At 48.7% G+C, this 143,106-nt stretch overlaps 3 protein-coding genes and 1 pseudogene across 10 annotated transcripts; 2 read left to right on the forward strand and 2 right to left on the reverse strand.

Moving 5' to 3' along the window:
* Positions 1 to 1,626: 1,626 nt before the first annotated feature.
* FYCO1 (FYVE and coiled-coil domain autophagy adaptor 1) lies at positions 1,627 to 80,927 on the reverse strand. Of its 8 annotated transcripts, XM_052651662.1 has the most exons (19): positions 71,128 to 71,346; positions 70,477 to 70,619; positions 67,440 to 67,546; positions 65,571 to 65,696; positions 62,152 to 62,258; positions 59,185 to 59,328; positions 55,921 to 56,011; positions 52,973 to 54,967; positions 52,649 to 52,768; positions 51,587 to 51,679; positions 50,685 to 50,803; positions 48,406 to 48,573; positions 45,819 to 45,968; positions 44,910 to 45,109; positions 41,830 to 41,974; positions 22,341 to 22,436; positions 17,075 to 17,285; positions 7,401 to 7,510; positions 1,627 to 5,414 (listed from the first exon to the last, which is right to left on the reverse strand). In XM_052651662.1, exons 2-19 carry the CDS (start codon positions 70,529 to 70,531, stop codon positions 5,339 to 5,341), a joined length of 4,113 nt encoding a protein of 1,370 aa, XP_052507622.1. In that variant the 5' UTR covers positions 70,532 to 70,619; positions 71,128 to 71,346; the 3' UTR covers positions 1,627 to 5,338. The 8 variants fall into 8 exon arrangements, with proteins under 8 accessions (XP_052507622.1, XP_052507369.1, XP_052507374.1 ...); XM_052651409.1 differs by lacking the exon at positions 71,128 to 71,346 and adding an exon at positions 80,826 to 80,927 and having other exon boundaries at positions 52,649 to 54,967; XM_052651414.1 differs by lacking the exon at positions 71,128 to 71,346 and adding an exon at positions 71,716 to 71,867 and having other exon boundaries at positions 52,649 to 54,967.
* On the forward strand, positions 32,038 to 33,060 carry CXCR6 (C-X-C motif chemokine receptor 6). The gene has a single exon (XM_052651939.1). The coding sequence runs from the start codon at positions 32,038 to 32,040 to the stop codon at positions 33,058 to 33,060; it is 1,023 nt and encodes a 340-aa protein (XP_052507899.1).
* Positions 80,928 to 86,789: 5,862 nt separating the features above from the next.
* Positions 86,790 to 87,791, reverse strand: XCR1 (X-C motif chemokine receptor 1). Its single transcript, XM_052649745.1, has one exon. It carries the CDS (start codon positions 87,789 to 87,791, stop codon positions 86,790 to 86,792), a length of 1,002 nt encoding a protein of 333 aa, XP_052505705.1.
* Positions 87,792 to 102,829: 15,038 nt separating this feature from the next.
* Positions 102,830 to 107,688, forward strand: LOC128044775 (nuclear pore complex protein Nup88-like; annotated as a pseudogene).
* The last annotated feature ends 35,418 nt before the right edge of the window (positions 107,689 to 143,106 follow it).

A 143,106-nucleotide genomic window follows, 5' to 3' on the forward strand; every position in this document is an offset into this window, starting at 1 on the left:
CCCAGAGACTGGTGATCATACTTTGGCTCGGCTTTACTCTCTTTCTTCAGCAACCAGTGAGTGTGGGAAAAGTAAAAGGCTGACCTTTCTTTCAACCCTAACCCACTTTGAGCGGCTTTCACAATAGCTCTGCTCTCCCCTGGGTTTTGATAGCTTCAGCTTTAACCGCTCTCTCAATAAAAGTCCGTTTTCTCATTTCAGGCGACAGGTTTCACCATCTATTTGCTCTGCAGATGTGTGTGGGTGGCGGGCTTCACTCGCCAGATTTTTCCCACGCATCTTCAAACCGAGAGGTCTGACCCTGACTGAAGTGTCCTTCTGAGTCACCCGGGGAATCGCTACATCCTCTGGGCGGAAGAGGCATCGCAGGCACCGGCACGCGTCTACGGACACCGAGAGGGGCCAGAATTCCCGGAATCGTGTGGGGGCTTGGAAAACCAGGAGCGGAGGTTTGGTTTGCTCACCTTGGGGCGGCTCAGCAGGGGCGGAGAGGTGCACCAGGAGCGTGGCACGGAGGCCCCGGATCCCAGCCCAGATGGAGCAGCCTGTATCTGTGTCCCGGTCCGTTCTCCCAGGCTCAGTCCACGTGGCCTCTCTGCAGGGCCTTTCCTATGAACACAGAATTCCTTCTGCGGTGGTTTCAGGCACTTGGATCGAGCACTCTTCCATCCCTGCACAGGAGAGGCTTGAGGGCACAGGAGGCTATACGTGTCCGATCCAGTAACCAGCTCACTTCCATCCTCCCCAAATCGGCCCTGTGGGCTTGACCTTGTCCTTCTCTACCATGGGGGTTTTGGGGGTTGGTCTCCGGCCAAGTTCGCCACCGGGATTGCTGATGGCCTAGGGCTGACCGTGGTGCCCAGTGTCCTCGCTGACTCAGAGGATGGTGAGCACCGTGCTCTGTGCTCCCTGCTGCGGGGTGAGGCAGAGCAGGGAGATGAGGATGAAAAACAGGGTTCTGGAGCTGCAGGGAACAATACACTTCCGGGAAGAGTCACCTACTCCTGAGTAACTGATCAAAGAGGCGGCCGCGGGAGATCCGAGGCAGGAGGAAGGCTGCAAGAAGGGGAGTGGAGGGAAGGAGGGCTGGGGGGACGCCGTGGGGCACAGGGTGCTCCAGAGGCGCGTGCGGATGGACTGCCTGGCCCAAGCTCAGTCTGCCCAGGGGAGGAGTGACTGGGACACGGCCCTCGGGGCCCATGTCCAGGGTCTTCGCTGCCCCTCTCTGCCGCCTCCTCTACCAGCTCTGCCTAGATCTGGATCCAGCTTGACTAACTGCGGTTTTAGGTGACCTCCTCCCCAACTCCATCATTCTGGTAAATCAGGCTGCTCTTCGTGGACCAGGGGAGGGCTGGAGAATTTTGCTGAACGCAGAAGCTCTTCTGGCAGAGGGCAGTGGGTTGGTGCATCGCATTGGCTAAGGCAGGTCTGAACTCAGACCTCAGCGCACACTGTGGGTCCAGATGCCAGGCCAATTTGGCAACCTCTTAGAACAGCTGCTTTTTTTTTTTCCCCCTTTTGAAAAGTCACAGGACTTGACATGGCCCAACAGCTTTGCCCCGACTCTGGTGGGTGCAACTTCATCTCTCACCTTATGTCTCAATGGAATGAAACATGACGCCACTGTCAATGTCATAGTGTTTATTTAAATCCTGAGATTAAAAATAAGACATTCCCAAATGGTGCAGCAGATGCTATACGGACTATGTTTTGGGATACAAAAGTTCCTCACCCCCACTGGGCAGGTGGAGAGTTGGCATTTGATGTGCTTCTGGTAATTCTTTGGCAGATAAAAAAGTTAGGTTCTCAGACTCACTACCCCGTAAGGCCGCGAGCATTGAGGATTGGTCTATTAAAGTGCAATTCTGATTTGGAAGCCACCCAACTGAGGCTTCACTGTTGCTCTGCAGCCATGGGGGGACAGGAGCATCTCTGGACAGCCCTTGTCCTCAGGTTCTGAGAAGTCTTTTTGTCAGAAATGCCTCCTCAAATTTAAAGATGTACTGTTATTTTGAAAAAGTGCTTAAGAGAGAAAAGGCATTATTAACTGTCTTTGTTTCCTTGGAAGCACCACAACAGAGAAAAATTCACCCAGGGTTCCACTGAGAAGAACCTTTTGGGTAAGTGTTTTGTAAACGTAGATGGCTGGCTCTACATTCTCTGTGCTGGGTGACCCTTGATTCTGAGCGTTGCAGAGGGTAGCTCTGCCCTCATTCTCAACACCTCTGAGCTGAGGTTGGGATTCTCCAAGGTGGAGTCACCAAGATGGGCTTCTAAAACTGAAACTCCTATAAAAACGTATGGTGGACAGCTAACCAGAATGATAAAACACAGACTCTGAGATTTCATCCCCAAATGGGGATTTCTTTTCAGATGAGTCTGGAACGGCTTCACCACTGAAGGTGAGTGACAACTGAAAATAATTTTAAAAAACCATCTCCTTTATCTCTGATTTATCTAGTGTGGCTGTGCATTCATACTTTTCAGACCCGATGTAGTGTTTCAGTTCCAGATTCCTGTTTGAGAATTTCCTTGCCTGCTCTTGGTCCAGCGGATGTGGAGTAGGTGGGCTCCAGCCAGAAGTGCTCTGCAGGGGCTACGCTTTCTCCCAAACATGCTTGCTGGCGATGGATGAGGGTGCCTGACAGAGGCCGTGTTCCCGGGCGAGGGTGATCAGTGGCTTCCAAGGCATTGGTGAGCAAGGCGGCTGGTACTAATCAATACTAAACAGCAAGTTATTCAGAGAGCTTGGCCAGCCCCCAAAGAGGCTGCTGGGGGATTTTTCTTTTTTTTTTAAGATAGTGATCTGGGATCCCAAGAATGTTTCCTACTTGTTGACTTTTAGTGTTAATTCAGTCTACTGGCTGGGGCCACCACTTTCAATAGCTGTTTTTCATTATTGTTTGCAGTAAAAAGAATACCTCAACCCCCAAACTTCAGTAAAGTTGGGGACTTGTTTAAAATAAGAAAGCAGTTTATACAAGCCATACTTAAATATGCCAAGATGAACTCTAGCTGCACATCAAACCCGAGCTCCCACAGCAAACTAACGAAGAACAAGAGTCCATTCAGCACAAAAAAATAACTGCGCTGCAGCGGCAGGGTGGGGCCGCGCTGGGCAGGCGAAGGCTTTTGCGCTCACTGCCATCACTGTCTGCAGCGCTGGCACAAGGGGCCCGCGGGCTCCTGCAGCAGTGCCTCTGGGTTGGCTTCACAAGAGCCACGGGATTTTTTTAAGCTGCAGTTGGTCCCCTGCTGGGTCGTGTCACAGAGGTTCAGAACAAGCCTCAGATGGAATGTTTCAGGCCTTCGGCAGGAAACACATCAGCTACTCGAGAAATGCAGATTCGAGCTGCAGGTGATAGTGGTGAGATGAGGGCCAAGAGGGCCGCCTGCTTGGCCATGTCTCCAGGGTATCCTGGGAAAGCTAAGCACTCAAACCGAGATTCCAGATGCTTCAGGGTCTTTTGTTTCTCTCAAGTGGTGAGCCAGCTACATCTGGTTATCCTCTTCAAGGGGGAGATGGATTTAAAGGCAGGGTAGTTTGCTTTCAAGCAGTGCGGCACCCTGTAAGGACAAGCATTAAGTCTAGGAAGTCTCTGGGCGCCTGGCCATTTCTGTTTTGGTGCTAAGCACCATCAAGACCTTGCTCAATGAGATGCTAGAGACTCTCGGCTTTCTGCCACAGGCGGCTGCTCCCAGGAAAGAGCGCATGAGAGGGCCAGCTCTTTTCTGGAAGGTTCTGTTCACCATGTCTCAAGCCCCACTTAAAGTGCCTGGAAGTGCCTATGTCTCCTGTTTAAATGGAAGTTCTGAGTCCACTGCTAAAGTCATTTCCTCTTACCTCTGCTGGCGCCTGGGGGGTATGGGGTCTGAACTGAACCTGGCCAAGGATTCTTGACCCATTCGTCAGTTCCCAAAACCAGTCAGATCAGGCTCGTGAATGATGAGATGAAGCTTCGATGTGGTGTGACTCGGCTTAGTCACCGGGCCAGCTGAAGGGCTGGCGGGGTATTCGGACCCGCAGTCGCCTTGCCAGATACCCTCTCCCCTGACCACAGCTAAGGTGGGCTGCTTGGTCAGATCTCTGCTCACTGCGGAAGGACCTGGGTCCCAAGTGCCCTGTGAACAGGGCACAGAGAGGCCGTCAAAGGTGAGCTCTCTGTGGTGGGAGAAAAGGGCCACAGAGAACAGGAAGATCATCTGCTTCTTGTCCCGGAAAAGGACAGAGGATTCATTTGCTCCCAGGTGTCAGCTGCAGGCTGAGCAGCAGGAAGTGGGCAAAAGGGGTGCGGGGAACCTAGGCAGGTGGGGAGGAGGGACCGAGAGGTGAGCAAAGAGCCGATTCATGAATTATGCCCGTTTATACTTGAGTTAGCAAAGACTTCTCTTAAGAAGCCCTCGACTTCTAAAAGTGGTTCCTACCCTGACTATGATCATTAGTAAACGTATCTGCAGAAGCTCTTGTCAATATAAACAAAGACAGGCTGAGAAGTGAGCCCCACAGGCTGATGTGTCCAGCCTTTTGGTCATGGTGTGGATGTTACCCAGCATCTGGGCTCTGGCCATCTGGACGTAGATTGCACTGCAGGCCCTCAATAGGTGGGTTCTGTTTCCTGGATTAGCTTCACTTCTGATTCTTAGGGTCGTATTTTGAGCTGTTGAGAGGCCCAGCTGAGGGGAGGGCTTTGCTCTAGGACAGACTTGCCCAGATAGAAGGGCCAGGAGAAAAGTGCAGCTGGCGGCCCCTCTGAGCAGCCCTGCACTCCCCGGGCAGGAGGGGACAGGAGCATGATGGAGGAAGCTGGATGGGATCTCAGGCGGGCCCCTAGGTGCCCTGACGTCCTTTCCCAGGGAGGACTCGAGGGCCCCACAGGGTCTGGCCAGGCCTTCCAGCTCATGGTCACCTGTGATGCCTGGCTGGGCACAGGGGGGCTGTGTCTCTCCACGGGCGGAAGTCGGGACCCTTCTGACCCAGGAAACTCTTCACAGGAGGCCTGGAGCCAACTGCGCCCCCCTGGAGAGGCCAATGATCTCCTGAGTGTTTAAACCTTTGGCATAGCATCCCTCCGGGTGTGAGGACAGTGGAAAACGTCACTTGAGCCCTTACGAGCCATGGGCTAAGAGTGGTGTGCAGCGCTGAGTACACGGCACTCGGAGCAACGCGGCTCTGATGAGCAGCCAAGGGGCCATCTCCTAAAGTTGCATAGTGGATACTGATAGCTTCAGAGCAGCTATTTTTTGTTTTCTGGGTTTTTTAGGTGCTTTACGTGACAAGTGAGGAGGAGTAGTGTTTCCTGTGGGTAATGTGAAACTAGCAAAATCCAGGTACTTGAGGTTACGGGAAATCACTTCCATCGTAGATCACAGGCCGGTCAACAGTTAAGTGATAGAAGACTTTCTTGGAGACGAATCTGAGGAGACAAACGGGGAAGGGGGGGGTTATTCCGAGGGCTGGAAGCAGCTGCAGTGACCTGGCTGGGGTGGGTGCTGGCTGGCACAGGAAACCTTGGTGCAAACACCTCTGCTCCGAGCCTGGGGTCCCTCACAGACTGCGTGGACTCTTCCGGGCCCCCTCACCCCCATTTCCTGACTCTCTAGCAGAGATATCTTCCTGCAAAAGGATCTTAGGACACCTCCATGGACTGTCCTGGGCTTGGGTGCAGAAACGCCCATTCAGTCCCACACTGTGAAGCACCCCTCCTTCCCTTGCTGCTCTGAAGGGGCCCTGGGGTGGGGGTGTCTCAGGGGTCTCGGCGGTCTGGGCTGCCCTGGGGAAGTGGGTGGCGCAGGCGTGGAGGGGACACACACAGTGGAGGCGAGCCTGGATCTCATTCTGACTGGACATCTGGATCTCTTCCGCTGTCGTGCTTTGAAAACCTTGACTAGGCCCTGAGATGACGTCAGTGGCGAGGGCCGCAGTGTGTCTCAGCACCACGGCCGCTCCTACTGCCGACTGCAAAGCTGGTCTGGGGCTGCCTCTGCCCTCAACACGCTGCTCCCAGCCTCTCCGTCAACGTGCGGTGGGGCTCAGGGAGGTAGTAAAAATGCTGGCTGCCACTGCAGAGGAAAGCGGGGTTCCACTAAAGCCCAGAGGGGAGAGAGTGCTGGGCTGGCCTCCACCCCACCTCCTGACCGCTGCCCTGAGGGGCTGAGGCCCATGCCCGGTCTGACCAGCTTTCTGGACATGCAGAGCCCATGCCCAAGAATCCTGCTAACGCAGGGTGTGTTCATGTTCCTGGGGGAAGGGCGCGGGAGGGAAAGGCGGGGAGCCCACTCTTCCAAGCTCTCCCTTGGTGGATGCCCATGGCCACACGCCCTGGGAGTTCAAGGCCCTGAGGTGGTGAGAGGGTGCACTCCAGCTTTCACCGACAGGTGGCACCCCAGCTTCTCACCTACTTGATAGCTATTAAGTTACTGTGCTTAAAGCCCAGCAGGCTGGCAAGGGCACCCATGGGGAGGGATGTGGCCGCTAGCTCAGGGCCCCGCTCATAGAGGATGTGGCTGGATGCTGATCAGACAGGTCTTATGAATGAAGCGAGCCCCTACTAAGGGCTTACGCTGAAGCCAGAATAGGGACAGGTGCCCAGCAGCCTTCACTGCAGCACATCTCCATGAAGCAGGGCCCTGGCTCGAGGCAGATGCTCAACCAGCGTTGGTCCGCTGTCCTGCTTCCTTTCTTGGCTGCCCCTCCAGCCTCATCTCCATTCACCCCCATCCTCCTGACCCCTCAACCTTGCACTCACTCCTGGACCTGCACCTGGAGTTCTGAAGTCGTGCTCCCCAGAGATGGGACCTGCTGCTCACTCCCTGGACAAGGGGGCCCAGGGGCCTGGCCTCACAGCTCCAGTCCTGGTTAGCTCTGGGCCTCATCACTTCACTTCTCTCTCATCCATCTATTCACCCATCCGCCCAACCCTTCCACTGTATTTGCTGAGCTCTTCTCTGGCCTGGGCAGAGGGCATCAGGACGGCAGAAGCAGAAGAGCATCCCGGGTAAGAGCCCAGAGCCTCGAGCCAGGCCACCTGGGTTCAAATCCAGCCCCACCACCAGCTGTGTGATTGGGAGTGCCCCTCTTCTAGGTCCTCAGTCCCTTAGCAGTAACACGAGGAGAAAGACAGTCCCTATTGCACGGGGCTGCTGTGGGGCTGAAGGCAGTAGTATTAATAAGAGCAGAGGGCAGAGAACACGCTTAACCCGTGGTAAGACTCAGCAAGTATCAGGCTGTGTGCTACACGCGCTACAACGGGCACTGGGACACCAGAGGATAGGTCTAAAATGAATGAACCACCGATAATCAGGGACTGATAATTAAACAACTGCTTTTACACGTCCACCTCTGTCCTTGAGGCGGGGTGCCGGGTGGGTTCATCCGGACGCTGACTGAGGAGGCGGCCTACCTGGAAAAGGTGTTGTCGAAGATGAGTAGGTAGATGCCTGGTGTGCGGACCTTGAGCTGGCCCTGGATGTTCTCCTTGTGGGAATTGCAGCGGGTGGTGGGAATGAGCACCTGGGAGGACAGGCAGATGGGAAAAGTGTCACAGAAGCGGAGAGGGCACCACAGAGCCTCTGGGCAGACTCTTCATTTGGGGAAGGAAACTGAGGCCCAGGGAGGCTGAATGCCTCGTGAGGTCACAGCTGAGCCTCATCAGCCCCCATGTCTGGGGGGTGTCCTCCCACATGCCCTGGGTTTGTCAATAACTTACAATGGGGCGGGGACCAGTGTAGACATGAGTTTCGCCAAAATCACGATAGGTCAGCATCCTGAAAGAATGGTCCCCCCAGCCCCCTCTGACCATGGCCAGCGCCAGAACGCTCTACTCTCCAGAGAAGCAGCTTCTTCCTGGCTTCGGGAAGCAGAGGCTTACTCCAGGTGGAATCCTGCCTGGCCCTTTCCTGTTGGTGCTGGTGCTGCTGCCCTCGGGGTGTCAGAGACGGGCCCAGCCCTCCATCCACGTCTCTTGGGCACTCTGTGAAGCTTCTGGGCCTACAAGCCTCCAGGCTGACCGCCCCTGGCTCATGCGTGGCTTCTCACTGGGCCCCAGTCAGTCCGTATGTCCCAGAGCCCTTTCATCTTTCCAGGTCTCCAGCTTCCTATCTCCTCTGAGAATGAGAAATTAATCCCTGGAGACACTTATCTTCTGAGAACATTGTTCCCAGGGCCTCATTGTCCGAGGCCAAGTCTGAGCACATGGTGTGAGCTGGCCAGGGCCGGGGCTGGGGTACTGGGATGGCCAACCTCTTCCCCACGGGCAGTCTTCAACCTGCTGGCCAGGTGAGATACTTTAAAACTGAAGATATAATAGGAAGTAACACAGGGCCAGCCAAAATTAAAAACATTTTTGGGAGGGCTTCCTTGCTGGTCCCAGCGGTTAAGTATTCATCTGCCGATGCAGGGGACATGGCTGTGTTCCCTGGTCTGGGAAGATCCATGCTGAGGGGCAACTAGGCCCTCAAGCCACAACTACTGAGCCCGCGGGCTGCAGCTACTGAAGCCTGCACACCTAGAGCCCGTGCCCGCAACAAGAGGAGCCCCCACTTGCCGCAACTCGAGAAAACCTGCAGGCGAACGTTTCCAACCTGTACCAAACGACTGACTCCAAAACAGAGACTCGATTACGTTTTCATCTCAAGGCTGAACATAGCTGCCTATTTCTTAAAATGCTACATGGTGGTCACAAAGTTCCCAAAGTGGGCTAAGTTCCCACAAAAAGCTCTGCCCTTCAGGATCTTGTGGTTTAATGGTGATAACAGATAAGAAAACATTCAATTGTGCTGGGTGAGATTGTCACAATAGGTGTACTGGGGAGGGGTGCCTATCCCAGCCTCTCGGTGGGTGGGAGGAGAGGCAGAATCAGGGAAGACTTCCTGGAAGAGGCAACAGTGAGCTAGGACAATTTAGTTAGTACAGTCCATGGGGCCTCAAAGAGTCAGACACAACTGAGTGCACACACTTCTAACTTATTTGTATCTTTACATCTAAATTTTATTGCTTGTAGGCATGACGGGGTTGAGGCTTGCTTTTATCCAGCTTGACAATTCCTGCCTTTCAATTGGGATGTTTACCCAACTTACATTTATGCGACTGTCAATAAGGTTAGGCTTGAGTCTCTCATCTTACTGTTTTTTATTTGTTCCACCTGCTGACTGCTCTCTTTTCCTCTCAAAGCAGTAAGCTAGGGCAATTTCAGGGCTCCACTTGTTCTATCAAGGATCACTGTCCATCATCTCCTACTGTATAGTGACTTAAAAACGGTTGCTTCTCATATTTTGTCTGTTTTGGTTCTTTCTTGGGAGGGTAAATCTTAGCCATTCTCCCGTGCTTTTGAACATGTTGTCCCCCTGCCTGGTGTGGCCAGCGAATAAAAATAAATAAGTAAGAGACTCAGGTTGGATCCCTGGGTCAGGAAAACATCCTGGAGAAGGGAACAGCAACCCACTCTAGTATTTTTGCCTGGAGAATCCCATGGACAGAGGAGCCTAATGGGCTAGAGTTCATGGGGGTTTCAAAGAGTCATATATGACTGAGCAACTAAGTTAAAAGGATATAACAGGAATATAAAAAGATACACCGCGCTGCTGCTGCTCAGTCACTTCAGTCGTATCCAACTCTGTGCGACCCTGTGGACTACAGCCCACCAGGCTCCTCTGTCCATGGGATTCTCTAGGCAAGAGTACTCGAGTGGGTTGCCATGCCCTTCTCCAGGGGATCTTCCTGTCCCAGGGATTGAACCCAAGTCTCCTGTACTTCAGACAGATTCTTTACCACTGAGCCAACAGGGAAGCCCCATACCATGCTAACACTGGTCGAAAGAAGCTATATTAACATCAAAGTAGATTTTATATCAAAGAACATGGCCAGGGATAGTACCATAAATGATAAAGACAGCAATTCATCAAGGGAACATAACAATCCTAAGCACTAGCTATTAACCTGATCTAACTGATATTTATAGGACACTCCACCCAACAACAGCAGAACACACATTCTTTTCCAGTATCAGTTCAGTCATTCACTTGTGTCCGACTCTTTGTGACCCCATGGACTGTAGCACGCCAGGCTTCCCTCTCCATCACCAACTCTCAGAGCTTGCTCAAACTCATGTCCATCGAGTCAGTGATGCTATCCAATCATCTCATCCTCTGTCGTCCCCTTCTCCTCCCGCCTTCAATCTTTCCCAGCATCAGAGTCTTTTCAAATGAGTCAGTTCTTCACATCAGGTGGCCAAAGTATTGGAGTTTCAGCTTCAGCACCAGTCCTTCCAATGAATTTTCAGCACTGATTTATTTTAGGACTGACTGGTTTGAACTTTTTGCTTATCCAAGGGACTCTCAAGAGTTTTCTCCAACACCATAGTTCAAAAGCATGAATTCGCAACACTCAGCCTTCTTTATGGTCCAACTCTAACATCCATACATGATTACTGGAAAAACCATAGCTTTGACTAGACAGACCTTTGTTGGTAAAGTAATGTCTCTGCTTTTTAATATGCTGTTTAGGTTTGTCATAGTTTTTCTTCCAAGGAGCAAGCGGCTGTTAATTTCATGGCTGCAGTCACTGTCGATAGTGATTCTGGAGCCCAAGAAAATAGTCTGTTACTATACCAAGTGAAAATTTCATGCAAAGATGGGCACAATAAAGGACAGGAACAGTATGGACCTAAGTAGAAGATATTAAGAAGAGGTGGCAAGAATACACAGAAGAACTAGACACAGAAGATCTTCACGACCCAGATAACCACGATGGTGTGATCACTCACCTAGAGCCAGACATCCTGGACTGTGAAGTCAAGTGGGCCTTACACCAAGTGGGCCTTACAAAGCATCACTACAAACAAAGCCAGTTGGAGATGATGGAATTTCAGTTGAGCTATTTCAAATCCTAAAAGATGATGCTGTGAAAGTGCCACACTCAATATGACAGGAAATTTGGAAAACTCAGCAGTGGTCACAGGATTGGAAAAGATCCATTTTCATTCCAATCCCAAAGAAAGGCAATGCCAAAGAATGCTCACACTACCACATAATTGCACTCATCTCACACACTAGCAAAGTAATGCTCAAAATTCTCCAAGCGAGGCTTCAACAGTACGAGAGCTGAGAACTTCCAGATGTTCAAGCTGGATTTAGAAAAGACAGAGGAACCAGAGATCAAATTGCCAACATCCTTTGGATCATCAAAAAAGGAAGAGAATTCCAGAAAAACATCTACTTCTGCTTTATTGACAAAGCCTTTTACTGTGTGAATCACAACAAACTGTGCTTCACAGTTTTCACTCTCTTCAAGAGATGGGAATGCCAGACCACCTTACCTGCCTCCTGAGAAATCTGTATGCAGGTCAAGAGGCAACAGTTAGAACCGAACATGGAACAATGGACTGGTTCCAAACTGGGAAAAGAGTACTTAAAGGCTATATATTGTCACCCTGCTTATTTGACTTATATGCAGAGTACATCTTGCAAAATGCCGGGCTGGATGAAGCACAAGCTGGAATCAAGATTGCTGGGAGAAGTATCAGTAACCTCAGATATGCAGATGACACCACCCTAATGGCAGAATGCGAAGAGGAACTAAAGAGTCTCTTGATCAAAGTGAAAGAGGAGAGTGAAAAAGCTGGCTTAAAACTCCACATTAAAAAACTAAGAGCATGGCATCCGGTCCCATCACTTTACGGCAAATAGATAAGGAAACAGTGGAGACAGTGACAGACTTTTCCAGCATACTTGGAATAATCACTAGGTGGGCCACACTCTAGGCCATTAAGAAAAATTACATTTAAAAGGATCCAAACTATAAAAGGTGTGTTTTCTGACAATGGAGTTAAGTTAGAAAAAAACTGCAGTTGTCTAGAAAATCCCCAAATATCCGACACTAAATAACATATGAGTCAGACAAAAGTCAAAGGGAGACCCCAAAGGCCCAGAGAGACGGAGCACACAGCAGGCTCCTGACACCATGGAACCCCGGCTCTGACTGCAAGCTGCTGGTGGCGAGGAGCAGGACGGGCCCAAGACAGGCCTGGAGGGGACCGAGATGCGCGAGCCCTCCTACGTGTGGGCTCTGCGGCAGCCTCCTCTACCAAGAAGCACATGGTATCTCATCAAGCTCCATTACTGGTTTATAATAGTCTAGTTCTACAGGGAACTGAGAATCCTGGGAGGTTGAGAGGTTGGGTCTGCTCCTGTGATCCATAACCTAAAAGTTTTGAGCCTGGCCTGAGATATTTCAGCAAGCACACATAGGAGGTGTGCCAGGGAGAAAGGCTTGCGGTTTACACAGGGACGCCTGTGTGCCCCGCACCTCAGCCTTCCCACACGCTACTCTGATTCCAAAGCAAAAGCCAAGAGCTTGTCAAGGCAGGATCCTCTGAAGAGGACATGTAAGATAATACTCTTATTTCTTTTAAACAGTCTATAGACTTTTTGGTCATTCCAGCTGCTGTTTTTTCTACCATGGTCAAAATCTATAAGATTTTCTCGCTATTACTTTAAATTAATCAACCAAATCATCTAGGGGAGCCAAAGGCTCTGGTGTAAAACTGGAAAATTCTTTAAGAGATGGGAATATCAGACCTTACCTGCCTCCTGAGAAACCTATATGCAGGTCCAGAAGCAACAGAACTGGACATGGAACAACAGACTGGTTCCAAATTGGGAAAGGAGTACGTCAAGGCTGTATACTGTCACCCTGCTTATTTAACTTACATGCAGAGTGTATCATGTGAAATTCTGGGTTGGATAAAGCACAAGCTGGAATCAAGATTGCTGGGAAAAGTATCAGTAACCTCAGATATGCAGATGATACAAACCTTATGGCAGAAAGCAAAGAGGAACTAAAGAGCCTCTTGATGAAAGCGAAAGAGAAGAATGAAAAAGCTGGCTTACAACTCAATATTCAAAAAGATAAGATCATGACATCTGGTCCCATCACTTCACGGCAAAAAGATGGGGACACAATGAAAACAGTGAGAGACTTTACTTTCTTGGGCTCCAAAATCACTGCAGGTGGTGACTGCAGCCATGAAGTTAATTAAAAGACTCTTGCTCCTTGGAAGCAAAGCTATAACAAGCCTAGGAACAAACAAACAAAGTAATAAAATAAAAACACAAAAAGCAGAGACGTCACTGCTCTGACAAAGGTCTGCATAGTCAAAGCTATGATTTTTTCAGTAGTCATGTATGGATTAAGAGTTGGACCATAAGGAAGGCTGAGCGCCAAAGAATTGATGCTTTTGATCTGTGGTGCTGGAGAAGACTCTTCAGAGTCCCTTGGACAACAAGGAGATCTAACCAGTCAATCCTAAAGGAAATCAACCCTGAGTATTCATTGGAACGACTGAGGCTGAAGCTGAAGCTCCAACACTTTGGCCACATGATGTGAAGAGCCCACTCACTGGAGAAGACCCTGATGCTGGGAAAGACTGAGGGCAGGAGGAGAAGGGGTCAAAAGAGGATGAGATGGTTGGATGGCATCATTGACTTGAGTCTGAGCAAACACCAGGAGATAGTGAAGAACAGAGAAGCGTGGCATGCTGTATGTAGTCCATGGGGTTGCAAAGAGTTAAACACGAGTGAGCAGCTGAACAACAATTGGTACCAGAGCCCATACAGCTGAGGTGACAGGAGATGACTGGGGCCCCGTGTAAACCTGAGCAAGACAGGTCTCTGCTGTGTGAGCTCTGGGGCCATCCCGCATCAGCCTCCCGTGCTTGGACAGCTGTGACCTGATTTACACCACCTGTCTGCAAAACAGTCCAGTTGGTTGTACTGCTCTCTTGCGAAACTCCAGTGGCCTGGGGCCCTGGTACAGAGCCATGACGCTATGCTAAATGGAAAAAGCCAGTCACAAAAGGCCACATAATGCATGATTCCATTCACATGAAATGTCCGGAACAGGAAATCTGCAAGGACAGAAGGTAGGCTGGTGGTCACTGGGAAGAGGTTGCGGAGTGACTGCAAATGGATACAGGGTTTCTTTTTGCTTTATGCAGTGATGAAAATGATCTAAAATCAGACAGTGGTGATGGTTATGCAATTCTGTGAATAATACTAAGACAACTGAATTGCTAAGATAACTAAGATAACTGAACATCTTAAATGGGTGAGTTACATGTTTGTATGTAAATTGTATCTCTTCAAAGTTATTTAAAAATAACAAGTCAAGCTCCCTGTCCCAGCTCCTCCCCTGACTCTCAACAGCCCCAGGCAGGCCTCTGGCTTCTCTAGGCAAAGAGACAGGCAGGGCCCGGATCTCGGTCCCTGACTCGCCCCAGGCTTCAGACCAGTGGTCGGCACACGGGTGGCCTCAGGTCCGTGACTTACTGCTTCTTTTGTCAAGCGCTTCCCAAAATCACCATCTCTCATCTCAGTGTCCAGGCCCGGCCTTGATGGAGGGGGGCCCTCTGGAGAGAGGGTGGTCCCAGGTGGGGCGTATCTGATGTGCCCTAGAGACGGGACTGGCCTGCCACGCTGTTCCCTCTGCCTGGATGCTTCTCCTGTAACCCGTGCCCCCTCCCACTCCTCCCAATAGCTTCTCTTGGTTTGGCCCAGGAGTCTCCTGGTCTGCTAATGCCCCCCAGGCTGGGTGAGGCGCCCCACCCCCCGCCCGGTGCCACCCCATCATGACAGTCACCGCCTGGAATCACAGTTGTTTCTTTAACAGGGCCTCTCTCTGATGATCCTCTGAACTCCTCAAGCGCAGATCCCAGCATGGCCCTTCTCTCCTGATCCTCAGTGGGCCCTACAGAGCCCACTATGCCACGGAAGTTCAGTGAGTGGTTGTGAACTGAGTGCAAGGACCCAGCCCAGTTCCTGATGTCTGAGCCTCCGTCACCTTGAAACCTAAGTGCGGTGAGGTGCACTATGTCCTCTGGTTCCCACAAGGTCCAGGCAGGTCAGGGCATCACCCGGGGAGTCCCCAGGCGAAACGCTAAAGAAGTGAGTCTGGACACAGACTCTCCAGGCTGATGTCTGTCCAGGACCTCAGGCAGATGCAACAGCAACCCCACAGCAGGCTGGGGATGGCAGAGGAGCCCCGTGAGCACCCTCTCACTCACCGTGAGCTTCTTCTGCCCCCTGGCGACCACTGTGGGAAAGACTGGCTGCCAAACCCTCCAGGCAACAAGGGAGCCCGAGGTGAGGACTCTGAGCTCCTGAATCCTGGGAGGAACCAGCCAGGTCTTTCGGGGCCATGGGATTAGGCAGGTGAGTGACTAAGCAAGGGGACAGGTGTGGACACAGGATTTGTCCGCTCCCTCTCTCACCACGGACACCCACCTGTGTCTAACCTGGGCAGACGCAGTGCTTAGGTGCTCAGTGGGCCTTGGGAACATGAGGTGAACGGCAAAGGTGCTGGGGTGAGTTCTGGGCAGTGCAGCTGTTTGTTAGAGCAGAGATGACAAGCCCACTGCTTAAGCTGCTCAGCCAGCTAACTGTCCAGGCAGGGTGCTCTGGCATGGCTGAGCCTGTAACCACTCTCCAACCACAGGCCCAGGACCTCCCAGGTGGATGTTCAGAATTGCTCAGGAAGGAAGGGTCCCTACATGTGCGGCGAGGTCATGAGCCCGCGAAAGGAAAAGAGGGGCAGGGCGGTTTTTAAATAAGAACGAGCATGAAACTCCGTTCAACAAGGCCAATTCAGGGGGCCAGATTTCAGTTTTAGGCACGAATCTGAAGAGGAGAGATATGACGAAGCAATCTGTAATGAGCAGGTACCACAAGGACAGGGACGGCAGGAGAGCAAACCCAGAGGGACAGACGCCCCCCCACCCCCCCACCACCCCCGCCCGCCCGCCACGTCAAATAGCAGACGTGGATGCTGGAGCCGGAGCGGCAATCTGCACCCAGCGCTCCAGAGCCTGGCCCTCCTGGGGCCCTGGGCCCTCCCCAGACCGCGACTCGAGCCCCTTAGGACACCCCAAGGACCACAAGCATGCGGGACTAGTGGATATCATCACAGAAACTTCACAGAAGGCTTCTTTCACACCACTTCGAATTGCTCCTCTCTAGCTTCATTCTAACCGACTCCAGTGTTCTTGCCTGGAGAATCCCAGGGACGGGGGAGCCTGGTGGGCTGCCGTCTATGGGGTCGCACAGAGTTGGACACGACTGAAGTGACTTAGCAGCAGCAGCAGCAGCAGCTTCATTCTTAGAAAATGGAGACATTGTACTAAAAGCCTGGGACGCAGCCTGAGCTGCAATCCAGCCTGTGTGTCTGTCCTCATTCCTTCCACTCCCAGTGATTCCAGTGGAACTCGAATGTCCACGCAGACCCGCTCTCCCTCCATCACCCCTCACACCCTGCCTGCAGAGACTCAGGCGAGGAATTCAGACTCCGTGCCCCGCCCCACCCCACCCCTCCAGGCCTATCCACTGTCCTGGGCTCTGCACTCCACCCCATCCGTTCTCCTCTGACTTCTTCCCCTTGACTGAGACCAGTGACTCTCAACCTTGGTGCCCACTGGGATCACCCAGAGATGCCTGGGTCCCCCTGAGTGATTTTGATTTTGGGGTCTGGATTATGGACTCAGAAGTGCATTTAAAAATGTTTCCTGGGTGTTTCTAAAGTGCAACCAAAATTGAGGACGACGGTCCCAGCCAGTCAATGTCACGTGCTTATTTATGAACTGGGGTCTGCTACCAAGGTTCCCAACCCAACCACCCAACTGACACAAAGGCCAGGAGTCTCCTTTGACCTATCTGAAGTGAGACGCTGAATGCCCTAAGCTCAAAGCTGGAAGCAGAGATCTTGGCCACCACCTCCCGTCACTACTCACTCGTGCTCTCCACGACTCTGTTAAAATACGATCCTTACCCTGAGTCACGCATCTGTATTCCTTTCAGTTTCATCTACCGACCTACCCCAAGGTCTGTCTGCAGCTGACCCAGGAATGGCCTTCAGACGTTGGGAGACAGTTCTCAGGCCCTTCCGTCCCCACTGGACAAGCCCAGCTGCGTCGCCTGCTCTGCCTGACGCAGGCCGGTGAGCTTTTCCGCCCTGGTTTCCCTCCGTCCTTCTCACAACAGTCCAGGGAAGGGCTGTCTGGGCATCCTGCTGGCAGGGAGCCGGCCTCACCTTACACTGATCCAGCGGCGTGTCCTCGGCCTCCTGGAAGACCACGCTGAAGGAGATACTCTTGGGGTCGGAGGAGAAGACCCAGCTGATGGTGAGGCCTGCCTCGGCCACGGTGATGGGGATGAGGCTGTAGGTACTGGACCTCACAAACAGCTCCCTGCTGCCCTCCCCGAAGTTGGTGATCTCTTCCACCGTGAGGGGTAATTTTATCCTGAAACACGAATGCAGAGAGGGGCTTAAACACAGCAGGGAAAGCGCTTGAGTCCACTGGCCATGTTGCCTGTAACTCAGAGGTGACCGGAGACAGCTAGAGGCTGCTGCAGGGCGGCCAAGCCTTTGGTCACCATGATTGACAGGCTTAATCGTGGGAGAAACCCTGATGTGCAGCCCACGCCATCAGCTGTTTCCTGCGCACTTAACTATTAACAGATGCCTGGCATAGCTCGAGGCACTGGGGACACAGCAGTGAAAATTACAGACGACAATCCTTGTCTTCAAGGAGCTGGTGTGGTCCCTGCGAGCCGGCGGAACCGAGACGCCTGGGCCGCTCTGGGCCCCTCGAGGGCAGGAAGTGTGTGCCGAGGCCTCAGCTTGCACAGCTCTCCTGCGGCTGCCCTCTGCCCGGCGGTCCACTCTCTCTTTCTCCTTTCTCCGCTCCCTGGCTTTTACCTGTTCAGTACCCGCAGAATGCATACCCGTGGTCTGAAACTTCCTGTCCTTTCTGTCGGTGATCTCTCTTTTCAGCAGAAATCCGGGACCTGCCTTGAGATTTCAGGGGCACCCTGACGCGCATTTCTTAAACACAAATGCCCCAGGCTTGCTAATGCAGGGTGGGATGAGGGCCCTGAGGAGAGAGGCTTCTGGGGGCCGTGTCCCTATGCTCTCCTCTCATTAGCTGGATTAACAGCCAGTTCCAAAAGCTTAAAGGCTTGGGGACAGTGAGTTCCTTGGCTGGACAGAGGGCACGGTGCTGGTTCCTGCCACAGGGCTCAGGCTCAGGCTGCAGCCAGGGACGACCATGCCTGCCTCTGGCTGGTGTGAGAATTACATCAGAGGATAAACTTGCCTGGAAGGGCAAAGTCTCCCTCATTAAGGGCCGTGCCCCCTGCGGCACTGCAAATCCAGAGGCAGCAGGTGAGTCAAGGCCACGAAGGTGGGGCCTCCAGAGAGGAGCTGCAGGTCGGGAGCCCGTGGCCTTGCTCTCCTTTCCTCTCCTCTCCTCAACCGTGAAAGGGCCGACTCGGCTCGCCAGCTTCAGGTTTGTTCTCATCTACACACGAGGAAGCTAAGATTCAAAAAGACTCAGAAAGACTCTGCCTAGGTCCATACAGGTCTCAGCCAAAGCCACTGCCTTTCCACTATACCAGCCTGCCCTTTGTGAAGAAAAATACTACTGCCCCTTTAACACAGCGGTGGTGGAAACCAAAATTCAGGGAGAGTGCGTAACTTGCCTAAGACTGCACAGGGGTGCAAGGGGTGGTGCTAAAGGTTCCAAAGGTGTAGAGGTGGCTGGGAATACTGGCCAAGCTTTGCGGATGAGAAGACTAACTGATGATTAAAAATCCAAAATACTGTAAAGAACAGCTCTGATACAGCTCATTCACGTGTGAAAAATTCAATTCAATGGACCATTTTTCCATGTGTTAAATTAGCTTTTTGGCTGATTATAGTTAAAAACATAAACTTCTGAAAGAGATGGGAAGATCAGACCACCTGTCCTGCCTCTTGAGAAATCTGTATGCATGTCAGGAAGCAACAGTTAAAACTGGACATGGAACAACAGACTGGCTCCAAATAGGAAAAGGAGTACATCAAGGCTGTATTACACTCATCTCACACGTTAGTAAAGTAATGCTCAAAATTCTCCAAGCCAGGCTTCAGGAATACGTGAACCGTGAACTTCCAGATGTTCAAGCTGGTTTTCGAAAAGGCAGAAGAACCAGAGATCACATTGCCAACATCTGCTGGATCATCGAAAAAGCAACAGAGTTCCAGAAAAACATCTATTTCTGCTTTATTGACTATGCCAAAGCCTTTGACTGTGTGGATCACAATAAACTCTGGAAAATTCTGAAAGAGATGGGCATACCAGACCACCTGACCTGCCTCTTGAGAAACCTATATGCAGGTCAGGAAGCAACAGTTAGAACTGGACATGGAACAACAGACTGGTTACAAATAGGAAAAGGAGTACGTCAAGGCTGTATATTGTCACCCTGCTTAATTAACTTATATGCAGAGTACATCATGAGAAACGCTGGGCTGAAAGAAGTACAAGCTGGAAGCAAGATTGCTGGAAGAAATATCAATAACCTCAGATATGCAGATGACACCACCCTTATGGCAGAAAGTGAAGAGGAACTAAAAAGCCTCTTGATGAAAGTGAAAGAGGAGAGTGAAAAAGTTGGCTTAAAGCTCAACAATCAGAAAACGAAGATCATGGCATCTGGTCCCATCACTTCATGGGAAATAGATGGGGGAACAGTGGAAACAGTGGCAGACTTTATTTTGGGGGGCTCCAAAATCACTGCAGATGGTGACTGCAGCCATGAAATTAAAAAACGCTTACTCCTTGGAAGAAAAGTTATGACCAACCTAGACAGCATATTGAAAAGCAGAGACATTACTTTGCCAACAAAGGTCCGTCTAGTCAAGGCTATGGTTTTTCCAGTGGTCACGTATGGATATGAGACTTGGACTGTGAAGAAAGCTGAGCACCAAAGAATTGATGCTTTTGAACTGTGGTGTTGGAGAAGACTCTTGAGAGTCCGTTGGACTGCAAGGAGATCCAACCAATCCATTCTGAAGGAGATCAGCCCTGGGATTTCTTTGGAGGGAATGATGCTGAAGCTGAAACTCCAGTACTTTGGACACCTCATGCAAAGAGTTAACTCATTGGAAAAGACTGTTGCTGGGAGGGATTGAGGGCAGGAGGAGAAGGGGACGACTGAGGATGAGATGGCTGGATGGCATCACTGACGCGATGGACTGAGTCTGAGTGAACTCTGGGAGCTGGTGATGGACAGGGAGGCCTGGCGTGCTGCGATTCATGGGGTCGCAAAGAGTCAGACATGACTGAGAGACTGAACTGAACTGAACTGAACTGAAGGCTGTATATTGTCACCCTGCTTATTTAACTTATATGCAGACCACATCATGAGAAAGCACAAGCTAGAATCAAGATTGCTGGGAGAGATATCAATAATCTCAGATATGCAGATGACACCACCCTTATGGCAGAAAGTGAAGAACTAAAGAGCCTCTTGATGAAAGTGAAAGAGGAGAGTGAAAAAGTTGGCTTAAAGCTCAACATTCAGAAAACTAAGATCATGGCATCTGGTCCCATCACTTCATGGCAAATAGATGGAGAAACTGTGGAAACAGTGACAGTCTTTATTTTTCTGGGCTCCAAAATCACTGCAGATGGTGACTGCAGCCATGAAGTTAAAAGACGCTTACTCCTTGGAAGAAAAGTTAGAACCACCCTAGACACCATATTAAAAAGCAGAGACATTACTTGCCAACAAAGGTCCATCTAGTCAAAGCTATGGTTTTTCCAGTAGTCATGTATCAATGTGAGAGTTGGACTATAAAGAAGGCTGAGTGTCAAAGAATTGATGTTTTTGAACTGTGGTGTTGGAGAAGACTCTTGAGAGTCCCTTGGGCTGCAAGGAGATCCAACCAGTCCATTCTGAAGGAGATCAGTCCTGAATATTCATTGGAAGGACTGATGCTGAAGCTAAAACTCCTGTACTTTGGCCACCTGATGTGAAGAGCTGACTCATCTGAAAAGTCCCTGATGCTGGCAAAGATTGAGGGCAGGAGGAGAAGGGGACGCCAGAGGATGAGATGGTTGGATGGCATCACTGACTCAATGGGCATGAATCTGAGTAGACTCCAGGAGTTGCTGATGGGACAGGGAGGCCTGGCGTGCTGCAGTCCACGGGGTCTCAGCATCAGACACAACTGAGCGACTGAACTGAACTGAACTGAACTGATAGTAAAAAAAAAAAAAAAAGGTCTTGTCCAATATGAACAGGTTTCAAGAATCTGAGAGTAGGCAGAGGCGTCTATTGTGGAAAAGAGGTCTCATAAGCTGGAGATCGTGTTGCACCACTCACTCTGACAGGATGCCCCACTGATGCTAGGTCATTTCATTATTTTACGTTCCAGAATTCTGCCCTTGCACCCCGGTGACCTGGATTGTGCCCTTAATCTTTTTTCACTTTCTAGACCTCAACTGCTCAGTGAGAGGACAATACTCAGTCTCGCTAAGGGAGATGCTAATGAGAAGATAGTTAGGGTTTGCCATCTCTGCTCAAATGTAATCTTAAAAAAGTCTGTTGTTTACAGTACTCACATTACAAACGTAAATTCTACTGGTCTCCCTACTTCCGTCCCTGCAGAGTCATTCTTCACATGGCAACCAGAGTGACTCTGTTTCTAACGTAAGTTAGGTCAAGTCATGCTTCTAACCCAAATCTAATTTAAAGCTCCTAGTTCCCTCAGATTAAAAGTCCTTACGATGGCCCAGAAGGCCTGGTGCGACGTGGGTCCTGTCTCCTCCTCATCCAGTCTCTCTCCTGCTTTCTGCTCCAGCCACCATCCTGCCCCAGGGTTTGTGCACCGACTGTTCCCTCCGCCTGAATGGTGTTCCCTCACATTTCTGCATGGCAACTCCTTCAAGTCTTACCTTCTTAGTGTTTTCTATTTAAAATTATCTTTTCTTTTCCACAGTAAGCACCACCTTGTAACATACACAGGGCACAGAAGTACAGGAAGAATGGCTACAAGAGGGCAGGGAAGCCTTCCAGGGTGATGGGACTGTTCTATATCTACACTCTGGTCCCATGGAGGGGACAGTCATTTTTCTTTTCTGGATCAAGGTTTCCTCTTTGGCAGAACAGGGAGTGGAGCTGGCTGGGCACGGGGGCCTGAGACTGTATAAGCCTCTGGCCGAGCAGGACGTGTGGGCTGCCAGACAATCAGTGACTACACCGTATCATCTGTCTAAATCCAAGCACTGTGCACTATAAACGGGAAATCTTACTGTATATAAATCTTACCAAAAAAACGAAGAAGAAGAAAGGGAAAAAGAAAAAGCAGCGCACGCCCGAAAGCCACTGTGGGTGCCCAGTCCGAGCACAGGGGTGTTTTCCGAGGGGCGTGGAAAGGCCAGGCCTCCTCTGGCGCTCCTCCTCTCCTCCCCAATTGTGACCTCCAGCTCCCGCCACCCCAGCAAGGCCAGCTAGGGCCCACGACTTACATCAGTTCTCCCGACTTCAGCAAGCAGATTTCAGAATCCTGCCCCACGGGCATGTCTTCAGCATCCTCAGGGGTGAGCGAGGTGGACGTGGTGTCCCTGAAATGTCACAAACACAGCCAGCTAGCTGTCAGCACATAGGCCCGCAGTCTTGCTGGAGTCCAGTAGCTATGCCCAGAACACGCAGGGAGCCCTTCCGATCACGGACGCCGGGACAGAGCCCACAGACCCTGTGTCTGGGGAGCCACGGGGGCCAGGCTAGGGTGGGCAGGACGGCGAGGTGCGGGGGGACAGCAGGGCCGCAGAGATCTCCCCAGTGTCCGCCCAGCACAAATGGGCTGCCCTCCTCTCCCACGCCAGCAGACTTACAGCTGTGGGGAGAGCGCCCAGCACCACGGATGCCAACTTCACAGCGCCTATCCCTGACTCCACGAGCCTGCTCTGGGCCTTCCCCGAGGAACACGGACAGGGTGAAAGGGCAGGAAGTCGCACGGGCCGAGAGGGAGGTGGTGGAGGCCCCCTCATATAAGGGGGGCAGACCCATGCCACATCTCTTCCCTCCCATCATGGTCTGCTGTCCAGAGAACCAGCTGCTGGAGCTGCCTGGCAGGAAAGCGGTTCCCAAAGTGTGCTCTGTGGAACACCAGTGCCTGGGGAGGGGAACCCCATACTCTTTCTCCGAAACTCAAGGCATTTTTACACAGTAAATTCAAGGCTCTGAAATGTCCTGCAGTAAAAGAACCTCCTAAATTTTAAATTTAGTGTTCCCACAGAACGTTTTTAAACCCTACTGAGTTGCTGCTCCTTGGCGCATACTGTCTAAGATGCCAGGGGCCACAGGTCACGGACGGGGACACCGAGGCCTCACTGGCTCTCACGCGGCTCTGGGGGCAGGAATGTCTGTGACACACAGTGCACTGCAGTAACCACGACACCCTGGGAGTCTGGGAGTCTGGGAGGGGTGCCCGGTGCCTCCCCCAGGGGCTGACACACACGGCAGCCGCCGCCCGCTCCCACCCTCCGCGCTCCTGCACCGCATACTCGTCCCCACCCCAGTCACAGCCCCGGTCACGCTGGGCCTTGCCCATCTGCAGGGGTCTCATCTCCCCCTGGCCCACAAGATCTTGCAGACAGGGGCTGCAGCGGGACTGTCCCTGCCCCAAAGGACAGGCCACGGCCGTCTACAGGAATCAAAGCACATCCATGATACTTGCAAAGAAATACACGTGGGGGAGTGAATCGTCAGTGTGTAAATTCAGGATGAGAGGGCACAGGAAAAACTGACGAAGTCAAGAGAAGAATCAGGGACAGATCCCGAAGAAGGAAGTCTCCAAGTGGCTCAGGGGTGGCGGGCGCTGGGTTGGCAGAGCCACACCTGAGGCCAACCCGCAGCCCCTTCACCTTGAACGAGATCCTCTCACATGAAGCAGACTGCAGCCTGCCAGCTTACACAGCCTCTCTCTCTGGAGGACAGCCCGGCACAAGAGGGGCCTCTCCTCTCAGGAGACCTCTGCACAAGAGACCTGGCTTCCTTCAGATAGCTGGACGCCACACCTGCCCCCCACAAGGCTGGGCCGCTGCTCGCCCCACTATACGGCCCCAACTCCCCTCCCCGCTCCTGTCTACTGCTGGGGGGCTGAGCCCACTGACTGCGGCAGGCTGCCCAGGGCGCTGCTGTGAGGGTGCAGGTGGTGGCTGGCATGGAGGGGGCCTCCAGGGCTCCCGAGATAATCAGACAGCCATTAGCGCCCAGGTGTCTGGCCGGGGATGTTTGTGCCGTCTCCATCAACCCATGATAGGTGGGAGAGCCTGTCCACAGACACCCTGCCCTTGGGTCCGAGTGCCCTGAGGTCCAAGCAGTGGGCGCCCTCTGGCTGGGGCGAGGAGTGGATCCAGAGGGAGTATGGCTTGTGTGTGTGTGTGAGAGAGGGGGGCACGCAGGTGGAAGGGGTAGGCATCACTCAAGGCGGTTCCAGTCTTGGCTTTATGACCAACTCTGACTCTGGGTGAGCCACTTCCTTCTCCATGTTTTCCTCTCTAAAAGGGAGGAGATGGAACCAGCTGGACCCCAGTTCTGCCGGCCTACAAAGGCTGTAAGTTTCAAAGGACTTGGAGAAGGCATTCCACTGGCCGGGAGGAGCCAGGCTCAACCTGGCGGGCACTGTTTCCAGGGAAGGAGCAGCAAGAACATGTCCTGAAGTGTCTGCTGCCACCAAGGGCAAACCTGTCACTCCTTTTCCTCCTTGGCCCAGCCCACCTCTGACCTCCTCCCTGTCCAACACCTCCTTCCTGTTCACCTTTCAACCACTGGCTTCCAGATTCCTACACTGCCATCACAGAATGTTAGTGTAAGAAGCAGCTCTAAGAATCATCCAGTCCAACTTCCACTTAATAGCTGGGGAAGCAGAGGGACAGGGGAGAGGAGCTGGGAGTCCCAGCGCCAGTCAGCCTGTCTCATTTCATTGGCTCTCAACCTTGTCCAAAGTGAAGCACCATAAATGAGAGATAAATAACATGTGAAATGAATGCTGGAAACTGTGGTTCGTTCCCTCAGTTTTCCTGCATTAAGAATAAAAGACATCAGAGGACTTCCCCAAGGGGCTAAGACTTCACCTTCTGATGCAGGAGGCACGGGTTCAACCCCTAATTGGGGAACTAAGATCCCACATGCCATGTAATAATGGTGCTAGGAAAAAATCTGAATACCCCAATGCAAAAGGGCAGTGTCAACAACTGATCATACTCTGCACCACAGACAAGAGATTAACTCAGAAATGGATCACAGACCTAAATGTAAAAACGAGAAAATAACGTTTAAAATAGAAAAAGCCAAACAATTAAAAAAATAATAATAAGTGAATAAATAAAAGACACCGGGACTTCCCTGGTGGTCCAGCGGTAGCGACTCTCTGCTCCCACTGCAGGAGGCACAGGTTCAGTCCCTGGCTGGGGAACTAAGATCCCACAAGCCGTGGGGTGCGATAAAAAAAAAAGTCTTCATCTATTATTTCTTCTCCTCCTCCATCTCCTCACCTCTCTGACCATCATGACACAGACAACCTGATTACTTGCATGTATTACCAGAGTAGATCCCACGACCCTTGCCAGTCCTGGCTGAGGCCCCGTGTCGGGGAGCTCTGTGACGGGCGGGGGAGGGGTGGGTGGGGGAGGGGGGAGTGTGCATGGGTGGGTGATGCAGTCTCAAAGGCGATGGTTAGGGACACAGACCTTCCTTTCAATGGCTCTTCAAACTGTGGGTTACAACCCAATCAGTGAGCTGTGAATCAGCTGAGTAAGTTATGATGCATATTAAAAATAAAATAGAAAATGTCAACACATTTTTGCATCACATTGCATGAAGTAAGGATAAGCATTATTGTTTTTAAGAGGCTCTTGTTTGACTTTATGTCTACACAGATACACACCTGGGTAGTCATGTAAATTTCTGCCTGTGGGACGCAGCAGAAAATGTTCAAGCAACTCTGCTGGAAGATATCAAGGGATTTTGAAGTTTGAGAAGGACAGGGAACAAATGCAAGGCCACTAGGGGGCACCCTCTCTCCTTTTGTTGCCACTGAGATGTTTCAGAAAAGCTCACTGTCCACAGGTGACTTTCCTCCTCCCCTTGCTCTGGCCGTGGGAACCGACTACTAGCTATGGTGGCCTCTTGTGGCTGATGGCATGTCACCCCATCCTGTCCATCTGCGTTTCCGCCCCTGAGCCTGCGGTCAGTCGAGAGGAACCTGTACTGAGGCACATGTATCTGTCACCTTGCCCTCTTAGGGGTGGTCATCTTGGCCACCCCTGCCACATTTGGCCTCGGCACCTGCCTTGCACACAGCCAACGTGGTTTCTGTCCCTAATGTCCTCAAGGACGTGAGCAAGGCTCACTCCACTTCAGAAGCAAGCAAGAATGAACTGGTGACCACAGGCAAAGACGCTGAGGAAGTCTCCAGCAAGGTGGCCCAGGGTCCACGCCTGCTTGGACGAGGGGTCACAGTGGGGCTCTGTCCAGCTCAGTATCTGCAGCTGGAATCTATAGTATTTTCCTGTCACAAATCAGAATGCCTCAACCACTTGCTTCTTTAACTTCAATCCTGCCAATTGCCCGAGGAGCAGACTCCTGGCCACTCAGGTTGTCTGGGGAAGGCATGGAGCCTAGAGAGCCTCCTGGCCTGTGTGTCCTGCTGACAGCCTTCTTCAGGGGGCCCCACCTGCCCCTCTGCCAGGCCAGGCCAGCAGTTAGGAGTGCTGCTCTGCCTGTTACCCGGGGCCTCCTGTGAACTGGAGAGGCCTCTGCTTTACAACTGCTCTGCCCAGTAGAGTACAGTGCAGAACCACTGGCCTCATGTGGCTGCTTAAATTCATCAGAATTAAAACAAAACTCAAAGCTTGGCTCCATGGTTCCGGTGGCCACACTCCAAGTGCCTGATACCTACACTTGCCTGTTGGTCACACGGCCACAGGGCACACCCAGCATTCCAGAAGGCTCTGCCGAACAGCTCGGGTCTAGATGGAGAGGCTAAGCCACACGGTGGGCCACATTCACTGTGGGGCTTGGGCGCATCTTTTTACTTGACTTTTAAATTCTTACCAGTTTTTCTTTGGGTTTTGGCTTCCTTTTTGCTGAAAAACCAAGTGAAGAAGGGTGCTTCTGGTTTTGATGTCTGATTACTTGGTAAATATGCAGACCCACATCCCTGTCCTCACCACTGACCCGCCGCCTGTGGCCCTCTGGGTAGGCTGCTTTTCTGAGGGTCTTTCCACTCATCTTCCACAGCCCCCACCACCCACCACCGCCTGGCAGTTACTCCTCTCCCGGCAGCCACTGCCGCATCCCTGGTCCCAGAGCTGCTGCCGGAACCAGGGCTCTGGCTCCAGAGTGTCAGGCATTCAGAAAAAGGGAATGGGTCAAGAGTCTGACCCCAAGAGAGCCTGCGGTGGGCACAGCTGCCACGGCCCTTTTATTGTTCCCTGATTCTGCTCAAGAACTGTTTGCATGATCTGGGGGAAAACCCAAGACATATGATTGGGTATTTGCCGTCAAGAAGTTCACTTTTGTTTCAAAGACAAGCAACCGACACTCCAAATTGGAAGACAACAGAAATAAAATTCTGGCCCTCAAACTGGGGGCGGGGGGGGGGCGGTGGTGCTCTGACTTAGTTGTGAGTTTGAACTCTCCACTGGAGAATGCTTATGACAAGTAGAGTCTCGCTCTCTCTGAGATACATAGCTCTCCTCCCTCCCAGGCATGGGCGCGGTCACAGAGGGCACCGGGCTGCTGCTTCTCCCCAGGGAGGACGTGCTGAGGGGGATAAGCACTGCCAAGTCAGTGTGTCTGACCAGGTTCAGGCCCTTCTGTCATCACCCCGTGAACTGGGCCTAAGTGACACGGTTGGCTTGTCGCTGGGAGGAACTCATCTCTCAAAGCTCCAAAATGTGGGGCTGGCTCCCTGTGAAGGGATGTCTTGTTGAGAGAGACAGGTCCTTCAGGATTTGGTTCAGCCTGTTCACTGGTGACCCTAGCTGTGAGAAGCAGGGCGGTGAGCACCACCTGAGTGGAGTGGGTTTAGGAGGCAGGGTGACATCAGGCCCTCTGGCAGACCCATCTCTAGAAGCCATCTGGCCCACTGGCCTGGTGATGACAGACACCTGGCCTTGCATCCTGGCAATGGCAGTTACTGGCTGTGAGTCCATGAGGGTTGTTCTCTGGCTATGGTCCTCTGTATTCCCATCTATAAAATGGGATAATACCTACTTGCACAGTTGCTATAGGGATCAGGGCTGTCATGTATGTTGGAGGTGTACACACACAGAACCCAGGCCATAGCATCAACTTTGCACTGGTCCAGACCCAAACTGCTCCAAAGGAACATACGACTAGTGGATGAAATAATTTTAGGGTATAAATGCCACCATCTTCAGTGGACTACCAATGCCAGACCTGCGCATGGCTCCCCTTTGGTTTACAAATTAAAACCCTCTCAGATCCTGGTAAAAGGGTAAGACCCCAGCCAGGCTGTGGGGGTTGTGCAGCATCGGAGCCACCGCTTTGTCTCTCGGACCCCCAAGTTACACGGGTGTGGGCTGGGTCATGTGGATTCTGACCTGCAAGACGGGGAAGGGCTGGGCCTCCTAACATCACCAACTGAGGACTCTTCACAATCACTCAACGGAAACCCGGACCACATCAGAGACAAAGGCAGACCTTGCTGCTGTGAGCAACCTCGTCTGGTTAACAAACTGAAAGAGCAGCTCTACCGGTGAGTCATTTATCTTTTCTTTATAGTTAAAAGAGGGGCTAACCCCACGTTTTGGGGGGGATTCTCAGAGTCCTGCTGCAGCGTGGTACAGTCAAGTGCCTGGGTTTTCAAGCTCAACTGCTCTTGGCTCAAACTCCAACTCAGCCACTTGCTGCCAGAGGGCTAGAGTAGAGGACCGTGACTTAATCTGTTTCTGTAATACGACGCTGGTAACATGATGTGCCTACAGTGTGGGAGACCTGGGTTCAATCCCTGGGTCGGGAAGATCCTCTGGAGAAGGAAATGGCTGCCCACCCCAGTGCCTGGAGCATCCCGTGGACGGAGGAGCCTGGTAGGCTACAGTCCAGGGGGTCACAAAGAGTCGGACACGACTGAGAGACTAAACTAAAAAACTAAACACGCTGCTGATATGAATGGCAGAATCACACCTTCCCTAGGAGATAAGGAGACGCTAGCTACCCATGTTGTTCACTGACTAATCTCTTTTTCCTTTTTTTTTTCGTTTCTTTCCCATTTTATAGGACCGTTGTTATCTTAGCTCATGGTTTACTTTCTTTTCTCCATGTACATCAATACACAACTGTAATAGCTTTTGAAAATACAGAAAATTTTAAATGAGGAAGGGAAATAAGTCACTACTAATTCTACCAGTCAGGGGTGAACTGCTGATAAAATGTAATTTCTGTTTGTTTTAAAAAAAATTTTGTCCAAACCATAGAGCTTATCGTAGGTTCTTAAACAAGGCCCATAGAGTATGGAACAGGGGGGTTTAGAGTTCATGAATCCCTGCAATTGCAGGCATGTATGTACATCATCACTGAGGGAAATGATGTGCAGCTTTTAGGAGACTCTCAAAGCGGTTTCTGATCAAAGCACGTTGAGATCATCATCAATTTCACATGCACTTTGTCATCTATTCGCTGTAATAGTAACAGCCAAATAGTATTTGGCATATCTACTTTGTGCTTACATTGTTTTGAGGAATTTAAATGTATTTGGGGGGGGGCAGAAATTGGGAGACTGCGATTGACACGTACACACTCCTATATAGCTGTATAGCACAGGGAATTCTACTCAATACCCTGTAATGGCCCATACGGGGAGAGAATCTAGAAAGAAAGAGTAGGCATCCGTACATGTATAACTCACTCACTTTGCTGCACAGCTGAATCTAACCCCACACAGTCAATCAACTATGCTCCAATAAAAACAATGCTTAACACACTGTATTTCCCAAAGTCAAGGGTGCTTCCTAAATGTTTCAATCATATTCTATTTTATGCCTAGATTATATTTTCTTTATTTATTATCACATATTTACTATTTCCAAAGTTGGATATATTATTATTTTTAAAATTTTCACAAATCAACCTAGGACTCTGGTTAGAGAAAATAAAGAAATGAGTACTTTTAACATTTCTAGAAGGGAAAGTAATTTTTAATACTCCATCTGCACATAACTGTGCATTCCCAATCTGTTAAATACTGTCTAAATTTACCAACTGTTACAAATGAATTTGCATGGGTCCTCTGAGGCAACTGCAATGCCAGTGCAATGCATTTTTTACAGGGAAGAGTAAGTCAAGCGGTAATGGAGATGTGACGTTACTTTCAATGTCATGTTCTAAATGATAAATGTTTTTGCCCCCATGTGAAGCAGTAACACAGACACATGATCGTTGGACCCAACTTAACCTACAGCCCAGAGACGGCGGGGCACAATGCTGCCGGGCTGGCCTTTCACTCTTAGAGCCAACGGTTTGTGGTCCAGGAGGAGGGACTTAGCACTAAGCAGTCCTAGCCCAAAGGCAAGGTCCTTTCTGCTGCTTTGACCCCATGGACAACCAAGGTGGTAGCACGAAGATGGACATCCCTTCTAGTCAGGACCCAGCATGGGGAAAAGTCGAGTCTCTGAGGAGGCCAAAAGGAGAAACTGTCTCTCTTGCAGCCTCTCCTCTGGCCGGTTGATATTCTGCCTTTGCTGGACGAAGGCCTGTCCTTCCTAAAGCTCTCCTTGAGGTGCCAGTGGGTTATGGCACGAGTCACTGCAGGAGCCCCTGCGAGCTCAGTGTCCGCGGGTCACTGACCTGCAGGGGACCGACCTGACTCCCCAAGGCTGATGCTGCCAAAGCTGCCCCTGCTCCTGCACCAGACTACGTCACCCCTGGGGCTGGTCCGTGGTCCCCAGCGGGGTCCCAGGGCCCAGAGCAGGGTCCCAGGTGGTGACTATCTTGAAGGGCTAGGACCCCCAGGCAAGAAAGACAGCTATTTGGTTTCTGCTATAAGCAGCCCCACTGCAAGGCTGGCCACCGGCCCTGTTTGTGGCTGCCCATCCCCCTGACATCCCATTTCCATCAGCTCTTCTGTTTGTTAAAGGAGACCCCTCAGCCCTACACAGTTGGTTATAAAAGCAAGAGCAATGTTCCCTTCTCAGGTAATCTACCCTGAAGAGATTCCTAGAGATCAAAGAGGCCCTGAGGGTGAAATATCATACACAGACAAGCAAGGGGAAGGCTGGGGTTGGGCGTGAGGAGAACCACCCAGTTCCCTGGGCAGGAAGCCACTCAGCCAAAGCACCGGGCAGCCTGGCTGTTCCCCGACCTGTCTCCCCATCACAGGAAGATGAGGCAGGATGAACAGGCCACCTGGGGCAGAAAGGACCAAACTCCTCTTGCTTTCCAGGCCCAGCAAGGTGGACCCCCCTCTAAAGGGGATATTGCCATAGCTTCACAATTCCAGGTCCAGGGGTCAACCTCACAAAACATGGGGCACAGGCTGGGTGGGTACCTGCTGTGAGGCCCAGGCAGATGAAGACAGCCTCCCCACTGAAGACCAGCGCAGTCCTTCCAAAAGGACATGGTCCCCATTTCACCATGTGATGACCTCTACTTCCAAGGCCATTCAGCACAGGATTTTCTGGAATGTGGGTGGGGTCCTGAGAGCTTTACCGCAAGTTAAACTGCTGAGCAGTTTCCTCTCAGAACAGGCTGTCCCCAGTATCCTGGGCTGTTACCCAGCAGAACAGTGGGAACGTTTAGAAGCTGACTATTTGCCCCCAACATGTGGGCAGCAGGGCAGTGGGAAGACAGGAGGGGGCTTCCTAGGGGGCACTAGTGGTAAAGAGCCCGTCCGCTAATGCAGGAGACTTAAGAGACGCAGGTTCGATCCCCAGGTGGGGAAGATCCCCTGGAGAAGGAAATGGCAACCCACTCGAGTATTCTTGCCTAGAGAATCCCACGGACAGAGGAGCCTGGTGGGCTACAGTCCACAGGGTTGCAAAGTGTCGGACATGACTGAAGTGACTTAGCATACGTACACGCACATTTGCCCCCTGAATGTGGGCAGTGGGACAGTGGGAGGACAGGAGGGGTCACCCTCAACCCAAATGGATGTAATTCCTGTGGTCTGTCTCCCAGGGGTCCAGCAGAACAGACGACATGGCTGAGTATAACTACGAAGACCTCGGGTTCTTCAATAGTTCCAACGACAGCAGCCAGGGGCACCAAGACTTCCTGCAGTTCAGCAAGTTCTTCCTGCCGAGCATGTACGTGGTGGTGTTCACCTGCGGCCTGGTGGGAAACTCCTTGGTGCTGGTCATCTACGTCTTCTACCAGAAGCTGAAGAGCCTGACGGATGTGTTCCTGATGAACCTGCCCCTGGCTGACCTGGTGTTCGTCTGCACTCTGCCCTTCTGGGCCTATGCAGGCATCCACGAGTGGGTCTTTGGCAGCGTCATGTGCAAAGCCCTGCTGGGCATCTACACGCTGAACTTCTACACGTCCATGCTCATCCTCACCTGCATCACCGTGGATCGCTTCGTCGCGGTGGTGCGGGCCACCAAGGCCTACAACCAGCAGGCCAAGCGCATGGCCTGGGGTAAGGCCATCTGCTCGTCCATCTGGGTGGTTTCCCTGCTGGTTTCCTTGCCGCAGATCATCTACGGCAATGTCCTTTACCACGACCGGCCCTTCTGCGGTTATCACGAGGCGATTTCCTCCATGGTGCTGGCCACCCAGATGACCCTGGGGTTCTTCCTGCCACTGCTTGCCATGGTCGTCTGCTACTCGGTCATCATCAAGACGCTGCTTCAGGCTCGAGGCTTCCGGAAGCACAAGTCTCTAAAGATCATCTTCCTGGTGGTGGCGGTGTTCCTGCTGACCCAGACGCCCTTCAACCTCGTGAAGCTCATCCGCAGCACGAGCTGGGAGTACCACACCATGACCAGCTTCCACTACGCCATCGCGGTGACAGAGGCCATTGCCTACCTGCGTGCCTGCCTTAATCCTGTGCTCTATGCCTTTGTTGGCCTCAAGTTTCGGAAGAATTTCTGGAAGCTCGTGAAAGACGCAGGCTGCCTCCCTTACCTGGGTGTCTCAGGCCAACACACGTGTTCGGAGGACACTTCCAGGAGTGCTTCAGCCTCTCACAACGTGGAGGCCACCAGCATGTTCCACCTGTAGGGCTCGGGGAGGCTCCTGGATGTCACGGGAGCACAGCTGTGTCTTCTGGATGAGGCAGGCTTTGTGTATAGCATGCGCGTTCTCACAGAGAGGTTACCCAACGCCGGAGCTGGGGGGGCTGCTGCTTCTCAGACATGAACAGATCTGCTTTTTCACAGCCTAGCCTAAGCTCAAAGGGGAGTCTGAAAGCTGCGTGGGCTTTCCTTCCTCCACCCCAACAATACTGATGCCAGGAAATGACATGTGATTCTCAAGACCCCGGGTTCTCCTTCACTGAGAATGGGACTGGGACAGAGCTGAAGAGGGGGCATGGCCAACAAAGGTCTTGAAGGCAGGTAAGAATCTGGGTTTCCAAGTTCCGAAAACTTTTCTGATGGCTGGTAAGCAGGGGACATTAGAGCAGCCATGAAAACCAACGCTGATCTTGGCGTCTTAGACCTTCATCACCAGGTGCTGACAGAAATGAGCTCAGGTTCTGTCGCATCTTTGGGGTTTCGTTTTTATAGAGATAGATGGTTAATCCTGCTATCTTTGCTTGATCCTGGAAGGACTAGCACCGGAAAACACGAATGGGCCGAAGCAAAACAGGGTCGACTGAAGATTCCAGTGGGCCACAGAAGGCTAGAAAAATGCGCAAAGCTGGGTGAAGACTGTCAGGAGTCTAAGCAGCACTTCTGAACGGGATCCTCAGTGGGTTTGCTCTTAAAATCTGAATTATTCAATGCGTCACATACAAATCATGTATAGATGTATATGTTATACACACACACATGCATATCAAATAGCATATGATTTTTATGACTGAGAAATAAAACTTTTAAAATGTCTCCAAACTACTTTTACTCTCAGGCACATTCTACCTTAATGCGGTGATCCTGAATAAAACAAAGGTGATCACTCGTGGGCTCAGAGCACAGGAAATAAGTTTACGACTATCAACTGTGAGGGCACTGCTCTATCGATACACCAATGGTTAACAAGCCAGCTTCTTCACTGTGGCTTCTAACCTCCTGCCCAGCGCGAGAGGAGCCTCTGCAGTGTGGTCACGGGATGAGACAGAGTTTTAAATGTCAGCCACTTGTTTGTGTATGTTTATTGTACCCCAGCACCTGCTCAACAGGCTTAAAGTGGCCTTTTTGGCTCACATGTTGCAAAACCACTCACTGAGACATGGAGAATACTTTGAGGACAGCTAGAGAGAGACCTTGGGGAGGGGGTCAGAACAGGCTGAACAGTAAGGTTTTGAGGCCTGGGCAGACCTGAGTCACTGGCTGGTAAGGCCAGCTGCATGCTGCTCCGTCACTTCAGTGGTGTCCGACTCCTTGCAACCCCATGGACCAGGGCCCGCCAGGCTCCTCTGTCCATGGGAAGCTCCCGCAAGAATACTAGAGGGGGTTACCATGCCTTCCTACGGGAGATCTTCCTGACCCAGGGATCGAACCTGTGTCTCCTGCATTGATGGGTAGATTCAATTCTTTACCACTAAGCCACTGGGTTAAGACTGGTTGGTAATGTCTTAGCCACTTCCACTTTGGTGCAGCGTGTTCCGTAACAGTGTCGCCTCTTAGGCCAGCAGGCGGAGGGCTGGAGAGGACACACACCAAACACTTAGCACCCTTTGCATTTGTGGGAGGAGGGGCCCCCAAACGGTGGCAGTGCATTGGTAAGGCGTGGGAGGGGGGGCTCCGTGCCTTGCAGAGGTGCAGGGCATGGCCCAGCTGTGTAAAGGCTTGGCCTGCAGGGCCCATAGGGCCCCACCAACTGTTTCATAAACACGCTAAATGCACCCATGGGGAGAGCTGCTTTACAGAGAGGGCAGGAGAGCAGAGAGCTCTGCTCAGGCCACAGAGGCCATCTAGTACTCTGTAAACACCACAAGCTGACCTTTTCACTGTGACAAGGCTGAACTGACCTTTAACCTGTTTATGTTGGTTTCAGAGAGGTGGGGGTTGGTCATCCTCCTCTGTGCGGTCACCTTAATGCCGAGCACTTATGCTAGAGAGGCCACAAGCCCCTGGCCTCCCCAGTAATAACCCAGAACAAGAGGCAGAGTCCCTAACTGGGAAGGAATGGGTGAAGTGTCTAGCCCAGTTTAGGTCCTCTGACCACACAGAGGAAAGTAGTGTGGTGTGAGGGGAAAGGCAGGGCTCTGGGGTGACTCAGATTCTGCTTCAAGGACAGCTTCATGTCTGTGCACCCCAGGACACGGCAGGCGCCCCCCCATCCCCGCCCAAGCCTGTTTCACCAACCGTACCCCTGGCTGATGACGCCCTCTGTCCAGGAGCGCTGGGAGGCGGTGACCACGTGCTCGGAGCTGTGCTGGGGGCGGCCGCTCAGGCAACGGAGGGGCAGATGCTGGGACCGCTGGGTCCTCCCCTCCCGAGTGCCGGCCTGGCTGAGTCAAACGAGATGAGTCGCCTCAGGCCACATGCCACGCCAGGCCTGTTATGTGCCCTCTGTCCAGGCTCCCCGCAAAAAGGTTCTGCACTGGCCCTTCCACAGCTGTGGAATATCTGCCTGCCTGTCCTGAGGAAAAGCATGGCCACTCCATCTTTTCCCGCTTCTCTGCCTCCCCTGCTTGGGCCCACACTCTGGCCTTACCTGCTGCCCTTGGGAGCAGAGATCATTTCCCCAACCCCCTCCTGGGCGCACGCCACTCCGGGCAGCAGACCCTGGCACAGCCCACAGAGCTTCCTGAGGGTTTTCACTCTGCACTTCACTCGTCCACAGGACAGCCCTGTGGAGCACCGGCTCCCTGTCTCAGAGCCGCCCTTCCCCTCCCTGTAGCACTTGCCTCTACTCACACCCACTGCTTGAGCTAAGGGGCCTGGGGTGCAACTGGAGGAGGTCGGGTGGGCTGTGGCTGCCTTGGGTGAGGCCTCAGGGTCTCCCCCTCCATTGAGTTCCCTGCACTTGCAGCCCAGGGGCAGGGCAGGGCCACGCTATCCGAGATGCAGAGAACACAGGCTGACCCTGATTCCAGGGGCTACTTGGAGCCAGAAGCCCGGGATTCTCAGCGAGCGTCCTGCAATGAGGAAATGATGCTGCGGGACAGAAAAAACAGAAGCTGCCTGTCCTGGAGGGGCAGAGGCGGAGCGGAGAGCACCGAGGACAGGGCGCTGGCTCTCCTTGTGCTCTGGGGGCAGTGCCCCTTCTGCGCACCACTCCTTTGTGGCCCACGGTACCCAATGCCCTTTGTTAGGACGTTTGGTACTACCCTATTTTCCAGATGAGGAAACAAGTTCAGAGAGATAACTACCTCACAAAGCACACACAGCAGGGTTAAAACCCTGGTGAAAAATCTCTTTTCTTCCCTCAAATGTTGGCTAAGATGGACCAGGGAACCTGACAACTCTGTACTCAACTGAAGGCAGAGATGCTAGGTTAACCCAAGTGCAGCAAGGCTTTTTGGAAAAGGTCAGCTTTCATTCCAATCCCAAAGAAGGTCAATGCCAAAGATGTTCAAACTACCACAAAACTGCACTCATTTCACATACTAGCAAGGTCATGCTCAAAATCCTTCAAGCTAGGCTTCAACAATATGTGAACTGAGAACTTCCAGATGTATGAGTTAGATTTAGAAAAGGCAGAAGAACCAGAGATCAAATTGCCAACATCCGTTGGATCATCAAAAGAGCAAGAGAGTTCCAGAAAAACATCTACTTCTGCTTCACTGACTACACTAAAGCCTCTGACTGTGTGGATGAAAACAAACGGTGGAAAATTCTTAAAGAGATGAGAATACCACACCACTTTACTTGCCTCCTGAGAAAACTGTATGGAGGTCAAGAAGCAACAGCTAGAACCGGACATGGAACAACTGACTGATTCAAATTGGGAAAGGGGTAAGTACATCAAGGCTGTATATTGTCACTCTGCTTATTTAACTTCTGTGCAGAGTACATCATGTGAAATACTGGGCTGGATGAAGCACAAGCTTGAACTGAGATTGCCGGGAGAAATATCAATAACCTCAGATATGCAGATGACACCACCCTAATGCCAAAAAAGTGAAGAGGAACTAAAGAGCCTCTTGATGAAAGTGAAAGAGGAGAGTGAAAAAGCTGGCTTAAAACTCCACATTCAGAAAACGAAGATCATGGCATCCAGTCCCATCACTTCCTCGCAAATAGATGGGGAAAAAATGGAAACAGTGACAGACCTTATTTTCTTGGGCTCCAAAAACACTGCAGATGGTAACTGCAGCCATGAAGTTAAAAGATGCTTGTTCCTTGAGAAAAAAGCTATGACAAACCTAGATAGTGTATTAAAAGGCAGAGACATTACTTTGCCAACAAAGGTCCACATAGTCAAAGCTCCGGTTTTTCTGGTAGTCATGTATGGATGAGGAAGTGGGACCATAAAGAAGGCAGAGCTCCAGAGATTTGATGCTTCTGAAATGTGGTGCTGGAGAAGACTCTTAAAGTCCCCTGGACAGCAAGGAGATCCAACCAGTCCATCCTAAAGGAAATCAACCCTGAATATTCATTGGAAGGACAGATGCTAAAGCTAAAGCTCCAATACTTTGGCCCCTTGATGTGAAGAGACCCTGATTCTGGGCAAGACTGAGGGCAGGAGGAGAAAGGGGCAACAGAGGATGAGATAGTGGGTTAGTATCACCCACTCAACGGATATGAGTTTGAGCAAACTCCGGGAGACAGTGAAGGACAGGGAGGCTTGGCGTGCTGTAGTCCATGGCGTCAAACATGACCGAGTGAACGAACAACAACAAAAGGTGGTTTTCTAACCTTAACCATGTTCACCATTTTCTGTTCTCGTTTTGCTTGAAATACCAGGCATTGGATCTCCTGGTTGGTGATAAACCCACAAGAGTTCCCCGAAACACTGACCACAGAGCCCCCGTTCTAAAGGAGGTGCTGGCTAAGATACTCTGTGGGTTGGCGCAGTCTCTATAGAGTTTGAACTCAGTAATCCTGGGCATCAGGCAGGATGTTCTTTGGTGAAGACACCTGGGCTACGAGGTGCAGCAAACCAGGGCCCATGCAGTAGACACCACAGCGTGATCCTTGACCTCACAGTTCAGGGAAAACATCGCAAAAACAAGGCACCTCCATGGAAGGCTTCCCACACGGAACCCAGCTTACCCTTTTAACACCGTGGGAATGGGTGCGGCTACAGCTTGTATGTGCCAGGGAGGAAGTTGAGTTTAGGGGCTGTGGTGAACCTAGGGGCGGCAAACCAGGACCTGACCAGGAGCATCTGACTCTTGAGCTCAAGCTCTTCTCTGACATGGTCTGCTCAAGAAGGGGAGGTAGGCCTGGGGGAGGCCAAGGACTCAAGGCCTGCCCTGCTGTGGGCGAAAGGAGCTCTCTTTTCTTCTCAGCCTGCTTCAGGCCTGAGAACAGCTGGGCCTCTCTCAGGGAGATGGCTGAAGGTGGGCCTGGATGACTGTGGGGAGGGGTGTGCATGTCCGCGGGGTCTGGAGAATGTCACCTTCCCACCTGGTGAGGCCTGTGCCCCGGGGCCACGTGCCGGGGCCACTCGGAGGCTGCTGAAGGGTCAGCGGTATCCTGCCAGCTCTCCCTGAGCACCTGGGTTCTGGGGCCTCTTCCTGTCCTGTCACAGCCAGGGGGCCAGGGCAGACAATTGTGTTTGTCCTGAGGACACGTGTGTGGAGCGGGGAGTGGATGAAGGGTAAGGAAGGAGGGCAGCTCTTTGATGGGAAGATGGGGAAACGGGGCCAGGAGAAGGTGGCAGTACGCTGCAAAATGCATCTCTTGCCTGTGACTAGAGGGAGGGGTTCTGGGTACAAAGCTTGGTTCTGACGCTTGCAACCCCGACCTGGAGTGAGTTACCTGGCCTCCTGAGCTTCAGTGCCTCGATATGAGAAACAGGGACCATAACCCCTACTCTGTGGAGGGCTGGGCGGGACCAAGTGAGGGCGCGCAGACACAGCTCTGGAGGGAAAAAGCTCCAACAAGTGCTTTCAGCAACACGACCTCCAGGCGGCCTCTGTTCTCTGGATTAGAACTTTTGCAGCGTTAACCCCTCCTGGACCACTTCTTACTTTGGACTCTTTCTCTAAATCTCTTGGCAAGGACATGTACACACACCCAGGCTCTGTACCACCCCTCTCCCCACCGCCAATTTCTCAGACTCCTGGTGGTTTTAAGCCTAAGAAAAAGCTGCAGGAGACACGGGTGTCTGCCTCCAGTTAATGTGCAAGCAAGGTCTGAGACGGGGCAGGCCCTGAACTGACTCGGAGGGCTTACTCTTCGCCCAAACAGGCTAGGCACGGGACTGCAGATCCATCCATTAGCCCCGGATCTGCCTTGGAGGCCGAGGCCAGCATGCTGGCAGTTTCCTTTCCCTGGAACGCTTCCTGATTTCCCACGACCGAAACATACACGTTTGTCAGTGGTCAGAAGACCTTCTGCTTTTGCTCCTACTAGGAAAGGGGAAGGTGAGGGGTGAAGTGATGGGAGAGCTAAGGGGTACTTTCTCATGCACCTGAGAGCCCAGGGCCATTTCCAAGGCCCTGAGGTTCTGGTCTGGCTCACCTGACCCCTGACCCACCTGGCCAGTAGTCAACGCACAGTCAGCGAAGAGTTGCCAGGTGACAAAGGAAAAGGGTGGCTTAGTGCAAATCCATGGGGGTCAGGGGGGACACTGCATGCTCACGCAGTCAGGCAAGGCTTCAAGGTGGGGCTTTCAGAAGGAAAAGCAAAGGCCCATGGTCACAGTGAGCACCTTTGCTTGGGTGATGGGGTTGGCTGTATCCTTGACGCGAGTTCTCTCACCCTTAAGCATGAGCATAACCGAGTATAGGGACACACGCTGGAGCCTAAAATCTCCTGAGCTGAGAACCTCCCAAGATTAAGTGCATCTCCTCCCATGCAGCAGAAACCCCAGACGATAAATCTGACAGATTGGTGCCAGCCCTCCTCTGAATTCTGGGCATGAAGAGAGGAACAGAGATCTCAACGTGAGTGGGCAAAAGCTCGCGAGGCTCCCCGCCTGGATGGAGAGTGGGCCATGGACTGTCTGTACACGGGGGCCCTGTCAATTTTCCCCGAGCTTCTGAGCAGGCAGCGCTTTGCACGAGAAACTGCATTTCAGCCGGACGCCGGGGCTGAGAAATACCAAGTGAGGCTGCCACGGAGGGGAAACTGACCTTTGCCGTGGGTCCCCTGACTTAAACTCTTGACACTTTAGTGTGGTGGCACTTGATGCAGTTATTTCATTTATTTAGAAATTAGCCCTTGCACAACTCTCCTTGCAAGCTTTGTTGGAAAACAGCTGGCCCAGAAAAATTGGGGAGGCCAGTGGAGAGCTGGTGCTGAAGGATGCACGGCCCTGTGCCGGATGCCGTCCATCTACGGCAGTGGAAGGTTCGGAGGGTCTGGATCACCGTAATGGGACAGGGCCCAGGCTAGTTGGGGGAAAGTCCTTCGGTTCCACAGAGTGCTGGGTAACAGACTTGTCTATATTTTTTATTGCTTTTAGAACTCTGGGGCTCGAAGAGGCCTTAGCTGAAGCCAGAGGAACTTCTGAGAGAAACCGCTTGAGAGAACTGAAATTAATCTGAGCTTCCTTTCTTGTGGCAGCATCACCAGGCCTGATGAGTGGTTCTATGACGTGGTTTTTAAAGAGCAGTGTGATGCTCTGAGCACGGCTGAGGCAGCCCAGGAAGGGCTGCTCTTCTGAATCATCCAGCAGAAGTCATCCCGGATCTCTGCTGCACGCGAGCACATGCACCTCAGTCCCCCTGCTGACGTCCTACCCCCAGCGCCTCAGAACGGGGCTGCTTTTGGAGATAAGACGATTAAAAGTGACAAGTCGCTCAGTTGTGTCCGACTCTTTGTGACCCCATGGGATTCTCCAGGCAAGAATACTGGAGTGGGTTGCCATTTCCTCCTCCAGGGGATCTTCCCAACCCAGGGGTCAAACCCAGGTCTCCCACATTGAAGGTGGATTCTTTACCATCTGAGCCACCAGGGAAGCCCAATACCATTAAAGAAGTTATAGTTAAAATGAGGCCAATAAGGTGGGCCCTAATCCAATCTGACTGGTGTCCTTATAACAATGGAAGATTAGGAGCCAGAGAGACAAGGGTGCACACGCCCAGGGTCGGGGCTGACCACATGAAGAGATAGGAAGAGAGCGGCGTCTGCAAGCCAAGGGGAGGCCTCAGGGAAAGTAAACCCGCCGGCACCTTGGCCTTGGACTTCCGGAACCTGACAAATTAGACTTCTGTTGTTGAAGTCATCTGGTGTACAGCATCTGTCATGGCGGCCTACGTGGATTAATATAGTTGCCCAAGACAAAAAAGGCTTCATGGAGTTGCTGAAATCAGGAGCACTGCTGACAGAAACGCCCAGAAACTCTCTGACAAGGCTCCACGCTGACCACTCCCCAAGTCCTGGTGCTGTTCAAGGACCACCTGCCCTGAGCACTGTGCTCAGGCACCTTCCCTTAATGAAAGACAGGCGATCCTGCTTCTGAGCTATCCTAATCCTCTGATGAGACAGCACAAGGCCAGGGGCTTCCCTGGTGGTCCAGTGGCTAAGACTCAAGCTCCATTACAGGGGGCCTGGCTTCAATCCCTGGTCAGGGAACCAGATCTCACATGCAACTGAGAGTCCGCACACCACAACTAAAGATCCTGCATGCTGCAACAAAGACTGAAGATCCTGAGCGCAGCAACTAAGACCCTGTGCACCCAAATACGCACTTTTTAAAAAAGAAAGAAGGCACAATGCCAGGCACTTAATGAGAACTCGGGAAATGGAGGTGATGTCTACTCACTGTTCGGCCACATTTGGGTCAAGAGAATCAGTCTCAGTAGGTGTTTCAGGCAAGGAGGGGCCGGACTCCTGTATCTGGCATAACTCCTCGTCTGTGATGATGTCAAACACGGCGTCATCCGGCGGCCGGCAGTCTGTGTTTGCACCTGGGGCACCGATGCAAGCGGGGAGAGAGGAGAGGCGCACGGTCATGCACGGGACAGGGAGGGAGCGCAGCTCCGTGGACTAACCGGGAGCACGCACCCTGCAGCGCTCACTCAACAGACAGCGACTCTGTCCGGACGGAGACAAACGGCTGTTGGGGTGTTTCAGAAAAGCAGATGAGGGGACTGCAGGTGAAACAAAGTATTTTCTCTGAAGTCCCTTAGGCAGGGGCGTGGAGGACTTTTAAGCTCTAACATGTTCTCTGAGGCCCCTTACTTAGAAGGAAAACACTTCTCAAACCTTATCAGGAAAGAACCTAACTAAAAGATAAACATACTTCCCTGCTGCTGAATCCTTGCTCCAGCAGACACACACCTCATGCATGCCTCTTTGAGAGCAGGATTCTGTGTGACCTGCATTTCCATCTCAGTCCACTAGGGGGTGGAAAGGAACTGCCCACCACCCCCCAACCCAACCCCACCAACCCCACCCAACCCCACCCAACCCCACCAACCCTTGAAGCTCGACAGAATTGTGCCCAACCCTGCAGAGCACTGGGTGGGAAGGACACTGTGTGGATGCTGCTGTTCTAGTCATCCCCACCCTGCCAACAAGCACCCTCCTGCACGTGATGGAAGCTGTGATGGCAGGCCTGAGGTGAGAGAAGAAAAGGCAAGCAAGACCGAAAGAAAGACAGGCAGGGGAGGAGGCAGGAAATATCAGAAATCAAAACAAGCAACCTCAGCATGCTGGCACCATGCCACCCTGTGTTGTCACTGAAACACCCAGAATGAGCCAGGCACGGGAAAGAGTCCTGGGCTGCTCAGCGAGAAGGGTTCATGTGGGCTGCAATTTCCCAGCGGGCCCTGCCTCACAGCACCTGGACGGGCTGGGCTTTAGGAGGGACGTTCACCCTTGGGCCTGAAGTCTGCATAATGGAGGGCGGCTTGAGGCACAGGCTGGAAAGGGGGGACTGGGACTGGCTTTTTTCCATAGGCCCAGCCACATTCCTGAACCCACCTTTTGAGGCTGGCAGGAGGAAGGGGGAAAGAAGAGGAAGGAAGGGAAAATGAGCAACAGGGACCCAAAATGATGCCCGCCAAGAGAAACCAAAGGAGCCCTAAATTGAGTGCTCTGCCACGTGTAGACTGGAAGACTCAACTCTGTTACTCTGGCAATTCTCCCCACACTGCTGTAGAGACTCAATGCAATCCCAACCAAATGTCACCAGGATGTTTTTGTAGAAATTGACTAGTTAATTCTAAAATTTATATGGAAAAGCATACGACCTAGAATAGCCAAACTTTAATAAAGAAGAAAATTGGAGGACTCACTCTGCCTGATTTTAAGACTTATAAAATTACGGCAATCGTAACAGTGTGGTATTGGTGAAAGAAAAGGCACGTTAGTAAACGGAGTGGAACAGAAAGTCCAGATACTGAATCATATATAAAGGCAACTGATTTTTGAGAAAAGCACAAAAGCAATTCTATGGGAACAGACCTTTCAACCAATGGTGTTGGAATAACTGGACAACCATATACAAAAAATGAATCTTTGGGCAAAGCTTGCATCATATAAAATTAACTCAAAATGAACCATAGACCTAAACGTGAATCTAAAACTATAAAACTTTTAGGAGGAAACAAAAGAAGACCTTTGAGTTCTTGAGTTAAACAAAGAGAGAGATATTAAAAGAACAGGAAAAAACTGACCCATAAGGGGAAAAAAACTGATAGACTGGACTTTATCCAAATTGTATTCATCAAAAGAAAATTTAAAAAGACAGGATATAGGTTGGGAAAAAACATTTGTAAAACACATATATGATAAATAAATCATACTCAGGATATATAAAGGGCTTTCAAAATTCAGTAACCTTTAAATTACACACTGCTGCTAAGTCGCTTCAGTCGTGTCCGACTCTGTGCGACCCCATAAATGGCAGCCCACCAGGCTCCCCCGTCCCTGGGATTCTCCAGGCAAGAACACTGGAGTGGGTTGCCATTTCCTTCTCCAAAGCATGAAACTGAAAAGTGAAAGTAAAGTCACTCAGTCGTGTTTGACTTGTAGCGACCCCATGGACTGCAGCCCACTAGGCTCCTCCGTCCATGGGATTTTCCAGGCAAGAGTACTGGAGTGGGTTGCCATTGCCTTCTCCAAAATAACACACTAATGCTGTGCAAAGTACACTTCCCCATCCTTGAGCAGTTGTTTGTATCTAGTATAAATAATGGAGCTGGCCAACCTCCTTGATGATCCATTTAAACAAAAGAGGAGCTAACAGTGTCTCTGAAGGCTGGCTGGCCTGGATCCAGACTGAGGCCAAGGAGGGCAGGGCTCTGGCTGCAGGAGGCAGCGGTGTCTGAGCACAGATGGCGCTCACTGCCACCCGAGTCACTGCAGTTCAGCCCCCCTCGTGCTCTACACCACAGTCCAGTCCTGAGCGGGCGGCCTGGGTTGGGGTCTGTGAGGCTGTGCTTGGAGCAGAAGCAGCAGGGACCAAATCCCGCTTCCTTTTACTGAGCTGAGTGGGAGGAGGTGAAGGACAATGGGCCCTTCTCGGTCACTGAGTGAGAACACGAGCTACTGGGAAGACAGAGAAGGATGCGCTCATTTCCAGATTCAACGCCTGGCCTTCGGTTATCCCGGGACAGAAGTTCGGGGCTGGGGCCTGGGAGACAGCATTTTCTAAAGCGTGGGGTGGCGTTCCACCAGTGGTACATGAGTTAAGAGGCAAACAGACCTCATGTTAAATAATAATGCTGAATCATATCGGGAGAAAGTTATTCCCTTTTCAATTCAGTTTCCATCCTAATTACATCAAAAAGAAAGTTTCAGTGCCTCACTTTGGAAGTACTGAACCAGGCGTGGCTCAGCTAAGCAGCCACAGTGGGGAGGGTGGCCCCGGAGAACAGAGGCAGTGGGGGAGCTGACCTTGGCCTCCGGTGGCCTGGGCTGGGGATCGCGTGGGGCTGGGCTCCTCCTGGCTGGTGCCTGAGCTGCTGCTGCTGGGAGACCCGGGGCTCTCGCTCAGCTTCCGGAAGCAGGCCCGGCAGCAGCGCTCCTTCCTGCCGCTGTGCTTGCTCACGGCGTAGTTGTTGCAGCAGTAGTAACAGAAGGTGCGGCCGCATACCCTGGGACGACACGGGCTGTGAGGACGCCGCACAGGGGTCGCGGCGCCCTGCCCGGTGCCCGAACTGGGCTCTGGACGCCACACGGTTCATCACACCCAACTCTGCCCGCTCTGGACCGTGGCCTCAAGGCCCATTTCCTAAGACTCCAAGAAAGCCGCCTGGGTGACGCCTGATGGGAGGAAGTTTTACTTCCTAGGGTCCTAGCAGGCAGGCCAAGCCCCCTTCCCTGACACTACGATGCAGCTGGGCATCCCACGCCTGGGGGCTGGGCTCTAAAACCAAAGATGATTTTCCACACCCCCGTCCCAACTTGAAATTCATTCCTGCCTGCCCATCTTTGGGTCCTGGGGGCAGGGAGGTCTTTGCTTCCTCTGGTAAAGCATCGGCCCCTGCTCTCTCCATGGTCCATTTCCCCTCTGATCCCCACAGGACAAGCGCGCACCGAGATTTGGGTCTCTGGGTGCCCCACATCCCTGGGGGTCCCCTTACTTCTGCCCACATGCCCTGTATTCAACTCTCTTCCCTTTTGGGGATCCTTGAGTGTCCTGCTGGGACCCCGCCTAACACCCCCTCCTCAACTGGTTCCCTCAAAACTAAAAGACAACATGCTCTTCCTAGACAAGTGGCCGCCATGCCAACGCCTGCCCTAACTCCCCATCCGGAGCCCTCTGCCCTGGCTCTGGGCCCTTCCCGCAAGCCGCCCGCTGACCTGCAGTGGTGCCTCCGCACCATCCAGCTGAACTCCCGCTTGCAGTCGAGGCAGTGGTTCACCTCCGTGTCCCCGGGCCATCTCTCCTCAGCACTGAGCTTCTGCTGGAATTCCAGGGCATCTGACTTCTGCCAGAGAGCATCCTTGTCCCTGGGACAGAGCCACATGAGAAAAACAGAAGAAAGCGTCCATGAAAATGACAGGATTACCTCTGGATTCACTTCAAAAGACTGCTTCTGAATTCTGCAAGACAGGAGGGGGATTCACTTTTATTGATACCGAGGTCATCTGTCACCCAGAGCAGACCCAGACTCAGCAGTCCCCCAGTGTGTGGGTCCTGATCTGACACCACACATGTGAAGGTATGGGGGTCCATTAAAGGCTCTGGCAACCGCAAAGGCCTGCTAGCACTAACAAGGGCCACCAGCTGCCCAGGGGTCTAAATGGCAGTGTACACGGCCACTGGGAGGTTAGGCCGCCAGGTGCTGCCACACTTACCCAACAGCCAGTGTGCTGTGAGCCAAATAACCAGGAATGTACGCCCACCCAAATCTTCAGGATGTTTGGGATCCTTCTTGGTTTTATGGTTTAAGTAATAATTAATGGCCCTGGCAACATGTGAGGCACTGATGACTGAGAGCCACACCAGAGCCACCCAGGCCCTGAGAGAAGCCGGCACTCTCGTCAGTCAGGGACTCTAGTCAACCAAAGACTGTTCCCCTGAAATATAAACCAGAACATGGACTTTTCAGGAATGCCTGACATTGTCAGGAAGCAGAAAGACTCATTCTTGCGACCAGCGTCATTCTCCCACCTGGGCCACGGCTTGTTCTGTCCAGCCCCGGGAGGCCAGGTGCCCAGACCCTGGGAACGTGGCAACTGTGTCAGGACCTGGGCTCTTCCAACACAAACTTCTGGAAGGGTCACAAATGCTGAGTCCCTAGTCTGCAAACTGATGGCACGTGGGCAGAGTTTTCAAGCTTCCAAATTAGCCAAAATTTATTATTGCCAGTTTGCAATCCCAAATGAATTAGTACATTTAGGTATCACTTATGCATGGCTGCTGACACTGTAAAGAAAGGGCTAACCAGATCTTATGTGGTTCTTCAAAGAAAGACCCAAAACTATAAACCAGTTTTATGGAGTTTTTTGGACAAAACTTTGAGTCTGAGCCAGTGTCTAGTGGAGCAGGGGTTTTCAACTCTTGCTCACTGATACCTGGACCCCACTCCCAGGAATTCCACTCTGGCTGGTCTGGGTGGGGCCCAGACCTGAGTGTTACTTTAGTTATTAGCTCCCCTAGTGACTCCAATTTGCATCAGGGTTGAGAACCACTGCTCTAGTTATAACTATCAATTAATAGGCTACACAGAAGATAGAAAAACATGTTAGATGACACTATAGAGACGTAATCAGCAAAGCCCAGGTTACAGGAAACTCTACCAGATAAATGGCCTGCTTTCTTTAAAAGTAAACTGCAAAGGAAAAGAAGAGAGATGGTGGGAAACCATGCGTAAGTAAGAGGGATCCAAGAAACTTATCACCATGCAACATACACATCTAATTTAGATTCTGACTAGAAAAAGTCATAAAGCAATTGGAAAAATTTCAAAATGACTAGATACTTGATGACATTGGGAATTAGTAAATTTTTAAGCGTAGTAATGATATTGTGGTTGTTTAAAATAAACAGTCCCAGTGTTAGGAAGGCACGTACCAAAATACTGGTGGATGAAATGACAGGAAATTTGGGATTTGCTTCAGAACACTCTGAGGAGGTGGGAGAAATGGGTAGGACTCCAGGAAACACAGGACTTGGTCATGAGCATAATGTTGAGGCTGGGTGACAGGTACAGAGGGGTACATTCTGCTATCTGCTTTCATATTTTTGAAAACTTCTGGGACTTCCCTGGAGGTCTAGTGGTTAAGACTCTGGGTTTCCACTGCAGGGGCCACAGGTTCGATCTCTGGTCAGGGAATTAAGATCCCACAAGCCACAGGGCGCATCCAAAAAAGAAAGAAGATTCCCATACAGAAAGCTTTACAAATTTTTTGGAATGACTTGCCAACAAAACTCAGACCAATTTCACATAAAAATCCAGATTTCTACCTTCTCTGAAGAAGTGAGGGGCCCTGGCAGCAGCAGTGCAGCCATGCCCTGCATGAGTGACTAAGCACACAGCTGCTACCTGAGGCTGGAGTCTGGGGCCCCAGGAGCTGGGGAGAGTCGGATGGAGGAGAAGGAGAAAAGGACTCAGGAGAGCGGGGCAAGGGAGTGGAGAAGGCCCTGAGGATATTAGACATCTTTGACTGCCACTCTGTGGCTGAGTACATGGAGAGTTTGAAAACAACACAGCAATACAAAAGCACAAACCAGACGCACACTAGTGGGAACAATGAAATCCTGTCTTTTAAGGCTGCCAAGGGCCTGAGTAGACCCTGTTCACGTGCGTGTGCCCTTACAACAGGACACAAGCAGACAGGGGCCCGCTTCCCTGCAACAGTCCCTTCAAGAAGAGTCACACTTCTTTCAAGAAAAGCCAAGCTCAGGGGAAGCCCCTGGCCCCTGGCCTGTCCCGACACTCACCTGAGCAGCTCTATCAGCCGCTCCTCCAGGTACTTCTTGGTTCTGTTCAGGTCATCCAGGTCAGCGAGCATCTTCTGGTCGTTCTTCTCCCTGTCTGCCGCCTCCTGGCAGAGTCTGTTGTAATATTCCTGGGCCTTTGTGGTGGCTCTTTCAAGTTCCTTCTGGGTCCTGGTGGAGGAGTGGTAAGTAGTCCCGATCACCCACTATTTCCAGCTTCCCCCTTCCCCTGGGCTACCCCCAGCCTCTAATAAGCAGTCCCGCTGCCCTACCAGCCTTTGTCTTGGGGGAGCCCCTTGGCACTGTTCCACTCACAGGGTGTATATTCAAACCTTAAGCCTTCAAACCTCCTCTCACACACCCTAACTCTTCACACACTGCTATCCCCCACAACAAATACAAGGGACATTCGGGAGAGGAGGTTGACCTCAGGTCACTAGGAGCACCCCAAGTGGGTCAAACTCCGTACCACTTTTCTTGGGAGAAAACTGAGGTTGTGAAAGGAGCCCAATGGGTGAGGTGCATGGGTTAGTGACGGGGGGTGGATATGCAGAGGAAAAAGGAGTCAGAACAGGAAGAACTGAGGCGCAGCTTCCTGGAGGTGACCAGGCAGAGGAGCATCTGTCCCCACATTTCTCTGGGACTCTACACACGGGGTGTGGCACTGGGCACAGAGCAGGCACTAACTCTGCATGGCCAGGAGTTCAACCTGAGGCCTCGAGGCCTACAGAATCCTGCTCTGGGTACTGCAGAGTCTCAGGCTATGAGAGGGGCTGGCTGAACCAGAGTCTGCCCATCCTTGCCCACTTCTCATTCAGCTCACTAGTCCCCTAAGGCAGTGGCTTTCCAAGGATGGTTTATGAACCAAGGTATTCACAAAACCTCCATAAAACTAGAGGACTGAGCCTGACTCATCAATCTGGATCTATTCCAGCCTTGCCATGTCCAGGAAAAAGTTGTCAGCAGGCTGTTTACGAGACACTGTCCACCGAAGTGATCTTGGGGACACACAGTTATAGCATTAAAGAAAAAAATACCACCAACTTAGGAGGTTCTGTTTAAGTTGTCACATGAACATGACCTGGCTAAGGGCAGCCAGAGTACTACAGCAATTGAACTCTGAAAGGAGAGTCAGATGAGAGGAGACACACATCCAGGCTACTACGCATCCAGTGTGGTCTGGATCTCCCGTTGAGCCTGGGCCAGGCCTAGAAGCAGGTGATAGGAGATGGGCGGGAAAGCTAAACCCTCAGGGAAGTATGGTGTGTCTGCTTCTGCTGGGAGCACACATGCAATCCGGCGCCAGGATCCCCTGCAGGACGAGCCTGGCCCCGTCGCTGGCTGGGGGGCCCATGATGCACCAGGGGGCTGCCAGGTCTGAAGAAGCGGCGGCCTTGGGGCTGGACACAGGGAGGGCCATATTTTAAGGTTAAAAGAAATGACGACAAAGGGTGACGGCAAGATGTGCTCTCCACGGACACAGCACCAGAGTCTCTGCAGGAAGACAAGCTGACCCTGCTCCCTGGCTCGCTCGCTCACTCCTGGATGAGCTGGGAGAACCTCACACTTAACCCCGCAGCCTGTCATGTCACTGAAGAAGAACTCGGGTCAAAACTCATACCGGGGAAAGCATGCACGCACATAACTCACAAACCAGTTCCCTAAAACAAAACAAAATACGAGAAAATACAAAACTCTCCGTCTATATGTTTTTAGGGTAGTTGTTCAGAAAAGACTCTGGAGCCAAATGTTCTAAGTTCTAGTCCTGCCACCACCACTTAGACACTGTGTGACCCTGGGAAAGCGACTTCACTCTTCTGAGCCGCATTCTTCTCTTCTATAACATAGGATAAATAATACCACCATCCTCACAGGACCGTTGGGAGGATTAAATAGGCAAGTAAATTTCAAGGATTTAAAATAGTACCTGCCACATTTTAGGCTTAAATGTTTGTTGTTGTTAGTATCATGACACTTGCCCAATTTTTATTTCATTTGATTTTTACCAAAACGTGAAGTTCCTGAACTGAAATATGCCCCCTCCAGAGATGACAAAGAATTAAGAGAAAGGTTCCCTGCAGCTTCTACAGGCTTGTGACAGGCAGACTGCCAAGGAGCTCTGTGGCATGCTTCCGACATAAGCACTCCCTGGGTCTACAGCTTTTCTTGCAAAAGGACTTTTTAAAGGGGAATGAGTGGTTGACTTTCTAAACGACTGGCCCAAATCTGCCCCTTCCGTGCGGACTCTCCCCCTGGCCCCGTGGGCAGACTGTGTAACTAACCTGTCCAAGTCTTGGCGCAGGGTGGCCCCCTCCTCGTCCTTCCTCAGCATGGCAGCCTGGCACTCGGCAAGGTGCTTGCTGGTGCAGCTCAGTTTCTCCTGCACATCCGCCTGGGCAGCCTGGCACAGGAAGCAGGGAGAAGACACCTGGCTGCAGAAGCCGTGCGAGGTGCCACCCGGTGACTGGCTAGCTCCACCCCATCTGGCCGGCGCGCTTCTACGGGAGGGGCTTTTGTTTAAGTGTAAGAGGCCAAGAACTAGTACATGTGTGGAGTAGGACAGATTCCCGTTTGTAACTATGTCCCTTGAGCATCAACTAGGGCCAGTTGTGACGGGTGTAGGGGCTCCAGGGTGGGGATGGAGGTGTGGTTGCAGGGTGTGGGGGTTTCTGAAAAACGTCACAGCCCTGAAGACAGGTTTCAGCGCCACCCCTGCTCCAGCTCAGGTCAGACTCACTGACTTGGAGAACATGGGCGGATATGTGCGCGCGTTAGTCGCTCAGCCGTGTCTGACTCTTTGTGGCCCCATGGACTGTAGCCTGCCAGGCTCCTCTGTCCATGGAATTTCCCAGGCGAGAATACTGGAGTGGGTTGCCATTTCCCTCTCCAAAGACAAGGCGGGGGGTAGTGTGAAAAAACACACTTGGCAGCTCCAGCCAGGTGTTCAGGGAGTGGCAGGGCCATGACACGGACTCTGGGTGTCTACAAAGGTGAGCTGATGGCAGCTTCAGTGGGGGCACTGGATCTCCCGCAGGGAGGCCTCTTGATGGTCCGGTGAGAGGCAAGCGAGATTCCCTCCCCAACAGGCCCACAGCCCGGGAGCAGGATGACCAGGCAGATGAGGGGCCGGCCCCTGCTCAGGCAGGCAGGAGTACCTCCCCTGGGCTCCAGGGCTCAGGCCTACCTTCAGCTTCCCCTCGGCCTCCTTGGTGGCCTGCAGCTCCCGACCCTGCTCCTCCAGCTGGCCCCTGAGGTTCTTGCATTCTTCACTGGAGGTCTGAGAGGATGGGAAAGGGATCAGAAAAGTGGGGTCCTTGTTCTGAGACTCCTTTGGGCCTATTCACTGAAGTGGGTAAAAACAAGCCACTTCTCTTTCTCCCAAATTCAATTAAGCTTTGGGCTTCACTGGTAATACAATCCTGTCAAGCTAAGAGATTTAGCTTGGCCTCTGAGCTTAGAATTTCATTTCTTCGAGGGAAGGGTGGAGCATGAGCCACGTGGTACTACACGGGATAGAGTGACACAGGGTGGGAGGCACGGCTGTAGAAAGGCAGCAGCTGCCTGAGAGAGAGGAGTGGAGAAGCGCACAGACACGTGACGAGCATCAGAGGCCAAAGCCCCGTCTGTTTGCCCGTGTCCTCACTCTTAACCTCTCCCCCGTGCAGTCTAGGGCACACATAAGCTCAGCCATCCCAAGGGTCTTGTGAAAATGAATTGAGTTGGTTTATTACAGCTGCACTGTTATCAGAAGGCAGCTGAAGAGACAGAGAATCCAGGGACAGGACTTGAGGCAGTCAGGAACTCGGGCTTGGGCAGCAAGTACATAAACAAGGGTAAGGAAAATACCAGCGGCCTCGTTTCCTTAAAGCAGGCACTCCCACCCTGCCCCTGCTGCCATTCAGGAATGAGGGCACACAGGCTTACAGGCCTCCTAAGATTTCAAAAGAAGCCCCCGAACTAAATCTACAAACAACTTGCTCTTAAAACGTTGGCTGCTAATTACAAAAAAATTTCTGTGTGGGCCAAACTTGTCTGCAATGGCATCAGATGTCTGAGTGAAGGCATCCTTCCCTCGTGCTGGGTCCCTGACAGGTTCTCGCAGGACAAGGATGCTGTGAGCTGTGACAACAGGACATTCCCAGGCTCTTACAGGCCACATGGCCCAAGGCGGCTCACACTCACTCAGGGACCCACCAGGCACTGCTGCACGAGGTGGGTGCAGCTCAGACGGCTGGGGGAGGGTTACCTTCAGTCTTCCCTGGTAGTCCATGATCTCGGTGCTCAGCTGGAACTTGAGGGTGTCGAGCTCCTGGCGTGAGGCCTCCTGGAGGCTCTGGGCGTGCTGTTCAGCCTGGGCCAGCCGGGCCTGCAGGCCAGGAAGCGAGCCAGCTGTCTCCTCAGCCGCCCTCAGCTGCTCCTGCAGGCTCTCCTTCTCTCGCCGCAGCCCTGCCACTTGGTGCTCCAGGCCCTCCCGCTCCCTGGAGGCTGCCTCTTTGGCCTCCTGAAGCTCCTGAATAGTGTGGGCCAGCACCCCCTCCACCCGCTCTTTCTCCACAGTCAGCGCACAGACCTGGATGCCGAGCTCCGCCGTGTCTGTGTTGGCGCGGTGCAGCTGCTCCTGCAGCTCGGCGTGCTCCAGATGGGCCTCCTCGGAGCTGCACCTGGCCCGGGACAGCTCCTCCCGCAGGATCTGGAGCTCCTCCTCCCTCCGCTCTGCCTCTTCGGCCCTCTCCTCCCTCAGCGCCCCTTCACGCTCCGAGCACTGCAGCAGCTCCTGGACGTGGGCCCTGTTGAGGGCCTCGTTCTGCTCCTTCAGTCGCTGCACGAGGGCCTTGTGCTCTGTCAGAGCAGCCTCAGCTACGCTCAGCTGGCTCTTCACCTTCTCCTGGTCCCCCAGGGCGGCCTGCAGCTTGGCCTGGAGCTCCACCACCGTGGCCTGGAGTCGCCGGGCCTCCCCGTGATGGATCTCCAGCTGCGCCTGAGACAGGGCCAGCTGGGCGGCCAGCTCCTGCAGCGCATGGTCTTCAGGGGGGCTGAGACCCTGTTGGCCTCCGTCTGCCCTGAGGGTCTCAGTCAGCTGGGTCTGCTGCTGGCACTGGCCCTCAAGAGCTTGGAGCTCCCCGTCCCGGGTCTCGGCCTCCTTGCTCCGCAGGGCAGCCTCCTTCTCTGCCATGTGGGCCCGCAGGATTGCCTCCGTCTGCTCTGACTCCAGAGAGCCCAGGGAGCCCTGGCTGGCCGCCTCCCGCTGCTGCAGCGCTTGGTAATCAGCCTGCAGGGCCTGAAGTTTCTCCTCCAGAATGTGGTTGCGCTCAGCTATATTCTGCAGCTCCTTCTCCAGCTCCCTGTGGGCCTGCTGGAGCTGGTCCTCCTGGCCGGCCCTGTGCACCCTGGGATCGTCTGTCTGTCCCTCCCGCAGGCCCTGCTGTTTCTCCTCTGGTGTCTCGCAGGCCTGCTGTGGGGCAGAGTTCGGAGCTTCAAGCATCCCAGCGGCGCCGGGCAGAGCTGGACCTGGCTGTGCAGCAAGTCGCTCCAGTGTTCCCACCTTCTGGCTGAGGTGGTCCCGGTCCTGGATGAGCTGCTTCTTCTGCTCCTCCAGGTCACTCACGTGCTGGCTCACCTGGGCCAGCTGGGTCTCCAGGAGCTGCAGCTGCCGTGTCAGTGAGCGGGCCTCCTGTTCCAGCAGCTCCTTCTCCTCCAGCCACCGCCGCGCCTCACGCCTCGCCTGTGCGAGCTCCTCCTCCAGGGAGCCCAAGTGGCCCAGAGACTCCTGCAGCTGGCGCCGGAGCTGGGCTGCCTCCTGCCCCTTGCGGGACAGCTCTTCCCGCAGCAGGGCCGTCTCCTCCACCAGGCGCTCCAGGCAGGCCCCAGCCTCCTCCTTCAGCTGCAGTTCCCCAGCCAGCAGATCCAGCTGCGCTGCCTGCTGCCCGCTGAGCTCCTGGACGCGGGGATTCTCGCTTTCCAGGGCTTGGAGCCTCACCGCCAGCTCCTGGGTCTCCAGGGCCGAGTCACTGGAGGCGCGCTCTTCCCTCTCCTTGGCATCCAGAGCCGTAGCGGCCGTCTTCTCGGCTGCGGCCGGCTGCTCCAGGACATCGGCCGCAGGGATGTCCTGGTCCCTCCTGCGCGGGGAGTCATGGGTGGCCTCGAGCTCCTGAGCCAGGGGCTTCAGCAAGGACTCCAGCCGCCGCAGGGCCGAGCAGTAATCCTCCTCCTTCTCCGCAGCCCCCAGCTTCAGGGCCTGCAGGCACGTGTGCAGCTCCACCATGGTGTTCTGCGTGGCCTGGGTGACTTCCCACTGCTTCTGGAGCGCGGCCACCGTGTCCGCGAGGCGACTGTTGTCCTCGGCAGTGGCGCGGCCCCTCTCCCTCTCCACCTGTAGCTGCTCTCCCTGCAGGCTGATGGCCGCCCTCAGCTCCTGGTTCTCTCTGTCCAGCTGCTGCATCCGCTCCTGCAACTGCTTCTCCCGCACCTCCAGCTGGTCCAGCTCCAGCCGCATCTCGTCAAAGCCCTCCAGGGACTCGCTGTTTAAGGGGTTGCTCAGGTCCAGGCTGGAGGCCATCTCCTGAGTCTGGGTGGAAACACGGAAAATAAGTGGCTTGGGGATGAAGCTACACAGCTGTTTGGTGAAGCTTTAGAATTTAATGTAAACAAAAGGAAAAATACAGCAATTAGATGACCTAAAGTCTATGGAGCTATTTGAAGGACTGGAACCCCTTCGCTCAAAGCAGCTGCCAGAGAAGGTCAGCAGCACATCCTAAAACCACGATGCAACGCCGCACACGTGAGTTCCCCTGAGACCCAGAATTGACGTTTCCCATCGCGCCCCTGCTAGTATTGGTAACACAGTGGATGTACGCTCTCAGAGAAATTAAGTTATATGTAAACTACTGCTCACCCACTGCACTGTACCCACAATTCCTGCTGCAATTATATCACAAAATGGGGTAAAAATGCTACTCTGAATTCTTCTTGTATTGATTGCTCTTTATTTTGCTTTGCTGAACAATTTCTGTGTTCTTTCCCATTAAACTATATGATACATTCCATTCACATAGATAACAAAATTAACCAAACTGACCTTACCCACTAGCATTCACTGAGCACTAGGCTTGCGCCAAGCCCTCAAGCACAGTAAGTGCATACCTTTGTCTACTCCCTACAACCACCTTAAGGGCTGGGATAATCGTTATGAACCCATTTTACAGATGAGAGAGCTCCAGTTCCGAGAAGGTAAGTCACCTTCCCAGAGTCACACAGGTGGCAAGTCAGGATATGATCTTGCCACTTTTAACCACAGTGCTAAATCACTTCTTCTAAAACACTTCAAAAAGTTTTAAAAAATAACAATTTTAAAAGGCCTGAATTCCTTTTGGTTGTAAAAGCCTGGACTCTAGGAAACAGCGGGTAGAACTGAGGGGTTATGTGGCTTGGGGCTGGAACACCAGGTGTCTGCAAACGTCCCCCGAGTTGGGCGGGGCAAGGACATGACAGACAGGAAGGCCCCAGCCTTCCCGGCATTACCTGCAGGTAGCTGCTCACCAAACTGCTCATGCTTGAGCTTCGGCTGGGTGGTCTCCACAGGTAAGCGGAAGAGCTGGTGGCCAGGGTCCTCCTGTGGGGCCGCAGAACAGACATGCCTGCCTCAGAGCAGGAAACACACACACACACACGTGGGGAGGCCTTGGTTGTCAACTGGCAACCAGGTGGCGGCAGGAGTGATGCCCACCCAGGTACAGTAAGGAGGCAAAGTCCAACAATTTCCACCAAAGCAGACATTCAGGTTGGTTGTGGCCGCTGGACTCCACTGCTGAAGTCTAAGCATGGTGGCTTTGCTCCCACTGTCAAAAAGGAACGATATTCTATTTTCCCAGTTTGAGGTTTAAGCTTTCCTAGAAACTTCGGTGCCAGACACTACTTGTCTGCCAGTGAGGAACCAGCAGCAGTCAGTCTGGTAAACAGAGGTCACGCTGTGCTTTGGGCCCTGAGGTCACTGCTTTACAGTACGTTACATGGGTGATGTGGCGGGAAGACCTCTTCTGGTTCATGTGACCACACCGGACACTTTCCTTACTGCGGAAAGTTCTATTTGATGGCACTAGCCACTGCAAAAGAAATGTACTTTCACTTAACCAGAATCTGTCCCTTAATCTACAATTACTGCATTTTGCACCTGTTAGTCTCCACAACCCAGCGACTGCACTTGTCAGCATCTACCCAGAAGACAGTCACATACATGTGGGTGCTCTCGGCAGTGTATCATGGTGGAGAAAGCAGAACAAGTCTGACTCTATCACTGGAGAGACAGAGAGCCTCTTTACTCACACAGAGGAACACTACGCCACTCACTGGTCATCTATTTTGTAAAGTGCCAGGCAGTGAATAGTTTTGGTTTGTAAGCCTTATGGGCTCTGCCACAACAACCCAACTCTGCCACCATAGCCTGAAGGCATACCCATAGACAGTGGGCAAATAGAGGTGTGTTACACACTGTCCTGTGGGCCGTGGTGTGCCAGTCCCACCCCACATCTGTAGAACTCCCTGTGCAATTAGCTAAGAACCTCAAAAGCAAAGTGGAAGAAAAAGGCGAGTTGCAAAAGAATAGCAACTTCATGATTCAATGTATGCAAATGCAAAAAATATACATATAAAATAAAACTATATATATATTTATGAGAACACATAGTAAAACACAAAAATATCTGGGAACGACACTCATCAACTACAGGGTTGTAATTGCTTCTAGAAAGAGAGAGATCAAAAAGGATGGCCATGGGGTGGGGCTTTATTTGAATCTATATTTTATTTCCTAAAATAAAGGGTATCGGAACCAGTTTGAAAGGGCTTTGACTGGCCAAATATGAGATAACTTGAGTTTAAAATTATTACAGTGACGAATATAACCTATTGAAGAAAAGAAGAATCCACAAGTCAGTACTGCTATAAATAAGCAAATGAATAAACAGATGGAGAAGAAAGAAAAGATCTTCCTCACAAACAGAATGCCAGCTACTAATGCAGAAGGAAAAATGGACTCAGAAAATCACTCTGATAACCATGACAGTAATTGATTCAGGAAAGATTTACCAATGGATGCTAACAGGAGAGATATTGAAAAGAAATAGGATAAAAGAAAAGAAAAATCAACAACCACCTAGTCTCAAAATGTCTTCCAATAAGATAACATATTAATTACAAAGAGAGAAAACTTTAGGAGAAACCTGGCTAACACCAGCATAATCAAATGATGATGGTTAACCTCACTAGTAATGAAATAAATCAACATCCTGTGCCTCTGGGTACAATATACCAAGAGGGACACAAAACCTGGGGTATTTCTCCCAAAATGCTTACCCTGAATACAGTGACGGGAAAGTACACTAGACAAACGCAAATCAAGGAACAAGTTACGAAACAACTGGCCTCTACTTCTCGAAAATGTCTATGCTATAAACAAAGAAGAGAAACTATCCCAGATGAACAAGGACTAGACCCTTGACAATTCACTGACGTGAGCCTGGACTGCCTCAAAGACGCGTCTGGCATAATTCTTCAAATTTGAGTATGTTCTGCAGACTGGATAGCAGTATTGTATCCATGTCAATTCCCCGATTTTAACAACTGTACTGGGGTTGTATAAAAGGATGTCCCTGATCTAAGGAAATACACGATGAAATACTTAGGAGTAAAGGGCAATCAGGGCTGTAACATATTCTCAAATGAGAATGGAAACAAACCACGTTTACATAAGGAGAAAAAGTGATATGGAACTCCCTGACAGTCTAGTGGTTAAGACTCCATGTTTCTGCTGCAAAGGTGCAGGTTCAACCCCTGGTTGGGGAACTAAGAATCCCCAAACCATGAGGTGCAGCCAAAACATGACAAAAGAAAACAGAATGATAAAAACAGTTGTAGTAAAACACTGATAACTAGGGAATTGAGGTGAAGGACAGATGAGCACTGAGTACTGTTTTTATAACTTTTCTGTAATTCTGAAATGATTTTAAAATCGAACCATTCTAAAAAGGACGTGTGAAGTAAATATGGCAAAAATGTTGGCTCTTAAGCCCCAGTAGTTGACACATGGGTTCCATTATAGTCAGTACTTTTTCTTCCACAGAAAGAAGTTCCTAATAAGAAATTCAAAAAATTGGAATTAAAAACAAAACATACCTTTTTTACAGAAAGCAAAAAAAACAACAACAACAACAACAACAAAGAGTGCTGGGTTTGAGTTGAACTCGAGTCTGGTGCCCTGGCCCTGCTCTTGCCAGCTGTGTGGCACTGGGCAAGTCTCTCCACTCTCTGCGCCTGTTTCCTCAGCACCTCACTCCTGAAATGGGTGCTGTGTGAATGCAGTTGTGCGGACGCTATACTGGTGTAGGGAAAGAAAACACAGCAAAGCAAACTTTCCAACCACCCTTATGTGATGAGCTTTCTATCCCTCTCATTGGTGTCCGTGATAATCACTGTATCCAGGAGAACACAACTGGGAAAAGCCCACTTGCTTTCACTTCGCTCCACACTGAGTTCCTTACCACATCTGAAAACCCTGGGTTTTGCATATGCATCTCCACTGACTCATACCGCCTAACCAACTAGGTTAGTTTAAGGCTGGAGCCTTCAGATGTTATCGCTAGTCATGATGCCACCAAGTCTGTAAAATGAGCAAGCATAAGGTAATTCACTGCATTAGCAAAACTGCTTTGAGCGTACTGATAGCAAGCTTCAAAACTTCAAACACCTCTTTCCCCTCTTTTCAACCAGGCAGTTAATTCTTCAAAGTACCTAGCAAACGTTGGCCAGGCAGCATCCAGGTCATAGCCCCTCGATGCCAGGTCAAACTGGACGTCAGTCAGCTCGTAGAGTTGGCCCACGATGTCAGAGCTCAGCTTTGGCTTCAGAAAGGGGCTCCTTGCATAGTACCAGTCACTGCAGAAAAACATGGAAAGGGGTCAAGTACAGGGACAATAAAGAAAATGGAAGAGAGCATTTAGTCAGTCCTCTTAGCATGGCTTTGCCTCACCAAATTGCAACTCAGGTACTAAAGTAATTAAAGGCAGACAGAAATATACACATCCCAATGTGATTTTCACCACTGAAGTATGTAACTCTTAAACTCACTCTCCTTCAAGGAATTACTGAAATGAACTAGATGCTTATTTGTTTATTATTTATATCTTATCTATTCCCCCAAAGAATGTGAGAAACCTTAAATTTGAATTGCCGTCCAGGAAAGGGCAGTTGTAAGGGAAAGAACACTTCCTTTTTACAAGAAAATTTTGTCTTCTGTCCCTTCTGGAGAACGCAGTACAGGACATTGAACTCGCTGCTAATTTCTGTCCAGACATGTATTAAAAAAGTCAAAGAACAAAGTACCTCCACTTTGAGGTGGTGGCTGTTTTACCTCATGTGAGACAGTAAGAATTAAAGAGACAAGACTGATGAGTTTAATGAGCTATGTGGCTGAGTTCTGGGAACTGCAAGAGACTGTAAGTCAGTTTATGACAGCTGTCACTGAACATCACAACAAAACAACCTTCAAATCAAACGTGCAAAGGTTTTCAACTCACATGAATTCACAAAGCTTAGCACATACAAGAGAAATATGCATTTACACAAATCTTAAAGGTGACACAAAATGAAACAAAATATTTCCCAATAGTTTTTCTTTAATTCAGAAGTATCTCTTTGATTAACTGGAAGAAGCTCCAGAGGCAGCAGGGCGGCAGAGGTGGGCTGCGCAGCCGGGCAGCCAAGAGGTTCAGCTGACAGGCTCCTAATCTGACATCCTCTCCCGGCTCCACGTGCTCAGTCCTGCTCTCCGTCCTGTCCTCCTCCCCCTGCTGAAGGGGTGGGAGGGGCACGAGGAGCATGAGGGGCCCAAAGGCCCCCCATCTGGTTGCTGTCACAAGCTCCAGGGAGCCCAGACCAACGGGGCCGGCAGTGACTCAGTGTCTCTGGTGAGGCCCCAGGCTCGCTAGTGTTAAAGATTTCACAGGTGGTTCTGCGGAGAGGCATGTCTGCCAGCACCAAGGACATGCCATCCACCAGGGGAAAGCACCTGGCATTAGGAGTTCCAAGACCTGAACCCCAGTTTCTGCTCCTCACCTGAGCATCAGTGGGGCCCAGACAGAGGCATCTGGCCTCCCTAGGCCTCTGTCTCCCCACCTGTGACAGCGCAGGGCTTCCTGCTTCGTGGGCACCAAGGACTGCGGTCAGGAAGGGGAGGAGAGGATGACAGCTGGAGGCCCCTGCTTGTGCCAGGATGTGGCACAGACAGGCACTGCCACTGCGGCTGCCATTATTGCTATTATAATCTTTAAGTTTATCACACTTGTTTGAGGGCTCCTGAACTTCTTTCAGAGGCCTCATACACTTTAATGCCTGGTGAAAAGTGTTCAAAAAAAATTGTTCACTGCAAAAACAATAATTTAAAAAGAAAAAAATGACATATTCCTACCTTTTATTTATCACCTCATGTTCTCATATACTTTATAATCCTTTTATATGTTTTTCTGCAATTTCTTCATTGTTGCCATTTGGACAGAGAAGATTTGCATTCTTTTTCCTTGACTGTTATATTGTTATTTTCATTCTTGCTATACAGACTTCCTTATTAGAATTTTAAATGATGTCATGCTATGCCATTTAAGCTAATTTGCTGTAATTTTACAGCCCTCTATCATTGGACATGGATGGTTTCCACTTTGTGTATTATAAATAGCATCATAATTTTCTTTGATAGTTGATTTACAAGTACTATGTTAGTGTCACGAGTACAGTAAAGTGATTTGGTTACACACATATATGTACATGAAATTAAAAGACGTCTGCTCCTTGGAAGACAAGTTATGACAAACCTAGACAGCATATGAAAAAGCAGAGACAGAGACAACAAAGGTCTATATAGTCAAAGCTATGGTTTTTCCAATAGTCAAGTACGGATGGGAGAGCCGAACCATAAAGAAGGCTGAGCGCCAAAGAACTGATGCTTTCGAACTGTGATGCTAGAGAAGACTCTTGAGACTCCCTTGCATTGCAACGAGATCAAACCAGTCAATCTGAAAGGAAATCAACCCTGAATATTCATTGGAAGGACTGATACTGAAGCTGAAACTCCAATACTTTGGCCTCCAAGCCACCAGGGAAGCCCAATACTTTGGCTACCTGATACAAAGAGCCGACCTACTGGAAAAGACCCTGATGCTGGGAAAGACTGAAGGCCAAAGGAGAAAGGGGCAACAGAGGATGAGATGGCTGGATGGCATCACCAACTCAATGGACATGAGTTTGAGCAAGCTCTGGGAGACAGTGAAGGACAGGAAAGCGTGGCGTGCTTTAGTCCATGGGGTCACAAAGAGTTGGACATAACTTAGCAACTGAACAACAACAATATATGTACATGGCTATATTTTAAAAATTCTTTTCCATTATAGCTTATTACAAGATACTGAATATAGTTCCCTGCACCATACAGTGAATCTTTGATGTTTACTCTATATACAGTACTGTGTATCTGCTAATCCCATACTCGCAGTTCACCTCTCCCAGAAGTTTGTTTTCTGTGTCTGTGAGTCTGTTTCAACAGTTTCATAAATAATTCATTCATAGTGTTTTTTAGATTCCACATAAGAGATATATGATATTTGTCTTTCTCTGTCCAGTGTAAGTAGTACCATTACTATTCATGAGGGGCCTTCGGGTCATCTCTGAATCACATGGGGGTAAAGCCCAGAACTGTCATGTATTTACCTGGTCACTTTGGTGTTCATGAAGCACTGCTGTAAAGTGTCAGCCAACCTCTGGTGCACCAAGGAGTAGCGAATAAATGCCCTTCCTTTTCCAAGAGATGTTCGGAGCTGGAAAAAGTAGATAAAATAGAAACCAAGAGCTGTTAGCCTAATTCCAAACACAGGCCTCCAAGGATGGCTGGCCAAAACAGAAACAGGGTGGAAAATGCCACCCAGTCCTCCCTACACATAAGCTTCACTCAAGTCCCTCCAAGAACACTGAACATTTGAGAACGTCGCCTCAGAGAAAAAGGCCTAAAGTGTGTGGACGTCTTGCAGGCCTCCGTCTGAGAATAATCTGTGGACTCCAGCAAACGTGCCATGGAAGACACAGTCGTAAGAGGCTCAAGCATCTACTGTGGATTCTACTGGAAGGTCATTCTTCCTCCTCTGCTCCCTCAGAATCCCTGGGTTTAGAGTCAGAGATGAAAATGGTGTGGTTTAATCTGGAACCTTTAGAAAACAAGCCAGAGATAAATGCAGGGCTCCTCATAGCAGAAGTACCCTTGAGGAGCGAGAGATGGTCTTCGTTTAGCACATGTCTGGGCTGGGTTTTGAAGTGCTGGGAGAAGAGAGGCCACAGAAAAGGTATGGCAGCTTGGCTGGAGCCTGTGTGGAAGGGGGAGAGGGAGGGCCAAAGGCAGAGGAGTGTCAGGGGACCTGGGACGGACGTAACTGCCTCCCCTGCACCCTCAGGGAACGTCACTAAAATCCACACATCTGCTAGTGCTTCCTGGGGGGATCTCTTTTCAGCTATGCCAGCTCACTGGGTTTAGTCAGAAGGTGCCCAGGGGGTGAGGGCAGGGGAGTTTCTAGGTGGCCGAGTCACACAGAAGTAATGAAAAATGGGTGCAGTTCTGTTTCAATAACCCTGAGGTGGATAGAGGGTCCGGGTGCAGGCCTGCCTTCATAACCTCTCCCCACAGAGAAAAACACGGCTTCTAAAGAGGTTTCTGGCTTGTTGTGATAGAGGCAGGATAAGCCAGTCAAGAGAGCCTGGCCCTAGCAAGACACTTGAGATCATATGCAAACCAGGGTCCGTGCTCCCGATGACCCAGCCCCAGCAGCTCAGGATAACAGGCAGGAGCTCACAACCTGCCAGCTTACCACATGCCCCTGTCAGGCACGGGCTCTGACCGGGCTAAGCCAAGACTCATTCCCTCCGCGTCTCTTCAAGGGTCACAAGTGTTTACCTTGGTGGCTGGGGGAAGGGTGGCAGTGGTCTGACCAAAAGACGGTCCTAACACTTCACTCTTAAGAGTTCCCTGGACAGTAAGGAGGTGCAACCAGTCAATCCTAAAGGAAATCAACCCTGAATATTCATTGGAAAGACTGATGCTGAAGATGAAACTCCAACACTTTGGCCACCTGATGTGAAAAGCCAACTCACTGGGAAAGTCCCTGATGCTGGGAAAGACTGAGGGCAGGAGGAGAAGGGGACGACAGAGGATGAGATGGCTGGATGGCAGCACCAACTCAATGGACGTGAGTCTGAGCGAGCTCTGGGAGATGGTGAAGAACAGGGAAGCCTGGCGTGCTGCAGTCCGTGAGGTCGCAAAGAGTCAGACATGACTTAGTGACTGAACAACGACAGCACCCCTCCATCCTATTAAGAAGCTAACCGTGGCGCTGGGCTGAGACAGGAAACACGAGGTACGGCCTCCAGCACCAGCATGCGCGCGATGCTGTAAACATCCCGGTTCCCAGCACCTTTAAGCTCAGGGCTCTGTGCGTTCTCACTGCTGACTTGAGGAAATGATACCACAATATGAGGTAGTTTTAAAAAATGAGAAGGTGTGAAACCTCATAAGACATTTCTGTCAGAGTCTGTAAGACATTTCTCCATGTGAGTTTTGTGGGTCTGGGGTACAGCCAGGGGGGTTGGAAATGAAGGTGGTAGCAGCAGCCTGACCCACTGGCTTTGTAAAATCCACCATGGCATGTCCACAAGGAGTGGATCCCGACAGACGCTCAGGGAGAATGACATCCCCACGTCCAAATGCTTTTCTACTTATGAGTGAGGTAAGAACAAAGTGCTCAGCGGTGACAACCAGGGACCCAGGCAGCTGGGAACAGCTGAGCAAGGCATCGTGAAGTGAAGTGTATTGGTCACACACACACATCCACACCCAGGTCCCGCTGAATCTAAAAAAAAAACCCCATATAACAGCTCGTATCTGTAAGCTCCCAAGGAAGGGGCCTGCCCTTATTAATAAAATGGCCATAGTAACAGCACTTAGGACATTTAAAGGCAAACATTTGAGGCTACATTTTAAGTCAGGCCTATTAACCGAATCCATTATATGTGTGAAAGGAGTTATGTTGAAAGGTCTTTTTAAACATCCTTTGGGGAAGGGAACAACAACAGTTCCTTTGTATAGCAAATGAAGATACTGCATTGCCTTTTTTAAGAACTTTTTGAGATCACGGGTCCACTTTCATCATTCAATACCTTAAGTTTTGTTAGCATCTAATCAAAACTCACTGCACCACAGAGAGAAGCAGTACAACGCTTAATCATGTACCTGAGTGTGCCACCGGGCACGATCTCACAAGATCTGTCTGTACATCTGGACAGACCAATTCCTCTGAGCCAGGATCTTCCCTCATTTTCTCAGCTGTCAGAAGGTACAGCAGCTGGAAGATGCCCAGCCCTCAGTGTCCGCATGTCTAACGCTGTCATTCTCTATAAGAAGAAACCTACCCGGCTTCAGGTGGCACGGCTGAGGAGTCCTTCCCAGGGCACATGACCCTGTGGCCTTTGTGGGAGGCCAGCCAAGGAGCATGTGCTCTGATTTTAAAGGGACCTTAGACTTACTGATGAGATCCCGAAAAGAAAGATGAAATGCATAAACCTCCTATTTCAAATCTAGGTGGATTCCCTAATGTGCAAAGTTATTCACTAACAGATGGACTCGACTGATGAGACAGAGAATGTGTGCTACTGTTGAGTCGGAGTTTTATAAAACAGCAAAGCAATGGCATTCTGCTCTTGGGGGGCTTAGAACTTAATGTGAGAAGTTGCTTACTGCTGGCATTTTAAGAAATGTCTCTCAAGATCCTACTTCACTCTCTTCATCTCAAATCCAAGTTTTCTGGGCATAGAGAAAGTAGCCTTAGCAAACTGTAAGGATTTTCTTTAAGAAACCAATTCTTCAAAAAAAAGGTGAAGGTGTCCTGTGCCGTCCATCTCTTTGTGGGTACCACAAGCAGACTGCAATGGGAACAGCCCACCCTGTGAGGTGACGTGTGGGCTGGGGTCTCACACACAGTCTGGACTCAGCCACTCTTTGGCGTGGTAAACGCTCACCTGGCAGGCTGCTGTGAGAGAGGCTTAAGCTGGAGAGGGGAAGAGGTGAGATCATTGGTTGTTTCGCTCACCTCCGAGATGGACTTGACGAATCGGATCCCATCGTTTGCACCCTTCACCTTGGCCAGGCAGGCACAGAAGTAATCCCAGTAGTCCTTCTTGTTGCCCAGGAGGGTGGCCTTCTCTTTCTGATCAAACTGGGCAGAGAAAGGAGAGAGAGAACGTTCAAACACACTGCTGTTTATCCCACCATTTAATGACGGGTAATAATAACAGCTTCTTAGTTGCCTGGCACTGAGTGAGGCTCTTTTTTGGCATTATTTTTACTTACTGGTGAATAAGGGTGTTTTAGTCCCCAGTTTATAGGTGACGAAACAGACTAGGAGAGCTTAAGCAACTAGCTCAAGGTCATATGAACAGTGAGATTCAGGAATAACAGGCCCCCAAAGTGACCTCTGTGCATAGAGCTGGGTGGAAGACTCCAAAGGTGCTATTAACACATGGGAAAGAAATGAAAGAGAAAAGTTCCAGGGCAACATGAAGAGTTATTAACAATGTCTTGACATCGGGAAATGTGTTAGTGACATCTTACCCCAGTTACGCAACTCAAGTTTCAGTACTGTTTGAATATACATAGAATAAATCCAAACAAATGTCAGCCCTTGAGTCATTTCAAAACCCAAACCAAAATGGGTGAATTCAGGGAAAGAAAAAAAAAAAGCCCATTAATACTTCCACAGTGTAAAACAACAGAACCAGTTGAAAAGGCATGTGAAAGGTGAGACTTCAACACCTTTCTCCAGTGGGCTGAGACACCTCCTCCAGTGGGCTCTCACGCCATACACTCTGGTGGGAGGCGACGCTGCCGACTTAACGGTGTTCAAATGATAGAGGGTATCTTCCTATAACCTAATGTTCTATGGCATTTTTTCTGATTATTAAACATGTGCATACATCATTAGGAGGTCTGGATAAAACAAACTAAAATAGAAAAGAAAAACTTATAATGCCTAACACCATCACCCTGAGATAAGTTTTGTTATTGTATTGGTCCGTTTCCTTCCTACCTATTGTAGTTGCCTATATATTTCCACATCTGCAGGTTCTCTAGATCTGTGCTTCTTGAACCAAGCAGATAAAAGCTCGGTTATACAGTGGATGTGTTAAAAGAAAGCTTCCTGGGCTGACCTCAGAGATCCTGATTCAGCTGGTCACGGTGGGAACCAAGAGGGTACTTCTGCCTTGCTCCCAGGTGACGCAGATGCTTCTGGTCTATGACCACACTTTGAGGAGCAAGGCTCTAAAATGGGGACATCTGGATAGTCTTCGGAGGGCCCACAGCCTCCTGGAAAACGTGTGACCAGGTACATATGACTACGTTTGGGGAGAGAGTCCATAGCTTTCACTGGGATGCCAAAGGGTATGGGACTGCCCCAAAGTGAAGATCCCTGCTATACAGAGACCCTGTGACCTGCACTAAGAGGACGTACGTCTCTGAAGTGGAGCGACAGTCGCTCAGTTGTCTCCGACTCTTTGTGACTCCATGGACTGTAGCCTGCCAGGCTCCTCTGTCCATGGTCTTCTCCAGGCAAGAATACTAGAGCGGGTAACTGTTCCCCTCCGCAGGGGATCTCCCTGACTCAGGAATCGAACCGGGACTTCCTGCATTGCAGGTGGATTCTTTACCAGCTGAGCTACCAGGGAATTAAAATCTCTGAAGAATGCTCTCAATTCCCAACACCATACTAAGGGGCAAGAATCTGATTCCCCCGAGGATCACACTTGGACGCTGGGGACGGCTCTGGCCTTCAGTCCAACCAGGAGGGCTCGACAGCTCCACTGAGCTTTCGGAGCTGCGCCCTGTGTACTGAGGAGGCAGCCAGTCTTGTGTCTGACAAGACAGCAGAGCAGAAAAGCAACACACGACGGGAGTCACTTACTTGGAGGAGGTACTCAAGTTTATAAGAAAACTTATGCAAGTTGGTGCTGTCATCTGTGATGGGTTCCCCTGCTTCCTTAGATTCTCTGCTTAGTTCTGTCACAGCATCTTTAAGACAACAAACAGGAACATGTAACCAGATGGAGGCTGGCCTCAGAGAGAGCAGCAGGATGACCCGGGGCAGCAGGAGTAAGTGGTCCCCGATGGCAAAGCACTGAGCACACGTGGGGTGCTGCGTAAGCATCCGTGGGCTGGAGCTCCAAGTCAGAAGGCACGAGGCTGTCCTGAGGGCCCACGGTACTTTATGACAGCTCGCTGACTCGGCACCTTTCTCAGTTGGCCCCGTAAGCCCACCAAGGCCTCATGACTTGCAAGCAGTATTTGGACAAAACGTCCACTGCGTGGACGAGTTCTACAGCAGTCCCTAACACAGACTTCCTGAGGGCTTTATCCTCTCCCCACCGTGTTTCTCGTTCCTCACTGTAACCCCACTGCTCAGGACAGGTAGGCGCAGGCTTCCTGAGGACCCAGAATGTGCAAACAGTGGTCATGACAACAGTAGCAAGAGTGACACCACCATCTGCTTCTGCCAACTGAGCGCCGCTGAGGGGCCAGGCCTCTGCGCGGCTTCCTTATTCAAAAGAGTGCTATGAGGCAGGAACTGCTTTATTGCAACAAATCTAAGATGCAATTGATTTTAAGATGAGCCCAATTTCATAGCTGTTAAAATGTGAAGGAAAAAAAAATGGTACAAGGCAGAATTGACAAACGTGGGCATTTTCATCCCCACTTTACAGACGAGGAGCTCACAGAGAGGTCAGAGCACTTGGCCAAAGATTAAGGGCAGCCAACGGCAGAGCTGGGACAAGAACCCTGGTTCTCTCAAGAGACCCAGGGGTCCTCTCAAGAGACCCAGGGGTCCTCTCTTAACTTCTAAGACGATTTACCTCCCAATGCAGAAAAGGAGGAAAAACCCCTCTCACTCTCACTCACAGCCCTTCTGTGGGACAGAGGGACTGTCAGAAGGTGGGTCTGGTTTAGACCCTGAGAAAAATGTCCCCAGCTGAGATGGTTTGGGATATGCAGGACAAAACTGCCTTCACTGACAATTCTTGAAAGAAAAGGAGCCATTAGAAAGCGGCTGTGCCCAAGACTGAAGCTGGGCCTGAGCTGTTAAAAGTTAACCAACTCTGACCCCTCAGGCCAAGGGAGCCAACAGCAAAGAGGTTCTTTGGGACTGAGTCTCACAACACGTGACCAATGTCCAGTGTGCCCGATGAGAAGCGTTTGCTGTGGGGGCTCTGAGGGCCAGGGGCCAGGGACCGGGAAGGACACAGAGCCTTCCTCCTCCACCCTCAGGCAGGGGCAAAGCTCACAGCCTGACGTGGGAACTCCTGAAATGCAGAAAGAAGGAGCCTTGGATATGGAATATGAAATTTCCTGCTCTAAACTCTGACTGTTACCAACAGATGAAAGGAAAGGGTCTCGAGAAAGTGTGATGCCTTTTGAAACTTCCCACTGAGGTGCTCTGAGCACTGCGTACCGGACACTGGGATGACCTGGGATGTGGCGGATGACAGACAAGGACAGCTCGCGGGGTGGAAAAGGGCAACTGAACAAAAGCAGATGCCTGTCCTCTTCCCTGGATCACAAGCTCTGCCACGGCTCCTCCCTTCCTCTCTCCTCCCTCCAATCAGGAACCCCAGGTCCCAGAGTCAACGTGAGACCCGGAGACTGAAACACAGGGAAGACGGTCTACTTTGGGGAGAAGGCTCTGAAGACCAGGGCAAACTCAGGTTTACAGGGACTGTCACTTTACTTTCTGTGTGTGCGCGCGTATATGCGTGTGTGCAGATTTAAAAAGAAAAGCGGCATCTCACATTGCAGCTGGACGTGGACTGGTGTGGTTAAGAGCGCAGCCCATGGCACCAGCTGTGTGTGCAAACCTAGGCTCTGACAGGATATGTGACCTTAGGCAAGTCACTTAGCCTCTCTGTGTCTGTTTCTACATCTGCAAAATGGGAACGAAATGGCTCCTGCCTCACAGGACCAAACGTGAGGACCCAATGAGTTATTATCTATGAGGCCTGTGCCTGGCACAGTGAAATGCCACGTAATCATCAGCTAGTAGAGGCCCAAAGCTCTACATAAATAGGAGATAAGTCTGAGAAAGTGATTTTTATCTCATCTAGTTGTGACCCTCACAATGAACACTCCTGCGGCCTCCACTGGCCTGGAGCGACTGCAGTTGGTTATCACAGGTCTGAGCAGTTAGGAGCCTGGGCCTTGAGTTTATTAGGAGTGTCACCAGGGCCCCCGTGACGTGGAGGAAGGGGGTACAGCACATGTGCCGGTGCTCCAGAGAGGCTCACAAGACCTGCCCCGGTGATCCACGAGGGACGGAAAACTTGCTAAGCCTCTGACCCTCGGGATGGCACCCACAAAGTGGCCTTGGGCCCTGGACTCCGCAGTCAGTAGAGAACACAGCCCATTCCTCCAAGCCTGCTCTCCTCACATGCACCCCCGGCCGCTCTCCTTCTGTGCAGCCAAGGCCCACGAGCCGGCCTCTCTTGCTGGGCAACACTGAGCTCAGGAAAGGCTGGGAGGCAGCAGGCCCAACTGGAGTGAGTTCACCCGGGACTAGGTGGAAGAGCAAAACAAGAAAGGCAGGTATGTCGTCTTCCTACTCAGAGGGCGGGTGAATACTCCTTCACAGGGGAGCCAACTCCAGCATTGCCCAATGGTGTGTGTACACACACACTCATAGACACACACACGCGACAGTCAGACACAAAAAGGGGCATCTGATTTTGTCTACACACTGCCTCTACAGTTTCTGAGAGGAGGGCCGGGCAAGTTCTGCCAGCTTCACATGCGGTGGACATCTGAGGCCCAAATGTTTCAGTGATGTGTGCCGAGGGCTCCGATTACCATCGGTGTAAACACAGATCACAGGGCTGAAACTCAGCCGGCCCCGGCAAAACATAGCCACAGCTCCCTCAGCGCCAAGCTCGGGGTGCCCTGCGGCCGGGCCGTACCTTGTAAATCGCGGATGATTCTCTGCAGCTGGCTCTCGCCGCTGGTGGACGCCATGGTGGCCGTGACCGTCTGGGGCCACCTTTCTTGGCTGCGCGCTTCCTGCCTGGGGCTGCTCAGCAGCGGTCAGACTCCATGGTGGCACCTGCACGGGGAGGAGGCCGTGGAGGAAGGGGTCACAGGCAGGCTTGAAGTCAGCGGGAGAGGGACGCTACTCCGGGAGCAACGGCACCCCGTCTGGGCGTCTCCTCTGAATGGGAAGGGCTAGACCCTTCTGCGTGAGCCTTGTTCTGATATACTTACATTCTCTGAGACACTTACATTCAGGAACAATGAGCTGGTTTGGACTTCAGAAGAAATGAGATCAACTAAATAGAGCCACCTATTCTTCCGAGCTCCCCTCCCAGGCTACCCTCTTAGGCAGGCCTACCTCACTTTCCACCTTTAAAAACCTCCCAGCACTCCCCTCACCCTGCTACACCGAGGCCAGAACTAGTCCAGCCCGCCACTCACTGCAGCTAGGCCTGAGGTGTGGCCATTCCAGTTCCGTCTCCTGCGTGCCCGGCCCCACGCCCTCCCAGGCTGCTTTCGGAAGAAGGGCTGGGAAGCTCTGGCCAGTAGCAGCCGTGGAGGGAGAGGCTGAGGACACATACCCTCAGGGCTTCTGGACCAAGGAGAGCCTGGCTTGCCTCTCGGGGAGGTCTGTGGCCTCCAGCCGCTCAGCGTCCGTCTCAGCCGGGGAGGGTAGACACCAGGGGCTACCGGGGGCCTGCACAGCCAAGGGATGTGTCTATTTTAAGCGTGGCTAGTCCTCTCACGGCTGGTGAGTCCCGAGTTACCAGCGCTACTTGGGCAGCTGCTGAAGGGATGTCAGGACACAGTGGTGGCGGGAGACCAAAAAAGAGGAGATCCGAGCAGCGCTGGAAGGAGGTATGGACGTGCACGTGGACACCAACGAATCCTCCTTCCAGAACCTCTAGTCCTTGCCTCAGATGGCCAATGCAAAGGCGTTAACGTTTGCTGGCAAAATGGGCTGGCAAGACGAGGGGTGGCCAGAGTAGCCACCTGTGCACTGGGCCTGCGAGGTGCTTTACACACTCAGTCATTTTAATCCTCAGCAGTACCCTGGGGCTGGGGGAGGGGCAGACAACGTGCAGGGAGAACCTGGGTGCAGAGAAGCTGTGTAACTCGTCTATGGCCCGGGCCAGCAGGGAGGGGAACGCTGGTCAGTCTGAACTCACCCCCTTTAGCTCCACACGGAGCCACTGTCGCTCCAGCAAATGCTACCACTTCCACTGGCTTCTGGGAACTGCTCTGCACTCCAGGGCCTCTCAAGTGTGCCGCCAGCCTGAGTGTTTCAAACACGAGCTGGCCCACACGCTCCCGTCACCCTCACTACTCCAGGAGACAAAGCAGGAGGAAAAACGATGGAGAACTCCAAGTTCCCAAATATTTACAAAAGCATTCCAGGTCAGCCTGGGGCGCAGGGAGGGGCTGTCATGGCGCAGATGTCCCGAGGCCTATTTTTAACTCACAAGCCAGCGTAGCTGTGACTCAGGGAAAACAAGGCCCAAAGAGGGCTTCTCTGGCCTAGGAGGAACTAGACAGCCAGCACCACACCCTCAGGAGTCTCAGACACAGAGCCCCGGAGGGTCACAGGACCCACAGACTCTGCCAAAGTCCCCAGTAAAAGTGCTGGCACCCCACCCTCAAAGCGAGGGTAGGCTGGGTTACCAGAAGCCAGCCTGCCTTCCCTGGGCGGCTCTCTGGGCCCCTGCTGAACACACAGCCCAGGCAGGGACCAGCCAGGGCCCTAGAGAGCAGCAGCCCAGGATGGGTCAGACTTGCGCAGAGGCCCTGCTGCCTGGGAGACACTCGGCGCCTCCCAGAAAGGAGGAGACGGTCGAGGACCACCACTGTCAGCGCACAGCTGCCCAGCACCGCCCTGCCAAGTTCAGTCTGGGGTTTCAGGGCACACAGGCACCATCCAGCCCTGGAGGAGCTCGGCTGTGCGCCGACAAGACAGACAGGAAGGCGTTTAGATGTGCGGATAAAGCAGAAGAGGTCCACGCAGAGATTCGAGTGAAAAGTTATAAGCATTCAGTTAGGAGAGGGAGTGAACCAGGGATACACAACACATGACGTCTGCCAAGTGAAAGAAGCCAGCCTGAAAAGCCATCTACTTCACAATTCCATGCGCCTGCTACTCTTACAAAGGGGAAACTCAGGGGAGAAATCAGACCTACCGCTGCCGAGGACTGACGGGAAAGGGAGGGTCTGACTACAGGAGAACCTGCAGAAGTCTGGGGAGCAATTCTGTTCCGTCTTGATTATGGAGGTGGCTACGTGACTGTGTACACTTGAGAAACTTGTGTCAAACCTCACTTCTGTGCATTTTATCTCAACAAAAGAAACAGCAGCACTGGGACGAATTTAACAAGATGCAATGGGACCCGAGGAAGGGAACGTTCATTCCACTTGCGGAAGGGAGAGTGTGGTGGACACTCTGTGATGGCGACTGGGTTGGGCGAGGCCTGAAACACGAATAGGAGGTCTTCAAAGAGACCCGAGGAGGAAAGGGCGTGACAGCTGTCGAGGCCACGTCTGTGCCTGCATGCCTCTTATTCGATTATGGGCAACAGAGAGCCTTATAGCTTCGGGGGGGAAATGACCTTGAAAGATGATGACCTGGAGAGTCCACTGGGTCTGTGTGCATACTGAGAGCTGGGGGAGAACCCGAACATGAGAGGGAGGGCGGAACCTGGAGAGGAAGTCCTGACAACCACACGCTCTGAGTCACCTCATCCAGGCTCTGGCTGGGATATCGCACGAACCATACAACCAACCTCGATTTCCTAGAAACCAGCCCTCTTTGGAGCTTGGCATGAGGGCAACAGTGTCCGTAAACCAAACTGGCATCTTGGCAGGGTGAGCCTGACCAGACAGAAACATGCTCCTTCCGGGCCTCCTGGTGCTTTGGTGAAGCTGCAGGTGTCAGCCTGAGCCCAGGAGGCCTTCTCTGCCTGAACCCTGGCGTGCCCCCCTCTGCCAAGGCCAAGCTCCCAGGTCATGGGGTGAGCTGTGCCCAAGCACTGATTACACAAGTTGGTTTTCCCAAGAGCCTGCATCACCACCAAGGTAAAAGCCCTGAGAAACTGTTGCTGGGTCTACAGGTCACAGCAGGCTTCCCCACACGGCTGGGGGTCGCCACCTCCCAAGGTTTCAGGAAGCAAATGGTCTCCATAGGAATGCTAATTTCATGGATTTGAAAGAATGACTCTCAGTATTCTGGCCTCCCTTTTCCTAATCCTGAGGTTATTACTGAACAAAAGACAGAATGGGGGCAGTCCCCCTCCATTTATTTCCTCGTATCTCTAGACGAGCTTGCCCTTTGGCTTAGGGATGAGCTGTTTTTAAGCCTAACACTTCTGACACCAAATGTATGGCTTTTCCCCATACCAATATATAGTTATCACCACTGGGTGTCTTGCAACTCGATTCAATTCGTTTTCTTTTCGTTCATGCCACATGGCTTATGGGATCTTAGTTCCCTGACCAGGGATCAAACGCAGGCCTTCAGCACTGAAAGCTCAGAGTCCTAATCACTGGGCCACCAGGAAAGTCCCTCAATTCAACTCTAACTAACTAACTCTAATTCTGACTCTGGAGTCAGTGCAGACGCCACACGTTAAGGGTTCAGTCCACAAGACTGCCCGGGCTTCAGACACCAGTCACAAGTCCCAGTACCTGTCACTGCCTGTACTTCTGACCACCCTCTGTCATCCCCTTCTCCTCCCACCTTTAATCTTTCCCAGCATCAAGGTCTTTTCCAATGAGTCAGTTCTTCACATCAGGTGGCCAAAGGATTGAAGCTTCAGCATCAGCCCTCCCAATGAATATTCACCACTGATTTCGTTTAGGACTGACTGGTTTGATCTGCCTGCAGACCAAGAGACTCACAGAAGTCTTCTCCAACACCACGGTTCAAAAGCATCAGCTCTTCAGTGCTCAGCTTTACGGTCCAACTCTCACATCCATACATGACTACTGGAAAAACCATGGATCTGTTCATGACTAGATGGACCTTTGTCAGCAAAGTAATGTCTCTGCTTTTTAATATGCTGTCTAGGTTGGTCATAACTTTTCTTCCAAGGAGCAAGCATCTTTTAATTTCATGGCTGCAGTCACCATCTGCAGTGATTTTGGAGCCCGGAAAATAAAGTCTGTCACTGTTTCCCCATCTATTTGCCATGAAGTGCTGGGACCAGCTGCCATGATGTTTGTTTTTTGAATGTTGGGTTTTAAGCCAGCTTTTCACTTTCCCCTTTCACTTTTATCAAGAGGCTCTTCAGTTCCTCTTCACTTTCTGCCATAAGGGTGGTGTCATCTGCATACCTGAGGTTATTGGTATTTCTCCCAGCAGTCTCAATTCCAGCTTGTGCTTCATCCAGCCTAACATTTCACACGACGTATTCTGCACAGAAGTTAAATAAGCAGGGTGACAATATACAGCCTTGACATACTCCTTTCCTGATTTGAAACCAGTCTGTTGTTCCATGCCCAGTTCTAACTGTTGCTTCCTGATCTGCATACAGATTTCTCAGGAGGCAGGTAAGCTGGTCTAGTATTCTCATTTCTTGAAGAATTTTCCACAGTTTGTTGTGATCCACATAGTCAAAGGCTTTGGCGTAGTCAATAAAGCAGAAGTAGATGTTTTTCTGGAACTCTCTTGCTTTTTCTATGATCCAACGAATGTTGGCAATTTGATCTCTGGTTCCTCTGCCTTTTCTAAATCTAGCTTGAACATCTGAAAGTTCTCGGTTCACATACTGTTGAAGCCTCACTTGGAAAATTTTAAGCATTTCATTACTTAATGTACGACTGATGAAATCACTGGCTACTGGTGATTAACTCCACCTTCAGCCCTTCTGAAGCGAGTTCTAAGGGATGGGGCTGAAAGTCCTCTAGCAACCAGCCCTTACCAAGACACCACCTATCCAGGGGCCCAGGAAAAGTCAACCTTACTAGCATAAACTCCCTGTGTGGTTGAAAGGGTTTTGTTTTGAATAACAAAGGACACTCCTATTAGTCAGGAAATTCCAAGAGTATTAGAAGTTCTGTGCCAGGAACCAGGGACAGAGACCAAATATGTGTTTCCTCCTATATCGCGGGGATCCCAGACTTCTGGCATGAACCAGCACGGTCCTGACCTCTACAACCCCCTGCAAACTGCTCTCCTAACTCGGGAGACACTCAGAGGTTGCTCTGTCCTCACGCCATGGGCTCCAGGCCTCCAGCACCTTGCAAGACCCCCACAGTGCAAATCACCTCCAGGAACCCAGGGTCCTTGCCGATGACATTGTAAACACCTCCTTCACTAGTTTCTGGCAAGCTCTTTTAAATACCAGAGAAATTTATTTTATAAAATTGGAGGGAACAGTGGAATCTCTTGCCAACAACACAAAATTAGGTTTAAGCTTATCCAGAATGTCTGAAAGCATCCAATCTTCTGATAAAGACAAAAAGGGACTAAACACATTTTTAAAAATTCTTATTTACTACCTGGGACTACTGCCTGGCTTCCAAGTCACAACTGAGGTATTATTTTAGAGGTGAAGGACCTTCCTCGACTTCCAAATTCCTCCCACAGCTGCCCAGTTGCACTAATGCCTTAAACAACAGAGACAGCAGTTCAACCTCAAATTTAGATATAAAGACGCTGACTCATATAAACTTCTTCACACTATGGTACAAATGACTAATACTCCTAATGTTGCCCAGAAGCTGACTCTGGCAGGAACAACACCGTGCCAACTGGAAATGGGCACTTGCCATCTGCCTCTACAAGGATTAAGTCACTCTAACCACTGTAGTCACTGACCTTCAACACATTCTGACTGGAGTTCAGGATGGAGATCAGGAATGAGGCACTCTGTACTCTGGGAAACTAGCAGAACAGGCCTGCAGATAGGCATGAGCAGATATTTTCAGGAGGAGATTTTATGAGCCCAAATCCTTACATCTTCTCATATCAAGAAAAGCACTAGGTCGTTCACAGTGACATCTGCTGCTCACGACTAGTTGCAAGCCTTTGCAAAATGTGTGCTTGACTGCGTGCACCCCCTTTCACTAAAATCATATATAGTACTGACCTTAGCCGCTACCTCTGTGGAGCAGTTCCTCAGAGCTATCTGAGAGGCCCGAGATGCTGTCTCCCAGGCTAAACTTCTTATTTTGCCCCAGGTAAAACTTAACTCGTAATTCTCACGTTGTGTATATATATTTTTTCAGTCCACAACAGCATCTGAGTAGCCATGTTGGGAAAGATGGATGAGAAAGGGAGGAGAAGTTGTGGGCACAGGAGACAACCTTGCCCGGCCTGCCAGATTTGTGGTACTTGCTCCCAACACAACAGCTAAGACGTGACCCAGACAGGGCACCATACAGCGGGCTCCTCCCTGACTCCTGGTCAAGGTGGAGCATCCCAGTTGTCAATTCCACACTGACCAGGAAAGAATGTGAATGAGGACAGTTTGGACCAGTCAAAAGCAAAAAACTCTTTCTGAAGAGTCCATTGCCTTGACTGGCTTCAGCATACCCAACAGCGTCTATCCAGTTACCACCTATGGGAAGGGGGGGCGCTTGGCTGGTACCTGCAGCTGTGAAGGCCTGGAGGTCTTGGGGTCAGTCAGCGCTGAAGCAGTCAGTGGGCAGGCAAGTTGCCCTCTCCAGGGCTTCAAGACAGTGCCTAGGAGAGTGCTGGAGAGCCTGTCAGAGGCCAGTTCAGAGGCTGATGCTTCAACGCACATGAACAAAGCCTCATTGGGTGACCCAATTATGTCTGAAGACCTACAGTTAAAGCACTGACTAACTGTGGGCCCTGGGTCATCTAGCCCAAACACTCACCCCTCATAGTCATCTCTTCTTTCTTAAAGGAAATTAAGACTTGAGCCTTGGCCATCACTTCTTGCACCCTTTCTTGGCCCCCTCCCTCCCACCAACAATTTCAGATTTCTTGGTCCCTCCTACTAGAACAAAACTGGCCCGAATTCCAGTTGGTTGACCCAGGAGAACAGGGTCAAGAGGGACATGGGGGTGTGACGTGCTGCTTCTGGGCTTGGAGAAAGCAGTCTTTTTTAGGAAGGTGGGCAGTTGCTCAGGAAGGAGCCATACATCCATACATGGGGGTGCAGGGCCAATGTCTGGCCACTGGAAATCCCAGAGGAAACATCCGGAACCCTATTCGGAAGGCAGAATCAGGTTCACCTTGTGAAATGGCCTTTCCCTCTTGTGCACCAAGTCATGCAGTAACGATCTCGCCATGACCTTGGGAAACCCACGGTACCTTTTGAGGCAATTTCAGCCTGTCTACGGGAAGTATTCTGACCTCTTCTTACGTGTTTGTGTGTACGTGTGTGTGTGTACGTGTGTGTGTTTTCATGTGCAGTGTAGAGAGGTGTTACCCTTTACCTTCCTCCACAGAGAAGATGGGCAAGGAAAAGAAGAGACATTCTCAGTGGCTACCTTTGGCTGAGGCTGCTAAGCCCTGCTCTTGACCTAGGCTGCAGATGCCCTGGAAAAAGCACGTGGGGCTACAGTTCCTTCCAGCTCCACATGAAGCCACCGCCTCTGATTTAGCTTCCAGCCCACCCTGCCCCTCTCACAGGGATTCTCTTGGCCTATCCCTCTGCAGACCAATGTCTTGCTTGGAATGCTTTTTCCCTTCAGTTTTTCCTTTGGATTCCAAGGGTTCCCCTAACCTGGTTTTCTGCCCCAGGTCAAGGGTACAGTACTCCAGTACCTGCCCTTGGGCCTGGAACCAGCCACATGGCCACAGATTCTGCTCAAGTCTGTCCTTGGAAACACACTGACACACACATCCTCATCCCTGCAGAGGATCTGGCCCAACTAGAAACAGGCACCTACGTTCCTTCAAGTGCCACAGAGACATGTGTGAACAGGAAGGACCATGGGCAGCCACTAAAACCAACAGGAGAACTGGCTCCAAAGTGAGGAAGAGGGGAAAACCACCTTCTACCCAACGCAGCACGGCTCTGTCGTCTTGATTTTCTGACAGTCAGGGAGCCCGTGTGTGCGGAGGCTGACGCCCCTAAGGGGGAAGTGTAGTGACACCTCTAAACACAGCAGGATAAACACAGAACCATGGAAACAGTTCAAAACTCACCCTATTGATTTATTTAGGTATTCAAACAGATGCTATTAAACCAAGAGCTTTAAAAACAAAGAAAAACAGAAACCTGGCATTGAGATCACAAAGGGGAAATACTGTTTATCTTTTGAGCAACACAGTAACATTCAGCAGATGAGCAGGATCAGTAGGTGAGCAGATGCTGACAAGGCCAAACTCCACCTGTGCTCACAGAAGGCTTCTGGCGAATGAGTCCTACCTGCTCTGCTGCCTGGGCCTGCTCTAGTGAGTGCGGCTCCAGCCTGAGTTCCATCAGTGATTTGCACCAGAGCACCACAGCTACACAATATGCTGCCTCTGTCTCAGGATTAAAGACACTCTGGTTTTGAGGCACCAAAGTTGTCCTTGGAATCACCAGAAAACACAGGTTACCCCTTATCCAAGCCTCTCCCCTAAAGGGAACAGGCGGCCTGCCATTTCTTGAGTGCCTACTGCCTGTTCTAGAGGTAGCAGCCCACAGCCTCAGTGAGCAACACGGGAAGAAGTCACCAGTGGCTCTGATCTTGTGCTGTTTTGGGTGGTTCCTCTCATTAACACACATCTGTGGGGTCCATCTCATCCCCAAAGGACCAGGTTAAAAGTGTGGCTCCTGAACCCATCTGGTATCCCCAAACCAGCCGGCAAAGGAGCAAAGACCATCCGAAGAGCAACTAGAGGACTGACTCTAAAGCAACACAACAATAATCAGAGTAAAATATTAATCGTAGAATCAAACAGGTGAGTGGACATTCACGGCACAATTTTTTCAATGATTCTGTATGTTTATTTTCCTAATAAAGTGACTGAAAAGAAAATAAAAACGAAATGAAGCACCACACAAAGAACAATTTTAACAGAAGCAGAAAATATCTGTCCTAAAACCTTTGCAGATTCTTTTAATCAAAGAACACCACGTCCCATCACTGAGACAATTACCTTTGATCTCCAGGGTAACAACAGCTCATAACTAGTAGAGGACATTCAACAATTTGTGAGCGTAACTCTCATGGGAGCGAGGGTCAAGTGGGACTTACTCAGTACGGGCCCACTTCAGAGGGCAGGAGCCACTGAAAGCAGTCAACCTCAGCGTGGCAGCTCTTCCCTCAACCCCCTACAATACCCAGCAGCCCGCATTAGGCAGATGGCAGAGTTAAGCTTGTGCAGAGGCGACCAGAAGGCTGGAAGTGGCAGGCGAGCAGCGAGCAGATTAAGGCCTGATCCTCTGCCCTCAAGGAGCCCCTGACCCATTTCTCTGTTTGGGAAGGAAACTGCTGTGGTAAGACAAGCACAGGAGCAGACAGGCTGTGGCCAGCGCAGGCAGCGCTCATTTTTTTTTGCGGATGGGACAGCGGATGGAACTGAGAAGAGTGACAAAGGGTATCAGAGGATACAAATGCACTGAGAGCCACGTGGTCAAAGTGCCAACCACACATGCTTTTCTCACAAAAAGAAAGCCCAGCCTTCCTGCCTAGGCTCTTAACAACATGGCCTGAGTCTGGTGCGGCCACCCCACTACTCATAAACCCACAGGTGTTTCAGCAACAGTCATCTAGGGGTTATCTTGAAACTCTGCACCAGAACACAAGCCGCTGAGGGTCAACAGACTAGGCCGTCGCCTGGGATGGCCCAGGATCAATAAACCGTCCGCTGACAGACAGGAGGAGTGGAGAGACTCCGGCAAAAGTTAAGTTTTGGAGTCTTGCAAAGTTAAGGGGTGGGCTCTCCCGGCCCAGCTGAGGCAGGAAGTACGCTTCTTAAAGTCAGCGGCCTCTTCGACGAGGCAAGCAGAAACTCGGGACCTGTCCTCCTCTGCTTACAGACTCCAAGACTCTCTGAGACCACACATGGTGGGCTCCTTGGCGACCCCAAGGCCGTGGGGAGTCTCGGAACTGGCGCTTGGAGGGGGCGGACGGTGTCTGTCTTTCTAACTGATGGCCAGAGGAGGCCTGGGTTCTAGATCCATCAGATCCATCAGTCCGGGGTGCTTCCTAAGCCCACTGGGCAAGGGTTCGGGGCTCGGACGAGGTCTGTGGAAGACTCGGGGTGGGAGGGGACGTTAAGGGCAACAGGTGACAAGTCGCGCCCGGAGGGAAGGTCGCCGCTCCGCAGACGACGGCAGCTAGAGGTGCCCCCTGAGTCTGGCCGGCCCTCCGCGGCACTTACTCGCTCGTGGGTCCAAGGCGTGACAGAACCGAAACTTTCTGCGGCCAAGCGGAAGAGTACGAGAGCTCAGCGTAGGCGGCCATGATACGCTGACCCCTCCGCAGACAGGCGCGGACTACAACTCCCGGCGTGCTCCACAGAGCCGCTGTCTACAACTCCCATTGGACTCCATGGGCAGACGAGCACGAACTACAACTCCCAGCATGCCCCGCAGAGTTGCTGTTTACTACTCACACAGGTCCCACTGGGGCAGCCGGCCTTAGATTAACTCTTGCAATTTCTCGGGGCATGCAGGTCTGTAAACATATCCCTGGGATCCTGCAGGCAGTGCATTCCGTATGTGGCTTTTAAGAACTTGAACTGTGACTAGAGCTGAACTGTACATGTGCTGTTAAGTACAAAATACACCTGAGTTCCAAAAATGTGTAAAATAGCTCATATTTTTATATCGATTACATGTTGAAATGATAACTGTTAAAAATTTTACTGGGCTAAATAAAAAGCACTCTATATTGCTGGGCCTAATGGTCTGTCTTTTCATCCCCTTTGGTACTTAACACAGGGACCTGCTTAAAAGCAGTGCTCAAAAACTGTTAATGAATGAACTACCTCCCCCAACTTCTCCATGCTCTCCGCCCAATTTCTATTCATATTTTCTATTGGTAAGTTGTGAAGCATTCTGAGTCTACACTCAATAGAACAAAATGCATTCATTAGTAATGACTGGGCACAAGAGAGGAGAGCAACAGTACGTGGAGTACTTCAGCCTGTGACTGTCCTCCATTCCTTGGCCCTGGCAGCACCATCCCTTTCTCTTGGCCTGTTCTCACCATTTCCTCTTGAAACACTCTTCTACCCCACAGGATTTAGCCACCCTCTTCTCTAACCCCTGCAACTGTCCAGTTCCACCTGTCCATCTGTTGCCCATGTGTTCTCTCTGATGCTCAAGGCTAATTTTCTGAAAATGATAAAGTCAAGGAGCCAGGCCATCTTTGTCATCCTTTGGTCCTTCCAGCCACACTCTTCTGTGGGGGGGGTCACATGGCGGGGGACGGTTTGCAACAACCCCACACCTAAGATCGGGGATGACCCCAAGGTGAAGAGGGGACTGTGCTCAGAATAACTTGGTGAGGATTTAGGATAACTTTCTTCCCGTCACCAAACGTCCCTCCAAATCTGTCAAATATATGCTACCAAGTTTTCAGGATGCCTGAAATTCCCAGCATTCCTTCTGATTGGAGAGTTGACCTCTGGTAGGTCCCTGTTCAGGCACAGTAGGTCCTGAGACACACTGAAGATGGAAAACTCAAGTGCTAGGCCAGGGGAGAGATAGGGAGGGACAGAAAACTGAGGCTAGGAGCATTCAAAACAAATCTGGCCTCCTGGGCAATGTCACCCAAGGCCTGAGTGGAGCCAATTTCCTACCATCCTGACCCACAAAGAGCTTGTTCCGTGCTTTATCTCTAGTCCTTCTTCTGTATCACTCCATTCAACCAAGAACCTAACTCAGATCCCTCATAAACAGACAGCTTTTAAAAATCTTAAATAATGGCATTTTCCTGGTGATCAGTGACTATAAGTCCATGCTCCCAATGCAAGGGGCCCAGGTTCGAACTCTGTCCAGAGAACTAGATCCCACATGCCACACTAAGAGTTTGTGTGCTGTAAGTAAAGATTCTGATTGCTGCAATGAAGATCGAAGACCCTGAGTGCCACAACGAAGATCCAGCACAGCCAAGTAAATACACAATAAAAGAATCGTAAATAGTCATCTTGGGTAGAAATGAGGGGAACATAAACAGCCCAAGGTAAGTCAGTACATGCTAATCTTTCATTTACATACATGATACAGTGATGGTTTCTATATTTTATGAGATGATTTTCAAGGGTAATTCATATTTGTCCTGTCACAGGCAGGTTTCACAAATGAAAGCCATGCTTTCAACAAACCAGGCACTGTCTGGGCTGGTGAGCCCAAGAGAAGAGTTCATGGGAAGCCCACCAGGTGGTGCCTGTTGTTGAGTGGAAGATGTAATGTAAGCAAGTGTAGGAAGAAGAAACAAAAGTGGAAAAAAGCTAAAAAGATGATCTCCCATCCACTTAGCCAACCATAAACACTGCTGGGCACTGAGGGAGGTTCTAGACATGCCCAATGGGGTTTGTGCCCTCAAGGAACCTCCACTCTGGCTGGGGTCACCTGGGGTCATCTGAGGTCTGGGGCTGCCCTGGGCTTGGAGGCATGTTCCTACTTAGAGATCAGCACGGTTTCTCTCTTGCTGATTTTGTCCGAGAGAGGGTGGAGGTGGAAATGCTGTGAGGAGTTTCTTCACTTGGAGCTGTTGTGGGTTTTTAATGCTACAGGAATGGCAGGTGGCCTGCAGCCCTGGGTCCAGGGCATCTCTTTTTTGACTGAATAAGAAGGGACAGGGCCACAGTGGCCCAGCTGAGGTTCAATAGTGGTTTCAGTGGTAGAGGGAGGGGAAAGAAAGAGCTTGTCGTCCATGAAGAGTGTGGCCAGCGAACGTGGAGTGTGGTCGCTGGGTTGCAGCTTGCAGGCTGCTTCCTTCAGCAGTCCAACCCAGGTTCCCTTTCTGATAGGATGGGTGCCCCTCCATCTTCCCATTCATTTCTCTCTCTCTCTCTGTGCCTCTTCCCTTGTATTCTCTAGGAGCTAGATTAGAAGACTCTGGATTAAAGATTACCCTAGTCTACTGGAGGGTCCAAAACATCTCTAGAAATGCAGAGACAGACATGATTGTACTGATGAAGTGCTCCCAGGGATATGGCTGTATGTGTTGAAAGGAATACTCAGAGAAGTATTTTGGGATATGAAGGAATGGGATGGGTTGAGGAGGCCATGGAGTGAGGTTCTCAAAGGCCATGCTCAGCAGTGATACAACATCCTCAAACCTGCCTTCTAAGAAGAGTGGGCTCAAAACCAGCTCTGATTTAGCAAAGTAGGTGGGTGATGGAGTCCTCTGCCCTTCTGCTCCCTGGGCTCAGTCCGCCCTCTGAACAGAATTTGAATACTGTTTTAATAACATCAGCTTGAAGGAGTGCGGGATGGTGAGCCTGACCAGAAGCTCATAGGCTTAGCTCTGCCCCCATAGCTGTCTCCTTCCTTCTGCTCTTCCTTTCTTCGATGGGGAGTGATGTCCACGCCAATTGATTAGCAAGTCCATGGGAGTTTTATCCCTTTACAACTGCACCAGCCAGCCCTCCCCAACAGGCCTAATTCTAAAAACTAGACCCTTACTCTTCCCCAGTCAGGTCAAACTCCTTCAAGACTGGCTTCTCAGGGGCAAAGAGATCATTGAAACTGGAGCAGTAACTTCAGGGGAAATGCCATATTAACTCTCTAAGCTCTAGGTGAGGGCTATACTGTTGTTTGGTTGCTATGTCATGTCAGACTCTTTGCGACCCCATGGACTGTAGCCCGCCAGGCTCCTCTGTCCATGGGATTTCCCAGGCAAGAGTACTGGAGTAAGTTGTCATTTCCTTCTACATGAGATCTTCCTGACCCAGGGATCAAACCTGTGTCTCCTGCGTTGGCAGGCAGATTCAACAAGCCTGTGTTAATGCCTGCTGGATGCAAAGTCTTGCTCAGGGGACTGTGGAAGTCTCTGGAATTCCCATTTTAAGGAGTTGCAGCCAAATGTTCTTAACTGGGGTGCATGTCAGAATCACAGGGAGCTTTTCCAAATGCCCTACTCCAGAGTGAATCAGGCTCACAGATTGGGATCAGGTCTGTGGGATAGGGGAAAGCTTAGAGGGTGGTTTTTATCTACGTCCTTTGATGTGAAGCTCTGGGATATTGTAAGAAACAGGCAGTGTACCACTAAATAAAAAGGATGGGCAAGGCAAGCCACTGCCACAGAGAGAGAGAAGCAGTGTGCTCTGAGAGTGGAGACTAGCAAAGAAAAGTTAGTATTGATAAAGAAGCAGGCTGGGGCAAACAAGGCAGAATGGGTCACATGGTCCTGGCTCCCCCCAAAGCACATCAGAACACGGATGGCAGCTGTCACTGCTTTCTTGCACCCGGTACAGTAATGGGCCACTGGGGCCCTGCTTGGCAGGTGCAGGCCCAGGTTCCTGCCATCGGGGAGTTTGCAGTGTGATGGGGCAGGGAGATCAGACATCCGTGGGTGCAACTACCACACACTGGAAGGTGGCAAATGCTATTCCAGAGGGGACAGGCAGAGTGCCTCGACACCACAGAGGCTGTTCTCCTAATGTGCAGGTTGTAGATGCCTGACCCAAGGTGTTGGTGTTTCAGATAGGGCCTGCAGGTTAAGGAATAGGAGGCCCAGCATGACAAAGGACCGGAGGAGACTGGGAGAGGGGTGTTTGGGGAAGGACCAATGTGGTCTTTTGTGATTGGGTTCTAGGCTGCTTGGGGGTGAAGATTTATGTTGGATCAAAATTGGATGTGAGAGCTGGACCATAAAAAAGACTGAGAGCCCAAGAACTGATGCTTTCCAACTGTGGCTCTGGGCAAGACTCTTGAGAGTCCCGTGGACTGCAAGGAAATAAAACCAGTCAGTCATAAAGGAAATCAACCCTGAACAGTCCCTGGAAGGACTGATGCTGAAGCTGAAGCTCCGATACTCTGGCCACCTGATGCAAAGAGCTGACTCATTGGAAAAGACCCTGATGCTGGGAAAGACTGAGGACAGAAGGAGAAGGGGGTGACAGAGGACAAGATGGTTGGATGACACCACTGACTCAATGAACCTAAGTCTGAACAAATTCCAAGAGGTAGTGAAGGAGAGGGAAGCCTGGTGTGCTGTAATCCATGGGGTCGCAGAGTCAGACACAACTTAGTGACTGAACAACAACAAAAATTAGAAAGTATGGAAAACTTCGTTGACACCAGACTGAAGGGGCCTTTATTTACATGCAAATAAAGCCTATGGTATTTGGGCTTTATTTGAACGTAACGTGAGGGTTTTGAAGTGCTGTGATATCAATGCAGAGGACACTTGGTGGGGAAAGAAATGAGCAGCAGGAAGACGCCGAGGATGTGAGCCTGTTTGGGGAGGAAGCCACAGGCATGTGAGAGGTACTGGAAGGGTAACATCAACAGGACTTGGCCGTGGGCATGGAGGGAAAGGAAACGCAGGGCTCCAAGATAACCCGGCTTGCGGGGAAAGCTGGCACCTTCAACCAGGAGCAGGAGAACACTTTAGGTGGAACGTGACGAATCGGAAGCGTCAGCTCAATATGCACTTGGAGAGGAGGAGATGCTGGAGGAATCTTCACCCTGGATGCCTTCAGCAAGGTGGGCCCTCAGGGCTTGACTGTTGGCACCTGGAGGGTAGTATCTGCATCTCATTAATCTTTATAGCTTCCACATAAACACCTGTAGAAGGTGGCACTTACTGCATTCATTCCTTCAATAAAAGATTTACAGACTAAATATGCAAGCAGCTAGTTCACGTGCCGGACACTGGAGCTACGGTACAGGGCACGTCTCTGGTCCAGCCGTGGGAATTCAGAATCCAGATTTCACTCTGACTGCGCTTGTTTGCAGGTGCGGTCACTTCTGTTCTGCAGACAGCCCCATCCAGAGCCACCACCTCCAACACCGGGGGACAATCCTACAGTCAGGGAGGGAACACCGTCTTGCCAGCAGCCTAGAGCTGCACAGCTGAATTCCAGACCCTCATCAAGTCCTGAAGGACACTCCTTTCCCACAAGCCTTTCATATTTGAGAGTCTCCTGACCTCAGCAAGGATGAGAAATCCATGTCTGAATGAAGGAATAAAGGAGAAAAGATTTCCTCAAAATCTAAGAAGCATCTTTCCAGATGGCAGTGTAAAATTTCCAGGTGGGAAACTTTTCCGCAGAAGAGGGGGCCCGTGGGACCCCTGGTGTAATGCACTGCTGTCATCCCCCAGCCGCAGCTGTAGCGTTTCCCAGCCACGTGCCCTCCGTCTCCTTCCTGCCCCACCGAACTCCCCTTCAGTAGAAGGAGGTGCCCTCGTAGGTGAAGGCACCTGGGGGGTGAGGTGACGGGGGAAGGCTGGGCGCCTGCTGCCGGCAGAGCCAGAAGCGCCGGAGCAGACTTTTGAGGTGCCTGCGAAACTTGACCCCGACAAAGACATACAGCACAGGGTTGAAGCAGCAGTGAGAGAAGGCAACGTTGCGGCAGATGAGCAGGGCGTAATCCAGCTGCTGGCTGAACTCGCAGTTCTGAATGACCCCCAGTTTCAACAGTGTCTGCAGGAACAGGATCAGGTTGTAGGGAGCCCAGCTGAGGAAGTACGCCGCCACGATGGTAAAGATGAGCCTCACGGTGCGGTGGCGCCGTTTGGACCGCGAGCGGAACAGGGTCCTGAGGATCTCCACGTAGCAGAACAGGATGACCCCCACGGACAGTAGGAAGATGACGTTGTGCTGGTAGACAGAGGCGAGGAACCACTCAAGTTCCGAATAGTCACAGCCCGAAGGGAACACCTTGTGGAAGATGGCATCGGGGATAGAGGACAGGATGCTGGCTGCCCACACGGCGGCGGTCACCAGCACACGGCGCTGGAGCGTGTGGACGCGCAGGGACGAGATGGGACTCACCACCGACAGGTAGCGATGGATGGTCATGATGGTCAGGAAGGAGATGCTGCTGTAGAGGCTGACGGAGAAGACCATGTTGAGGAGCTTGCACAGGAAGTCTCCCAGCACCCAGCCCCAGTGGTACCCCAAGATCCACACGGGCAACAGGCAGGAGAACACCAGGTCTGAGAGGCACAGGTTGAGGATGAAGACGTTGGTGAGGGACTCCAGGCTCTCATACTTCACCAGGACCCACAGCACTAGGCTGTTGCCCACCATGCTGAGAAAGAACACCAGGCAGTACAGGATGGTGGTGCTGATGGTGGCGAAGACGAACGTCCTCTTCTCACACAGGAAGCTCTGAGGGTCATAGTCATAAATGGTGGTGGACTCCGGGATGTCTGAGGGCTCCATCTAGACGCTGAGAGCATCTGAAGTGACAGAGACATGGAGTTCAAAGCCATGTGGTTAGGCTGGAGAGCAACAGGACCCAAGGTGCAAAAAGATGTGATCCATGGCCCAGCTACTGGTTGGTGAACTTTATAACGAAATGAGGAACTTTTCAGTAGCACTAAGGTAGACCAGTGTCCCAGGAGGTGTAATAGAAAGACAGTGGAACTGGATATCAAAGTTCAGTTCGGCTCAGTCACTCGGTCGTGTCTGACTCTTTGCGACCCCATGAACCACAGCACGCCAGGCCTCCCTGTCTATCACCAACTCCTAGAGTTTACCCAAACTCATGTCCATTGAGTTGGTGATGCCATCCAGCCATCTCATCCTCTGTCGTCCCCTTCTCCTCCTGCCTTCAATCTTTTCCAACATCAGGGTCTTTTCAAATGAGTCAGTTCTTTGCATCAGGTGGCCAAAGTACTGTAGAAAGACCTGAGATCAAATGTAGGGCCCAATATTGTGTTCTTGGACAAGCTTTCTAACCTTTCTGAACCTTAGGTCCTTATCTACAAAGCAGGGCTAATGATCCCAGAGTCATTCCTTCATTTATTCAACAAATACCTAGTGAGCATTTATCAATCCTGCTTGCCTTCCTGTCTCCTCTCCCGCTGTCCCTCCCTTCCTTTGTTCCTCTGCTCCTTCCTTTCCTTCCTCACTCCCAGAAAGCATAGAAATCCTGACAGCAGGATTGTTTCAGGGCACTTGCGGTCTCCTGGAACCAGTCAAAAAAGAGAAGACACAAACGAAGCAAACATCTGTTTCATGTAAAGCTAATTATGAAATAATCTCAAGACTTCAATGAATATTGAGAATCTGGGAGATCAGATCCCCACTAACACAAGATTAATTCCCAAAGCAGAAAGCTTCATCATCCAGGAGTTTGGTTTACAGCATATCCTATGAGCAAGTGGAAATAACTGTGTCCAATAGAAGGTGAGCGGCTAGGAAAACACAGAGGCAAACAGACTCAGTCCTCTGTGCTAGTGAGATTTTAGAAACAGTGAGACTGGAAAGCCAAGGAGGCAGAAGAACGTGCTTGAAGAGCTGGGAATTTCACTGAGAGAGGCAGATGAAGCTGCAGAGCCCCAGAGAGGACGGGAGACCTGGATGAAGAAGCTGCCTGAAACGAAGTGCACTGTAAGAGTTCTCTGCGTCCACTCTGGGCCAGGCCCCGTGCTGACTCGCAGCGCTCATCTGCTCCCTTCATCCTGCAGCTCTCTCATGAGATGGGACCATTTCCACTTTACAGAAGAGGAAACCAGCTCAGACTGGTAAAACGACCTGCTCAATGTTATAAAGCCAGGAAACCGCCAGGAAGGCCAACACTAGAACCCAGACTCTATGTCCTTGCATTTTGAGGAGAAGAACTGGAGGAGTAGTTCCCCATTTTCGTTTGGGATAGGAGGACTAATAAGGAAGGGAGGGAGTCTCAAAATTTATCCTATTTTAGGTAGGTGAGTCAATTTGCCTCTTGAAACACCAAAGTGAAGATAACTGAAAATATTAAGATGGTTGTTTTGTATTCTTTTACTACATAGGGGGGATACAGATAGTTTTGCATGTTTACTGTCTACTTCTGGTTCTTATTTTTAAAGTACTTATGGATTTTATTTTTCTACTTGAGATAATATTGTTTTCCTTATGGACTTTAAGAGCCCTTTACACAAACTGGTCAACCCGTTCTGCTTTTAATCATGTCTCATGGTCTTATTTTTTCTGACATTTAGAAATTGAGTGCTTACATTTTAAAGAAGAGCTTATCTGACTCAATACAACAGCCCATAATGATCAGTGACACACACCAGGCACTATGATAGATGTTGGATTTTAGGGTGTGAACGTAATAGTTTCTATCTATAAGAAGTTTACAGTTTCCTGACAAGTTGAAGTAGAGATATTTTGGGACAGGATTTTGTTAAGCACACTTCCTGTCATACAAAGCCCAAGCTGGTTATTTGGAAAAAGTTTTAAAAGAGGTACTAAAACATAGAAAAAGCAAGAGAATTCCAGAAAAACATCTACTTCTGCTTCATTGACTATACTAAAGCCTTTGACTGTGTGGATCACAACAAACTGTGGAACATTCTTAAAGAGATGGGAATATCAGACCACCTTACCTGCCTCCTGAGAAATCTGTATGCAGGTCAAGCAACAGTTAGAACCGGAAATGGAACAATGGACCGGTTCCAAATTGGAAAAAGAGTATGTCAAGGCTGTATATTGTTTTTATACAAGGCTCTGTGTTGCTTATTTAACTTACGTGCAGGGCATATCATGTGAAATGGCTGACTGGATGAAGTTCAAGCTGGAATCAAGATTGCCGGAGAAATATAACCTCAGATATGCAGATGACACCACTCTAATGGCAGAAAGTGACAAGGAACTAAACAGTCTCTTGATGAAGGTGAAAGAGGAGAGGGAAAAAGCCTGTTTGAAATTCCACATTCAAAAAACTAAGATTATGGCACCTGGACCCATTACTTCATGGCAAATAAAAGGGGAAACAATGGAAACTGACAGATTTTATTTTCTTGGGCTCCAAAATCACTGCAGATGGTGACTGCAGCCATGAAATTAAAAGACACTTACTCCTTGGAAGGAAAGTTATGACCAATCTAGAGAGCATATTAAAAAGCAGAGACATTACTTTGCCAACAAAGGTCCATAGAGTCAAAGCTATGGTTTTTCCAGTGGTCATGTACAGATGTGAGAGTTGGACCATAAAGAATACTGAGTGCCAAAGAATTCATGCTTTTGAACTGTGGTGTTGGAGAAGACTCTTGAGAGTCCCTTGGACTGCAAAGAGATCCAACCAGTCCATCCTAAAGGAAATCAGTCCTGAATATTCATTGGAAGGACTGATGCTGGAGCTGAAACTCCAATACTTTGGCCACCTGGTGTGAAGAACAGACTCGTTGGCAAAGACTCTGATGCTGGGAAAGATTGGAGGCAGGAGAGGCAGGGGACAACAAAGGATGAGATGGTTGGATGGCATCTCCAACTCGATGGACATGAGTTTGAGCAAGTTCTGAGAATTGGCGGTGGACAGAGAAGCCTGGAGTGCAGCAGTCCATGGGGTCGCAAAGAGTTGGACATGACTGAGCAACTGAACTGAACTGAAAACTCTAGCTAGACTTAGAACAGAAAGAAACAACACGAATTGTCAATAGCGGGTATGAAAGAGTGGTTATTGCTACAGGTCTTACAAACTTTAAAAGAATAACAAAGAAATATTATGATCAATTTTAACCAATTCAAACACTTATATGAAATAGATACATTTCTTTAAAACTTTAACCTACCAGAACTGACATGAAATGATATGACATAATCCTACCTTTATTACAGAAACTTTGTCAACTCTAAAAAACTAAGAAACTATCCTACAAAGAAAACTCCAGAATTAGATTTTTCTAGTGCATTCTGTCAAACATACCAGGAAGAAATAACACTGATCTTACACAAAGTAGCTGAAATACAGTAAGGAGTAGTTCTTAAATTGTTTTATGAGACCAACATAACCTTGATACCAAAACCAGACAAAAATTACAGTAAAAGAAAACTATAGACCAGTAGACCAATATTTCTCATGAAGACAGATATAAAAATCCTTAACCAAATATTAGGAAATCAAATCCAGCAATATATTTTAAAAAAGGTTAATACATCATGACCAAGTGTTTATCCCAAAAGTATGAAGTTGGTTTAACATTTGAAAATCAGTCAATTTAAGTGACCACACTAAGACGAAACTATACGATCCTTTTTGACAAATACAGAAGAGCATTTGACAAAACTCAACAACATTTCATGATATAAACTCAGCAAGCTAGAAATAAAAGGGATATCAGGCACCTATAAAAACAAATCATTCCATGTTTTATCGGTTATTAATACATTTACTCAAGTTTTCAGAGGTGCTCTTGGTCTGGGCATGGTGGGCCTTGGGCACAGAAAAGAGAATGGTTCCAAACCCCAAGCTTCTCAGAGTTGCATCCTAGGGGTTCCCTTTGCATGTCATTGCCCTCCCACCCCGAGATCTCTGAAGTCCACTTCAATTCTAACAGAGTAACTTTAGCTTTCTGGTCCACAGTATAATTTGGATTGAGAATACAGCTCTAAATTATTCAAACACTAATAACAATGCCTTACATAAAGATTTATAACCAAACACCTCCCCTTTCTTTAGCACAAGGAAAAGTAAAGGATTATGTATGACAGTCCTACTCAAAGCATGGTCTACTGACATGCTTTGCAGCATTGCAGATTTTTAGGAAAACTCAGATTCAGGGAATCAGAGCCTCTGGATGCAGGGCTCAGGAATCTGCATTATTTACGTGGTCTCCAGGTGCTTCTGATACCTACCCAGCGTTTAAGAATTCCAGCTATCCGCTATTAAAAGTAGATGAAAACATACGTTTGAAAGGGTTGTGAAGGAACTCACCTATATGTGCACCTCTGTACATGCGCCTCCAGGCAGAAATGGTGCTTCTCTGTTCCTTATTTTGTGCAAAGAAACTGAGACACCCTCTCAGTGGGCTAGAGGAAGGCGGTGGTGGTATTCAATTGCTAAGTCACGTCCAACTCTTTGTGACCCTATAGACTGCAGGACACCAAGCTTCCCTGTCCTTCACTACCTCTCGGAGTTTGCTCAAATTCATGTCCATTGAATGGGTGATGTTATCCAACCGTCTCAGCATTAGGCTCTTTCCCAGAAGCAGAATCTTTTCCAATGAGTCTTTTCCTAAGTTGTCGACTTAGGGGTCATCTGAGCCCCTCAGTTCCACCAAGGACAGATACAAGTAATTCTGGAGTTAGGGATCTTAAAAGATAGTGTGTTTTTTAAAGTGGTACTTTAAATTTTATCAAAAACGATATTTGGGACTTCCCTAGTGGTCCAGTGGTTAAGAATCCACCTGCCAATGCAGGGGACACAGGTTCGATCCCTGGTCCAAGAAGAAATTCCACATGCCACAGAGCCGCTAAGCCCATGTACCACAATTACTGAGCCTGAATCCCGCCACTAATGAGCCCATGGCACCAGAACAACTGACGCCATTGCACCCTAGAGCCTGCGCTCTGCAACAGAAGCCACCGCGACGAGAGGCCTGTGCACTGCAACGAAGAGCAGTCCCCACCTGCCACAACTAGAGAAAGCCCGCACTCAGCAACGGTGATTCGCTGTGGCCAAAAAGAAAAGAAAATAGCTAACTGTTTTAAATTAATGTATAAATATCAGTAGGGCATGATTATTATTTTAAATTGAAATAATTCATGTAACATAGAATTTACCATTTTAAACTGCAGAATTCAGTGGTTTTGGCATATTCAGTGTCTTATACCGCCATCACTATCCAATTCAGAACCTTTCTTTCACCCTCAAAAGAGACCATGCTTGTTTGCCAGCAGTCAGTCTTACCCCCTCGTTCCTGCCATCTCCTGGCAACCACTGCTCTACTTTCTCTCTATGGTTTGCCCATTCCAGAAATTTCATGTGCGTTGAATCATATAACATGTGATCCTTTTTGTGTCTGGATACTTTTACTCAGCACTATATTTTCAGGGTTCATCTAGGTTGCACCATCTGTTAGTACTTCATTCCTCCTTATGGATGAATAATATTCCATTGTATGGATAAACCACATTTCAACCAGTTGTCTATTGAATGACATTTGGATTGTTTCCACTCTTTGGATGTGATGAATAAGGCTGCTCTGAACATTCATTTGTAAGTTTCTGTATGCATATAAATTTTTTCAGTTCTCTTGGGTATTTACCTAGGAGCAGGATTGTTTGACTGTTTGAGGAACTGATAAATCGTCTTCCACAGAGCTGCTTCAATTTTTTTTTTCCAAACAGTAATGTATGAAGGCTCCAATTTTGTAGTCTTTCTCTGCAAAAACATGATCCTATCATGTACACTGATTTATCCTTTTTCCATTCAATGCAACAGCATGAAAGTCTCTCCAAGCCTATCCTATTATTTTCAATGGCTAGAAAGTGTTCCACTGCATTATGGTGTTAGGCTTTGCTTCTTTTCGATGAACATCCACTTTGCATTCAATTTTTAAAATTATCAGAATGCTACAAGGATTATAATACATATACTTTTAACATACTGGTATTGAATTTCTGTAGGATCTAGAAGTGATGCATTTCTGGATCACAGAGAATGTGCATTTTACATTTTGGCAAGTACTGTTGAAGTGCTGCACTCAATATGCCAGCATATTTGGAAAACTCACCAGTGGCCACAGGACTGGAAAGGTCAGTTTTCACTCCAATCCCAAAGAAAGGCAATGCCAAAGAATGTTCAAACTACCGCACAATTGCACACATCTCACACACTAGTAAAGTAATGCTCAAAATTCTCCAAGCCAGGCTTCAGCAATACATGAACCATGAACTTCCAGACGTTCCAGTTGGATTTAGAAAAGGCAGAGGAACCAGAGATCAATTTGCAAACATCTGTTGGATCACTGAAAAAGCAAGAGAGTTCCAGAAAAACATCCACTTCTGCTTTATTGACTATGCCAAAGCCTTTGACTGTGTGGATCACAACAAACTGTGGAATATCCTTAAAAAGGTGGGAATTCAGACCACCTGACCTGCCTCTTGAGAAATCTGTATGCAGATCAGGAAGCAACACTTAGAACTGGATATGGAACAACAGATTGGTTCCAAATTGGGAAAGGAGTACTTCAAGGCTGTATATTGTCACCCTGCTTATTTAACTTATATGCAGAGTACATCATGTGAACTGCTGGGCTGGATGAAGTTTAAGCTGAAATCAAGATTGCCAGGAGAAATATCAATAACCTCAGATATACAGATGACACCATATTTATGGCAGAAAGCAAAGAACTAAAGAGCCTCTTCATGAAAGTGAAAGAGGAGAGTGAAAAAGTTGGCCTAAAGCTCAACATTCAGAAAACGAAGACCATGGCATCCAGTCCCATTCACTTCATGGCAAATAGAAAGGGAAACAATGTAAACAATGTCAGATTTTACTTTCTTGGGCTGTAAAATCACTGCAGATGGTGACTGAAGCCATGAAATTAAAAGATGCTTGCTCCTTGGAAGAAAAGTTATGACCAACCTAGTCAGCATATTAAAAAGCAGAGACATTACTTTGCCAACAAAGGTCCATCTAATCAGTTATGGTTTTTCCAGTAGTCACATATGGATGTGAGAGTTGGACTATAAAGAAAGCTGAGCACTGAAGAACTGATGTTTTTGAACTGTGGTGTTGGAGAAGACTCTTGAGAGTCCCTTGGACTGAAAGAAGATCAAACCAGTCCATCCTAAAGAAAATCAGCCCTGGATATTCAGTGGAAGGACTGACGCTGAAGCTGAAACTCCAATACTTTGGCCACCTGATGCGAAGAACTGACTCATTTGAAAAGACCCTGATGCTGGGAAAGATTGAAGGCGGGAGGAGAAGGGGACGACAGACGATGAGATGGTTGGATGGCATCACTGACTCGATGGATATGAGTTTGAGTAAGCTCTGGGAGAAGGTGATGGCCAGGGAGGCCTGGCGTGCTGCAGTCCATGGGGTTGGAAAAAGTAGGACAAAACTGAGTGACTGAATTGACCTGAAGTATTGCCAAAATACCATTTACAACCTCTAACATGGTTGTATTTATTTACACTTCCACAATAGTGTACACCTAGTCAAAATCAGGTGTTACTAACTTTAAAACATTTGGTCAGTCTGAAAGGATACTTGTAATATGTTGTTTTGATTCAAATTTTGTTGAGTTAGCAATTTTCTCACAAATTTACTCTCCCAATCGTGTGTGTGTGTGTGTGTATGCATGTCTGTATTAATAACTGCTCTTTGCCAAGGTTGGTAATTACTGAAAGGACTCATACAGCAAGTGTTTAACAAATGTCTGTTCCCTAAATATGAAGACACAATTTGAAAGCATCATTTCACATTTCCTCACATTTGGTTTCATTATGAAAAAATTTCATGCTCTCGCCTGAAACAGAAAGTTCTAAAACTTTCTGTTTGGGCTGGACACAGATGGAAGCGAGTTTCAGCCTCATACAGACTCAACATACAGAGGGGGAAGTTCAGTTCTGGGTGAAGCACAAAGTAGACAGAGGTCTGCTTATCACAGTTAAGGTCTGGATCCCTCTGTGGGGAAGTGAGACTCAGGGCCGAGATCAGCATCAGAGGTCTCTGGCCTCAGCATCAGAGTGCAGCTCTTGGTGGGAATGAATTGCTCTTAATAAGAGAACTGCTGACTCTAGATCCCCAGGGTCTCATGACCTAATTGGACCAAATCCAGGGAGAGGGATAGTTGTTTCGGTCTCAGCCCCATGCACATGAGAACAGGCAGAGGCACATGAAAGGTCTTGCACTTTTAGGAGCCCTTAGAGAGAGCATCCTGGCTTCACTGGGATTCATAGGGCCCAGGAGGGAAGAGGCCAACAGCACCCAGAGGGCCCCCACCTCTCTGCTGGAACATCTAGCCTCTGGCTGAAGTGGCTCCAATGGAGAGACTGGAGCTAGCGTTTGGTCTGGGCCGAGGCATGATGGAGCTAGCTCACCAACCTGCATTTTTATTTTTAGGACTTTTGTGAACTGGCTGCTGTCACATTGGTGGCTTGAAATCAACCATGGTGGAAGTATCGACACCTTGGAATCTTGTCAGTCAGTGTGTTCAGTCGATCAGTCATGTCCGACTCTTTTCGACCCCATGGACTACAGCACGCCAGGCCTCCCTGTCCATCCCCATTCCTGAAGTCTACCCAAACTCATGTCCGTTAACTCGGTGATGCCATCCAACCATCTCATCCTCTGTTGGCCCCTTCTCCTCCTGCCTTCAATCTTTCCCAGCATCAGGGTCTTTTCAAATAAGTCAGTTCTTTGCATCAGATGGCCAAAGTATTGGAGTTTCAGCTTCAGCATCAGTCCTTCCAATGAATATTCAGGACTGACTTCCTTTAGGATGGACTGGTTGGATCTCCTTGAGGTCCAAGGAACTCTTAAGAGTCTTCTCCAACACCACAGTTCAAAAGCATCAATTCTTTGGCGCTCAACTTTCTTCACAGTCCAACTCTCACATCCATATGTGACTACTGGAAAAACCATAGCTTTGACTAGAAGGACCTTTGTTGGCAAAGTAGTATCTCTGCTTTCTAATATGCTGTCTAGGGTGGTTATAACTTTTCTTCTAAGGAATAAGCATCTTTTAACTTCATGGCTGCAGTCACCACCTGCAGTGATTTTGGAGCCCCCCAAAATAAAGTCTGACACTGTTCCCACTGTTTCCCCCCATCTACTTGCCATGAAGTGATGGGACCAGATGCCACGATCTTCGTTTTCTGAATGTTGAGTTTTAAGCCAACTTTTTCACTCTCCTCTTTCACTTTCATCAAGAGGCTTTTTAGTTCCTCTTTGCTTTCTGCCATAAGGGTGGTGTCATCTGCATATCTGAAGTTATTGATATTTCTCCCGGCAATCTTGATTCCAGCTTGTGCTTCTTCCAGCCCAGCGTTTCTCATGATGTACTCTGCATAGAAGTTAAATAAGCAGGGTGACAATATACAGCCTTGACATATTCCTTTTCCTATTTGTAACCAGTCTGTTGTTCCCTGTCCAGTCCTAACTGTTGCTTCCTGACCTGCATACAGATTTCTCAAGAGGCAAGTCAGGTGGTCTGATATTCCCATCTCTTTAAGGATTTTCCATAGTTTGTTGTGATCCACAGTCAAAGGATTTGGCATAGTGAATAAAGCAGAAGTAGATGTTTTTCTGGAATGCTCTTGCTTTTTCAACGATCCGACGGATGTTGGCAAATTGATCTCTGGTTCTTCTGCCTTTTCTAAATCCAGCTTGAACATCTGCAAGCCTGGATTGGAGAATTTTGAGCATTACTTTACCAGCATGTGAGATAAGTGAAATTGTGCAGTAGTCTGAGCATTCTTTGGCATTGCCTTTCTTTGGGATGGGAATGAATACTGACCTTTTCCAGTCCTGTGGCCACTGCTGAGTTTTCCAAATTTGCTGGCATATTGTGTGCAGCACTTTCATATCATCATCTTTTAGGATTTGAAATAGCTCAACTGGATTTCCATCACTTCCACTAGCTTTGTTCATAGTGATACTTCTTAAGGCCCACTTGATTTCGCATTCCAGGATGTTTGGCTCTAGGTGAGTGATTACACCATCATGATTATCTGGGTCATTAAGATCTTTTTTGTGTAGTTCTTCTGTGTATTCTTGCCACTTCTTCTTAATAGCTTCTGCTTCTGTTAGGTCCATAGCATTTCTGACCTTTATTGAGCCCATCTTTGCATGAAATGTTCCCTTGGTATCTCTGATTTTCTTGAAGACATCTCTAGTCTTTCCCATTCTATTGTTTTCCTCTATTTCTTTGCATTGATCACTGAGGAAGGCTTTCTAATCTCTCCTTGCTATTCTTTGGAGCTCTGCATTCAAATGAGTATATCTTTCCTTTCCCCCATTGCCTTTCTCTTCTTTTCTTTTTACAGCTCTTTGTAAGGCCTCCTCAGACAACCATTTTGCCTTTTTGCATTTCTTTTTCTTGGGGATGGTCTTGGTCCCTGCCTCCTGTACAAGGTCATGATCCTCCATACATAGTTCTTCAGGTACTCTATCAGATCTAATCCCTTGAATCTATTTGTCGCTTCCACTGTATAAACATAAGGGATTTGATTTAGGTCATACCTGAATGGTCTAGTGGTTTTCCCTACTTTCATCAATTTAAGTCTAATTTGGCAATAAGGAGTTCATGATCTGAGCCACAGTCACATCCTGGTCTTGTTTTTTCTGACTGTATAGAACTTCTCCATCTTTGGCTGCAAACAGTATAATCAATCTGATTTCAGTGTTGACCATCTGGTGATGTCCATGTATACAGTCTTCTCTTGTGTTGTGGGAAGAGGGTGTTTGCTATGACCAGTGCATTCTCTTGGCAAAACTGTTAGCCTTTGCCCTTCTTCGTTCTGTACTCCAAGGCCAAATTTCCCTGTTACTCCAGGTGTTCCTTGACTTCCTACTTTTGCATTCCAGTCCCCTATAATGAAAAGGACGTCTTTTTTGGGTGTTAGTTCTAGAAGGTCTTCTAGGTCCTCACAGACCCATCCAACTTCAGCTTCTTCAGCACTATTGGTCACGGCATAGAGTTGAATTACTGTGATATTGAATAGTTTGCCTTGGAAACGAACAGAGATCATTCTGTTATTTTTGAGAGTGCATTCAAGTACTGCTTTTTGGACTCTTTTGTTGACAATGATGGCTACTCCATTCCTCCTAAGGGATTCCTGCCCACAGTAATGGCCACCTGAGTTAAATTCACCCATTCCAGTCCATTTTAGTTTGCTGATTCCTAAAATGTCAGTGTTCACTCTTGCCATCTCCTGTTTGACCACTTCCAATTTACCTTGATTCATGGACCTAACATTCCAGGTTCCTATGTAATATTGCTCTTTACAGCATCAGACTTTGCTTCCATCACAAGTCACATCCACAACTGGGTGTTGTTTTTGCCTAGGCTCCATCTCTTCATTCTTTCTGGAGTTATTTCTTCACTGATCTCCAGTAGCATATTGGGCACCTACTGACTGGGGGAATTCATCTTTCAGTGTCCTATCTTTTTGCCTTTTTATAGTGTTCATGAGGTTCTGAAGGCAAGAATACTGAAGTGGTTTGCCATTCCCTTCTCCAGTGGACCATGTTTTGTTAGAGCTCTCCATCAAGACCCGTCCGTCTTGGGAGGCCCTATGTGGGATGGCTCATAGTTTCATTGAGTTAGACAAGGCTGTGGTCCATGTGATTAGATTGGTTACTTTCTTTGATTGTGGTTTTCAGTCTGTCTGCCCTCTGATGGAGAAGGATAAGAGGGTTATGGAAGCTTCCTGATGGGAGAGACTGACTCAGGGGGAAACTGGAAAATGGAATCCGGAAGTCAATGCAAATCAGGGCTTTACCCTCTGGCGAGCTGGTTGTTACAATTTACCAGCCCACCACTGGATAGAAGGTTACCATTTTCCTAGAATTGCTCCTGAGATAATGTCCCAAGTTCCTATTCTTGCTGGTGTAGTGGTATCGTTCAGGATTCCAGGAGGGGACAGATGGTCCTTTCAAGAGGGTGACTGAGGATAATGCAAGGAATGGACTTTCACAAAGGCATGGACAAGGTGTGGGATGCAGGCAGAGATGGGAGGTGTCCCTGGACCAGTGAGGGCAGACAGTGTCTACTGAGCCCAGGCCTGGGGAAGAAAAAGCCACTGGAGGACCTGGTGAGATGGGCTCTTGGAGAAGGTTGCTAGACACAGGGTGTGGCCTGGAAGGATGGATGTAAGGCACTCAGTTAAGAGCCTTAGGTGGCCTGATCCTGGCCAGCTCGTGGGATGCACGCTTCCTTTGTCCACTGTATTCAGTGGCCGCACACATTACTTCTGCTCCCCTCCCCCTAGTTCATTACTCCTCCTCCTTGGCTTAGAGTTCACCCTCCTGAACAGGTCAGACTCTTGACTGTGTTCTTTTGCACCTTGTCATTCTCCGAAACAGTTCTCTGCTTAAGCTCACTGGGCTTATTACTTTTAATCCAATAATGATTCATTTAACAATTAAAATACCAGCAGCTCACATTTCCTGGCACTTCCCACGTGCCAGGCACTCGGTTACGGCTGTATTCGAGAGGGCAGGCACCATGTCTCTGCCTTGGTCACTGCTCTGTGTCTCTTTGTAAGGCCTCCTCAGACAACCATTTTGCCTTTTTGCATTTCTTTTTCTTGGGGATGTTCCAGGACACAGCCTGGAACACAGTGTGAGCTAGACCAACATGGGGAGTAAAAGTCCCCTCAGTAAGCGTAGCAAGCGTTTCCTAGCTCTTCTGTAGTAGGGACATTAAATATGGCTGCAAATGTTTTTCCATTGTTCCACTGAGAGGCAGAGTCTAACTCCATTCTCCTTGAATGTGGGCTGGTCTTGGTGACTTGCTTGACGGATAGAATTTGGTGGACATGAGATTCTGGGACTTCTAGGTCATAAGAAGCCGAACTGCCTTCAGCTGGGTCCCTACCATTCTCATTGATAGCCCCAAACCACCATTTATAAAGTCCAGCTCCATGAGGCCATCACACCGGTGAGACTGCGTGCAGGGTGGCTGATCTTTCCTAGTCCAGCTTTCTAGCCTCCTCTACTGGGGCCAGACCACGTGGGGAAGCTTGGAGCAATCCCTCTTCCAGCTCAGTGGCATTAAGGGACCCCCACTGATGCCACTTGAAAAAGAATTACCCAGCTGAGTACTGCTCAAGATTCCAAGTCACAATTTATGAGACACAATAAAATGGCTCTTATTTTAGACCTCATTACAGAGCAAGAGTCAGAACTTGTACTATTGGTTTCAGGGAAATCCCTACATTGATTTTCCATTCCACCTTCGCCCATCCCACGCTCTACATGACCCCTGACAACTATCACCATCCGGAGTCTTACTAACTCTCCAGCAACTAACCTTTGATGTGGCTTTAACAGAGGTGCCTACTCAATTGAGCTTCCATTTGAACATGGCTGGGAAATCCCCTGAGAGCAGGTCTGGCTGTTTAGTAGGTAGTGAAGAGAGCTGAGTTGTTCTGGGTCAAGGGCCAAATTTTCCCGCTGACCCCTTCAACCTTTTGTGACGGTGAAATCACCAACTCCCGGGGAGAGGCCCTTGCCTTGGAGGTCTGCTCTGCTCACCCACAGGCCTGGTTGGATGGTTTTCACACTGAGAGTTGGGGAAATCAGCCACTGCCCGGGGCTGCCCTGCTTTCACTGAGGACTTGCTCCCCGGCCGGCCCTGTCCCGGGTACAGCAAACTCCACTGGCATCACCAGCACTCGTCGTCAAGGAGCTTCCGAGGGCCCCACGGCTGCAGTTAGAGGACTGAACCCCAGGGTGTGCTCAGAAGGTGTGGAGGGTTCTGGATGGAGCCACTTGGACGTGTCTGGCAGCACCAGAGACTGAAGAGATATTTGAGGAGTGGGAGGCCTCTTGACCTTCTCCAGGGCCTCTGTAAGGGGCCGCGTGGGATGTCCGTGGGGCTCTGCCAGCCCATCCTGAGCCACAAGGGCTCCCTCTTCTCACTTGCTTCACTGCTTCTCAAGCACATGGGTTGGTGGGTGAGGTGGAGACCCTTCTCCTGGCAGAAGCAGCCAAGACTGGGGACAGGAGGTGTCTGCGATGCAGTGAGACAGGCGCCTCAGGGCTGGACCTCATGGAGCCTCAGACCCTCCGTGATGCTCTCGGCCACTGACATTTTTGCACCATGTGGGGCTGATGAGGACAGGGGATCCCCAGGTCCTGCCTACAGACCTACAGAAACAAGGACTTCAGGTGAGGCCTGGGCCTCTGCATTCCTGGCAAGTCTGGGTGTTCATAAGGAAGCCAGGCAGTGTAGAGATTAACACCACAGGCTCTAGAGTTGGGCTGCAGGAGTTCAAACGTGGATTCCAGGATTCAGTGCCCATTTAATAATTCTGGCGCCTGTTTCCAACATGAATTGCAGGTAATTGTAATTATCTGCAACATCAATTGCAGATAATTATAACCTCACTGGCTTGTTAAAAGGACCAAACACAGCCGATGAGTTAGGTATGAGGATAACCCCCAGTGAGTGCTCTATAACTATGAACTCCAGCTCCCCAGAGAGTGGCAAGAGATGAAATGCAGAGAGCTGTACCTTCAGTACAGGGTCAGAGCTCAATAAATGTTGGCTGAATGGAGAACAAGAGCAGGACCCAGCCAGCCACACCACTGGCACAACCATGCCATGAACATTAATTTTCACAGCAGCCTCTGGCATTGTTCTACGGGCTGGTGGCTCACAAAGGAATAAATCATTCTCTGCCCTTCAGATGCTCACAGGCTCACAAAGGTGGAAACAGGTGGTAGAAGGCAATGTGTTAAGGGTGGTGTGAGGGAAAGGCTCTGGGCATGCCAGCCTTGGAGAGGTGAAGAAGGCTTCCTAGAGGACGCGATGTCAAAGGTAGATCTGAAGGATGAGTAGGAGTTATGCAGGGAAAGGTGGCTGAATGCCAGGTGTGGGGGAATGCTTATGCAATAGGGCACATTCTGAGCCTCCCAATGATTCACACCGAGAGAGGTGTGTGGTGGAAGTGGCAGACTGCCAGGGTTTGAGGCTGGAAAGATGAGCAGCATCAGAGGCTTGGGTTGACTTGGGTTGCCTGACGCCTGCAGGTCTGACTAGCTCATCTCACGCATTGCACATCCTTATCATGAAGGTCGCCTGTGTGCCACTGAATAACACTTCCCTGGATCAGTCAGTCAGCACCCTACTTCAGTGTCCAGAGTATAAAAAGTCACTGAGGTCCAAATCTCTGGCCAGCCACTCTCAAGTAGATGAGTGTCAAATATTAATAATTTGGAGTCCATGTTTCAAAACCACCACATGGAGATTTGGGGACAAGTTCCTGAAGGAGAGTACATGGGCTAAGTCTTGAAAGGTAGGAGTAGGAGTGAAGAGAGAGCGCAGAGGAGGAAGGATGTGCCATTCGGGGACCAGCAAGTATAAACACAGGGGACAGGAAACCTCCAGGCTGGGTCAGAGGACTCTACTTAAGGCTCAAGAGGGGAAGATATGTGCTAAGAGGCCGGTGGGAGATGAGCAGGAGGGAGAGACAAAGGCCTTCGGGTGCTAAGCTCAGGAGTCTAGAATTCATCCTGAATGGAGAACTAGCAAAGGGTTTTAAGCAGAGGAGTAAGGTGATCACTGGATTCACTAGGATGGTCTTGGCTATAAGTGACAAAACACAGGGCCAAAGAGGCTTAAGTGGTGGAAGCTGTTGATTTCCCATAGGGAGGTAATGCTAGGGTTGGTGCAGTACTTTGGCAATGTCATCAAAAACCATGGCCCCTTCTACCTCATGTACTAGCCTCAGTGCCTCTGAAATATCATCCCTCATGCCTGCAAGATGCCTGCTATGGTACCAAGTATCACAGCGTTGTACAGCATTGAGGGCAGGAAATAAGGAAACATGTCTAAACAACCAGCTTTTCACCAGGGGCAATTTTTGGTCATCTTAGCTTGGGGAAGCTACTGACATCTAGCAGGCAGAGGCCAGGGATGCTGACAAACAGGACAAACTCCTACAAAAGAAAATTAACAAAATAGCTATTGTGTGGAGGTTGAAAACCCTGGTCTAAACTGACTGAGTGCCCTTGGTTTACATGGGGCGGTGGATCTGCCTCCCTCACTGGACCTTTGGAACTAACAGCCCGCCCAAAGATTCAGTTTCACAGTTTCACTGCTGAGGGACCTGAGCCACTGCCAGATAGGTCAGTGTATTATAAAGCTACAACCATATAAATTTTCAGATAGTCTGAAATTTAAGAAACAAAAATTAAACACCCTGCAAGACAGAAACAGTTATCAGATGGGGAATGAACATACTTATATATGTACATATATTACATATAAACACAAATACAATATACATATAGTTTTCATTACATTTCATGCAGGACACAGCTTTCTCTCTTCTCAACACATCTTTAGTCCCTGGAATTCCTATTCCATCGTTGTAGTCAGTGTAGTGTCTTCTTTCCTTTCGATTTTCCGAAGCAGAATTTTTTGGACTGGCCTTGTTGTGATGGGGGCAGTGATCGTGGGAAGGGAGGAAGAGGCTGACTAGGAAGGCAGGTGCTACCAACATAAAAGAAATTCAGCTTGCCTACAGGCAACCCAGAACCTGAAATACCTCTATTTCCGCTGGAGGGTTCTGGTTTGACCTAATTTTTTCAGAGATATGATGCTGATTTTGTGCTTTTTTTTTTCTTCCTAAACAGCTTCCTTTTCCTGTTTTTTATTTTTTAATCATGGTCCCTGCCATTAGCTTTGTTTTTTGAAAATGAGAATTTGAGCTCCACTGGTTAGGTGTGGGTATAAGTATGCCATGGGCATGTGTGTGGGCTTGCATATGTGTGGTTGTGTGCCCCTGTGTGTGTATGGTGGGGTGGTTCATATAGATTTCCATATCAACACAACTTAGCTCACAAAGTTCTGGGCTCCCTCAGTGATAAGGATGGGTCTCCTTTTAATCCATCCTCACTACGTACTCAACAGTTGAAAATAATATAATAAAAAAAGGAAACCCACATACTGTGCCTAAAAATCTTCAACAAGTGAATTACCAAAAAATAAAGAGCACCCTTTTCAATAATCCAAGGATCAAACAGGACTCAAGAGGAATTTAAAAAAAAAACAAAAAACGATGAATGGGATAAAAATGAAAACACAACATCAAATTTTGTGGGACGCAGTTAAAAGCAGCACCAAGAGGGAAACTTTTAGCACTAAGAAAGAGAAAATATCTCACAGAAATAATCTAAGCACTTAAGAACCCAGAGAAAGAGACGCAAAATAAGCTCAAGTAGAAGGACGGAAAAAACGAAGGGAACTGATAAAATTGCAAACATAAAACCAACAGAGAAACGAAACAAAAAAGTATGTTCTTTGAAAAGATCAATAAAAGTGGTATAGAAAGATTAACAACAACAAAAACAACATGGGGCCGAGGCAGTGGACGGCTGGAAGCGGATTGGCTGCGCTCAGCGGCGAGGCCGCGGAGAGCTGTGGGCTCAAGATGGCGGCCGCCTGAGGAGGCGCCGAAGGCCGCGGCGGACGGTGGGTGAGCTGTGTCATACCTGGCTGCCCAACCACGCCGTGTTCTTGCGGCTCCAAGAGGGACGGGAAAACCAGAGCTCAGCTGGAACTGAGAAGCCAGCTTCATCGTTGCCTTCGTCGCCGCCACTTCCTCCTCAGTCGTTGACGAGACACCTGCTCTCGGGCCTCGCGGAGAGCTCTTTCTGTGGGACGCAGAAGACTCCTTCTTAGTCGTGCGCCTTCGGGGCCCCAGCGGGCCGGTGAGGAGCCCTCCCTCTCCCAGTACCAGCGATGGCTTTGCAGAAATCCACCCCTGTTTGAAATCTATCAAGCCTTGTTAAGCCCAGCACAACCTCATGTAGCACGTACAGGAATAAAAGGACTTATGATATTAGAATTACCTAAAAGATGGGGAAAGAATTCTGAATTTTTTTGGAAAGTCAGCAGTGAATTGTAGCACGACTCCCGTCGCTGAGAGATTTTTCACCAGTTCAACCTCTCTGACTGTGAAGCACGTATCCGAGAGGGTTGCTAGGTCCGCACATTGTGCCGTTCACGTCAGACGACGTCATAAGAATTTACCCTTTGCGTGAGCCCCAGACACCGACTACGGTCATCGAACTTTCAGAAGCAGAAGAGGAAAGTCCCATACTCAACAAAGGAAGGGCCTACACCACATCTCTGGGAGAGACAGCAGTTGCATTTGACTTTGGGCCATTGTCAGCAGTCCCAAAGCACGTATTTGGATAAAAAGGCAAAGAAGAAGTAGTGGCTTACTCCCTGTACGTCTTCTATGAGAATGAGGAGACTTCCCTTACGTTTGTTAGTCTGTTGCACAGCCCTGGGAGTGTGGGTAAGCGATTGGGCCCGTTGCCCATGCATCCTGCTGCTGAAGATAACCATGGCTATGATGCTTGTGCTGTGCTTTGCTTACCATGTGTCGCCAACGTCCTGGTGATTACTACTGAGTCAGGAATGTTTCATCACTGCGTTGTGCTGGAGGGGGAAGAAGATAATGAGCAAACATCAGAAAAGTCCTGGGATTCCAGGGCTGACCTCATTCCATCACTGTGTGTTTGAGTGTGTTGAGTTGGAGCTTGCTCTGAAACTGGCATCCGGAAAGGATGAGCCCTTTGATTCTGACTTTTCTTGTCTGATGAAACTTCATAGAGATCCCAGGTGTCCCTTAAGATACCACTATACTCATAAAGCTGGTGTACATAGTGTTGGGCTACCTTGGATTCATAAACTTCACAAGTTTCTTGGATCAGATGAAGAAGACAAGGACAGTTTACAGGAACTGGCTACAGAACAGAAGTGCTTTGTAGAACACATTCTTTGTGGGAAGCCACTGCCATGCAGTCAGCCAGCTCCTTTTCAAGGATTCTGGATCATCCCTGACATCCTGGGGCCAACAAATGATCTGCATCACCAGTACCTATGAATACCTCCTCAGGCCCTTGCTAAGCACAGTCCATCCAGCGTCTCCTCCCCTGCTTTGTACCCGAGAGGATGTTGAAATGGCAGAGTCTCCCCTCCGTATTCTGGATTTCTGGATTCAAAGGAATTCCCGGATTCCTTTGAAAAGCATTTGCAGGATTTTTTGTTGCAAATCCAGGATTTTTAAAATCATCTGAAAAAGATACGGCTCCTCCTCCCGAAGCATGTCTTCAGCTCATCAGCAGAGCCACCCAGGTGTTCAGAGAATACTACATTCTTAAACAGGACCTGGCAAAGGAGGAGGAGATTCAGCTGAGGGTCAAATTGTTATGTGACCAAAAAAGAAACAATTAGAAGATCTCAATTGTTGTCGAGAGGAGAGGAAAAGTCTACGGGAAATGGCTGAGCGCTTAGCTAACAAATATGAGGAAGCCAAGGAAAAACAAGACGACATCATGAAAAGGATGAAAAAAGTACTTCACAGTTTTCAGTCTCAGCTCCCAGTTCTCTCTGACAATGAGAGAGACATGAAGAAAGAATTATAGCTGATACCTCATCAACTTCGACATTTGGGCAATGCTATCAAATGAGTTACTATGAAAAAAGACTATCAACAATGAAAGATGGAAAAGGTACTGCGTCCTCAAAAGCCCACCATTACTCTCAGCACCTACCAGTGAAAATACATTCAGTCCATCCTGAAGGAGAACGGTGAGCACATAAGAGAAATGGTGAAGCAAATTAACGGCATCCAAAATCATGTAACCTTCTGAACCACCAAGAACAGATTCACATCTGAGTTAACACACACGAAGGCTTAATCTCACGGTAAAATGAACAAGCAGCACTAATTCATAAAGAGGCAGGTGCTTTGTCAGCACAATAGGTAACGCATCAGCCTCCTAATTTATAAAGAGGCCTCTGGATGAACTTTGGTGTGATTGTATATCACTTTTTATACTGTTTTATAATTAATTGAATAAAGGCTTGTATTTTAAAAAGAGGAAGACAAATTATTGAACAGTAATAACAGGAAGGAAACTGGGGATCACTACAGATTCTGTAGACATCAAAGATAATAATCAAATCATATGAACATCTATAACTTAGATGAAGTGCATGAATTCCTCAAAACAGATTATCACAACACACTCAATATGAAATAAATAACTTGAATAGCCCTTCAAGGAAATTGAAATCACAATTTTAAAACTTTTGAGAAAGAAATTTCCAGATAATTTGACTGGAAGATTCCTTCAAATGTTTAAAGAATTATCACTCATTCTACATAATCTTTTATAGAAAGTAGAAGAGAGAACACTTCACACCTCACTTTGTGAGACCAGTATTACCCTGCTACCAAAACTGGACAAAGATGGTACCAAAAAGTATACATAGTATAACCATGGATCAATATCCTTCACACATAAAAATAAAAAAACCTTTAATAAATATTAGCAAATATAATACAGGATTTATTCCAGAGATGCAAGGCTGGTTTGATACTTAAAGTCAATCAATGAAATTCACTGTATTAAAAGGCTAAAGAAGAAAAACCACATAATCATATCAATCAATACAGAAAAATCATTTGACAAAATTCAACAACTATTTATGATAACACTTAAAAAAATAAGGGATGTGGGGAACTTCCTCAATTTGATTAAAAAAAAAACAACAGTACCTATTAAAAAACCAGCAGCTACTAAAATACTAACATTGAAAGACTGAATATTTTTCCCTAGGATTGGGAGCAAGGAAAGGGTGTCTGTATTAACTCCTTGTGTTCAATACAGTACCGGAAGCCTTGGGTAGCACAAAAAGGCAAAAGGAAATAAAAGATATACAGGATGAAAAGACATAAATGAATCTGTCTTTGTTTGCAGCTGACATAATGGTCCAATAACATCCAAAAACAAAACTGAAACAATCTCTAGGATAGTAAGTGAGCTTAGCAAAGCTGCAAGATATAAGATCAACATAAAAATCAATGGCATTTCTATATACTAGCAAGAAACACATGGAAAGCAAAATTGAAGTACAATATTATATTTAAAAGCTCTCTTTCAAAAAAGAAATACCTGTGCATAAATCACCAAAATGTACAAAATATGTATACTAAAAATTGCAAAATACTGATAAAAAATTTTTAAAAAGCTATATAAATGACACATTGGTTGGAAGATTCATCATAGTAAAACTGTCAAATCTCCCTCAAATGATATATGATTATAATGAAATTTCTAGCAAAATCCTCCAAGATTTTTGCAGGCAGAGTCAGACTTATTCTAAAATTTATGTAATAAGCAAAGGAACTAAAATAACTAAAACATTTTGAAAAAAGAAAGAAATAGGAGTAATCACTCTACTCTATCTCAGGACTCATTTATGCAGCTGTCATAATTTAGACTGTAGTATTGGTAGAGGGGTGGACATGCAGATTAATGGAAGAGAATGGAAAGCCCAGAAATAGCCCCACACCAGTGAGGCCATCTGATTTTTGACACAAGTGCAAAATTAATTCACTGGAGGAAGGACAGACTTTTCAACAAATGGTGCTAGAATAACTGGATATTTATAGGTCAAAAAAAAAAAAAAAAAAGAACCTCAATTTAAAGTTTGAATTAGTGATCAATTCAAAGAAATAGAGGGAAACAATAGAATGGATAAAACCAGAGATCACCTCAGAGATACCAAGGGAACATTCATGCAGAGATGGGCACAATAAAGGGCAGAGATGGTATGGACCTAACAGAAGGAAAAAATATTAAGAAGAGGTGGCAAGAATACATAGAAGAACTATACAAAAAAGATCTTCATGACCCAGATAACCACCATGGTGTGATCACTTGCCTAGAGCCAGATATCCTGGAGTGCAAAGTCAAGTGGGCCTTAGGAAGCATCACTACGAACAAAGCTGGTGAAGGTGACGGAATTTCAGTTGAGCTATTTCAAATCCTAAAAGATGATGCTGTGAAAGTGCGGTGCTCAATATGCCAGCAAATTTGCAAAACTCAGCAGTGGCCACAGGACTGGAAAAGGTCAGTTTTCATTCCAGTTCCAAAGAAAGGCAATGCCAAAGAAAGCTCAAACTACTACACAATTTCACTTATCTCACACACTAGTAAAGTAATGCTCAAAATTCTCCAAGCCAGGCTTCAACAGTACCTGAACCATGAACTTCCAGATGTTCAAGCTGGACTTAGAAAAGGCAGAGGAACCAGAGATCAAATTGCTAACATCCATTGGATCATCGAAAAAGCAAGAGAGTGCCAGAAAAACATCTACTTCTGCTTTATTGACTATGCCAAATCCTTTGACTATGTGGATCACAATAGACTGGACAATTCTGAAAGAGGTGGGAATACTAGACCGCCTGACCTGCCTCTTGAGAAACTTGTATGCAGGTCAGAAAACAACAGTTAGAACCGGACATGGAACAATAGACTGGTTCCAAATTGGAAAAGGAGCATGTCAAGGCTGTATATGGTCACCTTGCTTATTTAACTTCTATGCAGTATACATCATGCGAAATGCCGGGATGAATGAAGCACAAGCTGGAATCAAGAGTGCCAGGAGAAATATCAATAACTTCAGATATGCAGATGACACCACCCTTATGGCAGAAAGCGAAGAACTAAAGAGCCTCTTGATGAAAGTAAAAGAGGAGAGTGAAAAAGCTGGCCTAAAACTCAATATTCAGAAAAGTAAGATCATGGCATCTGGTCCCATCACTTCATGGCAAATAGAAGGGGAAACGGTGGAAACAATTAAGAGAGACTTAATTTTGGGAGGCTCCAAAATCACTGCAGGTGGTGACTGCCATGAAATTAAAAGAAGCTTGCTCCCTGGAAGAAAAGTTATGACCAACCTAGACAGCATATTAAAAAGCAGAGACATTACTGTGCCGACAAAGGTTCATCTAGTCAAAGCTATGGTTTTTCCAGTAGTCATGTATGATGTGAGTTGGACTGTAAAGAAAGCTGAGTGCCGAAGAATTGATGCTTTTGAACTGTGGTGTTGGAAAAGACTCTTGAGAGTCCCTTGGACTGCAACCAGGCCATCCTAAAGGAAATCAGTCCTGAATATTCACTGGAAAGACTGATGCTGAAGCTGAAATTCCAATACTTAGGCCTCGTGATTTGAAGAACTGACTCACTGGCAAAGACCCTGTTGCCAGGAAAGATTGAAGGTAGGAGCAGAAGGAGGCAAGAGAGGACAAGATGGTTGGATGGCATCACCAACTGGATGGATATGAGTCTGAGCAAGCTCTGGGAGTTGGTGATGGACACGGAAGCCTAGCGTGCTGCAGTCCATGGGGTTGCAAAGAGTCGGACACGACTGAGTGACTGAACTGAACTGCTTGTTGACAAATTCTTAGAACACCAAAAGCATACATAAAAGACGGAACTAGACTTCACGAAAGTGAAAAACCTCTGCCTGCAAATGACACTGGTGAGATACGTTACAGACTGAGAGGAACATTTGCAAACCACATAGATGACAAGCACATTGCCGGCCAATGCAGGAAACTGGGGTTCGATCCCCGGGTCAGGAAGATTCCCTGCAGAAGGAAATGGCAACCCACTCCAGTATTCTTGCCTGGAAAATTCCATGGGCAGAGGAGCCTGGTGGGCTACAGTCCATGGGGTCACAGAGTCGGACAGGACTGAGCAACTAAACAAGAATTCATTGCTGTAGGAAATGGGAACTGGCATAGCCATCCTGGAAAAGGGCATGACAGTTTGTTTAAAAAATCAAGCACACACCTGGGAAGCCTGGCATACTGCAGCCCATGGTGTCACAAAGAGTCGGACACGACTGAGCAACTTAACAACAAAAACAAATTTTTAATAGCCCCAAACTGGAGACAATCAAGATGTCCCATAATGGGCGAATGGCTAAATTCCATACCATGGGATACTACTCAGCAAGAAAAAGGAGCAAGCTATGCATAGACTTCAGGGGGTTTATGATTTGTAAAAAAAAAAAAAAAAAAAAAGCAATCTCAAAATGTCACATACTGAGCAAGTCTATTTCCATGACATTCCTGAAGTGATAAATTCACGGAGATGGAGAGCAGATCAGTAGCTGCCAGGGTTAGGAAGGTTGGGGGCAGTTGTTACTAGAAAGGGTAACGGGGCAGCAGGGGAGGGACATCTCTGTGATGATAGAATTGTTCTGTCTCTTGATGAAGGTGGTGACTAGAGGAATCCACATATGTGATAAAGTGGGACTGTACACACACATTGCACTTCCTAAACCTGAGAGTGAGTGTCTCCTTAAATTTTTCATCTTAGGTTCCTCCACCTGGTCCTAACCCTGTTCTCTACACAAAGACTTGGATTATTCATTATACCTCCAAGCTGGTGAAGAGACCAGCTTCCCATCGACTAGTGAAGGGACCAATAAATTGTGGTACAGACATACAGGTAAATGCTAGTCAGCGATGAAAAGGAACAACTAGGTTACTAGTCCTTGCAACAATATTGTTGAACCTCACAAACATTATGCTGAATGACACTTAAGAGTACACATTCTGAACAAAACTTTGGAAAATCTGGGTAAGAACAAATTTAATTTGCAACCAAAAGCAAATAAGTAGTTGCTAGGGTGGGTGATTATCTGGGAAGGTTCTGGGAGTGTCAGGAATGTTTCACATCTCGGTTGGTGGTGGTTGTGTACTGGTATGTACTTGTGGAGACACCCACTTAACACCCATTTAGCATTTTATTGCATGTAAATGATACCTCAGTGAAGCTGATTTAAGAAACAAAAGAAAAACAAAACCCCCAGCTCTCTCACAAACATATGAACCCTGTGCTTTGGGGGATAGGCCATCTCTTATTGATGGGCTCCGGGTATAACACAGTCGAGTAGGAAGAGCCTTGCGAGGGGTCAGCACACCTTGATTCTCATCCCAGGTCCAGTAATAACTGGACAATCCAAGGGTCAGTCAGTAAGCTCTCTGAGTCTCATGTGCTGTGAGTACTTCCCAGGGCTGGTGGGAACAGTAGCTACACCAAAATATACCAGGTCACCTGGTGAAGAGCCGCACATCTATCAGAAAACGTTACCTGTTCCTGGACAGAAGCTGCCCTTTGAATCCAAGTCTGGAATGGCTCAAGGAATATAAGGAGGCTTCAGGAGCAATGAGGCATATGTAAACTAAAGCTGCCAGACATCATTTTTTGCCCATGTATTTGGCCAAATTAGAAAGTCATAATATCAAGGACTAATGAGAAAGAGGAAAGGGAGAACCCTGGAGGCAAAGCTGGTGAGACAGTAAACTGGTATAGCATTTGGAGGGACAACCTGGGAGCCGGTGAGGCTGCAAATACCCTCTGTTGTAGCTGTTCCACTCTTGGGTTCCTCATCCAGAGAAAGACTGCACAGGCCTAAGGAGATAGGTGGGAAGATTCTCACGGCAACACTGTTTGTGATGGCAAAGACTGGGAACAACATAGGTGTCTGTCACTAGGAAATGGGATACATAAAATGTTGGTACTTGCACACAAGTAAGACAAAGCAGCACTCAGAAATAGTAATAATATTATTATTACAGCTCCACAGTGGTAGCTCAAAAACATTGTGCTGAAAAACAAAGTATTCTGAATGATGTTTATGGCATAATGTGATTTTTGTGAATTAACCTCCCCTTGCAGACCTGAAAGGATGAGACAGGATACTGGTCATCGATTGCCACTTAGTGACTCAACAGATGGTAACCATTATTTGGAAAAAAAAAAAAAAGATGATTGAATTCATCAGCATCAAAGTTAAAAAACAGAATTGTGACTCTTGATAAGTTCCATATTTCCCTGGGAAGGACGTATAACAAGAGGCAGGCCCTCCTTGGTTCAAAATGCCCCTGGCTAGGTCAGGAAGCTGAACTTGGTAGTTTCAGCTTAAAGATGCTCGAGAAATATGTTGTTGAACACTGCCCCCTGTTGAAATGACACTGTCACTTCTGAGTAGAGGCTACTCAGCCTTGCCAGCTAACAGCATTTGAACTTGAACCCACTGAGGAAAAGGTGGACTGGTGTAGGAGCACTCACAGAAAACGCTGCCCCTCTGTAGGAATCCCTCTAGTCACTAGAGCTACTTTCTTACGTCTACTGTTAGCATCTGAGTATGTTACTTTGAAAAAAAAAAAAGAATCAATCCTCATAGCAAACACAACTCACCATGCTGCAAACACAAGAGACAGGTACCATTGTCCTGATGTGAGAACAGAGGCACAAGAAGCTAGACTGAAGGCGCAGTCAGGAGCCAGTGAAGCTGGCCCCAAGGGCTGCACTGCTAACCAGCTCTGCAGGTCCGCCTCGGGAATGCCTCTGGCTCCTTTGCTCCGATCATGACAACTATTCTTCGGCCTCTACTGCTGTCCAGATACCTTTCCCCCACTTAAAACACCCTCCTATTCTGTGCCCCATCCCTTGCATGTCCCTCCCCTTCAGAGTAACATTCCTTGAAACAACAGTCCACACTCAACTCTCTTCCCAGAAACAAGGGAGGCTGCCATCAATTCTCACAGTTTCATCAGGAGTCTGGCCTTAGCCTGCTTCTCTGATTTGTACGCGCTGTCTCCAAATGCCCTCAGTATACAGTTACTGCTGACATTACACGTGATTACTGAATCAAGAAAATGGACGTGAGAGTTCACAGTCCAAAGTACCTCAGTCTCACGTACTTTCCTGTTTTTTTTCCACCAGGGGGCGGTCTCCTCCTTCTTCACAGGTCAGGGATACAACTCAGGCTACTGAGCCGGGGACATGCAGCTGGTCCCTACTGAAATGCGCTTAAGTACAAAATTACAAGCCAGATATGAAGATACAGTACAAAAAAAGAGAATGCAAAATATTTTATTAGTAAATGTAATAAATTGGCCACATGTTGAAATGGCAACATTCTAGACAGATTAAATAAAAGATACTCTTAAAAATCAATTCTACCAATTCTTAGAATTTTAAAAATATGTGTAGTAGAAAATTTTAAATTGCACGTGTGGCTTACTTACTATTTCTGTGGGACAATATAGGTTGAGAGGCTCCCTCCCAATGGCAAACTCTAAGGGAGGTCTGCAGAATCCTTGGGCTCCAAGGAACTCAGAAAATCATTCACTTGACTCTGCTCATGAAGAAACTGAGGCACAGATGGGCCAACAACTTTACCAAAGTGATCCAGGTAATATGATCCTGGGTTTAGATAAGAATGCAGGTGTCTTAGACCCTATTTTTAAAAAACCTCTCCTACTGTGGAGGCCTTTGAACGCCACAGGAGGACCTAGGCACAAGCCTCTCTGCTGGACTTTTTAGGCCCCTTATCAAGGAATTTCACCACCTCAGGCCTCTCCCTCATGCTCCCACAGGTAGGTCTCCTGCACAGCCAGGGGCTACTCTCTGTTGCTTCCTTGGCCCACAATGAGCATGTCTCTGCTGGGAAGCCCAGCCCTGCCTTAGGGCTCTATCTCATTGCTTCCTGGCTGACAGCCTCGCTAGGGACCCTGGAGACTAGCAGGGACTACATAACCCTTCTTGCCCTTTTATCTTCAACTACCCTCCAGACTTGCCCACTTGCAGTCCCGCCCGCCTCCCAGGGGACCAGCATAGCTCTTGCTGGAATAAGTCCAACCCAGCTGGAAGGACAAGAAAACAGAACCAGCTAGACTTGTCACTTGCTGACCCCGTGTCCACCGCACTCTGTCAGTACAGAGGGCTCACGTCGCCCATGGGCCCTGCTTGCAGAGGGGGCACTGGTGGTCACATGGCTGGTGAGTCACATGAGAACTGAAAATACCCTTCAGTGGGGTGACTTCTCTGAAGTGGACGCATGAATCAGCAGGGAGGAAGCTGGGAGGCAAGGCCAGACCTTGTGTTGCAGGCGGGATCTTATGTGCAAGCCCTGACACCACAAAGCTTTCCCACCGCAGCCCTGCAGGACCAGCAGCATCGTGGGTCGGATGCAGTTTGCTTTGTTGTAGGGCTTGAGGCTGGAACACATGTGTGAGCCTGCACGGGTATGGGTCTGCCCTGATGGGAAGAAGTCCCTGTTTCTGGTGCCTCCTGCTCAGGAGGGCTGCAATGAGCAGGAGCAGAGGGTCTCAGCCCCGCTCCCTCCCTGGGTGTGGCCGCAGTTGCCTGGGGAGTTGCCACACTGTGCCTGCAGCCTCCTGTCTGCCTCTTCCGAACGCAGATTGGAGAACTGCTGAATCATGGGGCTGTAAGAGAACCCATGTGCTGAGGATCAGCAGTCACAAGATGAGGGCTCTCTTCCCAGCTCTCCCATAGCTCTAGCTGTGCAGTTGTGGGCAATCACTCTGTGTGTCTGAGGCTCAGTTTCTCACTTGTGTAATGGGTATATTAATTATCTGTCACTCTTAAAAACTCCGTCAGAACGTAGTGGGTCACACAGTAAGTATTATCTGTCTGTGGTTCGAATATCTGTGAGCAACTCACCGACTCACTGAGGTAGTTTTAGCTCGTAGTGTTGCATGGAATGAGGTCAAGATGTCGTTTGGGGCTGCAGCCATCTGAAGGCTTGACTGGGGCTGGAGGCTCTGCTTTCCAAGACAGCTTTGTTCACATGGCTGCTGGACAGAGGCCCTGGTTCCTGGACACAGGTGTCCTTCATGGAGATGCTTGAGTATCCTCCTGGCATGGTAGCTGGCTTCCGCCACAGTGAGCAATCTAAGAGAGCAAGACAGAAGCCACAGTATCTTTATGCCTGAGCTTCTGCAGTCACGCACTGTCGTTTCTGCACTATCTCATCTGCTACCCAAGTCAGGCCAGCTCAGGGATGTGAACACCAGAGGCATAAACCACTGGGGACCATTGTGACGGCTGGCCACCACCTTAGTAGTAATTAGTAGTATCTGCCGTGCCCATCTCACAGAGCCATCGTGCAGTTTTGTTTGCACACCCACTGTAAGAAAAACCATTAACCAGAGGATGCATCTGGTAAGAGTTGAAACAGCAAGCAGCAGCTAAAAACAGCCGTGAAAAGGGTTGCTGGGGACTGGACTCCGAGGCCGTCACAGGGAACCCTATGACAAGTACAGGAGCGCCAGCATAGGAATGTGGTGGCTCCAAGGCCTCTAGGCCTCTTCGCTGTCCCCATATGAAGGCACAGTTCGGAGACAATTAGGAACGTGCCCGGCAGTGTGCCTATTACACATGCTGCTCACGGAAGGGAGGTTTGCTCAACCTTAAGTGTTCTTTCTGAGGAAAACAGGCGGGTCACAGTCTCAGGACTTCCAGGAGGGCTGCTGGGCCGAAATGGAGGCTGAGTTGTGCCCTACCCCTTAGTTCTGACACTCAAATGAGCTGCTTTGCTTTTTACAAACTCCAAAGGGCTGCATCAAGGTGAAAGTTCATTGCTATTATCTCCTGGTAAGATGCCCACAGATCATGTCTCCAAAGAATCTCTCCATTGCTTCCTTAAATAGCCAAAAAAAAAAAAAAAGGAACTGAGATATGTTCAGTGTTTTGCAACTATCAGAAACAATCTCTTAAAGCTGACTCAATCCTTTCTTGTTCCTTTATGCCCACTCTTCTATAAGGTTATTCTGGTCATCTCTGCTGCCTGACCAATCTCTCTGAAACATAGGGGTGCAGACCAGCAACACTTATTTTTATTTTGCTCTTGATTTTCTGGGTGAGGAATTCTAGAAAGGCAGCTAGGCCCTCTACTTGTATTATTTTTCATGGGGTTGCAGTATGATGTTAGCTGAGGCTTTAATCATTTGAAGGTCAGCCCAGGATGGATGCCCAAGATGGCGCACACTCATGGCTGGCAGCCAATGGTGGCTGTGGACTGGAGGCTCAGCTGGGTTGTCGACATGAGCACCTACTCTTGGCCTCGCTAGCATGGCATTTTCAGAATAGTTGAATTTCTTATATGGTGCTAGATTCCCTTGTAACTAGTGTTTGGAGAGAACCAAGTGGATTCTGCATGGCCTTTAGGGAAGTCTCTCAGCGTTACTTCTCCCATAGTTTATTAGTTATGAGCTACTATGGATACAATCAAGTCATCAGGCTGGCAGAGATGCAAGGGAATGAGAATTAGACTCAATATCCTGATGATGGAGTGGCAAGGTCCCAAGTTGGGGGGCATGAGGGGTGGGAGGAATTGCTCTGGCCATCTCTAGAAAATGGAATCTTCTACCAAAGACCAGAATCATGTCCCATACCTGAAGGCTTATATACTGAGCATCCCAACACACATGAGCATCCCAACACATGAGCATCCCAACACACAGAGTCAGAGATTGTTTAGAGCTGGATAGAATCTGACACATTCTCTTGTTTCATCACTTTAACATAAGATGAAAAAAAATGGAGCCCTCCAGAGCCAAGGTGGCTCGCCCCAGACCACACAGCTGGCTGGAGATGCCACAGCATGGGTAAGCTGGTCTGCTGCTCAGCTGTGCTGCCTCCCGCCCTTGGTGGACTCTGGGGCGTGCTGTGGCATTGTTCCCCATTCCTTCTTTCTAACAGGATGATTCTGTTCAGGTACCCGCCCTGCCTGCATGGCTTATCTGCCCTGTCTTTGCTCTGCCCCCACCCAAAGCCAGCATGACAGGGACCACTTCTCCGCCTGCAGCCTGAGCGAGGCAGAGGCAAGAAGGTCACCAGCAAAGGGACTCGGAGCCACTGCCTTGTGCCGCCGAACTTCCCATGAGTCAACAGCCTCCTGTTGCTTCGCTACTTTCAGTTCAGTTCCTGCTTCTAGCTGAATGTAGCCTATTTAAAATATTCTTTCTGTTTCCGAGATTAATTCTAACATTAAGAAGTGGCATTTAAGGAGAGCTCACTGGCCACTCAGGCCTCATCTTCAGGTGTGACCAGGTGCCCCCCACCTGTACCTGCCTTCAGTAACTGGGGTTTTTCTCTCTCTCTGCATGCAGTTTCTACCTCACAGTGGTGCAGTCCCTCCAGAACCTCTCTTATTACTCCTGTCTTTCTCAGTTTCTGCTCAGGGCTCTTTCAAAATTTCACTCCAGTGACCACAGCCTTAAAAGCTACTGTTGTCCCAGGTGCCCTCCTACCTGCTGCCCATCTTCCTGGATTTGGGAAGACACTGCTCTTGGGGTTCTCTTCGTTGTTTTCTGAGTTCTACCCCTCTCGGCGCCTGGCTGGCTGGACCCCAATGTCAGACGCGCTCTTGGTTTAGGTCTGCATTTTGCATGGTTTTGTACCGGATTCCAGACACCTGGCCCCACCTGCTGGACTGGACCTCCTCCCTGCAGCCGCACTGGACAGGTGAAACCGACTCCTCCCGCAGTTCCCTTTGTGTCTTCAGGAGGCGGGAGGGATGCTTGGTTTGAGAGCTACAACGTCCTACGTTTGCATCTGCAACGCTGACACCTTTGGAGAACAAAGCTTGTTCACGCTTTTCAGTGTGCAAGGCACGTTTGTATGCCATTCATGTTTGATTGTATTTCTTCCCTGCTGATAAAGCCAAACAAGTCGTCACTGCCTCTAGTGACTTTTTGAATGAAGTAACAGGTGTATAAATAAACATACCGAAAATCCATTTATAGGAGTTCCCCTTAAGGTTTGTTCATCTTTGCCTGAAGTCTTCATTTTCATCCTCACCACCTCTTTGTGGCCCCAAATGATTGCACTTGAAAGTACTACCTCCTTGCTCACAAATGTCTGTCTTCAGGGCCTCATTCATTCTGAAACTTGCTCTTACGGTAACCTGATGGAGGGAGGGTACAGGGAGTAGGTGATTTTCAGCTCCCTTAACTCTTGGTGGCTGCTGTTATTAACCAAAAGGACCTGTACGATTATACATGAAGAAATTGATTTTGGTCAGTTCTAACCCTAGGGATAGGAGCTGCATTAATGAGCAGTGGAGAACTGACTGAAGATTTCAGCTGAGGGACTTTCGTGGTGGTCCAGTGGTTGCGACTCTACACGTTCACTGCAGCGGTGCAGGTTTGATCCTTGGGTCAGGGAACCAGGATTCTGCATGACGCACGGCATGCTCGGAAAAAAAAAAAAAAAAAAAGATTTCAGCTGGGCAGAGTGCACTAGGCAAAGTTAATCTCACACGCATGTACCCAACAAGCCCCTCGAACTTCCTCTGGGCCGTGGTGGCATCTCTCTTTTCCCCGGGGCCGCCTGCCCCAGCACCCAGTCCCACTTCTCCCTCCTCTTTTATGCTCCATAAGAATCTCCTCCCTTCTGCAAAAAAGTGGATACCAGCTCCAAGGCCAGGCTGGAAGGTCCCTTTCTACCCTTGAAAAGTGGACTTTTCAAAGACTTTTCTCCTTCACAAAGTTTTCATGCCAGCAGCTACAAAGATGAAAAGTTTCCTCTGGAGTCCTTGCAATTACCTTGAAAGTGCTGATCAGTGAAAAGAAGGGGTGATGATTCAAAGTTGCTGATGGAGAGAGAGGCACCACAAGTTCTAACCTTGTTGCATTTCCTTGTAGCGGTTCTGGGGGTGTTGCTGGGATGGACTGACAGCTGTGAGGCTTGGCCAAGTTCTCCGCCTCTGTAGCCTCCTTCTTTCCAGAGCCGACATCACCTTCAGCTCCCTTCTAGCGCATCTCTAAGGAGGCTGGAGCCTAGATCCCGGGGCTCACACCCATGGAGGCCCCTTGTGGCCTCTGGCTCCAGGCCTACTCCAGTTCTGGGACCAGATCTTTGCCTCACTTCTGGGGTCTCGCTCCCGCATGGAAGCCTGCTCATTCTCCAGTCTCTTTGTGAATGAGCCCCCCATAATTATGGGCCCACCATAATGGGATTAGTGCACTTTTCACAAGAGGAAGAGACACCAGAGTTCATACTCTCTCTCCCCATTTGCACTCACGCTAAAGAAGAGATCGTGTGAGGATACAGAGAGATGGTGGCCGTCTGCTAGGCACGAAGTGGGAGCTAAACATGCCAGTGCTCTGGTCTTGGACTTACCAACCTCCAGAGCTACGAGGAATAGATGCCTGCTCTCTAAACCTCCCTGTCTATGGGGTTTTGTTACAGCAGCCTGAGTCAATGAAGATGTAGGTGGAGAGAGAAGCCCTGGCGATAGCTGACTCTCTAAATCCAGTTGAACTTGGTCCAGCTCTACCCAAATGTACACTCGGTGTGCTTTGCTTGCACAGCCTACAGTGGCCTTTTTTGGCTCAAGCAGGTTTGAGTTAGGTCTGATGGACTTATCCATCAGCGGTCAGTAGTTGCTCTACAGGACCACCTGTACTTCTGGCGCTTGCTGCTAAGGACCACAGTCACCCACTCTGTCCTCCTGATGCTGCCCAATCCTAACTTGAGGACCATCTAGACCAGAATGGAGACCCTCATTATTGCAGCACAGTTGGCTTATGGCCAGGGTGTCTGGCAGATGCCCATTCTTAGGGTTAGCAGGATTTCTGCCCCTCTGAGCTTACCCTTTTCATACTGTTCATGGGGTTCTCTTGGAAGAAAAGCCACGACCAACCTATACAGCTTGTTAAAAAGCAGAGACATCACTTTGCTGACAAAAGTCCGTCTAGTCAAAGTGATGGTTTTTCCAGTGGTCATGTATGGATGTGAGAGGATGTGAGAGGACTATAAAGAAAGCTGAGCACTGAAGAATTGATGCTTTTGAACTGTGGTGTTGGAGAAGACTCTTGAGAGTCCCTTGGACTGCAAGGAGATCCAACCAGTCCACCCTAAAGAAAATCAGTCCTGAATATTCATTGGAAGGACTGATGCTAAAGCTGAAGCTCCAATACTTTGGCTACCTGATGCGAGGAACTGACTCACTAGAAAAGACCCTGATGCTGGGAAAGATTGAAGGCTGGAGGAGAAGGGGACGACAGAGGATGAGATGGCTGGATGGCATCACCGACTCGATGGACGTGAGTTTGAGTGAACTCTGGGAGTTGGTGATGGACAGGGAGGCCTGGCGTGCTGCAGTCCATGGGGTCGCAAAGAGTCAGACACGACTGAGTGACTAAACTGAATTGAGCTTGCCCACAAACGGCTCATGCATATTATATATCAGTTAAGGCCTGTTAAGTGATTTCAGATTCTTATTTTCAAAAGTTGTATCCCCAGGCAAGTTATCGCCCTGGCCATCCCCTTTGAGAACCACTTCTGCCGGTCTGGGAAGGACTTCCTCCCCCGAGACCGAAGGCTAACCCTACCCTCTCCATGCTGGTTATGTCCTGGCCCCACTCTTCTTGTCTACGTTTCCCAGCCCCACTGTGCACTGCGGTTAACTGAACTGTGGTCTCCAAGGGGGGCTCCATATACGTGGGGCCTCGGCAAGGGCCTGCGTGCCCAGTGCCCGTGTAAGCGCGTCGGTCTCGCATCTCTGCTACTGTTGCGTTATATGGCTGACTCACACTGAGCTTGTGGTCTCAGCATCAAGGCCCTCCAGATCTCGATCTCTTTCCATTCAGAGGGAGCCAGATAGCATCGTGCATCAGTGGTTTGTTTCTGTCTTACTGATCAAGAGGGTGAAAGCAACAGATGCTGATGCCTCTTTTCTCCTTTGATCGACTAGGGCTGGGGGACCTGAGGACAGACGGTGAAGCACCTCAGGTTGAGTTTTCTCATCTGGAGAACGGAACCACGATTAAAATATTGCTCAGACCTCATCGACAAGAGGACTGAACATCCTGGACACAAAGCAAAGACGTCTGAGTACCTCAGGCCCTTTAAAGGAAGATTTCCTGGGAGGACACCACCTGGAAGGCCAGGGCTGGGAGCAGTGTTTCATGGCACAAGGGGCGTGGGGCCTGCCCATGCCCCCAGCCTCTCTGCTGGCCTCACGGCTGTGGCTCCTTCTGTGTGCCACCGCTCCCCCCTCCTACTCCCAGGAAGATGGTCATCTCTCTTTCTCCATCTGACCAGTAGAGAATGGAGATGTCCCCTACTATTCATTCTCTCCCAAAACCACACATCCCTGGATTTTAAGCTCAGCGTGGCTGCCTAGAATAGGGCTAAGGTCTCTCAGCTTTGCTTACATCTGAGTCTTCCGTTGGCCAATGTCATGCAAGTGAAAGTGGTCTGCGTGAATTCCAGGTTGTGTTTTAAAGGGACAGGGGCTTGTCCTCTGGGGTTCCTATTCCTCCCCAACTAGTTGGGATGCAGACATGCTTTGAGCCTTCTTGGGCAGCGCCGACGAGGACACCACCTCACTGCACAGAGCAACAAGATGGAAAGAGCCTGGGCCCTGACACCTTTACAGAATAGAGCTTCCATGTGACCTTAGACTCCTGCATGAGAGAAAAAGGAGACATGTATTTGTTTTAGGCATGTTAGTGGGTTTTTCTCATGGCAGCTGAGATATGGTTACATTTAGGAAATTGCTGTTGGCTTGAAGCTGGCCACCCTGACCAGAAAGCCTATAGCTGGGCTCTCCTGAGTCAATGCCCACCCTTCACCCAATCAGTGGCCACCTTCACACACAGAATAGTTTAGTACGGCTTCCCCAGGAGCTCTGGGAAGGGATATACAATATGGCAGGGCAGACATCAAAATAAGGACTTTGCATGGCATTAGTCAAATGTCACAAGACGTCAGTGGATGAACAGAAAGGGATGTCAACTGCGCTTGCCAAAAAATCTGAGGGGTTTCCTAGACGGCAAGCAGGGTGGAAAACCATCAGGGTGCATAACCAGAAATGCAGGCCCAACGGCACAAGGAGCCGGGGATGTCAGAAGCAGGCCCTTAGTCTGATCCCACAGCAGCCACAGGTCTGCTTCCTTCCGTGTGGCAGTCTCACATCAAATTCTGGAGTAAGTGATTCTGAAAGGCTTAGGTAATGCTATTGCCTTGGTTTGTCAGTTCCCTCTGCATCAGGCCAAGTCATACCCACTAGGAGTGCGTGGGAGGATATCCCCTCCTGGGTCCCTAGGTGGTCACCCCGCCCAAGGTCGCCCCAGAACCGCTTTCCCTCGGTGTGTATGTAGGAGGTGTGTGCTGCAGGCCAGGCAGTTTCAGCTCAAGGGGACACTGATCACAGACAAAAAACGCCTAAAGGCTCAAGGAATTAAGCAGCTGCTTTTGGTGATTTTGGGAGATTATAGGATTGAGGAAGATCTATTCAAAGCAAGAGAAGAAACCCAGGATTGGGTGAGGCCAGCTGCCAAAGGCATGAGCCAAACGTGAGGCCCCAGGCTTCTGCTGGAGTGGGCACAGGCAGCACCCCATCTCTGAGTAGGGAGGACGGATGGGGAGAGTCTAACTAGAACATTGCAGAGAGGACTTTTGTTTTAGGGGGATGAAAAGAGGCTGGCAGGCCCAGGGACGAGCCCATTCCTTCAGGTACAAGATAGACCTGAAATCTCAGAAGCGAGACCAAAGCCGGTTTTCAAAAGCGGGACATGAGGTCTGCCCAAGGTCTTTCCACTTTTCTGTCAAATTCTAGCACAAGATTCCCTCGCACTCTGCTCAATTCATCCTCCCTCCTGCCCTGCTGCCAGCATTTTTTCATTTGTTCTTACTCTGGCCTCTAACCATGGCTCACTGACTGCCTAGACAAGGCACGGCACAGTCTGGCTTTTTCCTCCTTGGGGAAACTGCTGGTAAAGAGGGGCCGCCGAGGCTGTGCTCCTTCTCCTTACGGTTTCAAAGTAACAAGCAAGCTGGAGAGATGAGACAGACATCCCACTGCCTATCAGCCACCCAGTCTCTTCTCTTTTTTTAAGGAAAAGAAATCCAAGTGTCAGCTTCTTTCAGCTTGGGTGTGGTCAAGGGACCAAACAGAAATTAACAGACTGCAAGGAAATTTTTCAGAGGAACTGGTTTGGCTGGTAGGAACGTTATTTTCCCCCTCTCCCTCTTGCTGCTGGCTCAGAGCACAGATGGGCTGATTCTCTAGGATCCATCTTAGACTGTAAAGTGACCTTCAGGGTGGAGACCACCTGCTGAATTGGAGCAGCAGAGACATTGGAGTTGGATCTGCAGTGGATCCCAAAGAGCCTGGAGGGTCAGCCTCAAGGTTTTTTGAGCTAAGTGAGGAATAAACTTCTGTCTAGTTGAAGACTTCACCACTCAGTGTGTGTCATGGACCGGTAATGTGACTCCCCCTAGGAGCTGGTTAGAAATGCTTGTAAATTCAGATTCATGTGGACGTGATGGTCTGAGAAGCATGAATTTAGGCTACTATTATTTTTACTCTTCACTTGCTGTGGGCAGCTGAATCTAATTCCTGCACACAGAGAAGATGATTCCTGTGTGGGGTCATCTAGAAAGTGAGGCTAAGAATGGCTGCTGAGAAGCTCACCACTTTCTCCCTCCTCCAGAAAAAGCACGCGTGGCTCTCCAGCAAACCCTCATTTCCCCAAGCCACGCCATGAGGGGCTTGGGGAGCCTGCGCCATGTTGTTTTGAGCCCAGGTTCTTGAAAAGCAAGGTTTCTGTCAGCAGCAACTGCCTCCACCCCCAGACCCACTCTGTCTCCAGAACCAAGAGTGGCAGAGGGTGGAGCTTAAGAGGAAGAAGGTGAGGGGGGCACACAGTCATTTTGAAACTTTAAGGCATAAAATAGATCATCCTTCCAGGAAGCCTTGACCTTCTGCTTTTAAACAGAGGCATTTCTAGACTTTGTTTCTGGGGCTGACTGTCACACTCAGCCCATGGTGACTCAGATTCCACTGCCTAGGAGGGTCACACCCTCTGATACAAAACTCTAGGAAGTGTGCCTCCCAGCCTATCAATCAGGTGAGGGGTGGGAAAACCTCCTTGGGATGTCTCCTAAGGATGACATTCTGGAAAATGGTTCTCCACATGCTACCAACTGGATGCCATTGTTCAAGCGAATCACTTGAAAACATTCAACCCTAGGCAGGCAACTGAAAGTAATGGTGAGATTCAAGGAGATATTGTTTTAAGCCCTAGTTCTGCAGTAAAGAATCTGCCTTCAATGTGGGAGACCTGAGTTCAATCCCAGGACTGGGAAGATGCCCTGGAGGAGGGCATGGCAACCCACTCTAGTATTCTTGCCTGGAGAATCCCATGGACAGAGGGGTCAGGCGGGCTGCAGTCCACGGGGTCACAGAGTCGGACAAGACTGAGTGAGTAACACTTTTTTCACTTTTCTGCCCTTTACTACCTTTTGATGCAGAACAAGTTTCCATTCCCCTGGTGGCTCAGATGGTGAAGCGTCTGCCCACAATGCAGGAGACCTGGCTTCAATCCCTGGGTCAGGAAGATCCTCTGGAGAAGGAAATGGCAACCCATTCCAGTACTCTTGCCTGGAAAATTCCATGGATGGAGGAGCCTGGTAGGCTACAGTCCATGGGGTCGCAAAGAGTTGGACACGACTGAGCGACTTCAGTTCAGTTCACTTCACTTCACTTCTTCAAGTTTCTATTAATAACCTCTCTAAGCCTTCTCTCCAAGTTTCTGGTAGCCTTTTAATAAACTTCAGTTCTGCAGAAGTCAATCTGGGTTTCCTCATCTGTATGCAGGAGAAATAATAACAACAGCAAGTGCAACCTCTTCTTTGAAGGGTTATTGTGTGGTCTGGTTCTAGACCTCATGCACAGTGAAATCCTGTTTTTGATGTGGGTAGGTGTGTGGACTTCACAGGTCTTACACCCCTGGGCCTCTGAAAATTTAATAACCAAATGTGTCACCTGGAGATTTTGGTAAAAGGCCATTTCTGATTCAGCAGGTCTGGCCTGGGATCTATGATTCCACAGATGTAAAATCTCCCTGGGGATGCTGCTGCTCTTCTGGAGGCCACATGTCCCACAGTGAGACTAGACTCTCAACAACAGTGAGGGACATCTCACACCAGTCAGGACGGTCATCATTAAAAAGTCTACAAATAACAAATGCTGGAGACAGTGTGCAGAAAAGGAAACTCTCCTACAGTGCCGCTGGGAATTGGTCCAGCCACTATGGAAAACAGCATGAAGGTTCCTCAGAAAACTAAAAGTGGAATTACCATATGCTCTAGCATCAGTTCAGTTCAGTTCAGTTCCGTTGCTCAGTCGTGTCTGACTCTTTGCAACCTCATGGACTGCATACATCCTGACAAAACTGTAATTCAAAAGCACCCCTATGTTCATAGCAGCACTGTTCACAGTAGCCAACATATGGGAACAATCTAAATGTCCATCGACAGATAAAGGAACAAAGATGTGCCTCAGGGGAGTACTACCTAGTCATAGAGAAGAATGAAACAGTGCCATTTGCAGAACATGCACGGACCTTGAGATTATCACACTAAGTGAAGTAAGTCAGAAAAAGACAAACACCATATGATATCACTCACATGTAGAATCTAAAATATGGCACAAGCAAACCTACCTACAAAACACAGACTTGCATACCCAGAGATCAGACTTGAGGTTGCCTAGGGAAAAGTGGGTGGGGGAGAGAAGGGCTGGGACTTTGGGATTGGCAGATATAAGCTGTGATATACAGGATGGATAAACAATGCACTAATGTAGAGCACAGGGAACTATATTCAATATCCTGTGATAAACCATAATGGAAAAGAATATTAAAAAAAAGAATGTCTGTAGTGTATAGCTGAGTCACTTTGCTGTACAGCAGAGATTGGCACAACATTGTAAACTATATTTCAGTAAAAAAAAGACTGTAGACTCTTTATTAGTGACTTATGGATATTTCTCAGTTACTGTCCCTCAACTGTTCCAAACTTGACTCCACAATTTCAGACACTATAACCTCAAAAACCAAATGAACTGCCATCTGTTACATGATCTCACCATAACATTTTTACTTCTGTTTCTCTTTTGTTATCGTTGTTAATAGCCTACTACCGGGAGAACCTCATTTTGGATAAAATGCCCATCATCCTGGCCATGGCACAGGCAGATGATGCTCAGCAGGCAGCGGGATGTAGTCCCATCTGGTTTCTGGTGGTGCACAATTTCCCCATGTGTAGAGGACACCTTTCAGTTTGATGGGGCAATTTTTACTGTGGCTATGTCTTTCAACACACTTCCTTCTTTTCTTGCAAAACAAAGGATGACTTACCCCTCTCTTGCAGACCACAGCCTAAAGGATTATAGGTTTCTTTGAGGCTTGGGCAGGGCCTGGGCACATCCTTGGTCCTCAGTGTGTGAGGCTTCTGGTTTTTATCTATGTGAACCCCAGGATATAATCTACATGGACTTTACTTTCTGTTGGAATGAACAACTGCAAATCTGTTAGAGAAACATGAGGTTTGCAACACCTCAGAGCTTCAGATTTAAAGTGGAAGTCTCTTTCAGCCCCTCAACAAGGATGGAGACTAGAACCCAGCCATTTTGATAGTCAAGAATGCCTGGGTCACATGATCTCAGTGGCAATGCCCAGAGTTGCTAGATACTAAGAGACTCAGAAGCTTTGGGAGCTGAACAGAGCCTGAGAACTTTTGAAGCTAACTCCTCTATGATTCAGACGTAGAAACCAAAGTCCAGAGAGGTTACATGACTTGCCCACAGGCAGACAGCTAGCCTGGCCTTCACGGTTATCATAGGATCATCCCACAGATATTCCAGATTAATTGCTTGGCTTTAGCATTCCCATTATCTACAACTTACAACCATCATGTGATAAAAATAATATGTTATTAACCATTTCTCTCTTTCCTTTAGAAATTTTTCCATTACGGAAACAACAAAACCAGTACAATTGGAAAATGTAACAGCATAATTGGAAAATAGAGGAAGACAAGTCACTCACACAATTTCATTTTGACCCCAGATTCCTAACTGGTCCTATAAAATCTTCTGGCATTTAAAAAATGTTGCTTTTTGATTATTAAAATATAGGTATCTGGAAATAAAAATTCAAACAGTACAGAAAGCCATAAAAGTAGGTCTTAATACATATTAGTACGACCAATAGGCACATAAAAAGATGCTCAAGATCACTAATAATTACAGAAATGAAAATCAAAACTACAATAAAGTACCACTTCACACTGGTCAGAATGGCAATCATTAAGAAGTCCACAAATACCAAATGCTGGGGAGGGTGTGGAGACAAGGAAGCCCTCCTACAGTGCTGGTGGGAATGGATATAGGTGCAGCCACTGTGCAAAGCAGTATGGAGCTTCCTCAGAAAACTAAAACTAGAGTTGCCATATGATTCTGCAACCCCACTTCTGGGATATGCCTGGACAAAAGTATAATTCAAAACGCTACACGCACCCCAATGTTCACAGCAGCACTACTCACAATAGCCAAGATGTGGAAACAGCCTAAATGCCCAGCGACAGAGGCATGGATAGAGAAGAGGCGGCACACACGATGGCACGCTGCTCAGCTACTATTCAAAAGAGTGAAATGATGCCCTTTGCAGCAACGCGGGTGAACCCAGAGACTGCCATACTAAGAGAACTGTCAGAATGAGAAAGACAAAAACCTTACGACATCCCTTCTACGTGGAGTCTAAAATACGATACAAAGGAACTTAACTAGAAAACAGAACATTTTCTGTTTGAGCTTCCTGGGCAGCTCAAACAGTAAAGAATCTGCTTGCAACGTGGGAGACCTGGGTTTGAGCCCTGGGTTGGGAAGATCCCCTGGAGGAGGGCACGGCAACCCACTCCATGTCCAAGGAGAATTCCGCCTCTGTCCCCCTCTGGCAGGCTACCGTTCATGGAGCTGCAAAGAGTAAGACATGACTGAGTGACTGGCACTTTCACACTTTCGTGACATACAGACAGACTTATAGATAGAGAACAGACCTGTGGTTGCCAAGGGGGAGAGGGATGGGGGAGAGCTGAACTGGGAGTTTGGGACTAGCGCGTGCAAACCATTTTATGCAGAATGGGTAAGTAACAAGGTCCTATTTTATAGCACAGGAGACTGTACTCAACGTCTTACGTGTGTGTTGGTCGCTCAGCTGTGTCTGATTCTCTGCGACCCCGCGGGCTGCAGCCTGCCAGGCTCCTCTGTCTGTGGGAAAAGAGTGGGAAAAAAAAAAAAAAAAAAAAAGACAAAAAGTCTTTTTCCTCACTCCTTTCCTAGGTTTTCTTCTAGCACGTATCTTCTTTTGATTCTTTCTATTTCTTCTGGTATTTGCCTTGATTGATATTTTAAAATAACCTACTACACCTTATGTCTTCATTTATCAGCTCGAGTCACTATTTATAAACTTTATTTTGACTCGTGAGTCACTTATTCACTTATCCACCCCTTTTCTTCCACCTCCAAATCACTGACTGTTGTGTATTTTTACTGCTTCTGATGGTTACCCTTATGATTTTACATCATGCTCAATTTCTATTTATTGACCCATTAATTTTAGCGAGTGATTCTAGATTCTCCACTATGTAAGACTGGAAGGGCTTCCCTTGTAATCAGCTGGTAAAGAACCCTCCTGCAACGCGGGAGACCTGGGTTTGATCCCTGGGTTGGGAAGATCTCCTGGCGAAGGGAACGGCTACCCTCTCCAGTATTCTGGCCTGGAGAATTCCATGGTCCACAAAGAGTTGGACACGACTGAGCGAGTTCCACGTTCATGCTTTTCACGTACGATAGGAAGGCAATACTCCTTTACTCCCCTCTTCTCTCGCTTCTATTCCCATACCCTCTCTCGTCCATGTCACTTCTTTAACGCTGTCAAGGTTTACAGTACATGCATTCTGTTTAGTAAAGTTGTCCTCAATGTTTTATCAGTAAGTTAATTCTGATCATTGAAAGCCAATGAACCAACAGTATTTAAAGTACAAAGATGATGTAAATATGATTCCCAACAGAAGCCACTATTATGTTGAATTCTGCAGAGGGGAATGTTCCAAGATCAAGGTCAAGTGGGGTTTCTTTTCTTGAACTTCACCAACTATATACACAAAAACATGATACTTTCTGGTGAGTTTTATACTTGGGCCATGAGAGTCTCTATCAACTACCTCTCCCTATATTTCTCTCCATATATTTTTACAACTTCCTGTTTCTGAAACCTTTAGTTGATTGACAATAAAAGCATATGTCTCCTTTGTAATACAGCTAGTTTTAATCATATCGCTTATTGCACGCTCCAGACTCTACTGACTTTTGACTAGGCCAGTTGCACATCTGGGGTGGAGTTTCTTTTCATCGCATTTCTAGTTTGGTTTTATGGGTTTTAGTTTTCATATCTTTCTCTTTATTGGGCAGTACATCATCAGATAATTTTCTTTTCAGAAGGTGTCTGGGAGTCTGAGTTCCTGCATGCTTTTCTCCTCCACACTGGATCAATAATTTGATAACGCATCAAATTCTAGGTACAAAATTATTTCTTTGATCTTTGAAGGTGACTGCTCCATCTTCAAGCACTGGTGTTGCAGATGAGAAGGATGTTAATCATCTTACATTTCTGTTGGCTATGTGTCTCTGTCTGAGTGCATTTAGCGTTTCTTCTTATACATAGTACTCTGAAATTACATGAGATTATTTCTACGGATTTTTCTTTATTCATTATGCTTGGTACTTGGGATCTTTCAAACCGAAACCTCTTTCTCCCGTGCTGGGAGATATTCTTCAATTATTTATTTCCTCCTCTCCATTTTCACTCTTCCCCTTTTCTGAAACTCTTGTTACGTAAACATTTGCCCATCTGAATTGACCTTTTGTGTATTTTTTCAAGTTATCCACTTGTCAATTTACTCTCTATTCTGCAAGATCTTCTAAACTTTATAGCGTAGTCTATTGTTTGAATTTTTTCTATTCCATGCACTATAATTATTAAAAATATAGTTCACAAGTGATTTAAAACAAACTCTTTCCTAGTTTCCAGCTGCTCCTTTTTAGAAGACTGCTGTTGGCTTATGGATGCATACCCTTGATTTCTCATGAGGATAAGTCCAGTTTAGGGTTTTCTTTCTGTTCTCATTCCTCAGGCCCTCCTCCTCCAGGCTCATTTGTTCTAATTACCTGGCCCAGTCCTTCCTTTTCATTGTTCTGTGTGAATAGGGCCCATCCCTATTTATTTGCACCAGGCTGGGTGTTACTTGAGGTGACTGGGGAGCATTTCCTCTTCTCTGAACAAGAAGGCTGATGGTGAGCATTCTGGGTGTGGAAGGGGAACTGGGGGGCTTCATGTTCATCTGGGAGAGCGGGGAGAAGGCAAGCGGGCTCCACCCTACTGTGAGCCCTAGCCGCTCCCTGTCAGCTTTCATTTATTTGGAAAAATGATTTATCCAGCTTCACCTTTGTGGTACAAACTGCCACTTCTGGTCCACAGCGTTGGTGCTCAGTGGGGCGGGGAGGGCAGTTCCCAAAGCATTTTAGGTGCTTTCCATCAGTCACCTCCTTTTACACACACTCTGGTCTGTGCACTTGTCAGCTCTGGGGGACTGATGAGAAAGCCCCATGCTACCCTGGTCACTAACGTTCACTCTGACAGCTGCTCCTGAAGTGCTATAAGCTCTGCCCTCCAAAATTCAGATTTTACAGACAGTATTCCACCCACTTGCCATCTTTACAAATTCATCATCATTTGGTCTGCTGCCCTCTGCTCTATACAGTGTTGTGACTGTATCCATCCCTGGAACTCTTAATCTTATTTCCACAAGTTTTCAAGAGAGAGGGGGGATAAAGGTGGTTGGCTATCATCTTGAACTTAAAAAAGTCAACTATTACTTAAAATAAAATTTCTTTTAAATGAAGCTTAATTTCTTGGTTATAAAGTGATATATATTCATGGTAGATAACCTGGTAAATATTTAAATAATCCAAATATCCACAACTGTCCTAAGCTTTGGGGTAAATTATATCCTAATGACATGATATGGTATAATATTGCATTTTACCAGCTCATTAACCTCCAGTTTTGTAACAACACAAACGTTCTTTCTCTTTATCATATTCTGTTCCAGTTATTTCTGGGTGTTTACAAGGGAAGGCTAAGAAAGAAGCATATCTCTGGAAAACATAGATAGGACACAACGTGGTTTAATAATGTATTATTTATAATATTGAAAATTTGGGAAAATATACAGCAATAAGAAAATAAGTACATTATGTCAACAAATACTTCCCAAACAAATGGGGGCTTCCCTGGTGGCTCAGTGGTAAAAAATCTGCCTGCCAGTGCAGGAGATGAGAGTTCGATCCCTGGGTTGGGAAGATCCCCTGGAGAAGGAAATAGTAGCCCACTCCAGTATTTTTGCCTGGGAAATCCCATGGACAGAGGAGCCTGGTGGGCTATAGTCCATCGGGTTGCCAAAGAGCCAGACACGACTGATCAACTAAAACCAACCAACAACAACAAATACCATACAGTTTTCAAAAGTGATATATGTGGGCCGTTGTTAATCATGTGGGGTCATTTTTAAGGTGAAATACTCAGTGAGATAAAGGACATAAAATTGTATATATCACATGATTTTGATGATATAACACATAACTATTCATATTAATTAGTGTTATCAGTGAGAGAAAGGTGAACTACTCAGTGAGATAAAGGACATAAAATTGTATATATCACATGATTTTGATGATATAACACATAACTATTCATATTAATTAGTGTTATCAGTGAGAGAAGAGGTTATAAGCAGTGCTGTTTTCTTCTTTATACTTGCAACGAGTTTGTTTTTCGTCTTTTGGTACGTTGGTAGAAAGGGTTTCTACTCTGGCAGCTGTCCTTCCCCATCCACTTCTTTGAAACTGGGGATTTAAGTAATACTTTTCAGAATCTGTCCACTCAGCTTTCAGTCCACATCCGCCTGCTCCCCACCCATTTCCCATTCACACTGGTTCTGGGGGAAGGCAATCTCTGGGGTCAAGAATTTTCTAGTTCTGCTTTTGAGAGCACTTCGCAAAGCAGTGCATCTTGCGACATTTGCTCCTTTATTGGTTTGATATCTGCTGGTGTACCTCTGTTTTGTCTTAAAAAAAAAAAAACCCAAAAAACCACAAACACAAAACTTTGGTGGTTATTACATTTGTTGGGGAGGGAGAATTTCAGGTCCGTTGCTACTCCCACATCTTCCCTGGCCTCCTCATGTAATTAATACACAGGCAAGCCACAGCAGCTCTCACTGATTTCATCCTTTCAGTGAAAAGAGATCCCTGTTTTCTCAGCTTTATATTATTTGGTTCTGTTTTTAATAGCTGTTTACATAAATGTATTGGCTTGAATGGGGTCCTGATTTGACCTACAGTCAAATACTCCTTAAAGTACTAGAAGGTCAGTGAGGAGGATATTAATCAGTTTTCTCTCTACTCTGATATGGCCTGTTGGGTTGGCCTACAGTGTTCCTCTGCCTCAGACTTGCTCTTGCTTTGGGTCCAAAAGATGGCACGGTCTATTTCCAGTTCTGGGAAGGAAGTGATGAAATGGAATAATGAGGACATCCATTTTGTTGCCTGGAGACCTGGGTTCTGATCTCCCCTATTGACAATTGTGCAACCTGAGGTAAGTGAAATCCTCAGTTTCCTCTTCTGGGGCAGGAGAGGATGTAAAGGGGAAGAATTTGAAGGCCTTAGTTTGTTTAGTATGGTTTCATTAATAATGGAAATAGCAACCACCGTTCATGAGAACCATGTATGTATCTGAGCTGGAAACAATTTCTAATCTTGGGGTCACTGCCACCAAGGGAATGATTTTGCCTGGAATATGGATAGGGAACTCAAATCAGAAGCATGGAAGAAGGAGGCCCAGATTAGAGGATATGATATGATTTTTCTATAAATATGAACTGCTGTTAAACAAATCAATAGGACTTGTTCTGATTAGCTATAGCTGTGTAACAAGCCACCCCCAACAGTGGCTTAAAGCAAAACCAACCTGCAGGTGATGGGGCTCAGCAGGGCAGTTTTTGTTCTGTTGGGGGCTGGAGAAAGACAGTGCCTGGGGCAATGGTTATTGTGAAGCCTTCTTCACTCATATGACTACAGCCTTGGCTTAGAAGACTCGAACAGATGGAGCTCAATCTATTCATGTATCCATGTATAGATCTATTCACCCCTCTAGTCTCTCCAAGAGGGCTCCCCAGACGGGCTTCAGAGTAGCCAGACGCCTTACAGCTGGAACCCTGGAGTGAGTGTCTTAAAGAGACACTGGCAGAAGCTGCACAATCTTTTCTAATCTGACTTTAAAAGTCACACAGCATCACTCCTCCCATGTTCTATTCATTAAGGCAGCCACTGGGCCTGTCCAAGTTCAAGAAGAGAGGACCCAGACTCCACTCCTTAATGTGAGGTGTGTCAAAAAATTCACAAGCATGTTTCAAAATCATCACAAGATGCAAGGAAGAATTAATATCAGTATTAAATATTTACAAAATGAAACCAAACTCTGATAGTCGCATGACTGCCTGTCTCACAAAGTGTGCAGAGGTGTCCTGCCCGGAGTCCCCTGGCCTAAGTAGAAACCTCTCATCTATACTGGAGAGGGCAACTAGGAGCCAGAAGACGGGTTCAGGTTCCAGTTCTGTTCTGTTGAGCTGTGCAACCCCTGGACATATCCCTTTAGCTTACTGGCCTTGCTTCCCCTGCATATGTTGAAGAGTTGTGTTGAGGCTCTTCTGAGAATATGCTTTGTAACAGCAAAATGTTCCACAGAGCCAGAGATAAACTCCCCACTCCTGTTTCTTGGCTTTTGTGAACACTGATGAGCCACAGGCCTTGAGAAGCCCCAATCACATCAAAGCCTAGACCTCTGGGAATCTTCTGCCTGCTCTGTGTGAGAACTGTTGTTTCTTCTCTGTAGCCCCAATTCTACTTCACTTTTGTTCTATCGACAAAAGTGGCCTGTTTACTGGGTTCTTCTTGGTGGGATGGAGAACATGGCATCCATGCCACACATTTGACCAAAGGTATATGTGACTGATTGTAATCACCTCTGCATAATCTTTATGTGATCATTTCTCCAGTGCAGAGGGAAGATCTTCCCTACACCTGACAGCATAAGGCTGGATTCAAGGGGTGAAGTGGACAGCGCTTTGGGACCCACTGAATTTGTGCTGCGCTTAAGGTCTAGTCGCAGAAAGCCTAATGTGAAATGGACAGAGGAGAAATTCTTCACTAACTCTTTGAATTTAGACTTCCAACAAAGACTTGCTATTATTTTAAGGGGCCGAGTTTGCTTCTTCTAAAATCATTAAAAATTGTCAATTCAATTTACTGACTACCTACTCTGGACAGAAATGCTGCCAAATGGCGAACAGTTCAGTCTCTCAGTGCTCCTTCTTTAGTAGAGGGATATAGAAGGCCGGCTGCATGCAGGACCTGTGATTTTACAAGGGAGGAATAACATATGACTGACTTATGAAACTGTCTGAAAGTGGAGGGGCACGGTTATGCAAGTTTTAAGTTTAATTTGACCTTCGTCATCCATTGTCCTGTTACCATGCACTGTCACACATACCTACACTGGTGAATTTTAAATTGGCTCCATATTGATGGAAAGTCATTTGGCATACATATGAAAACCCTAAAATATGTAAATACTATAACCCAGAAATTCCAGTTATCCTAAGGAAAAATCACAGATGGTCATCTGCAGTGATACTTAGAAGAGAAACTCTGACTCTTAAACATTCAGCTCTACATGACTTTGAATAAAGCAAGAACAGTTAACGTCTGTATAGTGCTTATATGCTTATATGGTACTATACATATTTTCACTATTCACGGAACCCAGTGAGGATTAACCCCATTTTATAGGTAAGGAAAGTAGGGCTCAGAGAAGTTGATTTTCTTAAGGTCACCGGGCCAGGATTTCAACACAGGTGGTTCAACTGGACAGCCCACAGTTTTAATCATTGTTCTCTACTTCCTCAAATAAACCACAGTCCATACACATCGAAAAGACATTATACACAGCCTCACACCATACACAAAAATAAACTCCAAATGGCTTAAAGATAAGTATAAGACAGTCCATTCTGAAGGAGATCAGCCCTGGGATTTCTTTGGAAGGAATGATGCTAAAGCTGAAACTCCAGGACTTTGGCCACCTCATGCGAAGAGTTGACTCATTGGAAAAGACTGATGCTGGGAGGGATTGGGGGCAGGAGAAGAAGGGGACGACCGAGGATGAGATGGCTGGATGGCATCACTGATTCGATGGATGCAAGTCTGAGTGAACTCCGGGAGTTGGTGATGGACAGGGAGGCCTGGTGTGCTGCGATTCATGGGGTCGCAAAGAGTCGGACACGACTGAGTGACTGAACTGAACTGAAGTGATAAGACAGGACACCATAAAAGTCTTAGATGAGAACACAGGCAAAACATTCTCTGACATAAATTGTACCACTGTTTTCTTAGGTTGGTCCCTTAAGGCAATAGAAATAAAAGCAAAAATAAACAAATGGAGCCTCGTCAAACTTAATACAGAAAAGAAAATCATTAAAAAAAAATGAAAAGACAACCTATGGAATGGAAGAAAATATTTGCAATTGATGTGACTGACAAAGTCTTAATTTCCAAAATATACGTTTAGCTCATACAACTCAATAACACAGAACCAAACAACTCAGTCAAGAAATAGGAAGAAGACGTAAGTAGGCATTTCTCCGAAGAAGACATACAGATGGCCAGTAAGCACATGAAAAGATGCTCAACATCACCAATTGTTAGAGATGCAAGTCACCTCCAACCGGTTCGAATGGCCATCATCGGAACTCTACAGGGACTTCTCTCATGGTCCAATAGTGAAGACCGTGTTCCCAACGTGGGTGACAAGGGTTCGATCACTGGTCAGTGAGCTAGATCCCACAAGCTGCAACTGAGAGTGTGCATGCCACAACTAAAGACCCCACAAGCCACACCCAAGATCAAAGATCTTCCATAACTATGACCCAGTGCGATCAAATAAATAAATAAACGTTAAAAAAAAAAAACAGTCTACAAATAACAAATGCTAAAGAGGGTGTGCAGACAAGGAATCCTTCTACACTGCTGGTGGGAGTGCACATTGATGCAGCCACTATGGAAAACAATGTAGAAGTTCCTCAAAAAGCTAAAACTAACAGTTCCCATATGACCCTGCAATTCCACTTCTGAACACATAGGCAGACAAAACTCTAACTCGAAAAGATCCACGCACCCCAGTGTGCTGCGGCACTACTTACAACAGCCAAGACGTGGAAGCAACCGAAACACCCGCTGACCAGTAAGTGGATGAAGAAGGTGACACGCACGTGTAATGGGATACTATTCAGCCTCGAAAAATGAAACAGTGCCGTTTGCAGCACCATGGGTGAACCTAGAGAGTATCATACTAAGTCAAGTAAGTCAGAACCAGAACAACAAGGACCATATGATATCACTTATATGTGGAATCCAAAACATACACATGAACACAAATATGAAACAAAAACAGACTCACAGATACAGAGAACAGACCGGTGGTGACCAAAAAGGACATGGGGGTGGGGCAGGGACAGTCTGGGGTTTGGGATTAGCAGATGCAAACTATTGCATACAGGGCAAATAAACAGCAAGGTCCTATAGCGCCGCACAGGGAACTATATTTGATATACTGTGATAAACCATAATGGGGAAGAATATGGGAAAGAATGTATACATGTATATATAACAATTATTTTGCTATACAGTAGAAATTAAAACACTGTAACTCAACTATACCTCAATATAAAATTTAAAAAAATGATGTTCTAGAAGAACACAGGAAAATGTAGATAAGATCAAAATGACAAAGCGGCTTACAGAGCAATACAGTCAGTCTGATTCTTACTTGTTTTAAGGTATATACAAAATGGACAAGAGAAAGCATAGGAAACTGTCCATCAAGATGGAGGGATTGTGTTTTAATTTTTTTCTTTCATAGATTTTCTATAATGATTGTTTCTTGCTTTTGAAGAAAAAAAATGTGAAGGATCACAGTCATTTAGTTATTCAGTTGAAATGGTGGGAGGTGGGGATGAGCAGGGGCAGTGGGGATCAGGGAGAGCAGGAAGGCTTCATGAAAGAGGGGGTGTTTGGGCCTTGGAATGGCACCAAATTCACTAGGTAAACAACTGAGGACATGATGGTGGCTCTCTGCTGCTCTGCAACCCTCTTTTGCTTAGGGGCATGGAGTCACAGCCTCCTCTTAGAATCCTTCTTGCAGTCTCTTTGCTGCCATGCCGGCATCCTTTCTCTTGGGGAGGGGTGTGGAATGCAGTGGTGGTTTCCATGGTGCTGTTCCAGAGAGAATGAGTCGTCCTGCTCAGGCCACACTGCCTCCATGACACCCCTGACTTGAGGCGGGGATGGGGTTCTGTGGAAAATGCCTGCGGTTTGCAGAAGCAACTCTGGAAACATCTGTAATCTTCCATTGCTGGAAATGCCTGTGCTTCACGCAGAGGTGGGATGGTTTAGGTGTTAAAAGCGGGCCCCGCTACGAGTACTCTGAGACCACAGAAAGAGAACCCCCCAGGGGCACATGGAGTGGCCGTTTCAGGGCTGGCCCTGTGATGAGAGTCGGCTGCACACTTCCCCTGTGTGCTGAGTCCCTACAATCTCAGGGGCTCTGGACCCCATAGAGAACTTCAGACATCATTCACAGAGATGAGAACAAGCTGTATCTGGCAGGTTCACCGAACAAACATCCCCTCTAATTGAACGAAAGGCATCCAATCACTCCAGCAGGAAAGCAATCTCTCAGGTCTGGAAAAAATTCCCTCTGTGTCATCCATTGGTCACCACCAGCTCCCTAATCATTTCCTTTTGGAAACTGACTGTGGAATCTCCCGCAGAATTTAGGGAAGAAGACCCAAGCCTCACCCAGTTCTTAGTGCCTTGCCATCACCTATGTAAGGGAAAATTTTAAAACTCAGCTTTCCTCGTGGCCAAGAAAGCAAAGAAACTTCCTCCCTTGCTTTGATGCATGAGAAGCCTGATGTTGGTGAATCCTCTGTCCCTTAAGATGGAACTTAAGTATCTGTAAGAGCTAAGGAAAGCCTTTTGCAGCTTTAAAACCCAGGAATGTTGTTTAAGTGCTCAATGTTTTTGAGATCTCTTTGAAGGATAAACACCAAGTAAAACAGCTCCCCTATCTCTTTGTCACCATGGAGTTCAGTCTGGGCACCTGCTCTAAGCTGTACCTGTCAGCTTGTCACGGTGAAGTGAAAGTCGCTCAGTCGTGTCTGACTCTTTGCGACCCCATGGACTTTACATTCCATGGAATTCTCCAGGCTAGAATACTGGAGTGGGTAGCCTTTCCCTTCTCCAGGGGATTTTCCCAACCCAGGGATTGAACCCAGGTCTCCTGCATTGTGGGTGGATTCTTTACCAGCTGAGCCACAAGCAAAGCCCAAGAATGCTGGAGTGGGTAGCCTATCCCTTCTCCAGTGGATCTTCTGGACCCAGGAATCAAACCAGGGTCTCCTGCATTGCAGGCGGATTCTTTACCAACTGAACTATTAGGGAATCCTGCTTGTCACAGAGACAAAGGCAATTCAGATAGAGGCAGTTAGCTAGCACAGCGGCCCCTGCCTCCCAGTTAGCAGGTGAGCTTGGGTGAAGTATGAGAGAATGCCCAGCAAATGGTGCTGCCCGGTCCTCCCACTGTACGACAAGCTGCCATCCGTCTTAGGCACAAGTTCACAATGGGTTGTAGTCACTAGGTAGTACCAGAATGAGAAGCTTTCCTTCTGCCTTTCTAATCTCATCAGTGGGTGCCTGTGACACATTCTGTAATCTGGTTTAACACTTATTCGATAGGAAGCCTGTGTTCTTTCCTTTCCACGTATGTGGAGAGGATTCTCTGGGCTGGCAGGAGGTCTAATTTTCCCCAGTATCTGTGAGCAGCCGATTTGCAGCTGGTTCAAAGGCTGTCCATGGCCTGGTGCTAGTTACCCTGGCTTGTGGGCAACCCTCCAGTGCAGCGTGCTTCATGCCTCAGGACACCTTCACTGAGGAATAAACAGTTCCCTTTCTCTGTTGGCTGTCCCCTAGGGCAGCCCTAAGCCACACCTTCGCAGTGCCACAGGGATAGGACGGTGGCCCTTGTCCCAGCAGACCCTCCCCGAAAGGCTGGCAGCTCTGGGGTGAGTTTAGTAACCAGGCTCGTCTCCCGTCTTACAGGCCTGCCACACAGTGCTTCCAGGCCTTTCTGGCCAGGGCTGTCCAAGGCCGAGATGCTGCCAGATTTATCACCAGTGCTAGGGCATCTGTGCCAATGGGGCCCTGACATACATCAGCAAGGCACCAGCCTGCCCTCCCACTTGGAGAGCTGGGCCAGCGGGTGGCAAGGAGGTGTGCTTTGTGGTACCCTCCACTTTGGCAGGAAGATCCTGTGCCTGGCTGGGTAAGGAGACCACACCAGCGCTCAGCTGTCGACTCTGCTGGCCCTTCAAAGGCAGAGGTGATTCACTCTCCAAGACGTTCTCTGAGCCCAAACCTGGCTCTTTCCAGGATGTTGGCTGGCGTGGTGAGTAAACGAGAATGGAGGGCAGGCGACACAGGCTCTGGAAGATTCTGGGCCCCTCTTCTTCTCTCGCTGTTGTTCTCTTTCTCTCTTTTCCTCTGTGGGCGTAATCCAGAGAGAAACCAGGGCTTAGTTTTCCTTTGGGCCATTTTGACACAGCTTCTTGCTGCCCACGGAGGTGCACTGTGTTAACATCCCTAAGAAATCCTAGCCCCCTCTTTTCATCCTGTTCAGGGCTGTAAGCCTCTAGGATAACTCATTACATGGTCTGACCCCAAATCATTCATATGTGGCCTTGGAGGGGGCCACGGGGAGAGGTCTGTGTTTTGGTCACATGCCAAGTCATATGCAAAGATGAGGATGCATTCTTGAGGACAGATTCAGAAAAAAAAAAAAAAAATTGTCACCCCCTCAGTCTGTTCTTAAACTTAGCTCCTTCTCACTTTCTCATGAAGACAGAACATATCGATTTCTTCTCTTCTCTAAAAAAAAAAAAGAAAAAGGACTTCCTCTCAAGATTCTGGTGATTGGTTTGAGGATCCTTTTGGAGTGAGAAGAATTAAGGTGAAGAAACACAATTTCAAGGGCACACCTTATTAAACACAATAGATATACCCCAGAATAACGATTTCTGTGCGGGCAATTCCTTTGCAAATGCAGGAGGTAGGCTCTACTATGAAGTCTCGTAATACGCCTGCTTGAGAGGAAAGCATCCAAGGATAATGGGATCGCTGATCCAACCACTTCCCCATTTTGAAAGCTGAGCTGAAGTTTACAACCTGGATGCTCCTCTTCAGCGCTTTAAAAAAATACTGTGTTTTGCTGCAGCATCCTGAGCTACCTGTGATGATAAAAGTAACGCATGCTCAAAGTATCGTTTTTTATACAGAAGCTTTTTGTTTGAGTGTATTCAAATGTATCCGCCTTTTCCTTTATGATTTGCATTTCCTTTACACATTGTATTTCTTGTGGCAGCCTGCATAACGGCCGCACTGTTTTTGATCCGACTGCCCTCCCTCTGTGCAGTGGGTCTCTGCAGCCCCTCCTGTTAGGAGGTGCACTGCCTCCATCCTTCCTCAGTCTCACTGCTTGCTCCGGCCAAGGGAACGCAGTGGAAGCGATGCTGTGGCAGTGGTGAGCGCAGAGGGCGGCTCTCTCTAGCAGTTCCGCCCGCCGCCATGGAAATGAACCCCAGCTGGCCTCCTGGATGATGAGATCATATGGCCCCGACACCCGTGTCCCCAACCAATTGCCGGTTTCCAGTTAACTGGCAGCTGGCCATAGTTCACGAGTGAGCCCTGCAAGGACCATAAGCACTGTCCAGATAAAGCCGGTCTGAACGGCCAACCCACAGAATCATCAACAACAAAAGATGGGTGTTTCAAGCCATTAAGTCTGGGACTGGTTGTTTAGGCAGAAATCTTTAAGTAAAACATGTCTTGCTGAAGAGAGTCTTTTTGGTCTTGAGATCCTAAAGGGAATTCTATAATTCTTTTCTCAAAGTTTCTTCAGTTTGCTTTTCACACTAATGTACCATACTCAATCTGGAATTATTTTTCTGTATGAGGTAAAGACCTAATCTATATCTGCTCATTGCTTCCTATATTTTTGAATGCTTGAAATATTTCATAATAAATATTAAAGTCATTTAAAAACACTACTGGAAATTTAGAGAAATACAACAAAAATAAACTCAAAACTTCACCAATAGTAACAGAACTTAGCAATAACCATTTTTAATGTTATGAGGTATTTTCTTCTGATCTTTTTTCAGAGGGGTAGGTGAAATAGATATCAAACTGTTTGCCATTCTTTTTTCACTTTGCACTGCATCACATTTCCCTATGTCATTCAGTTCTCCAAAATAATTTTTAAGATCACATACAGTTCGTCATACGGGTATACTTTAATTTATTAA

Source organism: Budorcas taxicolor, chromosome 1, assembly GCF_023091745.1.
Source record: "Budorcas taxicolor isolate Tak-1 chromosome 1, Takin1.1, whole genome shotgun sequence".
In the NCBI taxonomy this organism is placed as follows: domain Eukaryota; kingdom Metazoa; phylum Chordata; class Mammalia; order Artiodactyla; family Bovidae; genus Budorcas; species Budorcas taxicolor.

What these genes read in the sequence shown, in the direction of transcription:
- FYCO1 (XM_052651409.1), bottom strand. Translation starts at nt 70,531, where the DNA reads ATGGCGTCCACCAGCGGCGAGAGCCAGCTGCAGAGAATCATCCGCGAT. An exon ending in TGGTGAGCAGCTACCTGCAG is followed by an intron (nt 54,968 to 55,920) that starts GTAATGCCGGGA and finishes GTTTCCACCCAG; the next exon opens with ACTCAGGAGATGGCCTCCAG. An exon ending in CTGAAGTCGGGAGAACTGAT is followed by an intron (nt 17,286 to 22,340) that starts GTAAGTCGTGGG and finishes TTCGTGTTTCAG; the next exon opens with GATAAAATTACCCCTCACGG.
- XCR1 (XM_052649745.1), bottom strand. Translation starts at nt 87,791, where the DNA reads ATGGAGCCCTCAGACATCCCGGAGTCCACCACCATTTATGACTATGAC.
- CXCR6 (XM_052651939.1), top strand. Translation starts at nt 32,038, where the DNA reads ATGGCTGAGTATAACTACGAAGACCTCGGGTTCTTCAATAGTTCCAAC.